We start from the raw sequence: 121,896 nt of genomic DNA on the forward strand, positions 1-121,896 counted from the left end.
TTTTGAAAATTGTTCCTCTTGGAGCTCACGTGTGCAAGCCCTTCCGTTCTGCACTACAGCTACGTTCTGACACCTTGGGTGTCTTCAGGATCACGGGGCTCCGTCGTTGCCTTCCCCACATTTGCAGGGGGACTGACCAGAGTTTTGAAGATGCAAAGAATGAAAATGGGTCTTTAAATGCACGCTAGCAAAACTATCCATCTCTTTTGCTGAATCAGGTTGTTGTTTTTGGAGTTAGGATTTAGATCTTTGGGTTTCTCTGCCTGTTTGGGGGGCAAAGGCAACCTCAGCATGTTGGGGATTAGCTGAGTTGAGGTTTTGTATTGAAGTGTCCTCTCTAGGATGGATTTCTTATTTGATCAGTCTCTCCAGATGGGTTTCAGTCCAGTATTGAGGCATTTTTTCCCCTCAGAACTGTAAGTTGTTTGATGGTTCCTAGGAGCTGCTCTTGTAAAGACTTAACCCCCTATTTGCTTGTATAAAGTAAACAGTTCAGTAATAGCTTCAGTAATTTCCAAATCCCCACTCTTTCTTAGTTTATTAAGTTAAACCAAACTGACCACTATTTTTCTGTGTCTTTCTCGTAGTGTTTAAAAAATACATTTAAGGAAGCCTTACTATATTTACAAAGAAAATCAAACCACCTGACTTGCGTTTCAGGGGCATTTGAAAGTTGCAGCGTTACTGTTGCATTCAGTTGTGATCTGAACAAATGACTTGCATTTGTCTGAGATAAATATTTTAAAAGCTCTGCAGGATGAGAGAGATTTTGCAGAAGAAATACAGCCTCACACAAATGCAGAAGACAAAAACAGCTGCATTTTTGTGTGCTTCAATCTTAGGTATGTAGGGCTGGAAATGGAGACAGCAGGTCACTTGCTTGTCACAAAAATCAAGTAATGCCTTTTGTAGTCTTCTCCATCGGTCTTCACTATTCTTTTTTTAATGTGCACGCAGCTGATTTTAGATGAGCTCCCCTTCTTTAGGGAAAGCCATAAGGTCCCCAGGTGTAGCCTTTTTCCACTTGGTACAGCCTTGGGGATGGATATAGACTCCAGAATCCACTAGCAGCCTTCCCTCATGGTGTGCAGACCATCGCTGTCTCCTGGCCTGCCCATGCGCTCCCTGCCTGGTTTTATAAAGCTTCTCAATTTACTTTATGTGAAGTTCAAGCTGATTAAAATGTCCTTCCCCTTGTATGGACAATTGGTTTTCCTAGAAGAGGATTCCCTGCTTTGAGCAGCACTCGGGCCTTGTATGACGTGAAGAGCTGGAATTGATTCCTCCGCCTTTATGGAGGGGTCCTACTTGCTCTAGTTCTTTCAGAAGTAGCCATCATCTCACCCAGCAGCCACTATCAGCAGCCAAGGACGGGTGCCACCACCCCCTGCCCTGATGACATCAAATCATGACATTCAAAGCTGCCCATTTTGGGGTCCGTTTAGATCTTTGTGGCCATTGGAGACCTCCTCCTCAAGAGCAAGCAAGACACCAACCATTTAGAGGTCTGGGATAAAATGATAAAAGTTGGCATGTCTGCTTTCATATTTCTTTGTTACAGCTGTGACGTCAGGGTGAAGTAGGTGAATGTGCAGGGTGGAGGGAAGGCTCTTTCCTGAACTTGGAGCCTGTTTGTTTTGGGACCTTGTTTTTTTCTGTAGTTTTGTGTAATTGCAGCTAGGAAGTGATTCTGAGTACGTATCTATTTTGGATTATATTCACCATAATGAATCTAGACAGACCTTTCCAGAGGCTGTTCCTAATAGCTTAGACTTGTGCTACTACCTCAAAGCTTAACACTATAAAACTGCAGAATCACAGGGCTAATACAAAAGAAGTTAAGTGCAAATTGGGTAAAATAAGAGATGATCAATGTTTGTAACCTGCCACAAACACAGCATTCAGTCACTCCTGTCACATTTTGGAAATCAGCAGTGCCGTAGTTGCCTCGACTTCATGCCCAGAGGATCCATAGGTGTGTGGAGGGAATAAAAGAATAAAGATACCTAGTTTATGTCTAGGAGATGTGGATTTTCCCTTGATGCAGCATGCACTGTAGAAAATAAATGAATAAAAGGCAGCTTGATGTTGCTTATTTTTATGCACAGCGTGTTTCGGTTTTGACTGTGTGCTACCAAAGAGGAAATAAATGTTCCTTACTTGGCTACGGCTCTCCACAGCCTCTTATCTTGCAGGCACCTTCTCTAAAGCTAATGGGACTATTTCTTGTATATAAAGTTTAACTCCACAGGAGTAAACGTGGCACAATCTGGCATTAAAATGAGATGCTTTCAGTGACAGATCAAAACACAAAATGTTTCAAGGTTTCTCTTTTGTCTCATCGTGACATGCGACCCCATAGCAGAGGCGGCCAGGAGCAAAAGGAATGAGAAACCAGAGCCCTGCAAAATATTTGCCAGGAAACCCCAAGTCCCAAGGAACGTGCCGCCCGCTGAAGGCTACGGTGAGGTTTGCAAACTTTGTGCACAAATCTAGGCTCAGTTTCCAGTAAAACCTGGCCGGATTTATAGTTTTTAATCAAAGACATGTGGAATTTCACATAGATTCCAGGTGAAATTTGGTGGGTGTCGCTCCCTGAGCTGAGGCAAGCAAAACTCTCTGTGGTACAATGCTATATTTTTTTTTCCATGGGCTCCTGCAAAGCTTGATATAAAAATCAAGGTTTTAGAGTGGCTGGAGGGCACATTTCCCTGCAGCAAGGTTGTGTCCCCTCTGTCACGAGTGAGTCAGTGTTCTCCTAAGTTGTGGGACCTCAGATCCAAAGCCTGTGTGATATCCAAGGGTGGGCTTATAGCCAAAGATGATGTCATCTGTGGAAGCGCCTTGCTTGTAATATGCCTACACTTAGGATAACACTAACTTTTTTTTTTTTTAAGCAATGCATTTGCCATTATTATAATTACCAGCATTGTTTTAATAGCACTGTTAATATGGCATTTATTTATCAAAACATGAATTTTTGAATGGATTTTTTTTTACCTTTTTTAGTGTCCTGATAGAGGAATTCAAAGTATTTTGGAAATTTCATCACATCTCACCACCTAAATAAGATATTCCTATTAAAATTAGCCCCAGTCTGTCAGCATGTGCACTAAGTTCTCAGTTTTTGGCCTGCCTGCCTTCCTGGCTAGAAGGTTTGTGTACTGGTAGCCCTGAGTACATCTTGCAGACATTTCCAAAGGTTTTATGGTGTTTTGTGACATTGGTTTCAGTGCAGAGATAACCAAGTGAGTCATATACTTTCCCTTAAATCAGTGTGCTGTATCATGCTATTTACTTTATCATCTGTGCGGAAGGGTGGAGAGGTGGAATGGTCTTGTTTTCATCTGTGCAGGGAGCAGGAGAAGGAACAGAAAGAAGGGGGTAGAAGATTCACATGAGTTGAATTTCTTAAGAAGTAAAATACTTCTCCAATCCAATAGCAACTTTTCATCTTCAGAATAGATTAATCCATAAGGGACCCAAGCCTTCATTCTGCATACAGCTCTTGCAGGTATCATTAGAGTGTGCATTCAAAGGGACAGTTAGGATATATGGGCCAGGCTGGAAAGATCTATAAGGATCATTAAAGAGTGGTGTTAAAATATTCATTTGCACATGAAGGGTGCACCAAAACATTAAGCCTTTAATATTGTTAGGCATTCAACTAGAGAAACGGGGATTAAACTAGATTTAATGAAGAAACAAATACATAATCTCAGTAATGACTTTAATGTGTTCAGACCCATCTAAGCCATTCCCCATTAGAGACCCATATTCCAAAAGATGCTGAAGTTCAAGCAGAAACCGAGTGGGTGCGAACACTTTTTCAAAGTTTAAGTTCTGTATGATAAGAAATTGAAGAAATACAGGTCAAACTAGACCTAAATTAGCAAGCCTTTAAGCCAGCACCCCTTTCCGTGAGCCACCTCGTGTGGATCTTGTCACAGTTCTGGGTTTTGCGCCCCGCTTTGTGGGGCTGCCGGTAGCAGGAGATGTTCTGAGCGCTTTGGACGATACCGTTCTGCTTTGGTACTTTTCCTCTCAGAGCAGGATTGCAAATTAACTTTAGCAAGCTCCTGCTATTTCTGATATGCTTTCTTGGAGTTCCTCGGGCATAATTCAGAGCTGGGTAATTGTTTTATGGGTTACTTAGCAAATCCAGATATATTTATTTAGCATAAATATCCCGATAAGTGAAGCACTACTGAAAAGGTACTAGCATTCTGTGCGTGGCCTTAGCTTAACGCGTTATTACATAATCTTTGCAGGCAGAGGTATAATAAGAAGGATCTTTGTGATCATACTGTTTGTTTAAACTACCATCCTATACCAGTCACTGAAATTTCTCAAAGAACTGGCTGGGGTCAGTTAAGACTTCTCATGATGGTTTTTAAAATGCCAATTAATCAGAAAGCGATAAACGATGTGATAGAAAATGCAGCTGCCTAGCGGATGTGTGCCTGCTGTTGGCACTTGCTTGGTGGGTACTGGCCTAAAATTGGACGTACCTATTCCAGACTTTGATTATTCATAAATCTGTTGAGCAAGGTAAGTTCCCTCATTAACCTTTAATCTCTTAGAAGCAAGTTGCCTGGAATCTATTTACTTTAACTAGCTTGTTCACTGATAATGCCTGATTTTTAAATTTCCTTTTGTGCATTCCTTAGCTAAAGAAAAACACAGCTGTGTGTGAGACAAATTCTATTTATTTTCTCGTCAAGAAAAGTACAAGAAGATAGTATCATTGGAAAGCTAATAATAAAGAACTACTAAAGAACGCCCTTCATCTGTTTGCTCTGCCACTTTACGGAGGCTTTCCAAACAGTCTTTTGAGATGTATTAGTAAGGAAAGATATCTTTAAAGTCAAAGGAAGACAAAGTTAATGCATTTATAGGAGTACCATTTCAGATAACATTTTACCTGAGTGTTTAGATTAGTTAAATATTAGAAAGGTAGAGATAATAGCGTTGTTTGTATTCATAAACGTGGAAAGTTGCATTTTGAGGGCACTGGAGTGGAAGGCATACCGGAGATTTATCATCCAGGAATGCATGGGCAGCTCCGAGTCCATCCTGGTGAGCGGTGTTTGCCGGAGCCCGCGGCTCGCTCAGGGAACCCGGCATAAAGCAAAGCTGGTTGTAAATCGCTCTCAGAGGACGTGGCCGATGCCAGGCACGGGCATGAGGATGGGCAGCCCTACACGTGCACACTATGAGGGATACAGCCATTAACGTTTATGGACAGTCTTTTCCATCTCATTACCACCCCTACGGTCAAACCTGCTAATAAATGTATGGAAATGTCCTGGCTAAAATATTGTGTTGTTGTGAGTGAATGTGGTTTAAGCTGCCATCTGCTGGCGTGCGGTTTCCAGGGCCAACGTTCAGAGAAGGTTGGCTCCTGCAGTAGCCCCCATTCCTGTGGAAATAAAGCGGGCTCAGCAATGCACTGCCCGCAGCAAGGGACGGCTGGAATTACCGCAGGGCAGCCCAGCGTGGGCCGAGGTAAATCCTCGCAGGCCTCGTGGGCAGGTTCCTCGGGGCGGTTTTGTTGGTTTGCGCCTCGAGGTGGGCGATCGTGGAGGGTGCGTGTGGGCGGGCGGCTCCCCGCAGAGACAAGGGCCACGCGGCCGCCTCAGAGCCACCGCCATTCGGCGCTTCCCAAGCAGGACCAGGGCGGCCTGGCCTCTCCCATTCAAAGTAACCCACAAGTAAATCCACTTCTCTCTTTTTTCCTACTTGGAGAGAGGAAACGCCAGCTACTGAGCTTGAAACTTGGCAGCTGCCTGAGGAGGAGGAGACCCATGCGTAGAGCTGTTGGAGTCGCTTTCCCATCTGTCTCCTCCTCAGGACATGGCGGCCCCTCGTCGCTCACCACAGGTGCGCTTGCCGCCTGCTGCCCCGGTTAATGTTTGACCCCGGTTCCTGCTCGCTGCCGCGGTGTCATCCCGCCCCACCTGCGGCTCCTGCCCGAGCTCCCGGGCACCTTGAAGGCAGGAAAGAAGTCCCAGAAAGGAAATTTCCACCAAGTTTCTTACAGAAAACCAAGTCCAAGCGAGGGGGAGCGGAGCGGCTGGCGCTCGCCGCAACAGCACCTGGTGATCCTCATCAGAGACAAACTCAAGCTGTCCAGGGCAGCAGCAGCCCCCATGGCTGCCCCTAGGCTCCCCACATCCCCACTCGGGTCTGCCACCACCGACTTCTGTCACTTCTCAGTTGACACAGGCTGGACAAGCAGAGGGAGGATTATAAAACACCTTTCATCTGGGCGATCTCAAAGCACTTTGCAAACATTGAGTCATTAATCCTCCGAGTGCCCCTTTGAAGTTGGCAAGTATTATTGGAGGAGCGAGGCGGAGAGGGACAGCGGCTGCGCAGCTGCTGGGGCCGAGGAATGCAGTGACGACATTGATGACATGATTAATTTATTTAGCGAACTGAATTTAGCATGGTAATGAGGATGTATTTGCCATCATCCCATCATTCATCAGATTTATGAGGCTCTCTAGGCAATGAGGACTGCTGTGACTAAGTTTAGTTTGATTTGTTCAATTAATTCCTCTTAATTCGTTTTGACTGAAAACCCCTCGTCAGATTGTTTGGCAGGTCGGAAGGACCCCCGGCATTACAAATGTGTGTGCGTGTCCATATGGGCACCCAGAGGGACCTGTGCCTCTGGGTGCCTATGCATCTGTAAAGTGCATTAAGCTTTTATTTTTTACTTCACATCAAGTTATTATATGTATCTCTTTTTATTCCATAAATATTAGCATACCTGGCTAGTGTAGATCCATTCCAAGTCAAGGGGTGGCCTTTTCCTTGCTAGAAGTGGGCACTGCCTGGAGCCTTGGGCAAGACCTATTTGAGCTTTGGACGTGGTGAACTGTGCAGGCTGCTCATCGAAGCAACGTCTGACCATCCAAGGAGCGTTCACATTCATATTATTCTCTGCTTTGAACAGCAAATGACTTTGCTGCTGCCAGGAGGAGAAGCCACATGGTAGACGTGGTAGGACAATCCCTAATGAGGCCCTGTAATGATGCTCAGGCTGTAGGGGCCTCTGGAAGTCATTTGGGCCGACCCCTGTGCAGAGCAGGGCCCACGTATGCCGGGATGCTCAGGGCCACAGCTGGGCAAGTCTCCAAGGAGAGAAACTCTCTCTCTCCTCGCGGTCCAGCATCACTTGTGTGTTAGGACGCATCCCACATCTTCCCTCTGTATCCATGTGCAGCTCCCAGCAGCCTCCTCCTTTCAGCCTCAAGTTATTTAGGTTTAACATGAAATTGGAGCAAATGGTTTTTCATTATTGTTTGGCTGTCAAAGGTTGAATTTACACCCTTAGATACTTCAGATATTTAGCCAAAAGAAGCCACTTTTCCGCTTTGGGCTTGCGGGGAGCGTGTTTTGTCTTTCTTTTTTCCCTTCCCGCCTTGTTTTTCAGTTCCTGTCTCTAAATAAAAAATCCAGTGTCCAGGAGCATCACATGAGTTTCGGGCACGCCTCAGGTGTCCTGGAATCCAGAACCAATGAGCAGAGCACGCCAGTCTGTAAATGTCGTTTAATTCCAGCTGTGACTAACACAATTCTGCTAACAGCGCGTCGGGGAGCGAGCGGGGCTGGCGCGCTCCGGAGCCGACCCGGACCGCGCGGGGCTGCACCGTGCTCGGCCGCTGCTGCTCGCGGGGTGGAATTGCCCAAGGAGCAAACCCAAAGACATCCCCGGCCTTGAGAGGCTACCGACTCGGGTGTGCTTCTTTGCAAAGTGAGTTACAAGGGTTTCTGTTCAGAATATTATGGACTTTGTCCCATGTTGAGGTGTTTGGGGCAAAGGAAATGAGGTCTTTCACTTTAGTCACTTGTGATAAGGAAGCACCACTTGATTTCGCTCTGATGCAGAATTTTGGAAAGACACAAGAGGAAAAATCTCCAGCGCAGCCCCCATTCCCTGGTGCTGTTTTAAATCAGCCGAGCACCTAGGTACCTCTTGGTTTTCTCTTCTCGCTTGCCAGCCTCCATTTGCAGTGTGAAACGTTTCACCTGCTCCAAATCATCCGGCTATGACTGGGGAAACGTGGGCCAAAGAAGCAAGCCAAGACGTGTCCGCAGCCGTGGCTCCACACAGCCCCTGCCTTTGGTCGGGGTGCGGGCCCACGGGGCTGCCTGTACAGCCGAGTGTGTTCCCGGAGCGGAGGCTGCGGGAGCCTTCCCTGCTCCAGCTCAGCGGGGAGAGCCCGAGCTCGGTCTGCAGCTCCTCAAAATGCCCAGGTTTCACCATCGCCAAGGGAGCGAGTGGAGCCTGATGAGGAAATTGGATCCAAGCTGCACAGGATGCCCTAGCGAGCCACCGGGCATGAGGAGCATAGGTAAAATCATCACAGATTTAACCAAGACCAATGACACTATTTGCAACGAGGGGGAGAGCCAAAAACGCTTTGCCAGAGTGGCCGTGTGTGCTCCCTGGTGGGTAATTGGAGCAACCTGTCAAAGATTAGCCCAATTTCTAAAGCAAGCACAAGATGGTCTGATTTTGTTTATGGAGAAGGGGCATACAATTAAAACTTTGGGTTTCAAAGTTACTTATTTAGAACTTTAAGCGTGTATGTACACATTAATTACCTGTCCAGGGTTGCAATGCACAACTAAATTCCATTAAAGGTAGGTTAACCCTGAAAGGGCCAGTCACAGGATCTCCTGAGCTCACCCCCATCCTCACTTGTTTATCAACAGCGGCTTGATGGAAAGTAGCTGCTAATGCTCATCGGCTTGAGGGCCATGGAAGGGTGGTTTTCACTGCCATGTTTAGTCTGTGAGATTCAGAGCACGTTCTGATTCAAAGACGAGAGCTAAAGACAGAGTTGCGGTGGCAGGACTTGTTTTATTGTCATTATTATAGGCACCCGTGGCAGCAAGTAATCCTGTGTCCTCGAAGGTGCTGCTGGCCTGGGAATCTCGTGCGCTCCATGTGGTGTCCTTTAATAACATCAAATTCCAGGACTGAATAGACAGAGATTCCACTTTTGCAGGACGGGGAATTCTTCACTTTTTAGGGTTGCTGTGTGATAGCAGGAAAATATGTTTTCTTCTACTGGATGTCCCGCTTCAGTTGCGGAATATGTCCGCAGTGTAGCTAGCAGTTTGTGCACAGGGTATGGACATGCAGGAGTTGCTAAGCTAGAAGTTACTGTCGATTTTCACTCAGTTTTACACATTTACTCATTTACTTGTTTGCTTTTCTTCTTTGCACTGTGATGCTGGCAGGATATGAGGCAGGGGCACAGATTGATTTCCACGTTAATTCTCTTTGGAACTGGGAATGCCCCGGCGCGCGGAGCTGAGCGTGCCCAGGAGATGCCGGGCGCTGCCGCGGCTGTTCCCGGCCTCTCCCGGGATGCCCGCAGGGCTGCGGGGGAGACCCGCTCGGCACAGCCCCTTCCCAAGGCCGTGTTCGCCTCCCGCCTCCCGGCCCGAGCTCAGGGAGCGTCTCCGCGTGCAGGAGAACTGCCCGCTCCCGGGATCCCGAGCGCTGGGAGATGCTCCTGCCCCTGTGTCCCGGGGAAACATCCCCCCCTGCCAGCGCCAGCTCTGGATCTCTGCGCTTGTCACCGGAGCCTCCGCGCACACCACCACGGCGCATTGCAACTGCGTTGTAAGGATCATAAAGAGTCTTGGCACGCAGAACATACTCAGTTCATATAAATATTTCCAAAAAATGCGGTGATTGAAGATTCAAATCATCTTGCAGTGCAGCGTTGTTTATTCCATAACATTACTTTTACTGCAGGATGACTTATGCATAACCTTGAATTTCAAGTTCAGTAGAACAGGCGAAGTATTTGTTTAGAGGGCAGGACTATTAAAACCATTTTTTTTCCCCTGTTTGAATTGGATAAAATTGTAATATATCCTTTACGTCACAGTAGCACCCTAGTGGTTATCATATTGCATTAGTTACATGGGTTTGCAGTGAACATTATACAGTATATACTACTCTCAGTAAATAGACCAGTCATGCTTATAGTTACATGGAAAACTCCAGGAAATTTGTGATGACATTCCCTGCAGGTTAGTAATTCTACCCATTATTTATATTGGTTTGATTTGAGTTTTAAAATAATCTGGTGAAACTGGATCATTCTGGAAAACCTTTATTTCATACACCTCTAGAAAAACTGCAGGCCAAATATTTGAGATTTACTGAATTCTACCATCAAGAATTTTCTTTTTATATATTAGAACAGATAAAAAACCTCTTCTTGTTACATAACTGGAGGTTGTTTTTTAAAAACATCATCATTAACAATGCATCATTAAAAATAACATGAGCTCAAAGCCAGAGCAAGAAAATCCCTTTTCAAGCAGAGCCGCCGCCGTGGTTTGAAGGAGGCTCTGCGGTTCCAGAGCGTTCCTAGCCCCGCTCCGTGTGTCCTCCTCTGCGTCGTGGCGGGAGCAAAACGTGGTGAAGGCTGTTGGCCCCTTGCGCACGCTGCATTGCCAGGATTAAATAACCACGTAACCACCTCTCCGGCGTGACCGGGGACCACCCGGCCTTTATGCAGCAGCTTCTCTGCTTCCAATTTTCTCGCCCGTGAGGCGCATGTGCTCCAAAGGGATCCACCTGCGCGGAGCCGCCGCTATCCGTGGAAGTGCGCCCGGGCCGGAGTTTGTGCAGACGATACTGGGCGCTTTCCTAATTCCTTGTATTCGCTCGAGGTTTTACATGAGGCATCAGTTAAATAACATTGCACACTTAACATATGTCCGAGCATGTCCATCTTGATTTTGCAGAGCTCTTAAGTATCTGCTTAAATTGATGCATATGCTTAAGCTTATCCCTGTAGAGTTAAGCATGAAAAGTATGTATTTAACCTTAAACATATGCTTAAATGCTTTGCTGAATGGAGACCATAAGGCCTAATCCAGTGATCATTTAAATCAATATCACATTATTTCAGTGGCTGCTGTATGTGTCCATTTATCGTATGAGTATTGTGGATAGATAATAAAAGTAGCAGGCAGCACCGTGCCGTGTTGACATGCTGTCCTTCATATATATGCTGCACTTCTGATTTCCAGGATGCTGTTAAAGTCATTTTTAAATGGACAGGCACTACGGAAATCTTTCTCTTTTTCCTCATATTAGTAATACCCTCATACCGTTTTTTCCTGCTTTTTCCATTATCGCTCACCGCGCTCAGGCTCCGCGTGCGCGGGAGCATCCCGGCTCCTACCCGGCCCTGTTTAGCCAGCAGCCCGTGTCACCACGGCACAAACCACCCGTGACCGTCACGTGGCGCCTGCTGACAACTCCTGCTGCAAGAGGCAACTTCCCACCCCAAAAACCAGCCGCCCGGCTCTCCTGTGTGCAGGGACGGAAAGGCAGCGCGAAGCCCCTCTCGGGGCAGGCCCAGCAGCCACCCGTTCCAGTATCTCCAGGTGCTACTGTCACGACTGCCGAAAAAAGCAGCTTGGGAGCCGGGCAGGGATTGAGTGACTCTTCCTTCAAGATCCTTTCTCATTTTCCCGACATCCAGGGCGTCATCTTGTGTCTTCAGACTTGGCTTCAGTCCTTGATGGACTTTGCTTCCATGAACATGTCTAATTGTGGCTCTTTGCTAATTTTTATGGAAATGAAGTGTGGTGCTGTGCTGTGCCTGCTGAGCACACATGCAGGTAGGAGGTGCTGCCCAGATCCACCCCTTCACGGAGCAGCATAGGGAGAAGTGGGGATTAGGATCCGTCCCCTTCTGGGGAGCATCTCCCTCCCTTTTCCAGAAGTTTTGCAATGAGCCCAAATTAGGGGATCCTCAGGGAACCTTGGTTTTCTTGCAAAATAAAGATATTCATTTATGCACCCCCTTCTAAAGTGCTCGGACTTACTGAGGAAAGGACCTGTACACTTATTTTAGTTTATTTATTGAACCCATCAGCTGGTACTTGGCTACCCACTGCCTTGTGATTCAAAGACTCAGCTGACATGGTAAACTATATAAAAAAAATTCTTTTGGCTATTTTCTCTCTGTAATTGTCACCCATGGCTCAGTCCCCAGCTAGTGGAGCCTGGCATCATTTCCCTGATTCCTCAAAAATAGCTGTGGGGTGGATCACATATGCATGCATACGTAATTTGAAATAAAAGGTTTAGTGGTTTATCAAAAGAAATTAGATGAAATAAAGCAGCTCAAGTGCAGGTGGAATTAGCCACATAGAGGCTGTGGGTAACTTTGCTGACCTCTCGAGTCTTTTCTTTTGAAAGAAGGTAAAGAGAGACTGAATATATTTTGTTTAGTTTGACAAAGTTCACTCCTGGACTGAGAAGCTGGATGCCAGCTTTCAGCTGAAGTGGCTTTTTGTGGCCGTATTATAAACCCTTTAAAAAGATTTGTAATGGAAATGCTGACAAATGAAACTAAAAGTGGCACTAAATGAGCAGTGCTATAGTATTCAGTAACTTTCTAGGAAGTTTATAGATAGCTGCTAGTGAATTTGGCTCACGAAAACGCTGGAAATGCTGAAGTGTCAGTTTTCATATCCCTTTGGTGCAGGGGAATAATTTTAAGCGAAGAAGTAGAAGCAGCAGCTCTGGGTCCTCCCTGCAGCGCCGACGTTGACTCCTCGGGCAGCTTTGCCCAATTCCGGCTGCTCCTTATCCAGGGTGACCCTTCAGTTGGGAGCAGCCGTGTTGAGACCCGCTACTGCTCCCTCCGCGTTGCCAGCCTATAAAACCGGGTTCATGTTTCTGCATGGATCTCACAGGGTTATTGTAAAGCTAGAGAGAGCTAAATTTTATGGAGTTTTCTGAAGGGGCCCATACAGTTCTGGCATTTAAACACTACGTATTGAAAATGTCAGCTTTCTGATTATGTTGTTCAATATATTGCTTTCTTCTGTGGGGGTTGCTTTCAAGGCAAAAAACATGTTTTCATTCTTCATTTTTTGCTAATTGAATTGTCTCTTGCATGTTGGACAAATGTTAGCGTGTGGGCTCACGTGTGGGTTATGTCGAGTATGGATTGCTGCTGAACGCAGCACTTGGGGAAACAGGCGGTGTCTCTTGGTGAGGTGTGGGACTAACGTGTGTGTGTGTAATTGCAGGCGCTGGATGTATATTTAGAGGTGCAGATACAGGTAATGCTTGCCAGGATGCCTTTGCTCCCACTAAAATCAGTTCCAAGTCTTGTGGGTTTCAGTGGGAACAGGCTTGGATTTTTAAAATGCCACATGAAGAGCCCAGTCCTGCCATCCCTGCCCACATGAGAAAGCCCATCGGTATCAGTGGGTCTATTTGCCTGATTAAGGACTAATTCTGTGAATAAGGATTTGCAGGAAATGGCCTTATCTCTTCTGCATACCACAGATCCTGGTCTCTGAAAGTGTTTGCTGTAAGCTCTTATCATTTATGTAAGTGCCCTTCAATGGACATTTATATAATGGGGTAAATATTTAAAAAGTTGTGCAGCGCTTTAGCTATGCAGCTCTAAAGGACTTTAATGTTGTTGGCTGGAGTGTCATGCCCCTTTTCCCCGTGTGTCATGAGTTATAAAAGGGAAACGGAGCCGCTGCAGCAAGGCGGGAGGAAACGCAGGGCCGGCCGAGGGGATGTGGGATTGGGAGCTTTCAGGCCGTGTTCGTTAGGGCAAAACATTTGCCTCTGCATCGCGTGCGAGCGAAAACATCTGAGAAATAATTTTAGCTGCGTAATAGGAAAAGCTTTGTCGTAACTTAGCTTTTCTAGTGCCTGTCAGGTGAAATCCGACTGTTTAAATAATCGCAATTCGAAGGGAAATGGGGAAGCTGAAATGTTCTGGGGAGTCATCGAGACCCCAGTGATGCGTCTGGCCCCAGACAGTCCCGACAGCAGCACTTAGGGGCAACGCCGGGTGGCCACGTGCGGTGGCTACGGGGCTTTTCCTTCTTTTATATTTGTTTGCATTTTGAACAAACTCTTTTGCAGCTTTTGCTAGTCGGCAGCAGAAACTACAGCCCGCAAATGACCGAAAACCGAGCGATGCCTTTGAAGAATTTTTAAATGAACCCTAACCGCCGCCTACGGCGACTTCCTCAAAGTGAAAAAAAAAAGAAAGAAAGAAAGAAAAAATTAAGGTGAACTAGCCACTGTTACTAAGAGTCAATTGACAGAGCGCACGGGTCATTAATTTTGTGTCCTTTGTTTTGTCAGTTTGTTTTCGTGGGGCCTGCGAGAGAAAGTAAAACCAGCCAAGCTGAAAATTGTCTGCGCTGGAGCCCATTTCCCCTCCCGGCGCAGGCTGGGGCCGGCGGCCCCCGGCCGCGCTCCTGTCCTCGGGGTAATCCCGGGAGGAGCGAACGCGCCGCTGCGGGGACAAACGCGGAGCTGTCCGCTCGCTGCTCCCGCGTCCTGGCTTTCCTCGCCTCCTCCTTTGGAGTCTTCCTGCCCTCACAGAGCTGCCCCGCGGGACGGACGCGGCCCTCGGCCGTGCTGGGGACAGGCCCTTGGCAATGCCCGCGGTGGGAGCAGCTCCCAGCGGTGCCTCCAGTGGCAGCGGGGTCCCAGCAGTGCCCGCGGTGCAACGCGGACCTGTGGTAGGAATGGGGCCCTCGGCCATGCCCGTGGCAGACCCACAGCCACCAGTGATGCCCAGGTAGCGATGTGGCCCGCAGCAAGGCCCTGCTGGAAACCTGGGGGTGCCGAGGAAGAGAGCTGGCCCTCAGCAGCGCTCCTTGCATGGCTACGCGCGGTTTAACCCTTCGCTCACAGCGGAGTTAATGCCACGTGAGGCCCAGGAACCCCTCCGGGGCCCGTGCGCAGAGCCCCGCACAGCAGCCGGCACCTCGTCCTCTCCAAATGCAGTAAAACTCGCAAGCAAACTGCTTTTCTTTCCGTGCTAAGCGCACGGTAGCTGACGGATGGTAACAGGAGACGCGAGGCAGATACTCCTTGTTTTACGTTTCTGCATCAAGCGCAACCGCGCGAGACCCCCCACTCCCTGCCGTGGCCGCAGAGCTCAATCAGCCTAATCTCCCCTTAAGATTTAAAAGATAAATGTGAACCCCCAAGTACATCATTATATCAAATTAACTTGTTCCTCAGTGCCTATAAGGTTTAGGCGGATGATTGAATTCCTTCTCGTTTTTGGTTTGAAACAATCTTTTTAATCATTAGGCTGCTTGCCAGCAGTGGGTGCATGTGGCCCAGGGTTATTGTTAGGGCTGAGGGCCAGTATGCTAATAAACAGAAAAGTGACATAATGTCTTTCATATAATGAGACAGATTAATGCAAAGCACCACAGGAGTGAAAGGACACACTTCAAGAATGGAAATAAAGTGTATGGAAAATGTGCCTTTAGTGCTCTGTCAATAGAGACGCTAGCAAAAACCCATTTGATTAAATACTCTTGGAATGCGATTGTGTTACAGAAATGATGACTTTAGCCCCATTATCTTACAATTCAGTGGAAATAAACTGCAATTAATAGAGTAGCCTTTAAACCAACAGTTAAAATTGATTTTGATGCCTGCCAAAAGCTCGCAGTTTTGGCATTATCTTCTCAAGGCTGGATGCGAGAGGGAATGTGCTAAAAAGTTCTTTCTTCCTGTTAAGGGATTGCAAACATTTTTATTGTCTAATTTAGTATTGATGTAGCTTAATATTTGTTTTAAAGAGACCAAAACAGTTTGCTGAATCACTTTCATGCTCCATTAAAGCAAAAGCTGCAGCTTCTGTTCTGACTGCCTAGATAACATTTTTAGATAAACACAATTTCCTGGAGTTTGTGGAGTTTTTGTTTTTTTGTTTTGCTTTTTTTCCTAGGTCAGGCTCAGAACCACTACCTTATGAAACAGATTATGCTTTCAAAATATTGTATTTTTAGTGTGTGTTGTTGCTTGTTATCTATAAATCAGATACAGAGCCTTAATGCCCAAGAATGTTCCGTTAACTCTAAAGAGAAATGTTCACTTTTATATAGGAAAAAAGTCTTGGCAGACAAGTTGGAAGTACCAGATGGAATAGGTTGTGCCACATGGATTATAAGATTTCCCCTTGCCCCCCCGCTTCTTATTGATGTCTTAAATTGAACATGTTCCATCTGTCTGCTCTCAATAATGAATAGTTACATTTTTTTATGGTAAAGGTAACAAATTCCATATAGAATAAATTAATTCAAGCATGTAATGAAACGTGCTAGCAGTGTGCGCGTGTGTGTTGGAATTATGTGTAGAAATCTAATATAGTTCATGAACTGCAGCAGGTAAGACTGGTGGCTGGACTGACAGCTGCTCGGGGAAGGGCAGATAAACAGAGCTATTAAAAAATGAACATTAGGCAAAGTTTGCAGCGAGCATCCAGGAATCTTGCAGGAGGAGGAACGCGCTCATGCCGCAAGTGTTTATTCTGTTTAATGGCCCTTGGCTGCAGGGCTGGCCCCTCCGTCCGCCCGCGTGAAGGGGCTCTAAGTGGGTATAAATGTGATTTTTGCCCGCGCCGAGGCCTCTCTACGCGGCTGGAGGAAGCAGCCCAAAATGCCCATTAGGTTCCAGTTCTCTGGGTGTCCTCTGAAGAGGATGAACATTGTGTTGTTAGCCCAAAGGTATTTTTAATTTCTCCTAATTGGAGCTCGGCCAAAGGATATAAACTTAAAGCAAATTCAAGTGCTTCATACAATGAAGCGAAAACAATGTAACCTTTTAATCCAGTGATGAGCTGTTAGTTTTTAGACACTGATATGTTTGGTTTGAGATAATTCCCTGGTTCTACTTTGTGGCGCGTTTTACTTTCTCCTCTTTGCTCTGTAGCAGCTTTAGATAAAGGCACTGTGCCTTTTTTGCACATGTTGCTATAAATAGAGAATTAAATGGAGAGCTTTAAATGCCCAAACAGACATGTTTTGCTATTAAAAGTTTATTTTATTTTCATACGAACACGCAAATATATGTATTTTTGTTCTCATGTCAATGAATTTTAAAAGGCTGGCTCTTTATACTTTGGGGGAACAGTTGGTTTTGATTTGGGATGTAATAATCTTTTCTTTCTGTGACAAGCGTTTTTATCTGGAATTGGAAATTACTCTTTCTTTACTTACAGATAATTGATGCAGACCGAACTTGTTAAAGTCAAAACAAACAACTCGGCTCTTTATTACATGCTTATGTGCTTAGTCACAGACTTTATATTAGATTCTGCAAATGGTAGAATTTATGCAGTGACATGTCGGAGACTTAATGTTGTAATTTTCCTGTTCCTAATGGAGAATTAAGAAGCTGGAGAACCTCGGAGGTTCACATGCACAGGATCCCTACTGCTCGGGTGCAGAGGTCTCGCAAAAATTTAGTAAGTGAGAAGGAGAACAAAGATTCTTAGTTGGGAAAAAAATTGGATAGCCTGTGGCTGAGACGCTGATTGGGACAGGTAGGCACAGTGGGGCGCAGGATAATGAGGCACATGGCAAATGTGATGCACAGATGTTTAGCCAACTGTAGCTTTGGTTCCAGGAGCTGCGCATGCCACAGCGCCGTGCCCCCCGGCTATGTCTGCACCAGAACATTTGGAGCAGTAAACGACGGCAACATTAGGTTCAAATTAATCTATTACTCCAGAGCTGTGAAATGTTGGTTGCTTGTTTCGGAATTACATTGCCTCTGGGTGAAATGTTTTAGGTGGGTTTTAATGCATGCTCATGGCTCGCAGAGCAGATTAAGAGGAGAAAGGGAAATTAGAACAGTTAGGAGAGCTGTTGAGGTGCACATTTCTGGTTAAAGTATATGAAAAAAGTATTACATATTTCACAAACAGGCCTGGTCTCCTGTTGGCCACCTGCTGTGACCGAAATATCCTACACCCTAATGAATGCAGGTTTGCAGAAGCCTCGTAAACAGTTTGGAGAGCCACAATCGAGGCAAGCAGATAAGGGCGACTGCCCCTCGCGCAGTTTGGATTCGGGAACTTCAGCTCCGTCCCCATGCCGGCTCCTCCGGACCCAAGAGGGAGCCTTCTGCTCTCGGCCATTTACCCTTGCAATTTGGGCCGCGCTGCTAAATGACAGGTAGTCTCCTAAAGTTTCACAACACGTTATTAGGATTAAGTAATCAGATCCGAGCTGTTTTCCCCTGGTACTTAAGTGGTCCTGGCAGGCCCATTTAGGCAGCTCCATGGTCCAAACGGGCCTATCTTCCAAACTGCAGCATAAGATATTCTAAATCCTCAACAATTAAATAAACTTTATTCAAGCAGCACAAACTGTTTGGAACTATCTATAAAGAATATATTTCTTTTACTATATTGTTGCTTTTCTTATAAAAACACTTAATTGAAATGCCTAAGAGCTGCCCAGCACAAAAGTCAATAAAAACCCTAGAATAGAGTTTATAGGGGTTGTCTATGTACATAATTAAATCCTTCAGGCACTTTAAAACTCTGCAAAATAAATGGTTATGCAAGAATGGCCTGCTGAGAGAAGAAATGCTTGTATCAGCTTTAAGCAGCTGCTCTCCGCTCGGTGTTTCGGGGCTGGAATGAGAAAGCTATTAGAAGCGCGGGCGACGGCGAGCCACATACAAATCATCTTTGTTACTGACACTTCAGGGAGTGCTTTATGGTGGCTGTCAAGGCCAATACAGGGCTCGGTCTGTGCCTGCAGAAGTCAACTGCCATTATTTAAAAAGGAGATGTTAGCGACAAAAGCAGCAGCGGGGCCCGGCGGCGCGCGGGGTCCCGCGTGGGCAGCGCCGCGGCGGGAGCCCTCGCGCGCCGGGGCCGGCGCGAGCGCGCCCGAGAGCCGGGGCCGACGGGATAACAGAGGTTAATTGCTTGCAATGGTCGAGTGCTGTAATCGGAGTAAAAGGGGAGGCCTGTGCTTAGATTTGGTTTCACCGTTCTTCGGGGAATACGGACCGAGGGGGTGGGATTGTTATTAGGGGCAGAGGAAGCAGCGCTAAAAAAAGAAGAGCTTAATGAATGCGGCCAATAGAGAAATTGTAGGCTGGCTTCTCCCTCCGGCCCTCAAAGTTATGATAAATGATAGCACAAGGAAAAGATAACCTACCATGAGAGTAGGATCACCGAGGGCAAATACTAAAACTCCCAGCTGACTGCCCCATACACTGCAGCCTCTGTTCGTGTTTATTTTTTCTGCTCACTCTTGGTTTCGTCAATCAGTATGATAGACGATAACTCCTGACTGGAGCAGCCTGTGTCCCGCTCTCTCACGGTGGGTAGCATGTTGTGGTTGGCGCCGCGCAGTCGGAGGATCACCCGCATCAGAAGCATCGGGGGATGAGGTACGGAGCGCTCCTCCAGCAGCCAGCTCCGCGGAGAATAGCCGGCCGCGGCGTTATCAGCGCCGCGCGCCGCTGCCAAGAAAATGACCACACATTAGTAGCTTTGTTTGGGTAGAGTCTAGCGGGGGAGGCCGCTCGTGAGGCTGAGGCGCTCTCGCTCTGTGAGACCGTCCCGCCCGCGGGCGGTCAAAGGTGGTTTGTTGGGAAAGGCTCCGCGCGACGCTCGGGGCTGTGAGGAAGCGGCCTCGCGGCCCGGCTGCACCATGGGGCCGAGCGGCCTCGCGCGCCCAAGGCCCGGCCCGGCCTCGCCAGGGCACATGGGGAGACACAGGAAAGTGGCGCCGGCGGCCATGTGACACGTGCGAGGCCGCTCGTGAGGCCACCAGCTCACCAGAGAGCTGCCGTTTAGCCCTTCGCACCGGTGCTCGGTGCCCAAAGGGGTTTCCTTTGACTGCACCAGCCTGGGGAAAGGGGAAGATGTTTGCGACTGTTGGAATTGGGGGTGTTTTAAAATTCTTTTGTGGGTTTTGTGTGTGTGTGTGTGTGTTTCTGGGAGCCCCCCGGGGCCATTTGGCCCTCAGCGGAGGAAGTCGCCAGTGTGGCATTCTTCTGATATCTCGCGATGCAACAGTGGTCAAACATTTCCTGCGCCGCATTTTTTCCAGTGTATCCGTGGTTCTTTTCCCAGGCACGAGCACCCCGGGCTTTCGGCGTGCGGCCCTTTCCCCCCAGCACCGATAATCGCCTCCACCTAGAAGCCCCTTTCGCCGCGGCCGGGCGCGCCGGCCGCCCTCGCCACGAGCATCCCAGCGTGCTGGGAGGAAGCGGCCCGGCGTGCGCTCGCCCGCGCCGTGTAAATGCCCCAAATGAAACACATCTTTCCTCATTCGCACCAGGCTCGCCCTAATAACCGCCGCTCTGTGTTGAGGTGAAATTTAACCCGGGAATATTAGTTTTATCCCAGCTAATTATGTTAGTGCTCATGAACCCTGGGATTTCGGCGTGGTCTGTTTCTAGTTATGCTGCCAAGGGTTCGCCTTGACGGAGGGGGTCTGGTGCAGCCTACTTGGCCTCCCAACCCCGCTAACCCCTGGTTTCCTCTCTCTCCCGAGTCGCGAGTTTATGTTCTCCCCCTCTGCGAAAAGATTGAAAGCTTCATCGAGGACAAACTGACCCAAAAAAGCAGTAGTCATTTTTAGCAGATCTTTCCTTATCAAAATATTTCTGCCGAAAAAATAAGGTAAACGCGGCTGGGGCTGTTGATCGCAAGGAATCTGGCTATTAATAGAAAGCAGACAAGGATTTGGGAACAGGGCTTCCACTGTTGCCGGTTAGACACTTTCTATGGCTTTATTTAGTGCAACACCTGTGGCTGCTCAGAGCGCTCGTGGCTGAAATAGTCCAGGTCCGCGCAGAGCAGAACGCTGCGGTTTCAATGGGCTGTTGGTGCTTCCCGGCGGCGGGCACAGCTCCCGGGAGCCGGCCGTGCTCCCGAGGGGCCCGGGGCAGGCGGATCCAACCCTTGTGGCCTTGCTCTTGTGCAGGGAGCTCTCGGTGTTCCCAAAGAACCACATATTCCTGTTTGAATAATTGAGGAAAGGCTATCGCGTCTGATTTTGGGGGTGGTGGTTGCATCCCCCAAACCCTGTGTTCTTGCCTCAGAAAGGCGTTTGCTTTTGTCTGCTGGTAGCCGCCTCCTCGGATGCTCCCACGGGGTGTCAGCACATCCGTGGATTTGCTGAATCTCATGCTCCTTTCCTGCTAGCTAACATTGTCCTCAGGTCTGAGTCACCCCGTGTTCATCCAGACTGTGGGCCTCGATATTGTACATCTAAGATTTTTGACTGTCCTACTGCATAGAATCAAAATGCAGCGGTGACCGCCTGGCTGCAAGAGGTGCATTTGTGCACTCAGGTGACCACAGCTCTTTCCTTCTTTTACATATTAGGAGAAACAGAAATACAAATGTGCATCGCAGCCTTTAGAATCTAATTGTTCTGGGCCCAGAAGGTCTGGGAAATGGTACTTTACTTACTTGGGGATCAAAGATTTTCAGGAGTTTTAGGGCGTTTTCAAAAGACAAGGAGATCAGAGGTGCTTCCAAGCTCTAATGGGTTTCCATGGGCTCTTCCTCTTGGTTTCCCTAAATGTGTCCTCTCGAGATTTATCTTGGAAATAAAATGATGTGTCTAACAAGATAATTTACCTTCTGCTTGATAAATCTATAGAGAGTAAAACACGGGTAAGCTAGTCACTTAAATTAGAGGCAGGAAATGGAATTCCAGGGTTTTGACACTGCAGTGAAAGAACCTTCTGAACTAAAGCGTGGGAAAAAGTTGCTCAGACTCTTTACGGCTCCACTTCTGCAGGCGAGGTGCTTTTTACAAACATATTTAATCACAAGGAAAAACATAAGCATGCTAACAGTGAATTAAAGAATGCTTTATATATATATATGTATATATGCAGCACTTAAACTCGATTAATTGCCTTGACTGGCCTAATTCAGTGATACACGCTTCTTTTAGCTCATATTTCAATATGAATTTTATTGGACTTTTATAGCACTGCTCAATTCAAACCAGAAAGTGCCGGGGCTTTCCCAGCCCTGGCTCCTCTGGGTCCAATTCTATTTTTCAAGATCTGATCCTGCTCCCATTGTATTCGAGGACAAAACCTTCAGTAACGTCAGGAAATCGTCAGCCGTTATTCCCACCGAGGCCGGTGGGAAGCCGACCTGGATAAGAATTGCCAGGTTCTTCTGTGCTCCTATCTAAGCGGTCCAGACTCCTGGTCTGTCCAAGTGACCCCGTTGTGAACGTGTGCCCGGCCCGTGTGACTCGGTGCGGGTGACCGCATCGTGCCTGACGTCCCCGAGCGCTCAGCGACACGTTGTGTGCCGGAGTGAACGATCTCCTTGCTTAATTCACCCTCGATAAACCTTTGCCCTGCTCCAGGTTTGTCTCACTGACACCACATAGTCATCCATAATAACCAGTACCTGAGTCTTGCCCAATTCTAAAGGATGACGGCTGGGTCTTGAGCTTATAACAGATCACTTGCTGTTTGTACTGTTGAATACCATCCCTGCCTGAGCTGTGAAGGGCATCCAGATCTTCTTACAAAATATCTGAATTCTCACCTAGCCACGGTGTATCCCAAATCTGTGATAAAAACATTTTGTTTACACCCTCCTACTTTTTGTGCTAACATCACTAATGAAATACTAAATAAGTGCATTTGCAAAAATGCACTGTATAAGAGTACTCTTTCTCCAATCCATATCACTTGTCCTTTCCTTTCAATAGCTCATTCTTGACATTTCCAGACAAAATGGAAGCTATCTGAAAATGCTGCGAGAAGAAAAAAACTAGAATAAATGCAAGTGCTGTGCAGTCTTCAGCACAGGTTTGCAGAGCCAAACGTGCAAGTGTGCCTGACTAAGCACCTGGTCGCAGGGCAAAGCAGCAGCCACGTTACCTGAAGCAAGCGCTGATTTTGGGAGCTGCTTCTGTTGCATGTGGGTCGCATTCCTGCTCTGATTTACCACTACCATTCCTTAGCTTTCAGTGATCTCCAGCTCGCTGTGGACTCGGACACTGACACTTCTGCAGGGCTTGGTGTACAGTCAGCTTTGTATGAGGGAAAAAAAGCCCCAGCAGATCAGATTCGCTTGCTGCACTAGTGAGAGCTAATGAGGACAAGACCACATTGTGGGAGATGTACTTTATTACTTTGCAAAATTATTTTATGTTAGAAAATCACACAACGGACCATCTCTAAGTGAGGAACACTTCTTTTTTCGTGCAGTGAGACCTGTGATTCACGTGATATGCAAAGTTTCATCTCAATCTTTGAAATCTTTTGCTACACCTGGAGGAATACAAAGATTTGATCATCCTCTCTATTCAGTTGCTTTCTCTGCATAGTCTTTCTTTCCACGGATTTCAAATAGTTTACTTCCAAAATGTAAAATCACACTGAATTCAGGTGGCAGCATGCACTGGTTCATTACACTGCGTGTCACAATAAATCAGCGGTCCCGCTGCTGCTTTTTGTTGGAGATGCCCTCTGCAGTGGATTGGCAGCTTGGCACTGCTGCTGTCTGTCCCCACGTCACCTTGCGTCCTGCTCATGTACAATTACACTCTACATACGAGCTGCTTTCCCACAGAGACACTGAGGTGTCCCCGTTTCTCTTCTCCAGCTTCCTTCCCACCTCTAGCCTTTCCTCTAGCAAGAGGAGGAGGAAAGAACAGGCAGTTTGAGCTTAGCTTTGGCGTGGAAATGGTGTTATGAGTTGTTCATATAGTGCTTGCATTTCTCATCTGGAGACTGCAGAAAAGAATGAGCGTGAGAGACAGAACAAATGCCCGGGCTGTTGGTACAGCTGCGGGCTTTTAGGTCACTCGTGTGTAAAGATCTATGTGCTTTAAGTGTTTCTGAAGACCTTATGCTTAATTAAAATCACCATACTTATTTGACCATGAGATTTCATCTTTGCCATGGCTTCTTTCATGAAATTCGTTTATTTTGCAAAGTTGTTGAATTCATTTGGTTGTTTTCTTGTCACTGTATGGATGTCCTGCCATAGGGTTGGTAAAGGCAGAGTTGTTCATGGCTGAGAGCAGAACCTCTCGTGCGGCTGCGGTGCTGTGAGCTTCCTTATCATCCACTGTCCTGTGGCACTGAGGACTGGATGTGGCTTTGTGTTTGGAGCCTTTGGGACTAGAATTGACCAGGATGGGGAAAAGGCTCCGGGGAGGCTTGTTTGGTTCCTCCCCTAATGAGGATCCAGAGCCTACAGCAAAGGCTCCTATTGCTTGACTTGACTTGGCAGGAGCCTTGCAGGGTTTCCAAGGTCAGGATTTGCCCACGTAGGTGGACGGCGATCTCTGGAGTAGCATTTTTTATGCATAGCAAAGAGCATGGTCGGAGTGGAGGCCGACACTGGTGATGTGTCCTCACCAGGCCGAGGGAGGTGTCCCCAGGGCCGCGTCCGTCTGCGGGGCCGGGCTCCTCCACGCCGGTCCCTCGGGCTCCGCGCGGGCCCCGCTCCTCACGGCCGCGTGTTTATTTGTGCCGTGATTACGTCTAGGAGCTTCCAGAATTTATGAGAGCAAGGGGCGAGTGAAAGGTCGCGGGTCACAGGTCAAGTGAGAAGCTAAAATTTGTGAGCGCAAGGAAATGACAGGACAGTGCCAAGTGAAAGGGCAAAAGCCAAGTGAAAGGTCCAGCGTGGATGAAAGCGAGCGGCCTGCGCCCACGCGGACCACACACCAGAGCGGGCCCGTGCCCAAAGGCCCTCGAGTTCCCTCCGCTGGCATCGCAGCCCGGCACAGGAGCTGGAGCTGGACCTGGTTCGGAGCAGCTTCCACCGCGCCGGGTTAACGGAGGTTGGGCCCGTCCTGGCCTCGGGTAGGTGTTGACTGGGATGGACTTGGAGCTTTCCCCTCAAAACTTCTGCCAGGCTGGGACGAGTCAGAGCCTGATCCTCTCCTCTTGCTACCACAAATGGTTGTGGTTTTGTTCCTTTTCATGAATTAGTGTCAGTTTGTCCTTCCCGTCTCTTCCACTTCTGCTGCTGTATTTACATGCAAAATCACTCTTCATACATGTAAACCAGCTCATCCAGATTAACTGTTCCGTATTTGAACACTCTTACACCAGACTACGATTAATTTCCAGCTGATTCTCATTTCAGCTTGCTTTGCTCACGGTGGCCTGGGTCAGCAAGGCACATGCTAACCTCACGCTGCTGCTTTTGCCGATCCGTAGGGATCTGCAATCGCATGTGCACAGCTTTCCTGAGTGTTCTTTCAAAATGCAAGCCAGAGAAAATTCAATGCTGGTCAAGACCAAGTTCATCTAAACTATCTGTTTTGAGACCTACCACTGTTTTAAGGTGGCTTCTGTGATTCAGCTCAAAGTGTGGAGCAATTTGTAGTAGCTGCATGAGTCACCACATCGGAGCCCAGAGAAAGCCCGGGGAAAATGAAGTCATCCTCACCCCCCTCCAGCAATTCCGTGCATCAGAGAGACTCCTACTGAAATAGTGATGTCTAATTTTTAGTGCAGTACATAAAGCGATGGGCGGAACAAAGTTAGCATTGATACACCTATCTGCACAGCGAAGGACGTGACAAGAATTAGGCTCCTTATAAAAAGATGAGAGGCCCTCTGTCCCTTCCGAAAGAGCTTCCTAAAAGAGCTTCCTTGTTCTCCCGATAAGCCCCGGTCCCCGACGGCACAACTCCTGCAAGCTGTCTTCCAATAAAACAATCTTGACACTAGTTGATATGCTGCAGCTCCCATGCGAGAGGAAATCCTGCTGAAGGGTTGAAGCCTGTGTCTGTCCTTGCAAACAGCGAGGCCGATAGCAGGGGGCCATCCTCACTGCGTCCCCGTGCCCCGTGGAGCCGGGGACACAGGCCAGCCCTGCTGCAAAGTGTGAGCCATGGAGTGAAGCTGTGTGCTGGGGGGAGAGGTCGAGGTCTGCATGCCATCCGTGGCCAGCCACAGCCTTCTTATAAGCTCAACCTTTATGCTGAGGAAGAACAAGGGGTTAAAAACAAGAGAGCTCACAAGTTGTTCCTGGATGTGAGCTCGGATTCACACAAGGATTTAGGTGCTGCGACACTGAGGTTTTCAGTGTCTGATCATTAAGGCCCTGGCTCCAGCAGCAACTTTCCTGTAGCAAAATCGACAGCTTGAGTGAGGTGCCCAGCTCCTCCTAGGGTGCGTGGGGCCGGCTGGGTGCCCCAGGACGGGGTGTGCAAAGCCACCCTGTTACAGGCATCTCAGTAACCCAGCAGGAACCACTGTGACACGTATGACATCTTAAACCCCCCTCTCCTGCCTCCCCGAACAGAGTCATAGGGTAAAATTGGTTTAAGCCACTTAGATTATATTAATTTCATGTTGGTTCCACAGGGAACATAATCATCTGCTAGCTGGTATTCTCTTGCTTCAAATTACACAGAGTGCTATTTATTCTTAAGACTAGTTTTCTTGTTAGGAATTACAGAGAATCGCATCGCTGGGTCATTTGCTGCACATTTGTCATCGGCCTCGCAGGGCTCCTCGCGCCGTGGGGACGGCTCGCGAGCAGCGTGCTGCTGCTTTGCTTAGACTGACTGCGGATATCAAATTCCTAAGCAAAATCCCATCACATTCTCTAAATACTAGTAAATGAGTATCTACTTACAACTGTTTTTCTTTGGAACGGTGAAGTGTAACCTCTTGTAGCAGTACTCCCTGTTCGCTGGGAAACTGGAGTGACAAAGAAACCTCTGAAGTCATCTGAGGCCAAATTCTTTCCACAGAAATCTGTATGTTTGGGACCTGCTGAACTTGCATACGTACAGCTGAGGGCAGATTTTGACCCTAGGTAAGCAAACAGCTAAGACGAAAGACTTGTTTACTTTTCCTAAGTTTTGCCTTTCCTAGATATTAATATTACTCTCATAAATTTTGTTGATCTGCTTCTTTCAAAAGTTAAGACTCCAGGTCCCAGAGGATGAAATACAGCAATCTAATTGCAAACAAGCAGAGCCAGGCTCCAAGAGACAGGAGTTTTTGAGAGACATGAACAATGTTTAGAGAGCTGGTTAATATTGATTCCTTTGGGAACTGTAAGTCTGGCCATTAATAGGCTTAGAGTGATAAAAACAGCAATATGGTGTGCACGTAGCCACGATATTGTCGAAGAGAAGCAATTAGTAGCAGAGAAAGCATGAGCATATGCACATATGGTGAGCAGGTTGAAATGAGAAGTGCTGCCAGCAACACGATAAAAGAGTTAATGGCAAAAGAAGAATGGAACAGTAGCACGATCTGTTACTCACCTAAACAGAGTCCAGAATTTGTCACCCAAACAGCTTTAGCTGCTGAACTGAAAGGAGAGAGGGGCGAGGAGCGGCGCATGATGAATTTTATCAACCTTCCTACAGTAACCAGGTTCAGCGAGATATTTTCTTTCTCATTCTCACCCTGCCTATCGCTAAGGTCCTAATTCAAGACACCAGACAAATGCGTGTTGTCTGCCTCCCCGCACACATTTGTCTGGGACTGAGAATGTGATTATTTGCCAGAGAAACTCTCAGAAATTGGGGTGGAAAGCCATGATCTGAGGCTCCAGGGTCAGTAGAAACGCTAGCAGCTTCATCCCAGTATGAAGTGCCCCGCTCCTTCTCCAGCCTAACTCATCAAGTGTTTCGCATTGGCCAAATATTCTGTTTCCTACAAACTCTTCTAATCTTGACCTGGATTATTGGAGTCCTCGCTGGCAGGCTCGTGGACCAGGATGACGATTCCAGCGCGGTCCAAGCAGCCAAGGAAGGAAGGAGGGCAGCTTGGCGGCCCTGCGAGCCGGGTCTGACGTTACCGGCTTATCTCCAGAGTGTGTTCAGAGCCTCTGATACTTTCATGGTTATCTCATTATGCTCTTCCAGTGTTAAAAACCAGGAGTTTGCAGCTAAAATACTCGCCATATCCTTGAAAAGAAAAAAAAAATGTTATTGTAAACATAGCCCTACCAGCCTTTGACCTGAACGAGAGCTTTTGCGTTTTGGCTGTGGAAAGGTATACACCTGTCACTCTAAAACAGAGCAGATGGGACATAATCTTATCTGCTAACCTGAGATTTGTTGTCTGAAGGAAGTGAGCTAAGGGCAAGTGGTAGAAGTGATACATTTATTCTGTGGCCTTTTGCTCAATACGTTGGCTAAAGAAATAGGTGAATGGGAACATTCTGACTTCCCACCAAACAACCATGTTTCCCGTTCTTATCTTCAAATTATCAAACAAATAATAGGTATTATAGGAACAAAAGACCCTGAAAACAAACTGGCCTCTCTTATGGTTTCTGGTAAGTGGAAAGGGTATTTTGGTTACTTTTCTCATTGGCCTCTTCACTACACAGATGGCCCCTGAAAAATGTTAGCATTTGTCGAGCGTTTTGCCAAGACTGGTACCAAAGATAGTCCCATTCTCCTCTTTTGCACATACTTCCTAAGACAAATCTGTGCAACCTGTGGCAGTGCTGGAAAAAAAAAGAAGGCTTTTTATTAAAATTGACTGCTACGCCTTCCTCTTTGAGCTGACATCCTATTACTCTTTTTCTCCTGATAATTACTTAGGTGGTGTTGCACAAATAGTAGTAATTGAATAATATATGTGTAGTATAAAGAAGACTAGGTAGCAGGAGTGTAGCTTGCTGCTTTTGGAATTGGCTGATTGTGCTTTCCCTAACATTTTGCCCTCTAAAAAACACACATAACTTCAGAGCTCCAGGTCTGATTCTGCGGTCAGCAAAGAAGAGAGTGATCCCTGAAGCTGCAGTGAGCCCGATCGCTCCCCACGGAGCGGTGATTATTGCCCTTCCCCGCGCTCCAGACACAAGCAGTGTCTGCTCTGTCGCACCGCTCGACTTGCTTCCTGCCCTGCGTTATGCTGTGAAACCCTCCAACCGTTTGGGCTCTCTAGAATAAAAGAAAGTCAGAGAAAGATTCTGCCTGCTGGAGCAGCATGCTGAAATATTCACAGGATAAAACACAGCACCTTCTAGATCATTCACTGGGAGGAAAAAAAAAAAAAAGGCATCAGGAAAGTTTCCAAAATGAAAACTACTTAAAGTTATGTCAAATATGGGCATTTATCATTTGTATTTAGAAAACAGGAAATGATTTGGCACCTCTCATCCTGAAAGGAATGTGGAAGATGAATCTGTGACCGCGGAGCGTAATTATTTACAACTCGAGTATGAAGCCCTGCAAACCCTGCTGAGGGCAGGCAGCAAACTGCGAGGCTACCCACATGGTCTGGAAAGGAGCAGAAGGTGCCAAAAGGCTGAGCGCTTCTTAAAAACTGATCTGTGCTTAAGGGCTTTGTAGATAACATAGGAAGAATTGGGATAAGGTGGGGAGTTGGGGGAGATGGAGGAAAGTACAAAGACTGGAACAAGCCAGAATTTGTGTTTTTGTACCTAGTGGAAGTATGAGGTATGACACTGGCTTGTTTGGTTTCTGTTTGCAATAATGTAATAATAGCAGCAGTATCCCATCAGCTCGGCCTGCCTGCACACTGAAGATGATGCCATTCCTATCCCAAAAGCTTTCCAGCCCTTACTTTGTAGGGAAAGTCTGAGGCCCGCTGAGCTCAACAGGAATCTTTCACTGGGATTTGGATCAAACTCCTTAGTTCTCTCTATATATCTTAAGAACTTGTATTCCAGGAGCAGTTCAATAACGAGGGAGGATGAGCCAAGGTTCTCCTAGATTCCTTCTTCTGTCTGGTTACGTAAAATATTTCTCCTTCCAGTCCTAGCTTCCCAAGTGACGTTTTCTGCCGTTTGCAGCGCTTCGATTGCGGGATGCCTTCCACTTCTGCAGAACCCGCCTCTCTGCCCATGCGAGTGCTCCCAAGAGCATGTAGGTTGTGGTTAGCTCGCTGTGGGCTTTGGAAAGAGAGCAAATAGTCCACTTTGGGACAGAAGCTGGCGTGTTATACAAATACCAATTATGTTTTCCAATAAATCGCGCTGTGAGGCGATCTCGACACGGCACCGTCAGAGGTGCCGCACCTGGGTGCGCTGAAGAGATGGTTGCCCACAGGAGCAAATGCTGCAGTAATCCTGGGGACTTGAGGCAGGGACTGAAAAACCTGTGAAATGATTTTCCAGGTAGGATTCACCTTTGGGAAGAAGGCAAAGCCAGCTGCTAGGAAAAGCAGCAAAAAAATTAGATATGGATGTATCCAGTTAGGCTCCTACCTCAACTTGTATTTAGGCTTCTACATAAATTTGGCCAAGCCTCCAAAACCCTGGCACTGGGGATGAACATGTCCAGTTAACAGCCCTTCCCAGGGCACTTTAATGATGAAGCAAAACTGAGAAGCTCGATGGCATCTTTGACAACGACGCACCCGTGAGAGGAAGATTTAACACAGCAGTGCAACTGCTATGGTTGCAAAAGGAGCTTAGGAATTCACATATCCCAAGTAAATATTTATTGTCATTAAATGGCTGGCCCCAAAAGCAAGCATTCATATTCTGGCTAACCATGTGGAAACTGAGTTCATGCACATGTTGCGGGCCCTGGGCCCCGTCCCACATCATTAATCTGCGATAAGCAGAGCGGGAGGAAGCGGCGGGCGCGCGGGGCGGCGCTGCGGGCGCCCGGCTTATGTAAGAGCAGCAAAGAAGAGCAGCAAAGCCGAGCGGCTGCTGCTAGGACAGGCTCACCCCGGCCGCAGGGAAGGCTGTAGTGGCCCTTCTCCTTTCCATCCCAAAGGAATGCTGCAATGAAGATAAGTTTTATGCTTTTGCAAATGCCTGTTTTTGACAGCATCCACCATAGCGCTTGAGTAAGTGCAACACCCTCCTCCAAAGGGCTATAACGACCTGTGCTAGAACTTCACTTAATTCCTGACACTTTTTCCTGCGTTATTCATGTGTTTAAGGGGTTGTTTTAGCTCTGCCACTAGCTGAGGTGATTCCCATATTGCAACCTCTTTAAAATCGTGTTTGGCCCTTGAGGTTCGTGTGATGGTGGCTGCGTTGGTCAGTGCCTTCTTGTGCCCGCTGGAAGACGGGATGCGCGCTGGAAAACCCCCGAGTGCAGGGAAAACATCGAAAGGCAGAAGAGAGAACTGTATTAAAAGAAACGTGAAGTTTTGGAATTTCTGTGTAATTTCTAAGAATTTGACTCAAAGCTGATTAAAAGCAGTAGGCTGGACTTTGCAGAGGGGAAACTGTTTCTTAGAAGCGTTAGATTATCTTTGTCCTGAATTTAAGCAATTCGTTACATCATCCAGGAAAAAGAAAATTCTATTTCGATAGAAACTATGTAGAAATTGCATTTATTATTAAAAAAGTTTTAAAGTGTGATGTGTATGGACTGGAGTCTGAGGCAAATCGAGGCGGATGGTTTTGCATTTCACCCTGTATAAACAGTAATGCATGTGGGGGTGGCAGCGTACATTTCAGGGGACGATTAGGGCTGAAGCCGAGTGTGGCAGTTCCGTAGGAATCAGGAGCCGTGCGCGAGCAGCGCCCTGTGCACGCTGCCCCGGCCCTGCCGTGTTTATGGTTGGCTCAAGTGGGAGGATGAAGGATACAATATTTAATCTAACTGCGAGTTTTTCCTGCTGATTTCTTTTCCTTTTCTTTTCTGGTTGGTACTGTGACCATGTGCTAATTTCTGTGGGTATCTGTGCTCTATCATTAGCACGTCTTTTTGGTGTTTTAAAATCCATTTCCCATGAATTCCTCGTCATAATGAATATTTTAAAACCTGAATTTTTTTTGACCAAAGTCGTTACTGTTGCTCATACAAAACCTATTAAAGATCCCTTACATGACAGACCGCTGGTATGAGACCAAGCCTTTTCCTGAGGTCCCTCAGTACAAGTATTTGCATGATTGCTCATGATCTATCCGTGCTACTCGCAGCTCTCTGCTGTTTGCAGTGACTCTTGCATTCCTCAGCCTAAAGTGTTAACACTTTGTATTGGCAAAAACCCCGCTCCTCCAAACAGCTCCTGAGGCCCAATTCACCCTTTTCCAACCTCTCCATTTTGGAGCGGAGATTCCTAAATGGTTTCATCCAGCACCGAATAAAACCCGTGAACGACCCTCCACCCATTCCGGTGGGAGCCCAGGGTGGCCCCGACCCCATACAATCATTATTTCCTAGTTTCTCCTAATTAGGGAGTTGCAGATTGCCCCCCATGATCAATACTTATATGAGGCATGAGCTCAGGCATGGAAAGTTGCAACCTAAGAGGATTTATTCTTTGCCATTGTGATTGGTTAGGGATAAAAGCCGGTGGAATACAAAACCCTTCGGAGGCTTAACTACAGCGTTGAACACTATAATTATTTAAAAAGTACATATCCTGACTCTGCTTAGAAGCCCGTTTGCTATAATTCAGCCCTGTGTTAATAGCCTCCTAACATATATGAATGTATGCTAAAATGGGGTTTAAACGACTAGATTTATGGCTTGACAGACTGGTAAATGCACAATTATAGTGCATAATAGGTAGGTATCTGCTGTCCATTGATTTTGCTCTTGTCCTGTTTCCTTCCCGAGTGATGTCATTAGTCGCTGCGCGGATGACTCATAGTCCTAAGGAACGGCATTCCCGAGCCAGCCCGGCCCAGGGTGCCATTCCCGCCCGGCACGCGGAGCTGCAGCGCGGGGGAAGGAAAGAAAGGACAAAGCCACAAAAGCTGCCTCGGAGCTCTGGCTATCGTTGTGATCAGATCGCTGCGAGTGGATTTGGACGGGTATCTACTCATTCTGTGGTAACGGAAGTAGAGTAACTATCCAGCGAGCTATCCAGCTTTCCCAGAATTGTTTGTACCGCTGACCTTTATATCTACTCATTTATCCTAATTGTTTTTAGCTGTTTGAGGAAGAATCTCCGATGAGAAAAGCAACTCAATATGTATCAGAGATCCTATCTGGTAGAACTTTTGTTTTAATTTAAAGCAGACCGGCATGATTCTATGTGCTGGTTGCATAGTACCAAAGGCAGCAGTTTTGTTGTGGGATTTTTTAATAAAATTGTAGGCCCAGCACAGAGGTCCCTGGACATGGGGAGTGTGATCTGGGGGTGGGGCTGTTTGTCCGTGTCTTGCCCGAATGGATTTCTTGATGTTTTCCGGCTGGAGCCGCGTTTTGATGTGGTGCTCGCGCTGGACAGTGGGGAGCACCGTTGCAGGGAGGTGGCCAAACTGGCTCAGACAGCTTTGCCTGCATCCAAGAGAGGAGAAATCCATTCCCAGGGTGTTACAGCGGGAAGTATGGCTCTCGACATCCATAAAACTCCCTCTCCAAGTGAAATTTCCCAGATTAAATAAGAATATCAAGTTTGCTCAGCGTGCCCTGTTTGCAATAGAAGCTGTGTGTGCTTTGCTTCTTCCAGGGGATCTATTAAATCTTACAGGATGCTACAGTGGTCATGGTTTTTTTTTTCATTCTTCCATCAAATTCCAGTCTCTTGGAAGGAGCCGAGGGCTTGTGACATATACAAAGTGTTTGCTGACGGTTAATAGAAAAGAATCCGCGTTATCCAATAAACATGCCCCAAACTTCCAACTCGGACGGAGCTCGGATGCAAACAGTAGCTCCAGCCACTGCGGAGCGAAATAGCAAAGCGATAGGCAAAAGCTCACACTAAGGATATCTCCTTCCTTTTGGATTCCTGCATTTACCACTAATGCAGGCAGCAGCCTTTGAACTCTAATCTGGTGTCTCCAGAGTGGCTCATAACCAAAGGCACATCTTTCATCAGAGCAGGGTGACAGTGATCCAGTCGTGTAGAGCATTTGGTACAGGCCCAAAGCAAGATAATAAACAAGATAGTCGCGTCGGCGTTGCATTTCTGGGCATACCAGCCTTATAGAAAGGCATTCAGGATCCTCCTTCGCGACTTCCTCATGACATAAAGGAGTATTAATATCCCTCTTTTGCATACAAGGAAAAGAAAATGCAGCATTTCTGTGCGCTTCCCTCTATTTGTGCATTGAGTCACTGGCAAAATATTCCTTCAGCTTTTATGCGACCATTACTCAAATGATCACTCACAATCTGATGAGGAAAGTACACCGGGAAGGTTATCCCGACATTGCCTGTTTGGGAAGACAAAGTGGAAGAGCAACAACTTCGTTCCGCAGTTCAGGTGGGCGATGGAGGGGACCTTCCTGCTGGAGCTGGAGGCCAGGGAGCCACCGCTGGATGGACGGATGGAGCTGAAGAGGGAGCGACACCCAAGGACACGTCCAGCTCTGCCCCGCAGCCAAGCGGGCACCTGCAGGGAGTAGTTACTGCTCGGAATATCCTCCGAGCCAGTCGGAATCGTCACCGAGCAGCGTCATGAAATACAATACTGGTCTTAACCACCTAGGGTTTGGGACAGCTAGATATTTCTCATACTCAGTTGAATTCACCTTGAAGGATCATAAAATATTATGATACAAGCCAGCTTTTCCTTCCATAATAAATACGTCTCCATCCTCACTTCAGACTCCTGCTCGGATGAGCGACTCGTTTGACGTCTCATTTTGCTCTTGGCGGAGGTTGGGGTGTTGCAGAGCCGTGTCCTGGCTCCGCTGCCGCTCGGCCCAGCGGGATTCGGGAGCGGGGCAGCCCCGGCCCCCAGCGCCGCCTCCGCTCCTGGGAAACGAACGGAGACCCGAACGGATTCCTGGGGACAACCCCAGCATTGCACTGCATTTGCCATCTCCTCTGATTAGTTCACTAAATTCTAGGCTTTAATTTTATGCAACACCGTTAATAAATATACATATATATATATATTTCTGGGGATTTAAAAGGGATGCATCCTTTCTGCTTTTATTAAGAAGATGTTGTATTCTTACTGTTTTGGCAAGCAAGGCTCAGTTCCTCTGGAACAGCATTGATTTTTTATTCACTTCTTATGTGTCCTCAATGTGATTATGAAAACAATAATTGAATTTGAAAAAAGTGTCTTTTTTTTTCAGCTTTGGCAGCGCTACTACATATAAGTGTAGATAAATGACCAGAGAAAATTTCACAAAATTAGTGTTTACACGTAATCTGGCAATGAGCTATAATTTGATTGGTAAAAAAATCATTTGGTGTACCTCTGCCCCTATTCTGCCGGATAATGAAAATTTATATGTAGGTTCCAGACATCTGGGGAGGATGTGACAGCTTTGGGGCTGAATGAAAGATTATGCCACAGTGACCCCTGTCAGCATTTCCTCGCGGCCTGGTTACCCGAAACCCAGTGGCAGTTACACTTCTGCCTTTTCCCTTTTTCTCATTCTTTTTCCTTTCTCTTTTTTCTCTTTTTCCCCTTTTCTTCTTCCTTATTCTTTTTCTTTTCCCTTTTTTCTGTTTCTTCTTCTGCTTTCTTTCTCCTTCTCTTTTATTCCTTTTCCCCCCTTTTTTCCTTTTTTTCTTTTTCTCCCTCCTTTCCAGAGCAGACTCTCATTTTATTTTGGAAGGTTAATGACACTGTAAATCTAATAGGCCATTTTAGTGCCATCGTGTGGGTATTAAAGGCCACGTGACGGGTCCGGCTCCCATCTGGGGCGCTTGGCGGGGTCTCGCGGAGCCATGGCCGGCTCTTGTAAGGCCGCAGGAGCCGGGTGTGTTTCCAATTACTTTCCAAGACAGAGCTGCTTTTAAATTAATTTTAAATCTTTGCCTCTGCTTGTGCTTGCCACCTCTCTCAGGTTTTCCCCAGCAAACTCCTGTGTATCGAATTCACCTTGGGTTCTCCCCGGAGATAACCCGGGCTGTTTAACCCCCTTCTGCATCGGCCTGGCGGGAACAGGCGCGACTTTGTGTGAGGAAACGAGCTGAGGAGGAGGGTTTTCCCCGAGCCCGCGTGTTCCTGCGTGGGTCCCGACGTTCCCTGCGGTGCTGCGGCTCCGTGTGGAGCTCCCGATGGATGTGCATCCCTCTGCTATGCCGGTCACAGCGCCCAGGGCTCGGCGGCTCCGCCGTGACGTGCGAGACAGGGAGGTTAAGGCCATGGGGCTGAGGAAGCTTCGTGGAGGCAGCGGGAGCAGGAAGGACTCGGAGGGGAGGGAAGGGGCTGGGGGAGCCAACGAGGACGCGGAGGGTCCGGGCGCCGCGACGGCCACGGCTGCTCCCGTGTGCCTGGGTCTGCTGCCTAAAACACATCCAGATGTCCCGGGAACGGGAGGGTTTTAACGGATGAGCCGAGTGCCAGGGCTCACCTTCATAAATCCCGCTCGCCTCCTGCCAGGGACAAGATATTGAGACCGCAGAGGTTTGGAGCGGAGCGCGTTCAGCGAGATAGACCGGGGCCTCTCCCAGAGAGGAGGTTTCTCTTCCCAAAAGTGCTGTTTTTTTCATCACTATGTCTGCCACAAAAGATTTCCACTGCGTCCCACCAGAATGTGTTTACTTTGGGAGGAGGATCTCCTCAGTTGTGAGGATGAGGTAGCGTCCAAAAATGTGGGTGATGTCGCAGCGCGGAGAACTCCCTCCTGCGCCGCGGCCGGGCGCGCGGGAGAGCCGGGAGCGCGTCGCTTCCCACAGATACTGCCCCGGGAAAGGGCCACGCGCGGGGACGGAGACGGGCCTGCCGGCCGCCGCTCTGCTCCTCTCCCTCCTTGGCTTCCGCGCCTCCTCCTCCATTTCGCATTCTTTTAAAAACCTAAATATATACCTATAGCTTTTTAATGGGAACATCTGGGAACTGGAGGTTGGGCAGTAATGTGGTTTCTGAGGCCTTTGGAGCATCCCCACTCTTACTTTGCTCTCTGTTGCTGCTCATTTACTTGGTTTTGTCCCCTCTTGTCCGTCGCCCCTTTGCACGTTGCCTCCGCTTTGTGGCTCAGGATCCTTCTCGTTCCCATGTCCGAAGGGCAAGTCCCCTTTAGGCGTGACAGACACTTAAATGTCAATGTATAAGGTCACGGCCTCCTGGAAGTCGATCAGGATTTCAATAATATTCATATTAGAAATCCTTGGTACATTCCTTATATCCAGTACTTGCTGTCCGTACTTCTCTGGCAGTGCCAGGAGTGCTGCCCTCTTCTCCTTGGCATCCTGAAATCCTTATAGTGCCCAGATGTTTTCAAAAACCATACGAGGCTGCAGCCACAGTATCGCTGCCTTCCCACAGATCACGTCTGTGACTTGAAAGTTAGCATTATGTGTCAAAGCCAGACATATCTGGCTGTTTTCCTTTTAAACTTTCATTTCTGCAACCTCTTTCAGGCTCAATATCCTTCACTTTCATATTCACAGCCTCTGGTACCAAATTTCATCTTAGCAGGACTTAAAATATTCACACTATCAGGTGCCTTGACTCCACAGCCACAATTTTGGGGGAAGAAAATATCCGAGTTATAAACTATAGAAAAATAGGGTTCGTAATGAAAAGGCTGACAGCCCTTTAACTATCACTGGACACTGCTATAAAGCAGCGTTATGTTTCTGTGCACGAGAGCAGATCTGTGCAGCAGGGGGGTTTCCAGCGATAGCAAGCAACGGAGCACTCCTACCACACTTTTATTTATTGAACTATTTATTGAACTTTCATAAAAAGCTGCCAGATGACACCGTGTCACTAATATATTGCTAATTACCTAGTACTCAGCTACTGTGTTATCTGGCACACGGCTTCCCGAGTAGATGAGTTAAATCTGTAGAGCTGTGGCTGCAATTCACTCGTTCTCCCAAACCGTGCAATGGGCAGCGGTTTCGTTAGCAGTGCCCTGGTCCTCCTTTTGGTTTCTACAGCAGCTCAGGAGATGAATTTTGCACTGAGTCTCTGCTGTGTTAGGCAGTACTTAATGGTTTTAACAATAACTGTAAAATTAAATCGGCCTTTTTAAACTGCTCCCACTGCTAATTTTATGGTTGGGAAGGGACTCTGCTCCTTTGCTGAGTGCTTGAGCTTAAGAAATAGCAGCGTGCGCTGAAGTTGCCTGAGATCAGCCGCTGCCAAGGTCAGGTCCACGAGCAGCATCAATATTGTTTAGCTCTTAAGGAAATCAGCGGGTTCAGGAAGAGCTTCCCTTCGAGTGAGCCGACAACGGGACATTCCCCGGATCCCGCGGCTCTTTCCACAGCTGGGAAGCGCTGCCTCGCCGGCCGGTGCTGCTCCCGCAGCCCGTTCCTCACCGCGGATTTGGGGAGACGCATCGGGAGCAGGCTGGGCCCGAGCTCTCTGTTTTTTGTTTTAGCTCTTTAGGTTTTCTGTTATGAGAAAGTATGAAGCATAAATCACATCGAGCTGCTTCTGGCCTTAAGCCTTCAGGATGCATTTGTTTGAAATCAAGAGCCAAATTCCCTGGATCAGAGCAAACGGTTAGGTGCCAACTGGGGCGAGATGCCAGCCTTTGAACTAATACACATTATGTCTGATGTGATCCATATGCGAGACCGGCGTATTTCTCCAAAGTGGTTTCTTTTAATTGATTTAGCAAATTAACAATATTAGGCCTTCTGTAGGATAGAAAGTACATTACTCATGGTGCCCTTATGTTACCCTGAAAGGAAATCTATTGTTCTTTTGTAATGAAATGGTATCACAAGGCAAAAAAAAAAAGGTAGCAGCAGCAGGTAAAAGGCATCACATTCAGCTGTCAAGCATGTTTAATGAGGAATTTTAATTATGAGGCTGGAAATCAATGAGCATAACTTTAGCAATGAAGTCTTAAAGGGAAACTAAATTGCTTTCTATCTTACAAAGTTTACTGAAGCAGTTTGAGTGGCTGCCAACCATCATTGTTCTGAGAAAAGGAACTTGAGGAAATTGCAAGTCACACTGTAGCATTTATTGTAGGAATATTTAACAACAAAAAAGGAGGATTTCCCTGGATTCATGTTTAATGGGTTCTTCCTAACTGATTCATCTCTGACTTAGGATTTGCAGCCGCCTTTGGTTTCACGCGCCGTATGAAATCTGCTCTTAGGACAGGACGGATGGAAGGCAGTTGGTTTCGCTGTGAATAGGTAGTTCATGATTCATCGGTGATAAACACTGGTGTGTTTGCTCTTTATTCTTTGGAAACGTGTGCTGTGAACAGCTGGAGCATTAGGAGCGCTGGAAGCGTGAACCCCTGCATGCGAAGAACCCATCGTCAGGGCTCTGCGCCGCGGCCTGCTCCGGATGCTGCTGGAACGGCTGGTGTTGCCGGGGAAATTCCACCTCCTCCAGGCCCGTGGCTTCGCCGCAAGGTTCAGTTCAAGCTGCAGGGCACCACATCACATCCCGCGGCTACCGAGACGCCCCGCTCGCCGCCGGCCTTTGCATCACGCCAGCTCTGCCCCCGGGCGCCCCGTGCTTGGAGCCGGCGCGGGATGAACGCCCGGAATCACCGCTTGGATGCTGCGGCAAAGGGTGTCCTGCAAACCCCGAACGCAGGCAGGAGCAGTTTTGCAACCAACCTGGTTGCCATTCCTTAGGAAATCCAAGCCGTAGATCACAGGTATTGGTGTTTTCCAAGCGGCCGTGCCCGTGCAGGGCTGGCTGTTCCCCGGAATGCAGAGGGACACAGGGCTCCCGCTCCCCTGGCAGTGCTCTGCCTCGCTTAACGCGCTCAGCCCCTCGCCTTCGCAAGCCGCAAATTCATGCGGCCCCCAAAGAAAGATAAATAAGAACAAGCCAGTTTTCACCCTCCAGACACAGACTGAGGAAATTATTTCAAATAAAATATATCATCTCAAGCAGGGGCAGATGAAATAGTTTTCTACTGAAGTTGTTCTCCCAGTTGACAGAACAAATTACTGAATTTTCTCCACTGGATGTATTAAGTATCTCTGCTAAAACCATAATTACGTTCAACTCTCCAGCAAAGAGATCTAATTCCGTGTCTGTGATAAGGTGGTTAGTGATGCCTGAAAATCTTTAAGGTGAACGAAAAAGGAGGCTTGTGATCCTGGTGCTATTAAATACTACGAATCCGATCTTCACCTGATCCCTCATTGATTTAGCAATGACCCTCCTGGTCTCAGTGGGGCTGTGGTTGCTCGTACGAGATGAGGTTTCATCTCTGTAGCAGAACTGCCCTCAGTGGGAGCTGGGCCTGGGCCCCCATTTGCTCTTCACTGAAACCTCATCCAGCTTTATTAAAAAGAAAAATGTAATTTAAGAAAGCCCTGGATGGATTCTACTCCAGGGTCATTCCAACGCGTTTTAAATGATTTCATGGAAAAAAATCCTCTATCTGTCTTCCATCAGCTCTACAGGAAGCATCAGAGCTTTAATTAAATAATAATAGAGACCTATATAAAAGAGCATAAAAAATTAAAACATTGCTGCAAAAATTAAAGAGGTTCCCTAAATGCAAATATATTTAATAGAAACTATTAGCAAGCCAGCACTAAAACGATGAGCATTTGCATGGGGGCTCACAGCTGAGATGCTTTATCCCTTCCACCTGGGAGCAGCCAGGGCTTTCCCAGGCAGTGAGTACAGGTGGGTTTGCAGTGCTGCATCCCGTGATGTGCAGCATCTCCAGGGCCTCTCCATCGTCCTCGGTGAGTGTTGGTACCTTGTGCGCCTTCGACTGCTGCCCCTTCCTCTTGTGCTGCTCCAAGAGGCCGCGGGAGATGAGTGGGGATTGCAGGGCATGGAATATTAGTTGAAATGTGTTTTAAGAATATATCTGATTGCTGAAAGACTCTTCTTGGCTAAGCGCTAAACGTTCTAACGTGCTAAACGTTCAAAGCTCCTTTCGATGCCCGCCCTGAGCTCTGCCCTGCCGTGGAGGGTGGAATTCTGCCCCGTGCTCCAGGGAGCCGGCTCTGCCCACTGCGTGTCCACAGCAGGACGCTACCGGCTCGTTAGTCCAAGGCCTGATTATTCCGATGATTTGGTAATTTTGCTACCTTTTCTCAGCCTTTCTGAGTCTTCCTGTTGCTTGTCCTCCCACACAAGGGCGCGTTTTATATGCATAGGCCTTTATTTTCCATATTCATGTGCCAACTGTTCTTCCATATCTCTTCGGCTGTTCTTGATAATTTTGCTGAAATCTATAAAATTCATTTCGGCCCATTTCATGGACCAAAATCCTCATAAATTTTTCAGAGAATTTCTAATGCTATTGGAGCACTAATATATGAGATGATCCCAGTGTTGTGTCAGAGCAAAACCTTTTGAACACGGGATGGATGTACAGTACAGCATGGCTAATAAATCATTTTCAAATTAGTATTCTGTACATCTGGAGAAGAGTACATTTGTGTGCCTGCATAAATTGCCTGTGAACACATTTCAAAACCCTACGCTTAATCTTAGCAATGAACATTTCAAAAAGTAAATTAATATCTTGAAGGAGAAGAAATACAGTATATTAAGCAGAAGCCTCCTGGAAACCATGTAGTTAAGGATCTGGCAGCATTTCCATTATGAGCCCAGTTTTTTTGAGGGGTTTATAACTCAGTTGTAAAATTTCACATTAGGTTAAAGGTTGGCATGTATCGTCTCCATTTGGCAGGGTGACATTTTATTAGCTCTGAAGGAAATTTGGATCCCGTGGCAGCAAGATAGTCCTTCAAACCAAGGCAATGAAGGTGAAATAACTTAGGATAGGTCTTAACTTCAAGATGTGACTTAGCTTGGGAAAGGGGAGAAGCACCTAAGGGAAGGCAAGGGATGTTTTGGCCGCCCTTTGGGGTGCCCATGGGCCACCCCATTGCGGTGAGGGGGGATTACATGGGAGCCCTCGTGCCCGGTTGCCTTTGCCTGGCACTTCTCCTTAACGTGCCTTTAATTGGCATCGTTCTGGTTACATGTGCGTTATACGGAGCTTGCAGGTCTAGCTGGGGTTATAAATTAGGCCAATTAACATTACAAAAGCGCTCTGTGAGCGCGCGCGTACGTGTGTGTGTAGAAGAGAGTCCTCCTTGGAAGCAGAAATGGGATTAAAGTGTCTGCGGGAATAGTAAATTTATTGTGTAAATAGCTTTATGATATGTTGCGTGTTTGGATTAATGCAATCTATATCCATTTTAAACATTGATCTTTTAGCAAGTAACATAATAAATCTGAATATTCTTTCAAAAGCTGTTTACACTGGGTGTAGTATAGATTAAAGGAGACAGTTGCCTTTATAGATTTACTTGTGGAGTGTGTGGGCACATATAAATACTTCTGCTTCCAGTTATACCCAGCACTGATGATACACCCTAGTGAGCTGCCTGGGCAGGGATGCTCCGGGGCAGGGATGCTCCGGAGCAGGGACGCTCCGGGACAGGGACGCTCCGGGACAGGGATGCTCCGGGGCAGGGATGCTCCGGGACAGGGATGCTCCGGGGCAGGGATGCCTGCAGGATGCTCCGAGCTCTTTGGCTTCTCTGCTCGCACCACGTTGGCCACGCAGGGACCTGGCCTGGTTCCTCTCCCTTGCTGCCACCCTAAATAAGTCACGTCCTGCCAGGTAAAAACTCCTGGAGGAGGGAGCACGGTTGGGCCTTCTCGCTTCTCTTTCCTCTTTGTTGTCCTTCCCATTTCACACGTGTTTCTATAAGTGAGGGAAAACAGTGATTATAGTAAATTATAGGAGGCTGGCGGTAGCAGTAATTAACAGGTAATTATCAATAAACAATTTAACCACAATTTAACCTTGCATTCCCACCTACCACTTACCAACAATAAAATGCTGGGGACTCCCCGGGCCCTCGGTCGAGCGGCCTGAGGTGGGGCACGGCCGGCGCCGTTGTGCAAATAAACAGCAAAAGCCCCGGTGACCGCGGCAGAGAGGGAAGGAAAGCTCCCGGGGCGGGAAAAATAACACAGAACGCGCAGATTATTGCGGCCCCAAGGAAGGACCGCGAAAACCCCGCGAAAACTTCCATAAAAATACGACCTCGCCGTGCGGGTGAGCCCGGGCAGCGTCACTGCATCCCCAGCGCTGCCTCCCCCTACAAGTTGGGTACAGTTCTGTCGTTTGTTTTATTTTAGTATTATATATTTTTAATATCACCGTGATGATCTTAGGGGGGTGACACCCCTCGTAGCGCTGCTGCGCTCCCGGTGGTTTCCTCTCACCTGCCCCTGCTGTGACCGAGGCCGTTTGGCTTTCGAAGGGCTTTGGGTAAGGACAGCAGAATTAAATGGATAAAGAATAAGCTGGATGCAGAGCATTCTTTTTTGTTTTTCTTTCTTTTTTTTTTGTAAGTTAATATAATATTGTAAGTGAGTATAATCAAATAAAAGAATTTGGACTTGTTTTTATAGAGTAATATCAAAATATTTTGTAAAAAATGGAAGAGTGGATCTCTCCATTGCCTGATTATTATTATTTACATGGCAACTGCTGCAGAAAAAACTCGACATGGTTCAATGTTTAGATTTTCACTTAATAAGCCATATGCTGCTGAGCTGCTGGAACACATTTATTTTAAACTGTAGAGAAATTATGGTTTAATGTGATGCTTTTTTGTTGTTGTGCGAAGGGAGGTCCCAGCAGGTCCGTGCTGAGCCGCGCGTCTCGTCTGCCTCCTTCCTGCCCCAAAGACCTGCTCCCCGGGCAGGAGACACCGCGTTGGGTTTGCCTCATTTTCCATTTGCTTGGCACAGCCTGCTGTTTCCTGAGGTTTTTCAGTCACCGCTGCGTTTTCTTAGATTTTCTTAATTCTTTTTTTTTTTCTTTTTCGAGAATCCTAGATCTTCTAACAAACCCTCATGCTGTGTCTCCCAGTAACTTAAAAGTAATTAAGCAACAAGTAAAGATTTTAGACATCTATCACTTAATTTGAAATTACATATGGATTTAATGGAGGGGGAGGAAATGGTGCTTTGAGAGATTAGTTCTTAAATTTTGATTTAAGAACTGAGTTATTAGCTGAAATAATATGAAGTGGGGCTGCTTTCTTGACCTTTCTAAAGCCTAGCCTAGTCAATTATTACAGCGGAGCAGGGAACCAGAGAACAGCTTTGAATCAGTCAGACCCAAACTGATTTAAGTTTGCATGGGGTCGAATAAGACATTAGTTAAAAATAACTAATGTATTCTTTGACCTCCATAATGAGAAAGGACATTTACAGGTTTTTCACTATACATCTGATCCTGCTTATTCCATTGCATGGTTTAACGATGGACGGGACATTCCCATTGAGGTTGAGATAACGGAAAAGAATTTTAAGTCTCCAGCATCTGAGTATTCTTTCAGTGGTGCATTTTGTCCATCACTTTATCACTTTTTTATTTAATATTTTGATGCGAGATCAAACAGGAAAGGGAAGGCAGGGTCTGGTTGGTAGCGAGCCGCAGCGGTGGGGCTCCTGCCTCCGCGGGCCTTGTTTTAAGAGCAGGAGCCAGCTTGCTCCTGATAAACCCCCTTTATCGGTGTTTTCGAGGCAGGATCGGGATGGTGGGAACGCTCCTTCCCCCGGGGATGTTAATTATGGTGCCCTGCGAGCGGGTCCGGGCTGCACCGGGGCAGAGCCCGGCCCAGGGCCCGCGCGAGGGCACCCGGGACCGCACGAGCTCTCCAATGAGCCGAAGGCCAAGGAGAGGGCGAGCAGGATTCCTCCTGGGACACGCGGCCACCGCCGGAGCTTTCCGGTCCCACCTTTGGCTATTTCTCGTGTTTCCTAGCCCTGCCGAGGTCCATAGGCGGGTGACCAGGCCCTGGGGTGCCCGTTTTGCCCACAGAGATGCTCCCTGTGCCAGGGCCTTGGGGACCGCTGCCCGCAGGCTCAGCCCTGCACTCCACATCGGTTTTCTCCGGGTGCTTTGGCTCCTCTGGATGTTAAAGACACCGGAGATCAGAAAGCAGTAAGTTATTTCAACTTTTTCTGCAGAAGTGCCCGATTCATGGTCACCGTGGGGCCAGCCACTACTGTTTGCTTTGCCAAGGCTCCATGCTTTCCGTACCCACCTCCTCCTGCGGGGTACCCGGAGAGGGTGCCCAAGCTAGTGCATCCTGTGCTGCGTGAAGCCAACAGCAGTGTGCCGAGTCTCCAGAGCCCTTAGGAGAGGGCAGCTGGCTTTCCAAAGCGCACAGCTTGACACGGCAGCCTCCATTTTTGCCAGCCGGGTGAGAAGAGCCGTGATTAAATTGAGCGGTGTCCAAGGCTGGTGGAGAAGTTAACCCAAAGCGACGTCGCGCCGGAGCCAGCGAAGATCGCTGCCATCCGCCTGGTCCGTGCTCCTCTCCCCTGTGCTCCAGCGTTTACCTCGAAATACTGCGTTTCCTTCATATGATCTCCAGAAAGAGGCATTAGCTTTCGGCATTAAATTTGCTCAACAATTTAAGTTGCATTTCACTGCCCGTACCTGGCCGCGCGTCTAAATGACAGCCCCTATTCTCCAAAGCGTTCGCGTGCTTTGAATAATGCAGTTTTCAGGAATAAAGGCTGCTCCTATGAGTAAGACTTTGAGATTAAGCACAAATATAAGGCTTTATTTCACTGAAGAAGTGGTTGTCGTGCTTGGCTCTATTTAATCAAGCAATTTCTGTGATATTTTCTTTCCTTGTCTTTAGTGAATCCTCTCGGAAGGATGTATCCAGGTTGATGGGAGTGAAGGAGTAAGGAACTTATTTGCATCACTTTTTCCTCATGTTGACTTGTGCGTGGCACGTAGGACAGCTAAGCCCCAGTCCTGTAAGGCACCAAAGCCCTGCTGTGCCAATTAAAATACATGGGAATAGAGGATTTTCACCATGTTAAAAGATAAGATTGATGGGTGTCAATCAGAAATATTTCCAGTATAGCAATACACCAGGATGGAGCCGGCTGCATGGGGCAGGTGGATCCTGCATGACGAGAGCATCCCCCCGACCCTCTGAGTTCAGCAGAGCTCAGCTCCACCGAGGGCAGGACTCGGCCGGCAGCCCTGGCTTTGGGCACAGCGTTAACGTGGTGCTCCCCGGAGCTTCCTCCAGCTCCTCAGCAGAACCAAACCGCCGAGAAAGGATCGGGTGTCTCCTGAGCGTGTCCATGTGCCGGGTGAGCCCTTCTCCACCCACGTCCTGTTCTGTGCAACGCCCTGGATGGCGGCGGGGTCGAGGTGGAGGAACGGCTGAGGATCAAACACCACTGTTTTGTACCCGAAACAGCTGTGAGTGCCAACTGTCCCCAAACCTAACGAATCCAATGTTTCCTCCCATTCTTTTTTACAGTGTTGTTTTTTTTTCTAGTTAGTTTTTAAAGCCTTCCAGCATGCTGAAAACAACTGATTGTTTGGAAGCAAGACAGTGCAGATGTGGTGATTTATAATTGGAAATATGTAGAATTGCCTGTCTTTGGAAAAGGAGCTCAGCTGTCAAAGGATTAAGCCTCATCCTGATCAATGGAAGTGATTCCCTAAAAAACAGGCAGGAAAAGATTTCCTGTAGTTAACAGCAATAAGGGAGAGGAACTTTAGAGCAACTCTCTATTTGATAACTATAGAAATCTAGCTAAGTCTTAGGGATTTAGCCAGAGAACATATTGGTTCCAGCAGACTATGGTAAAGTTAATTAAGGATGATTAATGGAGCATTTTCCTTCCAATGATATCTGTGACAGAACAAAGCTGTCTGAGGCTTGTCAAGCAGAATTTGAGTTGAATGAGTATTTATGTGATCAAATCTGAAGGGCTGCCTCTTGACAGAGCAAGGATTCATCAATCAATTGCGCTGGGCTTGCAGTGGTGGGAAATTGGTCTATCAGCATAGCTCTGCTCCCAGCCCCCCGGTTTCCATTCAATCATCCCCGAGGCTACAATGCATCTTTAGCTTTTACCTCTGACCACCTTAAGGGCTATCAGGGAAAAGTAAAAGCAAGAGCTAAAACATCTATTATAGTGGTTATTTCTCAGCTGTACTCATACGATTGATTTCTTTTAAGCAGCGGCCCAGGCACTGTAAAGTGATACAAACCCGTTCAATGAATTAATTGGCTTTAATAAAAGTTTAGCTTTGAGCCTGGAGAATAGAGTGCTCCTCTACCAGAACGTCTCCCATTAGGGAAACTGTGCGCGCAGAAGGCAACCGTTGCCTCTCGATCCTTCTGTCCCATCATAATCACTTTGTTTAAATGGGCAGGATCTTTAATTCGGAAGAGAAGGGGCACCGTCTCCGTGCTGCCGATTCTGCTCTTTAACGGTGCCCCGGTGCCTGGCAGGGGGTGCTGGCTGTGTCTGTGTCCCCTGGGATGAAGCCGTGCCAGGAATCGGGCAGAGAACCGGGGCATGGCTGTAGTACACAGATACCCGTCGTGTTTCATGAATACCTCATTTGCTTTTGCTGCTGTAGAGATTTAATGGAATTAACCAAGAATTATGCGAATTGATGAGTATCTCACGTGCTTTTGCAACCGTCTCCTCAGCATGACCCCTTCCCTGCAAAACTCTCTCCAAAGCAAAGTCTCAGTCCTGCTCTGAGTCGAGAGAGGGGCAAGAATCATCTGTATTTCAAAGGACGCAGGTTTAGCTATAGTTTCTAACCCACCATCCAAATAATTTTTGCTTTAAATGCCAAGTACTTGAGCTCTGTTCTTTTGTGCCCTCACCTAGCAAAGGACACAAATGGCCAATACAGGTTAAACATTAGGAAGAATTTCTACATGGAAAGAGTATTCAAGCATTGGAACAGGCTGCCCAGGGAAGTGGTGCAGTCACTGTCCCTGGCAGTGCTCGAGAGACGTGTAGATGAGGCACTTAGGGACGTGGTTTAGCAGCCATGGCTGCGATAGGTTTACGGTTGGACTCAATGACCTTGAAGGTCTCTTCCAACCATAATGATTCTATGATTCTAATACCAAGAGAGGCATTAAACACCTCTTTATAGCCATGTGAAATGTCATTTTTAGCCATATGGTGTACACTAGATATCTACTGTTATCAGTATAAATTGATCATCAGTTTTGAAAGATAGACAACCCTTGAGGAGAGTTTCCTTTAAAGACCCACATTAGGGAGCTGAGAGTGGCATTCAAGAAGGGCTAATGACTCCTCATTGGTTGCAAAGGAAGCTTAGATGTCTACGTTGGCCTACACACCTCCCTTTGAATGTGCAAAGCTAACAGTTGAAATAAAACTTGGGAGATGCAGTTTGCTTGCTTTGGTGCAGTCATAAGCTCAACAGTTTGCCATCCTCCTCTGCATATGTATTGCGTCCTCCACACACGAATGTTCCTTCTTAAACTGCTGGTTGAAATCAGATTTCCAGGACTTCTGTGAACTGGAAAATAGAAACTCTGTCTGGAGTTACTTTAAAGGCTTAGTACCTGCTCATGCCATCTCAGCTGGACCAGCCCTAAGTTAGGCAGAATAAAATCAAGACCTAAACCTGCCTATTTGTGCACTTTGCACAACAGAGAGGAAAGGAAGAAACTGCAGCAGTCCAGGGTGCCTTGATCTAAGGACACACAGCTCCTTCCTGGGCTTCCTGGACTCGTTTCTTTGCAGGTTCCCAACCACAACCTATCCCTGAAAGGAAAGATCTTCCTTCTGTATGCAAATCTCACATGATTCAATTAAAAGAGCAAATTTAAAAATAAATGCAAATAAGTTCTCCAAACTTTATTAGATGGCCCAATATGATTATTGCTGAGAGCATTTCTTTCCATCACTAGAGAATACTATTTTGTATGCACAAGCAAGCTTAGAAACCAAATGTCTAAATATTTAACCAATGTTATTTCAAAGAATTTCGTTATTTATCTTCTTTATGATTTATATTATCACATTCCCTGTCTGTAGTTGTGGTTTATCATAAGCAACCCATCTGCTGTAACAGCCAAATTGGAACATTCATATAAGATGCGTTCCGATATCATAAACATGACAAAAGATAGATTACATTTAGTCTTTCTCCGTGTTTAACCAGTTTAATTTGTTTCCTATGCAGAAGAGGCTCTAAATTTACTTAATATATGTTAGCACTTAGGAACATGGTTAGGAACATGACTAGGGTCTTAACCTATTCGTAAATAAATGGGAAGCTTCCTGTCTGAGTAAAAGAAAGAGAGAGAATTTATGTCAAACAATCAGGAATTTAATACATAGTGCTCTATTAGGATGTCCAGTTTGTGTACATACTCTTAAGGCATGATTACGAATAACTTCACTTCTTATAAACAATGTGACTGAAGAAATTACTCACAGATACAACAAAAAGGGAAAGAAAGGTAGGAAGTTTTAGCTGCAGCCCATAAAGGAATTACTTTCCCTGAAAAGGTTAAAAACTCGCGCATTTATTTTTGTTGCCATAATATTTGTCTTTGCAGGTTTAGCTTTCTTAAGAATCCCAAAGAAGATGCTGCGCTGGGAAAGATTTTAGTGACCTGGGTTCAAAGTCATATCATAGATCCAACATGTTCTCCGACAGCTTTGGTTTTAAAGTAACCCTAATGCCGGACTAAATCTGTGAAGTGACTGTCCATATTTATATCACTCTAGAGAGAGCTTTTAGTGATTACAGGGCTGATCCTGCAAACCGTTAAATGCATTCAACTTCTCTAGACTTCAGTGGGAGCCAAGGGTCCTCAGCGCATGGCCAGGAATGCTCAGCACCCTCAGGACCTGCCCCTATGGCTTTTTTTTGCATGGAAAGGTCAAGTAGAGGGCTTTTCATTTCAAGCTAAAGAGTCATTCATTTTTCTCTCTTAAGGTAAAAGTCACATGATTAGAGAGCGTGTGATTAACTGTTGAGGAAACAATGTCCATAATGATATATAAAGGTGTTCCTTTCAAAAGGTACAGTTGGATTTTTTTTCAGAGGTGTTAAATATATGGTGGTCCAATACCATGCAATTCATGAATACTAAAAATAAATATATGCTTATTTCTGTGATGGTGATTTACTACTAAGCAATTTTGAGCAAATATATTCACATTATGGGATATGAATACAAATCAAACATAACTGAGCTGGCCTTTATGAGAATGAAGTGTCAGAGCATTTGAAAATATGTGTAACGCCAAACTTTAATCTTTTTACCAGCACATTAATATTGCAGTTGATTGCTCCATGTTCCTGAAGGCTTAAGGTTTTGATATGGGTCTGTCCAGTGCAAGGACTGCAACCTTTGAGCAGTATCCAGCATTCACCCCCTTGTTTGGGATGCTATTGGTCTGCTTGGGTTGATAGAAGTGCTTTTCTATAGCAAAGTTCTTGCCTCGAAAAGGCGTTAATGCAATCAACGTAAAGAGAAGTGGGAAAAGGAACGGTGGAACTAATGAGTTGCATATGTGCCGTCGTGGGCTTTTGTGCGCCTCTTCTCTAGTCCTGTCATTTTCCTGGAATGCCGTTCCTGAGTTGAGTCTCCATCCTCGTTTCCGTATGTGAATTATTTCGTGCCCTGTTGGCACCGGGAAAGGTAATGGATACAAGCCTGGCGTTCCTGCAGCAGAACTGAACTTGCTCTGGTCGGAACGTGCCACCAGACCCACTAATATTAGCTGAGCTCACCACCCTCCCATGTGAGCAAGTGGATAATTCAATATGTTTTCTTCAATCTTTACTCAGACTGATTTGGAGATCTGACCACTAGGACAGCAAAGGCCGGGGCCTGTGTGCTAGGTGCTGAATGAGAGGAGGACACAGAGATGGTCCTGGCTTTAGGACCTTGCAGTAACAGATGTCATTACTAGATATATATATAAGAGGAGAGAAGAGGAAGCTGAGGCTTACTCTCTTGACAGGAGCTTTAGCATATCATGAGGCTAATCCTCGCGAAGGGTTCTGGTGGGGTGAATTCAAAGTCAGGTTTGAAGACGAGTTTGATGGGTTGCAATGAGGGAGCTTTGGGCTGCTGGAGGACCCTTGCCGGTTGGAGGGAAAGGCTAGAGAAACCCCGGTGTTTCCAGAGGTGACACAGTTAGATGGGGGAACCGACAGTGTATTTTTAAATGGTGACGGCCCATAGCAAGGGGATGGAACACAAAGTGCCCTGAAAGTGAAGACGACGTTATTGTTTGGTTGGTTGGTTTTGAGATGATATGCAGGAGAGAGAGGCAATGGACGGCTTCAGAGAGAAGGTGTCACAAAATAAAGTGATGCAATAAGGAAATAACGTTAGCAGCAAGAAAAGCTCAGATAATTTTAGCCTGGATAATAAATGCCTCTGGGATCTTCTGTAATCCTGGACAGTTCTCACATATTTGTGATCATGTAACTACTTAGCCTTTTTTGTTGTTATATTTTGATGACAGTGATAATCTCATATAGAATATGTTAAAAACCGGACAAACTGAAATGAAGCAAAAAGAAAGGAGAAAGAGTCTGGAGAGATAGGAATAAATTACACCACAGAAAAGTAGCTATCTCGTTAGGTTAAGCCCAGCCTTGCTCTGCTTACCTGGCTGATAGCACAGTCTAACACTCATCCTTGCACTCTTCTGATGCTGAAAGATCTTACCTTCGGTAAGGTCTACCCCTTGGGGACGCTTTCCATTGCAATGCTCATTGGCGCTTTCTGTTTCCTTGTTCCCATTTTTCTTTCTTTACAGCTAGTGTGTTTATTGGGACCGGTGCAATGGAAATTCCACTTTCTGTTTATATCTGAGATTTCTCTTCCCCTCCTGTACTTCCCGGAGAATCGGAGCAGTGCGGATTCTTGCTCCACACCCATGGCTTCGTCTCTCTCCTTTTCTGAATTATTTTCCCTGACTGCATTTCCACGGAGCAGCTGTTTGTATTTAAAAACCACCTGCACGAGTAGTTCTGTTTTCAGTGGAGGAAAATGTCACTTGTAAAAGGAAAAAGCCCTAAGGTGTTGGAGTTCTCTCAGAGTTTTAATTTGAGGCGTATTTTTTCCTACTGATTGATGAACAGTCAAAGTGTAACTTTACCCTTGTTAACTAATGAAAATGGGTGGTTAACTAATGAAATGGATCCCCATCATCATCGAGGATGGTGACGAGTAGACTTAAGCTCAGCCCTGTGAAAAAGGAGATTGGATTTTCCCTGTCGACAGGAAAATCGTGTGTCCGGTGATTTCAGCAAAGGATGGGTCCTGTGGAGGCAGAGGAACAGAGGCAGCGTGTCCAGCCACTGGGCTCTTGCTTCTCTTCAGAAGTGGCAGTGGCTTCTCCTGAACATGAGCCCTGGAACAAGCCCCTCTCCAGAAGCAGCTTCCTTGCCCAAGCTATTGCTCTAGCCAGCTCAGCAGAGATGCGCTGGTAACTGCATAGATATGTGGGTGGCTGATGTCTGGGTTTCTGCAATATGCCTGTCTTGACCCACCGTTGTAGAAAAACAGAGGAAATTTATATGTAGCACGTCTTAATTTGCCCCAGTGTTAAGGAGAGTCCTCGTTTATCTTTGTTTTGGCCTAACTTACTGGTCCAAAGCTTATCTGCCTGCTCTGAACTAGTCCTCTGTTCTCCCAAATGGTGGGAGCTGCTCATCGATGTGTGCATTAGCTCGCCTACATGGGGATGGGATGAGGTACCTATGGACTGACCAAAAAGGGGGCCCAGGTGACTTTTTCATCACTGAAGTCAGTGAGGTGAGCTGTGGACATTTGTTGGGCCTTTGGTGGCCTGGCTGTGGAGGAGAAAGGACATCAGAGATAAAAATCTTGCACTCAAGTAAAGCCCGTGGGAATTTTGGGGACTTTTTTTGCCAAGGACTCCTGAAGTTTACTGGGAAGTGATAACATTATTTCACAATTAGTGCTAATCTTGAGGTATCGAGTTTTATAGTACACTTGTGTTTGTGAAGGAGTCGAGAGTGGCGTGGAGTGGTCCCCTAAGGACTTCTAGGCTTGGAGGAAAGCCCCGTTTGCTTTGCCCAAGTACCCTCCTTCAGCCTTTCTCTTGCTGCTTTCTAATCCAGTCCCACCTCCTATGCCATGGCCTTTCCCAGCGTCTCTCTTTTTCTTTTCTTCTGTTTTTGTGCATTCTGGCCTGTGAAACACCCCTACCCTCCTTCCCTGCTACCTGCAGCAGCTGGGCAAGACAGAAGTGAGCGATGCCCATGGCTCAGGTGGTGCTGGGCATCCCTGTCCTTCAGCAGAGGATCTGTGCAGTAGCCCTGCAGGGTTGGCCCTGAAAGCCTTCCCGTGGCCTCCTCCCTCAGCTGCACTTACGCACCCTCATTACGGTGTCCGCTCTACTCAAACAGGTTGACATCAAGGGACGAGAGGGGTATGAGGAGCCCCTAAAGGTTTTGTGTAAATAGACACTCCCCAGGACATGTGCAGAGCAAGCCCTTGACGTGTGAATGGGAGCATGTGCTTGCTTCTCTCCCTTTCCAAGCCTTGACTCCCGTGATTAAAAAGGGCAGGAATGTTTGGCATTATTTTAGTTCAGCTTCATTCTTTCTGCGTGTTAGTCCTACTTTCAAAGAAGCAGTCGGAATGAGTCCATGAATTCCCACAACTCTTCTGCCAAGCAGCAAAGTGGCTATTGCTGTCTCCGCTTCACAGCATGGAATGCTCACATGACAACGGGCCACATGAGACCAACAGCAGAACACCAAAAATACTGGCTTTGAACCTCCCTTGGGGCCATTGGACACCCATTTCTTGCTGCATACCTGGCACTGTATCTCCCCAAACCACAGATGCGGTAGAAGGTTATTTAGGTATCAGATTATGGAAACAGTAGCACTGAGAGAGGTAGCAAAAAGGGAAATAAGCTGTACCAATGCTTGAAAAGATTCCCATCACTGTTCATAGAGATGCATCTCTTCAGAGGGATGCAGGACTTAATGATCAGTCGCGTTCATGATGAGCATCGGAAAATCTGCATGGTTTGAAGAAACTCTCACTCGCTTAAAACCTGCATCAGCCCAAGGCAGGCTCTCTGCATGCCCTAACAAGAAGACTTTTGAAGAGGCAAAAAACTTCTTGGATTTTGGTCCTTTTGCAAATTGACTGGCTGGCTCCCTTGCCCCCCTGGACATTCACCTCTCTATCAGCAGCTTCTCTGTTTCCATACACAGCATGGCCATGCAGTGCCCTGGCACTGTGACAGATGAGCTCTCTCATTCTCGATGCCAGTTAGACTCCATGGCCATAAACTGGAAATCTGAGAGGCCGTGGCATAAAATGGCTTATAAAGGTCTTGTAAATGGCTTGTGCAAAGAAAGTTTCCAAATGGAAACAGCACTGAACCTTAACTTTAAAGGAGCTTAGATAGGAAAGAGAGGTACACATATGCCTTTCTACCTCTGCGGGCATATTGTAAATGCCAGACAATGGAAAACTAGTTAAAAAGGGGGGAAAAAACGTGTCTGAAAGCAAAGAAAATCTTTGGGAAGTGAGAGTCACCCAGCAGGCTACTCATACTCAAGTGGTTTTAACATAAAGCCACTACTAGGTAGTGCTTGGGAAACTACTTGATGTTCTTTCTGTGTCAGTTGGTGTTGATCTCATTGTGTAAATCACTGTAATTGCTAGGAACTGGCAGATACTGTTGGCATTTTGCAAGCAAACATTATTCAGAACAATCTTTTCTCACTTTGAGGGGATCTTTTCATGCTTTAGGAAGCGTGGAGGAGTTTGGGAAGCAGATGCTGCCGTCATGCCCGTCGTAATAGCTGGACACCTTCCGAAGCTGCTCAGGCAGGAATCTTGTGTGCACATCTGGGACCCAGCAGCATGGCAGAAGATGAGCTAGTGTCAGGATCACGTAGGTTAGAGATCTTGCCTCCTCCTAATCTACAAAGATAATTTGTAGGACTGAAAACACGAGGCCATAATTAACCTTCATAATAAAATAAAATAAAAAAGGCCAATGGTTTCCTGCCGGGTTACCTTCCTGCCCCGGCTGCCCGTACGCGCGGCGGCGCCGGCGCGATGGCCGGGCAGGAGCGGCAGGGTCGGGCTGCGGGCACCGGCCCTGCGCGTTGGCGGCCTCTCGCCGGGTTCCTGCTCTCCAGAGGGTTTCTGCCCTTCCCCTCGCGGCAGCAGCGCTCCCAGCCCCTCCGAGCAAGGCTCTGCAAACGGGCCGGCGTCCTCGCACTCGAGAGGACGAGTGCTCTGGGTAGGAGCCTCGAGAAGAATAAAACAGCCCCGCGGAGGAGCTCCCGAGGCCTGGAGCAGAGCACGAGGGAGACCCCGAGGAGACGCGCGGGCCGGGCCGCCCCGAGCGCTGGCAGCTTCCTCGGGTAGGTGGCATCAGTCTGTAGCACTGACAACGGCACTGGTTTCGTATTTATACTTAAATTACGTTTATATTTATATATAAACACACAGATGCAAAGCCAGAGTTAAATATTTGCAGGCTCAAGAAGTGATTTCACTGTTAAGGTTCCCTTAACAAATAGCATAACTGCTTTCAATTCCTCTGTCTTTCTCAGCCTTCACATTTGTTATCTTTTTAGATCCATCTACTGCTAATCTCTGACTATAGAAGCTGCTTTATTTGTGTAGCTGCTGCTTAAAGAGGTCCGAATATGATTTCAAATGTAGTTGTTTCTTAATGTCATAGTTTGCAATCGCATAGCAAAGAAGCAGTTCAGTTAAACCCATGCAACTAAAAGCTAAACAAATTGCAAGTTCTCCCAGCAATGTGAGCTCCTTTGATAAAATGTATTTATTGAAGAAATTGCCGTATAATTTCTACTAACAACTGGCAGTCTGGCTGCATACATTTAATGAAAGGAGAGGAGAAAATGCTGCAGACAAGCTTCTTTTTGCCCCTTTGGAGCATAAATTAACTTTGTGACTGCTTGCGAGATTTCTGTTGTCATCTGTTCAGGCCGAACTTCTCTGTAACACCTCAACAGGCAGGTGCTCCGAGTGTATATAGAAATTCATCTTCGTAGTGGCCACTTGTGCCACAACAAAAGTCATTCTAAACAAACTTGCTGCTACAGGCTGTGTTGGAAATCATCATTTAACACATCATTTAGAGTACATCACCCTGAATCTTGGGCAACCCGACTATAAGAATTCCCTACTGATATTACCTCTATTTTTAGCACTTAGAGATGAAGAATAGAATGTAATTCCTCTGAATGTTGGGGTAATAAGTTCTGGTGCTCAGCACTGGAAAACAAAAACTTACAGTGCAAAACCTGATTATTATTTTTCATGTGAATTTCCTAAAGTAAATAATGGTGCATAGGTTGCTACTGCTATTTCTGTGTATGAACAGTGTTATCACATGTACCGCGTGTTCGTCTGTTAGTTAAACATCCATTCAGCTTGCAGGGCTCAAGAGAACCTCTCTCTTCTCCCCTAACCTCTGCACAGTAAATACAGGAGATAGGATCTCTAACCCTTCACTGAGCTCTCCATACGATCAGGGCAGATACAGAACTTCCCTTTTATGAAGACAGCTGAATTTGGCGGGTCAGGCAGGTTCTCTCCTGCATCACCCGGCGCTCCAAGGTGCAAAACGACGAAGCCGTAACGCTCTGCCACATGCTCTTTCCCTTTTGACCTAAATTTTCCCCGTTGCTTTGGAATCCGTGCCACTTTAGATATAAATCAGTGCTTTTGGGTTCAGGGTGTTCCTGTTCCAGTGCTTCTGGAAGGGTGTGAACAGTCACGTTTATTTAGACTTGTGCCTTATAAAGTACCTGGCTGCGGTGACAAGCTCTTTGGAGCTGTTTGTTTTACAGTGTTATTAAATAGGCCGACACCGGCTAACGCCAGCCGATGAGCTCGACTATGAAATTACAATAGCACGAGGGAAAAGAGAAGGCGGAGGAAAAATCCGAGTTCGTGGTGCCGGGAGAGGAAGGCGAACGGTGACGGTGCAGGAGCCTCTGCCAAGGGCCGCGGGGCCCCTCGGAGCACCGCGAGCGCGGTGCGGATTCCCGCTTTATGCCGTGTCCATCACCCAGCAGCGTGGGCTGGACACCGGGCAATGTTCCCTCGCTGCCTGCTGAGCAAACACTCGAACTGCTCCCCTTCTCTCTACAGGCAATCAGGGTTTTACTGCTGGAGCTCTCGCTGTGCAGGTATTTGAAGTCACTGCTCTGCCGTAGAGCACTTGTTTGTGGGGACCTGTCTGTCCTTCTGGGGCTCTGTCTGTGTGGACAAGCCGGTGGCTTTGGCCAAACGCCACAGTGTCTCCTTGTATGTGCTCCCTTATGTCCAAGGGCTCCCAGACATAGCCACAGTGGTTCGCTCCTATCACTGCTGGCTGCTTTGAAATTTTAGGTGCAGGCATCTCACAGTGAAAACTTTGCAGACTTTAGAAACTCAGATTTTATATTACAGATCTCTGAAATGCCCCTAGTGTCTTATCCCTCAAGTGTCATATTCCACCCATCAAATCTCTACTTCCCCTTGGGAATTTACCATTAAAATACTGCCTTTGCTTTTGCACTTTTTGCCTTGTCCCTCTGTCCCACAAACCCTCCTCCAGGCGTTGCAATTTCACATCTAATCATGGGCTTGTCCCTGTGACACAAGCCTTATGCAAAACACATATATGTAGCAAAATTCGTTTTCCTGAAATGAAGGAAGTCCCAAATCTGGCCTTGTGCCTTAGTGTCGCACTCTTCCAACTACACAGCAAAAAAACCCACCTCACTTTATAATTAACTGGCTGATTTTCTCTTGAGTGCTACTTTAAAAAGATGTATCAACAACACGAATCTTTCCAGGAAAATTGGAATCATGGCATTTTAAAATGTTATTTGTAAGGCTCAGCTCCTAAAGAATTGGATGTGGAATGGGGGAGTCCATGGCCCACGTTCTCCTTGGGTTCGCATCAGCCTCGTGCCACCAGCTCCAGCGAAACAGCGTCTGTTAACCTCACGGGAAAGTCCATTCCCACATCTGCATCTTGTAGGCTACAAAGAAGCAGACAGCAGATTACTTCTTTTTAGGAATTTCATTGTAAATGAGAAGCTGAGGAAAGCAAACTGTTCCAGGACATGGCTGTGTTTAACTATATATATATATATATAAAAATACATTAAAAAATCCTTATAAAACAGTGGAGATTCCTTCAAGGCAGAAAAAGCAAAGTAACAATCAGCTGGCATGGGCCACATCTGGTGTAATGTGGAGGGAGCCCTGGAGAGGTCCTGACTGTAGCACTTGTGTCCATCGAGTCCGACCCGTTGGTCCATAGCAGTGCGGTCTGGGGGGCTGCCCCTCCGCTGGGCACAGCCCTCCTTGGCTGCTCTCTGCTTGTGTGTCCCCGCTCTGGGGACACCTGCCAAGACTCGGGGGTGCAGGGATAACTGCTAAGCTCTGGGGGATCGTGAGGAGCTCCGTGGAGATCACCAAGAGCGAGATGTGGCTCCGGGCGCCGCGTCCTGGCTGCCCGCTGCCGCGCTCGGAGCGCTCAGTAGCTAAATATACCTTTCCCGGTAGATGACTTCACGGAGCCAGCAGCAAGATAGCATCTTGTCCTTTGTGTTGGGCCTGGGTGACATTTTCTCCGTTCTCATGCAGCAGGCAGCGCTGCCCCGGTACAGGATGGCAGGGAACGGCGCGTTCGCTCGCTCTGTCCGCTGCTGCCCCTCGCTGTTTACCGAGATAAACTCCGATAAGCTGCCGAGCAGGAAGCCGGAGCCGAGGGGTTTTGTTTCGGGGCGCGCTGGTTTGGAATACGGCTCGAAAGGGATTATTTTGGAGCACTGCATGTGCTCTTTATGGAAGGGCACTGAGCTCTACTGGGTTTCACGGCCAGTGCTGGAGGAGCTGGGGGGGGAAATACCTCAGTAGCCTTTTTTGCTTTTTTTTAATCCATTTTATTTTTTGAGCAAACACTTGTTTTTACGGATCTGTGCAGATAGATGGATGTTGTGCTTATATCTATGCACATACACATACCTTTTTAAATACATATGTATCTCAATATAGAGATATATCAGTATAGACTCCTGATATATTTAGTTAGCTACTTGGTAGTTTGGACCGATGGTAAAAAAGGAACAGTAGGAAAGAGTGCAATTACTTACTAACGTGATCTCAAGCCCAGAGTATGGAACGTGTCTGGGAAGGTCATGGACGTGGCTTCAGCTGCGTCTTGTATCACAAGGTGGTTCCCAAAGAGGCTGATTTTCAACAAATATCACTCTTGGGATTTGCAAGTTCTTCCTCTTCATAGTCTTGAGGGAGCCCGTGAGGATCTGAATCCAGCGCTGAAGCCACTGAGGTCTCCAGCACAGGTTCAACCAATGGGTTTTTGCTGGGAAAGGCTGGGTCTTTCTGCTTGGAGTTATGGATCCTATGCTCAACCTCACACTCCTACATTTTTCAGGGTCTAATACCCACTGATTTTAACTCCAGGCTCTCAAAGAGATGGCATAGCTTGGCACAGTAATTTTATAGGTAATGATAATGTTAAATTATTCAAATTAAACAAACAAGTTTATATCTGAAGCACAGATTTACCCCAGAGAAGAAGGGCTGGTGGTTCCACAAAATGCCACCGAGCCTTAATTATTATTGAATATATGTGCAAGGTTTGTGGGTGTCGTTCGGATGGAGTCACCACACAAACTTAAAGGCAGCATTTAGGAATGGAGCACGTTGCTTGTTTAGGGGAAAGTCTGAAGCAGAAACCAGCCATTTGTGAGGTTTCAAGAGTTTGATTCACTTATTTATTTTGGATTTTTGTGTTCACTTTCATCCCCTTTTGTACTTCCTTGGCCAAAATCCAAACAGTCAGGGGAACTACAGAAAAGCTGTTCTCACCACAGGGAAATAATGTATTATGCTAATTCCAATTAAAGGAAATTTCTTAAACTGCAAATATAGCCTTCAAGAGAGAAATGAAAAGTGTGGAAATTAACATTCTTGCCAGATTTCCAGCTCAATTCTGCATACTCAGGGGGTTTGGGTCAGGCTCAGATAAGCATCCAAAATTTTGGGATGTTTATCCAAACCTTATTTCTGAACCTTCTGAGTTCACTCCTGACTAATCATAATGGAGTTAGCGGTAGCAGGATATGAATGTACAACATTTAGCTTAGAAATTGGCAGCCCCTCATCATTTCACAGCTAGAAGCCTTTGACCAAATATCAACTCTGCTAACCAAAACAAAATAAAATAATGCCTTAACTTGGTCTCCAGCCATACCACCTTGTGCTGCAGCCCTGGAAGATCTTCCAAACAGGCCTGGGCCAAGAGAGACTTTGGCTCAGGGACCTCCTGGGAAAATATTGATGTTCCAGGATGTTCCTCTTCTGTGATTCAGTAGGTGACATTTTCCCCAAGTCGATATTGAACAGCGTGACGGTTCCGTGTGTGGAGCAGATCTGCTGCATTAGAGTCAATTTTGGAGGACTGGCGGGCCATTAAAGGTCTTTTCTGGAAGATTCTGATGTTAACTCCATGTCCCCCAGAAACGGTCACATAATAACCAGCTGTTTTACCTGCTTTTCCACCTACCTCAATTTCCCAGCTGGAAATGGTCTTCCTCTCTTCCTGCCCTGCTCCCTGCTTCAGCTCAGCACTGTTTCAGGGGTGAAGGATGGGAGCTCCATGTCGAGTTTAAATCTATAGAATACTTGGAGTTTTTTCCCAATGAATGGGTAGAAGATTCCTGATGTTCATAAATCAGCTTATGGAGAGGCATTTTTTTCTCTTTATCTTGCATCTTCCTCCTGAATTCAGCAGAAACAGTTGTTTACTTTCCACCAGACCCTTTACATGACAGCAACATAGGTGTACGGTAGGTGAAGCAGTTTTACGGTAGCAATGTGACAGACTAAACTGAGCACATCTTCACCCAAAGCAGAAATCTAGATGTTGGCATGAATGTAGCTTACGTCCCACTGACTCTTCTGGTTGTCCTCTCCTTCCGAAGGGTGAGGAGCAGCTCTCCATACGCTGCTGTTCTGGCTGCTGCCTGTGGAGCCCGCGTAAAGAACCAACTCGCTGTCCTGCAGGGTGGTATCCCCGTGTAGCTGCCTTCTGATTTGGAAGTGCATATGCAGGTTAGAAAGTGGATTGTGTGTCTCTGAGCTGTAAAATCAGCTTTAATGCCCCAGGAAGAGAATTCCAGAAACCCACAACAGCGGCCTGCCGTAGCGGTTGCCTCGCTGGCGTTTTGGTGTTCCATGGCCTGGAACCAAATGGACCCAAATGCTTGGTCGTTATTGCTGTAAATGTCATCGCCAGGTCCACAAGAGTGAGGCCGAGGATATTGAGCAGGAACCAAGAGAAAATATGAATTGCCTGATGCTTATAGAAATAGTTCTTGGGGGTTTTAGTTGTAGCTGGTTTTGGTTTCAGAAAAAGCAGAAACAGCAGAAAAACTGTTGCCAAAGAGTTGGGAATGTGATGGGCTTCTGTATGGTCAGGCAGAAAAATCTGAAAATCGTATACCAAATGGCTGTTGATAACTGCAAGAAGAACAAATGCTTTCCATCCCCGAGCACTTTGCAAGCATTGCTGTTTCCAAAGCTCCTATCTAGACATTAAAAAAAAAAAAAAAAAAAGATTTTTTTTTATTATGATTTCTGCCTTGGGCTCTGATCAGCAATGTTGTAATATAGAAAAAAGCAAGCAGAAGCGTATGGTTACTTATCCTTCCTTCTTGTTTCCTTTTACTCTAAGTTCTTGAAAGGTCATAAAACAGAGAAATAAAAAAGTCACTGATGTGTAGTTTTGTTAACTTTATCTTCTGAACATTAAACATTGTTTCAAATTTCTTACGGTACATAAAATGTTTTGCCTTGCTGTATCATGTATACGCAACTTCAAAAAGTAAATGACAGAGCTCAGTAAATGTAATGGATGTGTAATAACAGCTCTTTAGATCTCTTGTTTTTAGCATAGCATCTTTTTGTTCCTAAAGGTGCTTTTAACATGATATCTGCGGCTATTTATGAAGTCATTTATTTTTGCATGGCAATAGGCTTCACTTTGTAATTAGCACATGCTTTCTATCTCGCTAGAGCATGCGACCCCCCAAAAATGTTCTTTAGATTTCATTGGCTCTCTTAATTTTCCTTCCCCAGTGTATTAACCCTCATAGGTGCCACTGCAGAGCACGGGCGCTACAGCTCCCTCAGCATCTCCTGCAGAGCTGCTTCGGGCAGCCAAGAGCTCAGCACGTTTGGAGCATCAAGACGCTCCCCTGTTTGCATGGTGTCCACTCAGCACAAGAATTTCAGCTCAAGTTTTTAACCGCTTTTGCTCCCCATCCTTGCTTTCCACTCGGAAAAAGTTGCAGTGAGAGGGCAGGATCAGGTGCTTGGTGGCCACTAACCATCTCCCAACCACTCTCACTGGCACAAGCACAAGCTGTGGGGCTTGGTGCCCATCGAGCTGCGTGCACGAGGGCTCACGCCGGTCCCGGGCACGTGCCCGGTGACACAGGGTGCCTTGGACCAAGGCCCTGGTGGCCGTCGGAGCCTGCGTGGATGCGGGAGGCCCGGGAGGAGAGGAGCAGAGAGGGGCTTGATAAATACGGCGATGGGAAGCGGAAGCACTGCATAGATATGAATCAAAATTATCCAATCAATAGGTATTGATCCATATATATCATATAAATAACTGTGCCCAGATTTAACGTGCTGATTATAGAGCAGTCAGTGGAAATAACGTGGGACCAGAGCAGCCTCTACATTAGAGCCGTTCAGTGCCGCTGCTGAGGCTGATAATATCTTAGTCAAATCTCTCTCAGATTTTTCCTGCTTAATGTTCTCGGTAACAAGTATATTTAATCAACAAGCGAAAACCCAAGAACAGATTTCTGGCTTCGAGAGTGCTCTCGAGCCATCCTACGCTGCAGTCCCAATGCTGCGAATTCACCCGAGAACACACGCTCACCTTTCCTTTTAGCCGGAATTTGTTTCTACTCCCACCCGAATCCCTCAAGTCGAGGTGTGGAGGGGCCGCCGGGCCCAGGGGCTGTTTGCAAGCCCAGGCAGCAGAGCCTCCCTTCCACCCCACTTGCATCTTGTGTCTTCTCTTTATTTTATTCCGGTCTTTTCTTTTCCGTGGCACGGCAGGACTGCATCACAGGGGGATCTCACTGCAGTTTGGAGGTTCCTGCTCTGTCCTTGCCCCTGTTGCTGATTTTCTCCCCTCTTTTCTGTTCATGGATAAAGAGGAAGGATGCTCCAACTGCCAAGGCGCCAATAGCCGACACTGTTACCACTTCCTTCAAGGACGGAGATTATCGCGGTGCTCTTTGTCCTGTCTCTGTCCTCCTTTTTTAACCTGCAAAATCGAGGGTAAACAGACCAAATAGGTGTATACATCAAACAGAAGTATAGTGCATATAGGGCTTCCAAACAGCTGCTTGTCAAATGCAGGCAAATGTAAACTTAAGGTGCTGCAGAATTACCCCCCAGCTTTATCATGTTCATATAATGTGGTTCATAATGTTCATTTATGATACCTGAACACATTTCTGGATGTATAAAAGAAATATTTTGGATTTAGAAAACTCACGTGTCATAAATTATCCCAGGCAATTCAGTTGCTTCTTTCCGTAGAAGTATTTCCCAGCAGATCTAAAGCTACTGTTCTTTGTTTGCGACATAATTCCCGAATTAATTTGGAGGGTTAAACAAGAGTTAATCAGTTCTGAAGTGCTAATGAGCATTCGCAGCTTCCATTTTCGATAGCAGTGCTAGATATAGCAGAGGCACACGGAGGTTCACGTGTGTTGTATCACCCGGAGGATCTTTCCCAATTCCTGCCCGTGTCAGTCGGAACCCTGGCAGGGCAGAGGCTCCTGGTTATTTATTTTATCCCCACACAGGATCCCAGTTTCAGCTGGGGCCTCTAGGTGCTGCTGTGATACTAATAATGCCAATACTTGTAATTCTGCTGGGGGCAAATTTAGCCCAACACCTTAAGCTTTAATAAGTTTTATAGAAAAGTGGGTATAAAAGAGTCTCCATCCTCATTTAAATTCTGCAGGTCATTTTGCGTCTGCGAAACTCGGTTTATGGATTGATATGCATCTTATAGCTTGGGAATGTTTTCCCTCTGAATCTTGCACAAAATCTGCAGCATGACTTGTGTATAAAAAAAAATAGAAAGAAAGCCACAGGAAAAGAATGCCTGAAGCGGTACCGCTTACTGCCCTCCTTTGCATGCACACATGCCTAAATTCTCTTTTTTTTTTTCTTTGTTTTATCAGTAGGGTACTAAATTACCAAGTTTGAAATTTCTTCAGCAAATAAGGGATGCATGCCAGAGCACAAGGGCCCTGAGGGATCTACGTCTGAGCAGGAAAAAGCCCTTAATTTCCAAGTTTATGGGTAGGTAGGAGCGTTTTCTCCAACTTGGATAACATTCAAGTCATTTATGGAAAAAAATCTGCCACAAAGATATGGCGATGCTCAGGGCCGTTTTTATTAATAACCTCCTGTGATCAGCACACGTGTTTCTGTTAGCAGAGGAGGCTCCTCTCGACTCCCATGTCCGATGTGTTCTGCTGGAGGTTTTGCAGGTAAGCACGACGCTAGGGCGTTCAGAAGCAGGAGGCAGGCAGAGTTTACAGCAGCGTTGCTAGAGATTAAGTGAAATATGGAATTTTCGCTCCCCCCGTGACAGGGGAGAAGTTAAAATTCCCATGTTCTGCACTTGGCACGGAGCGATCCCGGGGTCCGGTAGGCGCCGTGTGTTTCTAGTGCTCCCCGTGCGCCCAGCGAAGCTGTTCGGGGCAAATCAGGTAGCTCCCAGAGGAGGGTTTTTCGGGATGGATCACGCGCCGTTACCGGTGTGTGACTAATGTATGTGCAGAAGCATCGCAAACGCGCCCGGATCGGGCGAGCCGAGCACGGAGCGGTCACGCGTCGGCTCCGAGCGCCCCGGGGATGAGGGTCGACCTCGCGAGCGCCGGGAGGGAGCGTCCCCGAGTGCCAGTCCGCGGCCTCGTCCACCAAACCGTTGGCAGGAGTTTCACCTATGAGTCGTTTCGGAGCAGGAAGGCGCCAGCTTGGGCTTAGGCAGCGCTGCTGGGTCCTTGCGCTGGGATTAACGCGAAGCCTCCGTGGGAGGAAGGCGTCCCGGCCGCGCCGCCGGAGCACCGTGCCGGATGCGCATCCCGCCGCGGCGCCGGGGCCGGCCGTGCCCGCGCTCCCGCGTCGGCAGGTGCCCACCTGAAAACCTTCAAATGCGCTTTTTATTGAGTGATAAATGGCCTTGCACTCTTATAAAGCCCACAGGTGTTTATGTCCACTCCGGTACACCTAGTTAAATTAAAGCTCTGGCTACAGTAGGAAGGCTTTGAATGTCACTGTTCATTCCTAAAATCGATGATTAAAATAGCACATCCTGTTGCGCATCACAGGAATTGGCGGGGCGTACGGGCTGTTTCATGGCTCTTCCTTTTCAGCCTGACATTCTCACTTGTTGATGGTTTTCCTTCCCGGTTTCCACCGTTTAGTTTTACAGATCCTGTTGCCAGGCCTTGGCGAGACCCAGGCTCCGTGGCATCACCGGGGCTTGCGCTGAGCTCCTAGGGATGCTGCTTCGGAGCCTGGAAAAGGGCTTTCGGAGATGGCCACAAAGCTGTTTGGCAAATGAAAACACATGAAAATTAAGAAAAAAAAAAAAAAAAAGAATTGTAAAGAGTTAATGGATCCCCATTGCATCCTCATGCACACGCCTCCCAAGGAGGTTGGCAAAGTCCCTTCACCCGCTCTCCACCTCCCGGGTACGGTGCCCTCGTGCTGGGGCTCCCGGGACAGTGTTAGGGCCGTGAGAGCATTTTTTAGTCTGTTTTTAGAGCAGCTCCTGCCAAAAGTCCCGTTTGAGCCGGAGGAGGAGCGACCAGGCGAGGTGGGAGCCTCATGTCCCTTGTGCAAGGTCTGGCCTCCGCTCGCAGGGTCTCACCGCCCAACCTAGGGGGGAAATCGTGGCAACCAAAAGTGGGCACAAACTTGGAATAGGGTGTACAGTTGTATTCCAGCAAGTATGAATGAGAGAGTGCAAAAACAGACATGTGAAACACCTTTTCCTGGTACTGTCGGAAGATTTGGGAGGGCTGTGCTCTGCTTGGGGAGCAGCCTAAGCTCTCCCACCGTTAGGGGTTAAGGGGAAAAGGCCCTTCCCGGGCGTAGACGTAGGACAAGGGCATCGAGGAGGGAGTTTCCCAGGTTCTTCAGAGTTTTGCCTTTCTTTCACAATATGAGAAAGGTAAAAGTGCAGGAAAATACGCACAGCTTTGGGGCGGGCAGGAGGGCAGCGCTGGACTGCCCTGCACATGGCAAGTGCTGAAAGGAGCCGGCCGGGGTGGCTTCCTAAGCAACGTGTTACCTCTTCATGCCCGGCTCCAGACTCTGCGTGTGCAGCAAGGGCGAGCGCGGGAAGGGCCCGGTGGGATTTGGAGCCTTCCAGGCTCTTCTTAACGGAAGCGATGGACAGAACGAACAGAAAGGTGGCATCTAGAGCCCGCTTGTCCCACCTTTTCTCCCCAAGGCAAGAGCAAATCCACGTGCTGCTGCACGCAGGCAAGCGATAGTCTCTCTTTATGCCTCCCTTATGGATGGAAAGGAAAAACCACCGTGAGGCTCCCCCGTCAGCGCCTGTGCTCAGTGCGCGGGAAGGGCTCCGTTTGCCCCGAGATCCCGAGGGATTTGGGATGAAGCGTCAAGCCCCCAGGCCCCCTCTCCTCCGCCAGCCCGCAGGCCTGACCCAGGAGCGCTGCTCCGGGCGGGAAGGACGCCGGCACAGCGCGGGTTTGGGAGCAGGGAACGGCATCGCCGCGCCGGGGGCTGCCCTGCCGCCGGGTCGAGCCCCGCGGCGCCTCCCCGAGCGCAGCTATCCAGCCGCCTACACACGCTCCACTCCATTTTTCTCCCCTTTTCCCCTTCTTTTGCAGCCCTGTCTATGCATTTTTGCTGCTGTTTCCTTTCAGCTCTTCCTTTGCTCTGCACGCCTCCCAAGGCAGGCGCTATTCCCGGGGTAGGGATTTTTCCACCTCCTCCTCGCAGAGCGCGAATCCCCGGCCGCCGTGCGGGGTGCCCGGCCTGGCATCCGGCCCCCCAAAGGGGGGACCGGTCCCCACGGCGGCCGCGCGAGCGCTAATCCCCCGCCGGGCCGCCCCGGGGGGAGGAAATCCCCCCTCCGGCAGCGCCGGCAGAGCCAGACTGACCCTGGCAAATGAAAATAATCAGAAGTAATTAGAAGCGTGCTGGCCTGCTCCTCGGAGATCTGCGCGAGAGAATAAACATGCCGGAGCCCCGCGAGCCACTGCGAAGGCCCATGTCTGAGCTGTTAGGTGCCCTGACCTTGTCCACATAAAGACGTGATTTATGAAGTGCAGGGCACAGCAGCAGGGCTTCTGTCTTCTCCAGAAGAACCAAATTACTGAGGTGGAGATTAACATGCCTTCAGTTGGGCCCATTTCCAGACCAAGGGAAATTTTTTATTTACATTTTTTTTTTTTTTACCTTTAATTTCCTCCTCCTCTGCCTCGCTCGGAGGCTGCCGGCGAAAGGCCCGGGGCCGCCGCCGGCCCTGCCGCGCCACGGGCGAGCGGCAGCGCTCCTAGTTCTGCTGCGTTTCACTCTGTTTCTTCAAAAAGGCCGCGATGTGCAGCAGCGCGCGGGCAGGGATGGGACTCGCCGCCGTCGGGGGCTGCGCGCGCGTCCGTCCCGCTGTTTGTTTGCTCCGCTCCGCTCTGCTTTTCCCTTTTCCCCTGCCCCAGCGCTTGATGTACTCAGCCAGTATTTCAAGCGCTCACCACAGTGTTAGTCAGGATGCTCAATGTTGTGTTTAGTCACCTTGAGAAATATAACATTAAACCCCACTTAGAAATGCGGTTACGAAGTGGCTCAGTCTATAAACGTGGAGGATAATATTAAGCTTAATGTGAGCATTTACAGCATTTAAAAAGAAGGGGAAAAAGGAAAGAAAATTGCCAGCTTGTGCAGCACTGTCCTGTGCAGCAGCGTCCTCGGAAGCCCGTTGGAAGTGGACAGTGCAGCTATTCCACGTGGCGCGCGCCGCGTCGCGCTGCTTTAATGACGTGCTGGAACGCGCGGCGCCCATAGGGTCTCCATTACGAGCACTTCTGCTTCGGGGACGACCGTGAAGTTAGAGGCTCAAGAAGCGGCGTCGTCTTTCAGCCCGGCGGGAATCGCCGCGGGCCGAGCGCGAGCTCCCGCCGCCTCCGCTCGCGTTCAGTAAACAGGCGCCGGCGGGACGGAGCGCCCGTGGGCTCGGGCTGCGCTCGGAGGAGAAGAGTGCCCGGAGAGTATATATAGTATATGTATATTTTATTTATATATATATATATATATATATATATATAGGTGCCCAGCGCGTCCCGTAACGGTGCCCCAGCGCCCAGCGCCACCTGGCGGGCGCGGGCGGCGTCGCCCCGGAGCCGGTACCGGCCGGACCCGCTGCCGGTACCGGGACCCCCTATATATAAGTATATATATAATATTTGTTGTTTGTCCCCCGGCGTTTCCCCGTTTTGTGGCGGAGCTCGGGGGGTTGCTGGAGGGAAAGGGGGGAGGCCCGGCTCCCTATCGGAGCCTCCGATCAGGCCTATGGGCTCGAGCAATCAGTTTCCCAGATTACTTGTATTTAATACACAATGCATCATAAAACAAATCCCTCATCCTGACAGGAAGAAAATAGAACAGCTCATAGCTCGAGCCGCTCCAATTTATGGCTAAATTAAAAAAAAAAAAAAAAAAGAGAGAGAAAGGGAAAAAAAAATAAAGCGCCGGCAGCAGCGGGCAGGGCTCCCACAATGGGCAGCGGGGAGGGCAGGAAACCCGGGCCCGGCCCCGCGCGACGTTCTCAGGCCCGGGCTCCCTGGGAATCTCCCACCAGGTTTTTTGAGGTTATTGACAAAAAGAGTTTCTTTTCCCCCTTTTTTTTTTCTCTCTCTGTCCTACCTACCACAACTCTGCGCGGGGTGGTGTGGGGCTTTTTTTATTATTATTATTATTTTCCCCTTTTTCCCCCCTCCCTCCTCTCTCTCCCCTCCCCGCCTCGAACAATAGCCATTATCTGAAATAACAGTTCAATGTCACAGATAACAGGCCGCTGAGACGAATTAATCATCATCTCTTGTCACTCCGCTCCTCGCCCTCCCCCTGCCCTCCTTCCCCCTTCCCCCGCAAAGAGAAATCGACTTTTAGGCTGAGAAATATATTTGCACTTACAGGAAAAAAAAAAAAAAAAAAAAAAAAGTGGCACTTCAGGAACGTGCAGCAAGAGGGGAAATTTCAGCCCTCTTTTTTTTCTTTTGTTTTTTCTCCTTTTTGTTTTCCACTTCCCCCCTCCCCAATATACATTTCTCTCTCCGCAGCTTCTCCGCGCCCACCGCCTCCATCCATGCGATTCGTTACCGAATAAATAAGCGGGGGGAGAGGAGGGGAGGAATCGCTTAGGAAGCGGCTGCGAACGGGACGGTTGTTCCGCTGGAGGAAAAACAAACAAATAAATAAAAATAACGGGGGTCTCGGGAAAAACCGCTGCTAAGGCCATGGCGGGGGGGGGGGAAAGGTGCATTTTATTAAAGATATTAGTCGGGGGCTGCGCGGTCGCCGTGGGGGGGGGGAGGTCGGCGGGGTCCCGCCGGGGGTGGCGCGGGGCGACCCCGCCGTGACCCGCGCGGCCGCTGCCGCTTTAAGCGGCCGCCGCGGGCACCGGCCCCGGCCCCGGCGCGGGGGGAGGCGGCGGGAGGCGGCGGGGGCCGCCCCGCTTTAAAGAGACCCTGCCCCGAGCCCGGGGGGGGCAGCGCCGCGGGCGGCCCCGCCGAGGGGCTGCGGGAGCGGGGGGAGCCGCCCCCGCCCGGCCCGCCCCGCTCGCGCCCGCCCCCCGCCCGCCCGCGCACTCGGTGCCGACCCCGGCGCCAAGTGGGAGAAGTTTGTTTGGTTGCGCGGGGAGGGCGCGCGCGCCCCCGCCACTATTTTTCCCCCCCCCCTCTTTTCCCATTTTTTCCCCCTTTTCTTCCTTAAAGAGGGATTTCTTAATTTTTTTTTTTTTACTTCCCCCCGCCGCCTTCCCCGGCTCTCTCCCGGATAACTTTCTTCGCCCGCTCGCCCCGATCGGAGCAGCGGGGGCCGCAGGGGAAGGTGATGGCGAGCGGCGAGGGAGCCGCCGAGCGCGGCCGCCGCTGAGCGCCCCCCCGGCCCGGCCCGGCCCGGCCCGGCCCGGCGCGGCCCGGCCCCCCTGCCGATGCGGCGGCGCCCCGCGCAGCGCCCGCGCAGCCCCGCGCACCCGCGGCCTCCGCCCGCACAAATGTTGCTCGTCGCCGCCTGAAGGATATTTGGTTTTTTTTTTTTTTACATTTTATTTTTTTCCCTCCCCACCCCCCGCACCCTTCCACCCCCACCCCCGCCTCGTCCGTCCGTGTCCCGCAGGCTCCCGGCGACACAAGGTAAGAGCACGAGCCCCCCCCCCCCCTCCTCGCCCCCAGGGGACCCCACGGGACGGGGCGGGAGTTCGGACCCTGCCGGGACCCCCGGACCGGGCCGGGCCGGGAGGGACACGAGCCCCCCCACCGCGAGTGGGCTGTGGGCAGAGGGAAGACGCAGCCCCCGCAGAGGAGAGGAGAGGAGGGGGCGTCGCGGCGCCTCGCGCTGTCCCGGGCCGCCCGTCGGGCCGTTTCGGGGCTTTTCGGACATTTTTTTTTTTTTTTTTGCCTTATTTTCTCCCCTCCGCCCCGGCAGGGAGCGAGGCCGCGGGGGCCCGATCCGGCCCCGCGTTACCTGCGCGCCCCCCACCCGCGGGTCGCGCTGAAGCCGCCCCGGGCGCACGGGCGTTTTCCGCCCGTTTGGTGCGTTTTCTTTTATTTTCTTTTAAATAAGACGGGGGCCCGTTCGCTGCGGGAGCAGGATGCGCCCGGCGCGGCGCAAACGCGTCGTCCCGCGGGCGCTGCGCGGGGCCGGCGGCGCGCCCCGCCGCAAGTCGCGATAGTCGGCGGCGTGTCGCGATCGGCGGTTTGTCACAGCGCGGAGCCCCGCGAGCGAGCGCCTCGTCTGTGTTTGTTGTGCGCCTAATTGGAGCCCTTTATTGGTACGTGTTGCGCGCTGCCACGTTTTGCGCGAGTGTTTACGCGCTTTCGCGTTTCTTTTCCCCACTTCGGCGTGGGGAGTGTGTGTTATTCGCCGCAATTAAGTGGAGTGATTTAGGGGTGGCACGGAAGGGCTTGGAGGCGGAATGGCCAAGCGGGAGGAATAACTCGGGGCCAAACTTTGGAGTTTGGGAGGCTGCGGAGCGAGTGGGGGAAGGCGGAGGGGGAGCCGCACGCAGCGTCGATTCGGGAACAAAACAGCAGCCCCAAACCACGACAACGCCACCTATTTTAATAATTTCTGCTATGCACCCTGACAGAATCGCCTCTAATTAAAAAACCATAATTTTAAGTGCAAATGGTCACCAATGACTGCCAAGAAAATCAGGTTGTTATTAATTTAACGCAGTGTTTCATAGCAGTAAATAGACAACATCTTGCTTGTGTGTAAACATTGTTTAAAACCTTTTTCTGCGTACTTATTTTCCTTTTATTGATATGTATTTAATTCTGTATATAATTCTAAAAAAAACCTCTCTAGAGAAGCATATTTGTGAGTAAACATGCATATATTGTTTACCTGAAAACCTGTGATTTATCATGTAATTAGAATGCCCGGACAGGAGTGGAAAGACTCACGCTTTCATATTCTTCTTTTTAGATCTTGGATGAGTTTTGCAATGTGAAGTTCTGCATAGATGCCAGTCAACCAGATGTAGGAAACTGGCTCAAATATATCAAGTTTGCTGGATGCTACAATCAGCACAACCTTGTTGCATGTCAGATAAGCGATCAGGTATGTGGCATTCACTTTCTGGACTTACTTTTTAAGGAACTCTAAGGTGTCACTGGAGGGAAGAAAAAAAAAAAAGAACAAAACAGCAATTCACAACAGATTTTGGCATGTTTGCTGTTATGGCAAGAGATAAGGCACAGATGTGAAATGCAGAGTAGAATAATTTTGACTGTGGGTGCAGATTATACGAATTTTCCATTTTTTTTCCCACACTGTTGTCTGATTCCCCCACTCTTTTTTTTTTTTTTTAATCTTATTCCAGATGAAAACTGGGATGACTTTCTCAGATATGCAGTACTTTCTGATTTTGAGTTAGTGACATTTTTGGGGTGCCTGTTCTGATGCCATTGCCTTGCTAAATTAAAACCTTGAGTTTTAATCAAGAACTGTATTGTGAAATCAATGGAAAGAATGAGGGCGAAGATACAAAATGGACAGTGCTACAAGTGGAGCTCTTCATTCGAGCAGGGCTCTGCATTTGAACGTGCACATGCATGAACTGTGTTATGGTTATGCTCTTCCTGAGAACTCGTAATGCTTCTGCACTGAAGTGCCCTGTTTCGTGGGTTTCTTTTCCTTTTCTTTTAGCGTACTTTAAAAATCCACTCGTTGTTGGGCTCGAACATTATTTATCCTTGTGTGTTGTTTAAGGAAAAAAAAGGCAGGCGTAGGCAGAGGAACAACGCAGTAAAGCATCGTGCTTTCAGTTATACTGATGAGTTATTAGGTGCTGCTTAAATCAAGGTTTGCTTGAGTTTGCAAATAGTGCATGCCGTTATGAGATATTTTAACGAGTGAGGTTAGGTTGGTGAAGCTATAGTTCTTGAAAGTAAAAATGTCTAAAATAGCAAAGGAACAACTGGCTGTGAGCTCTTGTTTCAAATTTCGACTTTGATACCAGCAACATAACATTTGGTTCTTCTAATCACTGTGCTTCGTTTTCACCACTTAATTAACTGCATCAGGTGAATGTTAAAGATTATCTTTAGCTGATTTAATTGCCTTGACAGTATTGAAGGAAGAATCACAAGCAGACACAAAGCCTCAATTAGAAATCATTCTTTCCAATCAAATTCCTTACATGTAGGAAATGAATGTGGGGCAGGCTGCTGTTTCCAGCAATGTTACAGTATTAGGTGTTTAGCTCATATGAAATGCTTGGTTAAAATGTCTTTAGATAGGCTTTTTTTTTTTTTTTTCAGAAACTATGATAGAGGATCCCTTTAATTTTCAACTTTTAAAATTCAGCCCTGAGCACATGTAATACTGAATGAAGCAGCCGACTGAGATGTAATTTATTTTTTATATAGCAGCTGGTTTAACTAAAGAAACCATAAAGATTATTAGTAAATGAAAAATACATTCTCCAAGCCGAAATATGTTTTATACTGAAAAACAATAAATTCTCTCAGTGCAGAGCATTTATATACCTGGGATACAAAAAGGAAGCTATATAGTTTAATTGAAATAGCAAATTCAAATATTTTATGTTCAACAAGAGCTGGCATAAATAGGTAAGACCGTAAAAGGAATCACGTGAATTGGTAAAAACAGCTTACTGTGTTCACTCTGATATTGCTGAGCTGTGGCTCAGAATAGATGCTAGCCCAAAATACCAGCATCTCTCCTCTGACACACTAATGTGCAGCCGTGTTTTGACGTTTTTGGAATGAAAGTTATGGCGCTTGTAAGGCTTCTCTTTCTTAGTGTTTACATTTCTGAGATTTGGTAATGGTGGCTGTACTGCTGCCAGTAATTTCCTTCATTCACTGGAGACTTGTTTTTCATTTTGCGCGGTATCACGCTGTTCGTAGTGCCGTATTTTTCGGGCTTATTGTTGCTGAGATTTGAAAATTAAAAATCGCTCGTCTTGCAAGTAGCCTGTTGCGAACGGTGCGCTGTCAGCAAGAGCTTGTTGTTCCTGTGGCCCTCTGGAAACACTGAAAACCTACCCACAAAATTGTACACATACTCCAGTGTTTTATGACCGTAGCCTAAAAAGTTAATGCTTAAAATGTGCTCTTGAATCTTAAACCCCCAAAGCCTTTCTAACAGCTCCTCCTCCTGCTTTATTCTGGCACGGGCTCTGCAGAGGTAACATAAAATTGCGTGGATGCCGAGCAGGGGAAGGGACGTCGCGTGGCCAAGCGCGCCCGGGCGCAGGGAGCGACACACGCGAGGGTGCCCGTGCGGCGGCCCTTCTCTGCTTGACCCGGCCAGAATAATAATAATAATAATGACAATAATAATAATAATGACAATAATGAAGCGGTTCCATCCTGCGGTGCTCCCGCAGCAGCCCCGTCCGCGCAGGGCCCGTCCCCGCCGCGCGCGGCGCTGCTGGCCGCGGGGCAGCGCCGGGGACACCGCGTCCGCGGCAATTGTTCGCCCCTAATTGCTTCAACTCATCTGTAAAATTCCCAAGCAAACACGGCCCGGGAAGGTGGCGGGTGCTGCCAGCGCCCCGAGCCCTGCGCGGGCTGCACAGCAGCGCGGGGACGGCCGGGTCAGAGGCAGCATGAGGTGACCCTCAGACCTGCAGCCATTGAGCCAAAAAAAGGGGAGAAAAGCCAATCTGGGGAGTTATTTTCTCTATTAGTTTTTTTTTTCCAGAGAGGCAGCACCCCGATTCATGCCTGAGGTTGGGTTTCATTGCTTAGGATCAGCTTTGCAAAGGGCCTGGGCTCTTTCTTGCAACTTTATAAATGAGCTTTGCCGAGATGAACGGCTCGGTAATGGTGGGATGCAGTCAAAACATGTATGCTGCGTGCAACTCGTATTTCATGTGACTGCGAGCGGAGTAGGGTTTAAAAGCTGCGTATTTTTTTCCTCGTTTTTTATTTCAAATGAAGGCGATCTAGGATTTCTCTTTGCTGTCTTCCTATTATCTCCTGTCATACCTAATCTGACCTGAAAGTATGTAACTCAAGATGTATATGAATAATAAAATTCCACAAATAGTACAGTCTCATTTTTTCCTTTTCCCCAAAGAGACTGCAGTATGTGCAGAGCTGCAAACAGTCTTGTCACTATTATTGCCCTGGAATGTGTTTTTTCAGCTCGGAGTCAGCTACGATTCGATACAAGTTTTTTTGCTAACTTGGGTGACTCTATTATTGTTAAACACCTTTTAGCTGAACTTTTTAATGGCTTCGGACTGATTAGCGCTGTTAGGCTGTCTGGCTGCTGACTCAGGAAAAGCATTATTTAAAAATTTTAAAATACGTTTGGTAGTGAAAATGCATTTGAAAATACAGCCCAACGGCAGCAATGTCTTGCAAGGGAGCTGTCATGCAATCAGTGCATTTTCAAACTGGGACTGCAGTCATCTTAAAGTTATAAAAATGCATGTTTTTTTTTTTCTTTAAAGAAATGTAGTTGTTAATAGTTTCAGTTAAAACTCCTGATTTTTTTTTCTTTCTTTTGACTTGCTTATTGCTTGCAGACCTCAGACAGTGTTAGAACCATCTAATCGGCAAAGCTGCTCTTAGCTTCCAGGTTTTGCCCTTAGCAAAGCAGCCCCTGAAGATCCTCTCTGCCTTATCGGTTGAAACGTCCACGTGGTTTGGGGTCAGTCCGCTGAGGTTTGGATTTGCTATGTGACCTGAAATATTTTTATTATTATTATTATTTTTTAAATTTGCTGCTCAAGTACAAGCTGCTGGAATGGGGGAAAACCAGTAGTATCGCTGTTCCCGGTGCCGGGATGCAGCCCTGGCCAGCGACCCCGCGGCTGCAGGTGTGACCAGAGCTCGTCGCGTCTCGCAGGTTTTATGAACTTTCCGGGCCCGCGGCGCCGCGTTGCAGCCGCTCGTGGCAGTGTCCCCGGCCCTGCGCGCGGCCGGTGTCTCCAGCAGCGCCGAGCTCGGAGTCCCCCGCGCGGGCGCTGGGTTTTGGGGGTAGTTTTGTGGCTTTGCTGTCGCCAGGGGCTGCTCTGGGCCGTGGAGCAGAGGGACACGTGCGCGCTCGGCTCGGGGGCACCTTGTGCTGCCGTTCCCCTTCCTAGGGGTTCTCTGGAGCAAACAAAGCCTGATCCAGCTGCCCATGCCCGGCGGCATCGGAGCGGGGCTGCCGGAATGGGGAGCCGGGCCGCCGTGGTCCCCTTGGCCGCCCACGGAGGCGATGCCGGGTGGGATGTGCAGTGGAGCCTCCCGCCCAGCGTCACCCTGTCCTGACGTGACCCGGCCCCGCAGCGGCTTCTCGCAGAGCTGCAAGTGGCAACTAGTTGCCGTCGTTCTCATAGTCCTAGGCTTGCTATGGACCATTAATGCGGAGTAAAAGCAGCCAGGTGCCGTCTGCAAGGCGAGTTATCTCTCCGAGAGCAGGACTGGTGGCGCGGTGGCCCCAGCAGGACCGCAGGGGTTGCAGATGTCAGCGGTGATGGGACAGGCCGCAACGCGCCGAGCTGCTGCCGCGTTTTGTGGAGGGGGTTCACGTTGCCCCACGTCACAGCTGACTCCTCACCGCGGTCCCATCCACGGGAAGAGCGAGACGGCCGTGATCCATGTGGGATCGCTCCTGCTCCGGCTGCCCACGAGCACCCGCTGCAGTGGCCTAAAATGCACCAGGATAAAGACACGATCAAGAAGACACGAGTCTCGTCGGGTGACCGCAGCTGGGGGGTCAACCCGGCGCTTTCAAGACACAGGACAGGACACAGCCTGGGACAGCAACAGGGATGTTTTCCTCAGCAAACGCGGATGGCCGGGACCCTCTTGCTCCAGCGCCCTCTCCCCAGGCTGCTTCCTCTGTCCCCGTTTTGGGGCACTTTTGGCCTCCTAGGGACATCAGAAGGGAAGGACTTTGCCCTGGGCAGGGGGAGGGCACACGGCCGCCTGCCCAGCAGGGATTCACGAAGCTTTCCCTGGAAAGCTGCCTCTGGGTCACCCTTGGAAAAAAACTTCCAGTTTACTTCAGTTTATGGCCTGATCTCAGTTCAGGCCTGAGCATGGCGAGAAGGACCTGCCTTGGACTGCATAATACGGTGCCGCAGCCCCGGGAAGTATTCAGCCAAGGAGCGAAAACTGAGTCCTGGTTGTCCAGACACCTTTTATATTTATTTTTTTCTTTCTCAAATACTTAATTACATCCTGTTACATGCTTATTTATTCATTTGTCCTTCTCACCTCCAGGAGGTGGGGCAGTAATCCTCCCATTGCCCTTGTCCCTTTAGTGCGGAGCTCCTCGTTAGCTTGGGCACTACCACTGCATTCGGCACGTCTTTTATACCCCTTCCTTTTCTCCATCTTTTCCTAGCTGGTGTCTGCCCCCGCTGCAGTCAGTCCAATCCTTTCCCTTGCCAGCCTGTTGTGGGACCCAAATTAGTTATGTGGTGCCTCCCCACCACACTTGAAGCCGGTTCGATGCATTCAGGAGGTAACTTCAGCAGGAAGAGGAGCAGCTACCTGCGCCCGCGTCTGACTCGCGTCTCTCACAATCTGGATTTCCTGGGTAGCTCGGGACACAGGCAGTGTTTTCCACGTTCTTATGCACCCAAGGACGAGTGTTAGCAGGATGCAGGAGAAGGAAACGTCTCCCCAGGCCGAGGACTGCAGACGGGCTGCTCTCGGCCGCTGACTTTGTCCACCCGTGTAGACCCAAGCGTCGCTTTTGTGCCCCGAGAACCGGCGCTGTCTCCCTGGGTCCCCGCGCGGGCGCCTTCAAAGCAAGCGGCGGCAGCGGCGCGCGGGGCCCGCAGCGAGCGCCTCTCCCCTATTATTGCAATTATTACAACTTCCTGCCTAGGTTGAAGGTCGTTCGTAATTCACGCTTCTGTCATCTTTACACATGCCAAACGCAGTCTATTAAGCATAAATAAAATTTCAAGTGCCTGACCAGGAAAAGTAAACTGGGATTCATAACAATGAGGCCTTATTCGTCCCTTTAAAAGTCAGTGGCGCGTTCCTTTATTTTTTATGCCTGGTTGTGGCTCTGCAGCATGGGACGGGGACGTGTCCTCCTCGCCCGCGTGCGGCTCGTCGGGGAGCAGGCGTGAGGGCTGCCGGGTTGGGGCATGGAACCAGGTCAGGTAACGACGCGGGCTTGGCGGGCTGCGGAGGTGAAGTTGTGCTCCAGCTGAAGTCAAAAAATTAAAATCCTTAATTATAGTATAGGCAGGAGCGTAGCCAAGGAGCCTCTAGGCTTTAGAATGCAAAAGTCTGTGTGTTCCACATGGCCCTTTCCTAAAACAAAATGAGAATGTCTGAAGTACAGCTCAGTGTTGGTTGCAAAGCCATGGGAGGCAGACGTGGCTTGGGAGTCATTCCTGAGCTCTCCCACCCGGGACGTGCTGCATCCTGGCACCTCTGCGCAGGCTTCTGCTGCTTGACACCTCCTCGAGCTTGGGCCTTTTCACCAAACGCGCTTGAACGTAGCCCGTGTTCCCAGGCAGGACGATTCCGGTGGATTCCAGGAAGTAACAGGGACGTCCATTCAAATCAGATCAGATTGTTTTGAAGTGCAGTGTGGCTGATTTTAGATCCTTGCTGGAACGCAGTGTGCTCTGTGACCGATTAGTGTGGTCACTTTCTTGTTGAATGTACAGCAATGATTTTTTAATACTTTTTTATTAATAGTTAAAATAATCATTTTAATAGTAATGCCAAAATGCCAGTAGTTCGGATCTGTCGCTTGGACCTGGTTTTGGAGCAGCTTTAGTTCTGTGATGCAAAATTTAAAAAAGAGCATTTTACTTAAACTGCACCATTTTGCTGGCTCTTCCCTTACCTACAGACAGCAGCAGGGGCAGGTAGGCGGTCGCTGCAGCCTTTGCTGTGGAGCGTCCAGATTTTTTTCACTTTTTGTGTTTTACATCACCATTTTCACTGCTGCCAGCTGTTGTGGGCACCCCATCTTCTTGCTCCTCTCACTGTGACTGGAGAAGAGGAGTACGATGACGGTGCTGTCATTTTTCCTTCGGAGCTGCTGGAGTTAGTGCAGGGCCTCGAACGCGCTGCTTGGGTTATGGGACTTGTGTAAATTGGCGAAAAGTCACATTAAGGGGAAAGTGCCCCAGAGCGGGTGACCTGCCCTGTGCCAGGCCTGTTCGATGCTGACGCGTTTCCAAAGGGAACGGGAGTTGCAGAGACTTGTCTGAAGGGCAAGGAGAGAATGAGCGGCCCCGGAACAGGCACGGGAGGGAGCAGAGCCACGAGCCCGGCACAAGCTCCCGTCATCCGCGGGGCAGCATCCGCGCGCGTCCCTGCTCGCAGGCCGGCTCGCTCGACGCCGGCTCTGGAGCGCACGGGACGAGGAGGAGAAAAGAAAACAGCCGGGAGGAAGTGTGTCTCGCGGAGTTATTTTTGGACGTTTCGCACGCGCCCGTGGGCCGCGCGCGGCTCGGAAGCGTTAGGCTCTACGGCCACCTCCTGGAGGACGGCGGTATGTGCGGGGCGCCCTCGGGGACCGTCCCCGCGCGGGAACCGCCGCCTGGCGCCGGGTGTCCCCGCTGCCCGCAGACCTCTCCAACCTGCCTCTTGCAGGGTGTGAAAGCGGGTGCAGGGCCTGCGAGCTCGCCCGTGTGCGGGGGAAGACGCGAGGGCGCCGCTCGGCGCGGGGAGCAGAGCTGTCGTGTACCCGGCTTAGCAGGGCCCAAGGAGGCGGCCAATGTTTGTCCGAGCTGCTCCGAGGCGCTTCCCAGCGCCCCTCACATTCCCTGCCAGGACACAGCGTGGCCACAGAGGTTTGGGGTGGCTCACGTTGCCGTTGGGAGATGCTGCCTCTGCCTCTTCTCCTGACGCTGCCTCTGCCTCTTCTCCCGTCGCACCCGGTACCACCGGGTGGGATGAACCTCTCTTGGCCTTCATGTCTTCCATGCTGAAGAACATGAGGGAGGTTCCGTGCCACTGCTTTATCAGCATCATCTTCTCGGGTCCGTTTTTAGGTGGCACCTATAGCTTTCCCACAGCAGTCGAGAGGAGAAATGGGGGTTATCTCCTTTTAGCGAGTCATTCGAGGTTACACTTTACGGATAACTCGTAGGTTGTTTTTATCTAAGCATGCGGATTGTTGGTGATATTTGCAGTTTTCATCACGTAGCTCGTTGTGCAGCCAAGGCTGTTGAAAACAATCTCCGCTTTGCCCAAACCCGCAGCACAAAAGCTTGGGGGCTGGAAGGAGCGGGTTGGCCATAGTCTAAGTTGGCACCTCTCCATGGCCCTGCTGGCAGCCCGCACCCAAACCAGGGCAGGACCCGCCACGGGGTAAATGCAGTGGTATTTCCTAGCCAGGCTTGATGCCTCGTGGCCTTCCATGCTGCTCACTTTGCGTTCTCTTTTTCAGATATTCTACAGAGTTGTAGCAGATATTGAACCTGGAGAGGAGCTGTTACTGTTCATGAAGAGTGAAGATTATTCACATGAAGCGATGGCTCCAGACATTCACGGTCAGCTGCTTTTTACTGTTTCATCTAATCTACTCTAACACTGAGATTAAGTGAAAATTTAGGAAGATTTCTCTTCTTTTGGAATCCCCTTGAGATCCACAATAGCTTTGCTATATCTGAGAGAACTGAACTGTGCTGATTATATACCTATAATCCTGCCCTTCTGTTTTTTAAAAGCTGGTCAGTGAATAAATACATTTAATATTAGCATAATTGATATATTTTTATTTATCGATGTTTTGCCACTGGCTGTGACCAAGATTGCTATTGCTGGTGTCCCTTAATTTAGGTTTTCTGAGTAAACTTTTTTTCAGTGTTAGCAATGAAGAATCCAGATAGGGAGGTCATAGGTTGCCTGGGAATAAACTGAAATTCTCAATCACTGAGGGATTTACACCACTAATGACCTAAATATGAGCCTGTGATTCCCTTTAGTTGAACTACAGCCAGGAGGTCATGCCAGGGCCTTTCTCCTCCTGTCCCTCTGGAGGATTGCTGTTCTGAAAAGTGATGTCAAAGCTGGCTTTGGGGCTGTCTGTTTTGTTCATCACTTGTAGTTGAACTGTTTTCCCTAAAAATTGCCTGTAACTTCCATTCTGTTCCTGTCAAACTGGTGAGCTCTGGTTTGCACGGTCCATTTTTCTCTGCATCTTTGCAGCTCTTGATGTCTTTCAGTGTTTCCCTTACTTATTTCAACCTCCCTGGTAGAAGCAGATGTCCAGAGAGGTAAATGAGGGCAGCAGTAGGGCTTGAAACTGAACTGTAATCATTTCATGGATGTTGCAAAAGGAGGAAGAGAGTGCAGTTTTATTGGTCCTGCCAGGCTAAGGTGTGTGAACTCTGATTCTAGGTTATTTTTTATCACTTAGTTTAACAACAATCATTCTATTCTCTTGAAAAGAGAAGATCTCAGGATGTTAATGTTGCTGTCGCTTTTGAGAACATAGTCGTTCTTCCTTCCCTGGCTCATTCATTATTTATCCTCTACAGAGATTCTCTGCCTACAACTCGTAAACTGTTGGCTCATTCCTTGCAGATTAGGTTGCATCAGACTTGCCCCCACTTCCAGAAGCGACTTGGGCTCTGCTGTCTGCAGTGCAGAGGGCTATAAAGGCACAGCTGGGGCTAGCTGTAGGATATTTCCTTGATACACATTAGGTTACAGTTTATGCCCGTCTTGTAAATTCTTAAGGATTCAGGGACTGTGCACAGGGGCTTTCCCAGGGCAGGAGAGGTGGCACTTAGGGCTGTGGTTTCTTGCAACTTGGAGCAGTGACTTACAGTCTCTTAAAAACAAAAGTGCACAGTTATTAATTCATTTGTTGAGCTTTTTTCCCTCCTCTTTAGTGGTAATTTTATTGTTAAAAATGTAACCCTTTTTAAAGCATAGTATTTTCTGTGCCTATTCCACCGGGTATTTTATAAATGACACCAGAAAAATGCTCTGCAGTTACATACAAGTAATGTCCCTTGGGGCTCATTTAGACCCAAACTGCAGCAAGTTTTCACTTGGCCTAAGCTATTCCTGGAGGACAGTGAAGAGCAGAGCAATGTTCTCGTCGTGGTGGTTTCTCAGGATCAACTTGGCCCTCAGGTAGTGATCACCAGTTGTGCTGCACACGTGGGAGGTCAGGCAGGCTCCTCAGGTTGCCACGTACCCTACGGACCCAGAGCCCGTGGGCGTTTATGTCTGCAGGGCTGATGACACTGAAACCACACTAGGATGTATGGGTAGCACACGAACCATTAATAGAGAATCCAACAGAAAAAATATCCTGGCATGTCTTTCCAAGGTTACTTTGGGGCTTTACCTCAGCTCATCTATTATTTTACAGTAATTATTATCCATGGAATGAAATGTTCACTCCAAAGTGGTCGTACTGTTGATCTTCTCTGGTCACTTCTAGTAAGAAACACACAGAGACCAATTTTATTCCTACTGAATTTAAAGCAAGGTCCCTTCTCTTCTTTATCTTTCACCTTGGCTTACAGTGAACAGGCTTTAGGTGCTGAAGAGAACCATAATGGAAATTAAAAGGTTTTAAAATCTCCATTAACACCCCCTTGGGTATTTTAAATGCTGACATTTGTGTCTAAGTCACTCTACTTCATCCTGAAAGGTAGATACTGACAGCTTCCCACTGGATATCCATCTTAGGCCCTATACATCTCACACAGTGTTAGGGTTCCCTATTGGATGTGACCCAGGTGGTTAATAAATAGTATTGCACTGTTGTATGTTGCAGAATTAAAGCATCATTTATCTGTGTTTTGCAGAGGAGCGGCAGTATCGCTGCGAGGACTGCGACCAGCTCTTCGAGTCCAAGGCGGAGCTCGTAGACCACCAGAAGTTCCCCTGCAGCACACCTCACTCTGCCTTCTCCATGGTGGAGGAGGACTTCCAGAAAAAGCTCGACACCGAGAGCGACCTTCGGGATGTGCATGAAATCCAGGAATGTAAAGAGTGCGATCAAGTCTTCCCAGACTTACAAAGGTAGGAGCAGATGCTTAAAACCTGGTGGAATGAGGCAAATTCTGACACCTTCAGTCTGGTGATACAGGGCATCAGCGAGGGCAGAATCTGCTGCCTTCATCTGATATGCAAAATAAATATGAAATTTACTGGCACTCCTGTGCTGTTTGGTGTTATAGAACGTGGAAATCAATAGAGTTTCAGTAATTCAGAGATTCAGTCCTTGACCTGAAGTCCTTGAGAATTGGTCCTTGACCTGAAGACTGTAAAGAACTGGTCCTCTGATAGTCGTTTCTTTAGCTGTCATAAGTTGGTCTAGTTTCAGTGAAATCAGAGAAATGATTACAGTTCAAATGAGCTATGGTCTGGACTTAGTGTTTGTAGGCAGAAGTAACCCAGAATGTCTCTGAGTCTTTTGCAAACAAGCCATGCCTGGAAGAGTTAAGTTACAATGTAACTAGATGTTAATATTTGATATATAGCCTCTCATTCTTGAAACAGCGCAGTCCTTCAGGTCATCACATTCAACATAAGTTTTTTGAGAAGTAAATTGTATGGAACTATCCCACTTCAGCTGAAAACAGCAATGATACAAATGTCTTCAGCTGCTGTGAGAAGAGGATCAGGCCCACACTATCCAGCCATGACTTATTTTCATTAATCAATCTTATTTTAGAAGTAATGGAATGCAAAGACAGTGCAAAACATTTGACTATTTTAGTGATGGTCCCTTAGGGTCAATGGCAAGCAGGATTTATAAGCAGTTCTGCAGAAAAATGATTTTAATTTCTTTGGAAATCATGGGTTCAAAGGGCACTTGGCTTCACCTTTTTCTTGTTATATCTATCTGTTTAAATAGGTAGACATGCATGCATGTATACCTGAAATATGCATTCAGGAATGTAATGGGAAGTACATCTTTTATATAGTGATCATTTATATATGTCCTGTCACTGTAGCTTTGGTGGCTACCTGAAATAATGTGTTACACTGCAGATTACAGCAGATTTGGCAAATTACTGATAGATGTTTAGAGTGTGTATTCTGCAGTGCTTTGATCATGAATTTACATCTTAATGCTTTCATTTTGAGAGAAAAGGTGGCCTAAGCCAAGATTTCATAACAGTGTTGAGGTATTTCAATAACAAAACTCTGGGCCAGACTCTCAGCTCTACTAAGGCAGTGCATTTCTTACCCGTCGTGTGGGTACAACCTGAGTCACAGCATTAACTGCCCTTTTAGAGACAACAGGATATTGCATTGCCTAATCATCAGCTGCCCCTTAAATAATGACTTGGCAATCAGTAGTTTGTTACTTTGGGCAGCTGATACTGAGTATTTCAGGTGCTGTTTCTGCAAGATGTGGCATCCTTTCCCAAAATGAGGACTCTCTTAGGTCCTGTTAACTGAGCAGAGGTTGTTCAGCGTCACGCAGGAGGTCTCCGAGCAGCGTATCCTGTGACCCGCTTCCTTCACAAAATCAGTGACACTACCACAAAAATCAAAACACGGTGTGCCAGAAACTGCTGTCCATCTGTTTGGTGAACCCCACTGAGTGTGGACTTGTGTAGACACAGTGCCTTGTTCGTTGGGTGATATTGAGCAAGATTTGGCTCCACGTATCTAATTTTCAGTTGATTTGAAAGGGTTGATGTTGGTAGATCAAGTCCGAAGGGCTGCAGTAATGTAAGTGAGGGAGAGGCCTGGACAGCAGCATTTTTTTGCACACTGTGAGTTATTCCATATTAAAGTTCTTTCCTGCCAACGAACTAGAGGACAATATCTAACATATGAGAATCATAGAACAAATGTAAATTTAGCTTAAAGTATTAAAAATTGAAGAGAAAGGGCAGAAAACAAAGAACGAGTCATCATAAATAGATGGGCAGCACAGTGAGAAAGAGTGAAAAATGAGAGTGAAGGCAGTCATTCTCCGAACTCTTGAATTATTGAAAGGCTAATACATGGCAAAGACAGTTCGCATCAAAAAAAGTCCAGAAGTGTGCTACATCCAGGTTATATAAAACAAAAGGCTGGAGTGACCTGGGCTTGAGGGGGTGTGGAATTAAGCTGAGAAATAGCGGAGCAGGAAGATGGGATGTGGGTCTGTGGTGGAGGCGGATACAGCCCTGTGTTGGTGGGAGGTTGTGGAGCCACGTCCTGGGAGCTGGCACCGGTACCAGGGACAGGAACCTCCTTAGATCTTTGGGAAGGTTGTTTCCGAGTGCGTGAGGGAGGTTCACTTGTCACAGAGGAATGGGAGGAAAAGCCAGATTTTTTCTTTTCCCTCCAGAAGGAAAGAAGATCCTGAGAGGGGTAGATGTAAGCAACATCCTCAGGGTGAAAGCACTGACATGAATAAAAGTTGCTAATCAGACTTTAAGAGCCAGGGCAGGCTGTAAATCCAGGCACTTCTCTCCGCTGGTGTTGGCAGGCTGATGCTGAAAATCCCAGCTCCCGACAGCTTCTTTGTGACCCTGCTTCTACACTACGTAGTGATCGTTTCTCTTCTGCTCAAGGGAGAGTGTGAGCCACAGCTTTATACGTGACCAAGCTGTGCAGGTGTTAAGAAATGGACTTGCTCTCCACGAGCACTAAAATAGCAATTGAAGGAATTCAGAATTGAATTTGGAATTAATTCAGGGATACGCAACAAAAAATACACTTGATTGAATACACTACCAATAGACTAAATAAATGACTAAGAAATGAATGCATTAACAGCTAGCTAATTGAATGTAGTTATTAATAATCAAACTGTAACTTTTGTCTTTGTGTATGGTACTCAGAGACTTGATTCTGATCACTTACACTAGACCTGAAATAGGGCTGCCATCAAGAGTGGAATTATATAACCCAGTAGGATCAAAGGTGTATTTTGACTGAAATTAATAAGGGAGAAATAATTCAGACTGCAGGAAAGAATTACTGCAGTGGAATATTGAGGTGTGTGTGAAGTAATCTCCTTAGGGAGGGATGGATGCATCATCTCCCGGAGCCCTTGCAAGTGACCTGCAGAACGTTGCGGTGCAGAGGGGCATCTCGCGTGGAAGCGGGGCCAGGCCGTGTGCTCGGAGCTGCTGTCCCAACTCAGCGGCCTTGGGTCTGTCAGGATGGGGCCTCTGGGTTTTCTTTGCACTAGTTGCTGTAATTACGTGCTCTGCTTGGTCTCCTCTTCCTGGCACTTCTCCCCTATTGCTAGGCTGATCTGCAAATCGCTGATAAACCCACGTTTCTGTGTAGGTGCTGCCAGGAGCTCACTAAGCCTCTCTCTGTTTCCGCAGCCTGGAGAAGCACATGCTGTCACACAGCGAGGAGAGGGAGTACAAGTGCGACCAGTGCCCCAAAGCCTTTAACTGGAAGTCCAACTTGATACGTCACCAGATGTCGCATGACAGCGGGAAGCACTACGAGTGTGAAAACTGTGCCAAGGTACAGTGAATTTGTAGGCCGTCTGGCCTTGCTTCATTGCTGAATGTGCAAGGGTAGGAGAGCAGGGCTGCGCCGAGTCGGGACTCAGGAGCTCATATTGGGAGCTCTGTGCTGGTGCAGGCTGTTTTTCTAGGATTTACAAGGATCTGTGGACAGAATTTGTGGGGTTTAGAGGAGGACTTCGCTCCTTGCGAGTGGGGTCTGGAGCTCAGGAGAGCAGCTGAGCAGTTAAGGTTGTGAACTGCCTGACCTGAAAGCCCTGAGCTCTCCTCTGAAAGGGGAGTAGGGACCTGCTTTCCTCAATTTGGTTGCAATCACAGAACACTACAGATATGTTTTGAATTGCCTCGGTGCATCTTATCAACATAACTGGTACCTACTACAAATATTGTGGCTCTGAGGGACACAAATCCCTGCTGGAAATGCAGAGTGGATGGATGCACCTCCCATTCCCTGGGACTTCTGAATGCAGGGGTTTTTACATCTGGCGTACTGGTGACAGAAGGGTTATCAGAACCACCAAGTATTTGGCTAAACCTGGGAAACTGAGGTCCGTCTTTTTGGGCAAAGCTTCCAGTGACTTCCGTTAAGCAAGACTGAGATACAACGAGCAGCCAAAGACAGAGTTTTTAGATCTTAATAAAAACCTCCCCATAACCTTGAGGTTTGAATTTTGACAGATGCTTGTAATAACTGGCTTCTTTTGCAGTCAAGTTTCTTGGTTAATGAGTACTCATTTCCTAGCAGGTTTTCACGGACCCCAGCAACCTTCAGAGGCATATTCGTTCCCAGCATGTTGGGGCTCGTGCTCACGCTTGTCCAGAGTGTGGCAAAACCTTTGCCACTTCTTCGGGCCTCAAACAGCATAAACACATCCACAGCAGTGTCAAACCTTTTATATGTAAGTCTTCAACTAAACATCTTCAGTTAAGTGTATTTCTCTTGTCAAAAAAAACAGCATGACGTGGAAGCAGAAGGTTGCATGGTGCTTTTGATGAATTTCTCATTGGTTTTGTGGGGGCTGGCTTGCACCTTGGTTTATTAAATGAGTTTGCGTAATTCACAAGGCTTTTTTTTAATATAATTTTCATTTTCAGGCAGCCACTGCATAAATGGACCTGTTGTCCCCGCAACATATTTCCATGCACAGATGGCAAAGAGCAAGCTGGGAGTAAGATTTAGCTAAGAGCCAGCGATACCCGGCTTGGAGGTTGCAGTCTTGGGTTGTTTTAAAGCAACCTCAGCTGGTTGCTGGATCGCATCCTGCCAAGCCCACATGGCAACGGTGCTGGCCTAGGGCAGGAGATGGGAATGCTGGATTGCAGTCTGCAGTGGTTGGGAATTGGTAGAACCAGCAAATGCAGGTGAAAGTCTGCAATGCTTTAGAAATTAATCTTGGGCCACAAGTCTATAGCATCTATAGCAGATTAGATGCCATGGTATTCATTGGAATTGGAAAAACAAGCCTCACAGCCAGTGCATTTCAATTGGAGGAGACTGACTCACTCCTTGAGGTTTCTTTGCATGTCCTAAAGTTAAGTGCTGAGTTTAACTGTTAGATTTTTACAAACAATTGCTCCAGCAATAAAAATTGCCTCATATCTGAGCCTGGCTCAGTAGTGAAATATAAGACAGATCCTCAAAGTCCCCAGGATTGCATGTGCCACCTAGCCAGACCCTTCTATGAGATGGGGAAGCCTTGACATACGATAACCTTACTAGCTATTTTCCTTTCAACAGAGAACCAGAGGCAGGAAATATTTAAGAATATGGTTCTTGTTGCCGTTAAGCTCCAGCAGCCTTTTCAAGCACTTGTTGTGGCTTGAAAAACACCTGCTTTGACCACCTCCCCTACTTGTTTTTCTGATTTTTTCATCTTCTGCAGTTCTCAACACTAATTTACCAAAATATTCTCATGCTTCCCCCTCCTCCCCCAGCGGACCATATATTCTGTACTGATAGTTTATACTAGGTTTGGTGGATAGCACTGCATCCAGATAAGGAGGCTAAGGCTGAGCAGGTTACTCCCATAGCAGAGCACAGGAAAGCTGCACTTCCCCTATGCTATATGGTCCTGTTCTCTAGGGGTGTGAATCCCACAGCTGCAGTATTAAACTTTGCAGTGTATCAGGACACCCAGCTTAGTCTCCTAGGGAGCAGTAAAACCCTTCTTTGACATGTGTTTTGGGTCTGGATAATACATTAAGGGAAGCTCTAATACCATAAAAGACTTATTCATGTGAAGACTGCATATCTGCCGTTAGATTAGATAATACTTGTACATGGCTGTATGAGGAAATTATAACTAAATCCAGTTATAGCTACAGCGAATAAACCTGGGATTACCAGATACATTTAAAACATATAATTACTAGAAAACCATAACTTCTGGCCAGGTTGGGAATTTTCAGGTAATAGAGTTGTGGTCAATACTATATACAGGAGTGACACCTCTCTTAAATTAAATCATATCTGAAATGCTCTTCGTTGGTGCGTATTCTATTAAATCAACACAGCCATTGATATTCTTGAAATTTACAGTATGAGAGATGAAAAACCATTGAACAGACTATGAGTAATAGCCGTGTAATTATAGAAGAAAAGAATTTGGAGACCACATGTTCAGTAGGCTTTTCTGAGCGATGCGGGGAGCTGGACGAAGACGGGGGTGGGAGGTAGGGTCACCTAAAGTAGATATCTGTTTTCCACCAAGAGGCCACACACCGTGATTTACTCTACCAGTCTGTTTATGGCAACTGTCTCTTATTACAGTATACCGCCCAAGCTTGAGTGAAAACTCACCAACACTAAGGTAATTACTCACTGCCTTCATGAAATCTCCAGCTTCTCCAAATAGAAACCACATGCCATAATAGACTGAACATATTCGAGATAGTACTTACAGTAATTTTTTTAATAAGCAGAAAATTTGCAAACTTAACTGCGAGTTATTTTGGGGGTTCTGAGACAACCATGACACAGAATGTACTTAAACATGAGATGAATTTTTGCAGCTTGGGAGACAGAGCGGGAGTTGTATAAAACCTGGGGTCTCTACAGCAATAAAAACTGCAAGGAGAGAAGCTTCCCTTACAAGTTAGCTGCTTGAAAGTATGGCACTATAATTTAAAGGATGTCATAAGGTGTAACAGGAGAAATCAAACCCAGCTTCTGTTGCTTTGATACGTGGAAGCGATTAAAGTTGATAACCATACCCCCCATCTACTAAATTCTAGGCAAAGCAGCAGTGAAAAAGAGGTAGATTTTATAATAAAAACTTACTAGACTATCCTCCCTCCTGGGAATATTCACAGTGGCCCAGGTAAATGATTTATATACAGCATTCCCCCCCAAATCAGTGGGGCATTTGGTGTAAACCTCAATGTTACACTGAGGTTCAGTTCGACATTGCTCATCAGTAAGTCTGTTCTGGTGATGAGGAGCTTCAGACCTGGGCCTGAAATTTCTTTTCAGCCTTGGAAGCTACACTCGTGCAAGCTGTGCCTTTACTGACAGTTTAGTTTTGGTTTATGTGGTCAAGGTGATGGGAGCTTTATGTGCAGGACCTCAGCAATGAGGATAAGGGGTGCTCAGACTTGGAGCTTGGATTTGTATTGTTAAACACAGCCGTGAGGTTATTTTGTGGGAGCAAGGCCTTTTTGCCTACGATTAGGATAAAAATAGCAGAAAGGTAGCAGAAAAGATTGGCGCTTGTTACTGCAGCAATAAACAACCAATAGTTCTGTGATAAATAGGTGGATAAAATCTTCCCAAAAGGTAAACAAAAGCACTTAGGAAAAGAAGAAGCAAACATTACAGGAGGCAACTAGGAAAAACACATCTCCTCTTTTCTCCTTTTTCTTTTCTCTTTCTTTTTTCTTTTTATTTTTCTTATTTTTCTTTTTTTCTTTTTCCTTTTTCTTTTTCTTTCTTTTTTCTTTTTTCTTCATTCTCTTTTCCCTCTTTTTTTCTTTTTCTTCTTTCTTTTCTCTTTTTTCTTTTTTTTCTATTCTTCGTTCTTTCCTTTTTTGTTGTTGTTTCTTTTTTCTCTTTCTCCAGTTTCTCTTCTCTTCTTCTCCTCACTTTTCTGTCCTTTCCCTATTTCTTCCCTCTCCTTCCTTGTGAATGAAGGTTTCCAACAGGAACAATAACTGATACCCAACAACAAGAGTTCTTCCTGGATTAGTGCCTTGCACCTTTCCGGCGCGCGAGCCCGACTCCGCGCTCCTCACCCCCGGAGCGGTGCCGGCGGGGCAGGATCAGGCCCGCAGACAATGGCACATTGTCACCGAGCCCGCTGGAGAGGTAAACAGCTCCGACATGACAACAAGCAGCCGAGTTTCTCAAGGGCAGAGATTCAGAGGAGCAGGAAGGTTAGCGCGGCCCCGACGCGAGTGGAAGCGAGAGGACGTGATTACGGTTCATGGGAACCAACGGTGCAGGATGGGATACATTCAATTCAGTTTCCTTTGCAGGCTTAAAATAGAGCCATTGTAAATTATGTCAGACTGTCTCAAATCTTGAAAATGATTGTTAAAAAGGCCCCCGAATACACAATGCGCATTGTTGTGTGGCTTTGATGTGTGAAAGATGAGAGCTTATGATATAACGCAAATTAAATAAAAATAAAGCGGCCACATGCTTTTTCCTGACTGGAAAAAAAAGAGAGGATTTATTACAGAGAGATAACACCACTTGCTGCTGATGTTATTTTGTTTTTAAACAAAGCTAGAGCCTGTACCACCAGAAACAAGGTAGGCCAGAGGTCCTGGCGTATTTCAGAATAAGAAAGAGCACAACCTTGAGCTTGTCTGCTGTTTCCTGCTAGCCCAAAGGATATAGAATTCCCCGAAAGGTAACCTAAGGTGGATGGGAAGCTGCAGCGTTTGGTGGGGCTGTGCCAAAGCACAGTCGGACGAGGAGACCTCTAGTCTGGGTGCTCCCCAATAACTTGCTCACTAAGGTGTGTACCCCATGGACAGGGCTCCATGCTTCACCGTGCAGCAAAGGCAAGGCAGGAAATAAAATGTGGGGAGTAGCGACTCTAGCTACGGATGGGGTATTTCAGGAATGGGCAAAAATTCATTTCACACAGTTCATCGTCACAGTGGGGTGTCCCGCTCTGTCCCGATTACAGGACAATTTTCAGCTTCCTGCTAATGAATGTTTTTTTGTAGGAATCCTGCTAAATGCTTCAGTCTAAATCAGGCCCATCAGGTTGAGGTAGATCTGCCCTCTGTGGCTTCAAGCTTTCTCCAGCTGCTGCTTTTGTGACACTGAAGTTATTGGAAAGGAAATCCACTAAGATGTGCTGAGCATCAGGCATGCAAATAAATAGCACTGCATTTTTCAAGGAAATTGCTGTTGAAATATAGTATATTTTTCACTATATACATAAATATACATTTCACATGCAAGAGAGAAATAAGCAATATTAAGACTAATAATGTTATTAAGATGAGGAATTTAGAGCCATGGCTTCCAAGGCACCTGTTGCTATATCACAGTGACCATATGCATTACACTAACAAATACTTGGGACAGGTGAGAGTATTTGACTGAGGTTATTTTAGAAACATAGCTTAGACTTCCATGAGATTAATTTCTTAATTGTAAATGGAAAAAAAATGTTGTTTGTTAATAATAGCATGTGCTTGTAAATATCCAGTTGCTTCCTCCCTCACCTCTTCTCTATCCTTGGCATCTTCTAGTCTGAAGGCTCTGAGGCAGCTGCTCTGTCTGTGTCTGCAAATATTAATTGTCCTGAATAACTTCACACATGTGAATAGTGGTATAAATGAACGTCTCCAGCGAGAGAGCCCTTGGAAGGCAGAGATGCTTCACACGGTGTTGCAGCGCTGGGGCCACGCGTCCTCCCTGGGCTCTGGGTGCTGATGCAATACGAAATAACATTTCCAAGGGGGAAAGCCTGTGCGATAAAAAGAGGAAGCAAGGAAACAAACTTTACATTATAGCAATTTCAGACCTTATCTGTTTTGTTGGAGATGTGTTTGTTTTGTTTTGCTTTGCGTTTTGGTCTGCATTTTTTTGTGTGTGTGCTGTCTTTAGACATTTGTCTGCTTGGATGCCTTGCTTTGGAATAGTACTGTAGCTTTCATACATTTGTGCAACCAGACTTCTCCTTATGACTTCCGAATTGACATTTGGAGGGTAAAAAAAATTGTTTTATTTGCAAATTTTTGAGGGTGGGGGAAATTACCACAAAGCCTGAGATTTGTTGTTGTTGTTGTTTACATACAGGTGAGGTCTGCCATAAATCCTATACTCAGTTTTCAAACCTTTGTCGTCATAAGCGCATGCATGCTGATTGCAGAACCCAAATCAAGTGCAAAGACTGTGGACAAATGTTCAGCACTACGTCTTCCTTAAATAAACACAGGAGATTTTGTGAGGGCAAGAACCATTTTGCAGCAGGAGGATTTTTTGGCCAAGGCATTTCACTTCCTGGAACCCCAGCTATGGATAAAACGTCCATGGTTAATATGAATCATGCAAATCCGGGCCTTGCTGACTATTTTGGAGCCAATAGGCATCCTGCTGGTCTTACCTTTCCAACAGCTCCTGGATTTTCTTTTAGCTTCCCTGGTCTGTTTCCTTCAGGCTTGTACCACAGGCCACCTTTGATACCTGCTAGTTCTCCTGTTAAAGGACTACCAAGCGCAGATCAGACAAACAAAAGTCAAAGTCCCCTCATGACCAATCCTCAGATACTGCCAGCTACACAGGATATTTTGAAGGCACTAAATAAGCAACCATCTGTAGGTGAAAATAAGCCAGTGGAGCTTCAACCAGAGAGGTCCTCTGAAGAGAGGCCGCATGAAAAACTCAGTGACCAGTCAGAGAGTAGTGACCTTGACGATGTCAGTACCCCCAGTGGCAGTGACCTGGAAACCACCTCTGGCTCTGATCTGGAAAGTGACATTGAAAGTGAGAAAGAGAAATTTAAAGAAAATGGTAAAATGTTCAAAGACAAAGTAAGCTCTCTGCAGAATTTGGCTTCAATAAATAATAAGAAAGAACACAGCAATCATTCCATTTTCTCACCATCTTTAGAGGAGCAGACTGCGGTGTCAGGAGCTGTGAATGATTCTATAAAGGCTATTGCTTCTATTGCTGAAAAATACTTTGGTTCAACAGGACTTGTGGGGCTGCAAGACAAAAAAGTCGGAGCCTTACCTTACCCTTCCATGTTTCCCCTCCCATTTTTTCCAGCATTCTCTCAATCAATGTATCCATTTCCTGATAGAGACTTGAGACCGTTACCCTTGAAAATGGAGCCCCAATCACCCAGTGAAATTAAGAAGATCCCAAAGGGAAGCTCTGAGTCTCCCTTTGACCTCACCACTAAGCGTAAGGAGGAGAAGCCAGTTACTCCTATACCCTCAAAGCCATCAGCTCCATCTGTGACAAGCCAGGACCAGCCTCTAGATCTCAGCATGGGCAGTCGAAGTCGAGCCAGTGGCACAAAACTCACCGAGCCTCGGAAAAACCACGTCTTTGGTGACAAGAAAGGAGACCCCGAACAAAGGAAAGCTTCCGAGTCTTCTTTGCAGCATGCCAGACCAACCCCGTTCTTTATGGATCCCATTTACAGGTAAAACGTTATGCTGGGTCTCAGCATCCTTTAGTATCTCTAGTTAGACCTGTCCAAGCTGCCTGCACACAGATGCAGGACAACCCTGTCCCCCTGTAGGCATCAGTGCAGGGAGACTTGGCCACCTGGGCATGTGATGATGCAGGCCCCGTGTTAACCTGGGCCTCCCACCTCAAATCTCTACTGTTCAGCTCAAACCCCAGGGTTTCCATTTCTGTAGTTAGCAAGTGTTTGCTACTGCCTTGTTTGAAGAGAGTCATTAGTTCAACGTGCACAGCTTATTGTTCAGAAGTCAAATATGTTCTCTTACCATAAATGAATTGGCGTCAGTGTTGTATCTTTATGTATTTTGTATATTGTATCTCTGAAAGCACTGGTTTGCCACAAATTGCTTTTCTTCCATAATGTTTCACTGGCTTTACCTGCCCTTTCCCCTTCCCTTCCCTGAAAATCAGGTTCGAAAGGTTTTCTGGGCCAGTTGTGCACCACCTTTCTGTTTTCTCCTGTGTTGAAAGGGAGTATATAATAGATAAGGCAAAGAGGCAGATTGATCCTAAGGTTGGTAAGGAGTATGGGAGTTCAGAGTAAATTCTGCCTTTTTTTGCACTGATTTGAGCAACGTGTTGATTTTTTTAGACATTTCATTAATTCAAGTAAGGGCACAATGTCCTTGGGTGTGCAAAAACGAACCAAGGCGTTAGTTAATCTGAGCAATCTTATTAAATAAGTGGGAGCTTTGGTTTTGACTTTGATGGACACACAAGTAGGCCCTGTCAGTGAGCTGGACTTTTAGAAACCGGCTGCAAAAACCTGCTCTGTGGGTGCCTTGCAGCAGGGCTGACATTGGTTTCAGTGGGATTTCACCTATGTCCTGTGTACGTCAGCCACTGTTTGCCCTTTGCCATTCTGCTGCATATCTGTAATCAGCAGTAGCCCTGCATCTAAATTAGTTCTCAGGAACAGAGAAGTAGAGAAATACTCCCCATAAAATGCTTGTCCGTAATCTAAATGACCCATTTTACAGACTACTGTTTGAAAAAAACAAAAGTTACTGACACGTAAATGTTCTTAACTTCTTACTCTATCTAAAAAAGAAGCGCTCTTGGCAAAACTTTTGCAGAATGTTCTCTTACCTAAGACAAGAGATACTGCAAAGAAACAGGGTATGAGGTGCAAAGAAACAGGGTATGAGGCTGCTTATTGCAATGATTTTATTCATACCAGATTGGTATCCGTATTAGACCATAGGATTTCTTTGCATCATATTTATTTTAAGTGACTGAAACAGTGGAAACAACTCCTGTTTTATGCTCATGCCTTAATGAAATCGGTGCAAATTCTGCCAGTTTAGTACGAGGCCAGTTGTTGCTGAGCCCTTCTTTGTGAGGAGTTGCATATATAAGGACAGGATCTGTCCCTTGAACTGTGTATAAGTAGTAGAGAAACCAAAAAGACTTCAAATTTCCTTATTGCTTCTGGACACCAGCACTGTGTTTCACTACCTAAATGCACACGTTGGGTGATTGCAGTCTTCACTGCGGATGGAGCATTCCTTGGCTGCATTCCTTCGAGCCCGTGTTTCTCCTGCTGCTCTGTGCCACACAGGCTTTGGGTGCACAAGGAACAGGGTCCAGGATCGGGGCTCCAATGTCTCCCCGGGCCAGTCAGAAGAGACCTATTGCTCAGAGCTCCTCAGGCCTTGAATTCCACTCCTGTGAGTGGCAAATGCACTCAGGCCAGATTTCTTCATATAAGTGCTTGGTGGTTAGTCACTGTTTTCTAATGTCATTTTTACTGGTTTTCTGAAATTGAATAATTTCCTATGTAAATGGTAAAATCTCCCTTTCACAACACCCGCTAGTAGTAGTGAGTTGTACGGGAGTATCGAGAGTTGACTGTACTTCCTTAACCGTTGCCATTATCTCTGAAAAACAAATTGCTTGATGTGTAATTGACTATTTTAAACATGAATAGCTGTATAATTATTAATATCTGAGACTGATTCATCACAAGCAAATCTAATTTTAACATTTACAGAGTAGAGAAAAGAAAGTTAACTGACCCGCTCGAAGCTTTAAAAGAAAAATACTTGAGACCTTCCCCAGGATTCTTGTTTCATCCACAAGTAAGTATTTTGGGCATTTTGATGTTGTAAACAAGCCTATTGATGCTTCAAAGCAGGTGCAGAGAAATGAATGCAGTCTTAGTCATTTTTGGATTTCCTAAGACACACAATTTTGACTTCATCATTGTAGTGGAAAAACATCAGCATTGTTCTGAGCTTCTTGATGTTTTGCAGATGAAACAACATGTTTTGATTACAGAGGAAGCCAGGTTCAAGCTACATGCATGTTTTAGAGCCATATTCCTACAAAACTATCATAACTACCAACTTTGGGAGCTGCCCAGTTGTTCGGCAGGCTCCCAGCCCATGGGCAGTTGCAGTGGAGTCAATGCTAATTAAAAGAGAGTGATGTAGATCCTGCAAAACTGAGCATCCCTGTCATCTGTTTGCCTGCTTTATATGATCAGTCCCTTTCATCGGCATTTAGGAACTCCAGAAAAGTAGGAAAACCCTCTACATAGGTGAGCTTCTCAGCTCATGTAACACCCTCTGCCTCCTTAGGTAAGGGTCATGGGGCTAGAGTGTGTCCAAGGGCTTTGTAGAATCCCTTCTACATGCCTAAAAAGCATCAGTTTTTGCTATAGAAGAGGGCTACTGTCCAGTGTATAGGCCTAGCGCTTGCTGTCCTGCCTCTTGCTTGCTATATAACAGCAATTTCAGAGGTGTCCTTGAAGGATCAGTCGCAGAAACAGTATGGGCAGGAAGATTCCACATTGCTCTTCTTGGGCAGCACCCTACCCAAGGGGTACGCCTTTTGTCCTCCTTGTCCTTGCTCAAGGAGTCTTTATGTTAGTATCTGTGTGGATTAAATCTTGTGCTTAATCTAAAATCCTCTGTGGTGCTGACTGTGGTTTCGTCCTGATAGAAATACCCCGTATGGGTCCTGTGTTTTAAGTGCAGAAACAGCCTCTGGTTCAGCTTCCTCTGAATTTGTGGGCCCACGCTGCCATGGGGTGCTCTTTGTCAGTGCAGGGATCCACGGCTATTCCCTGCCTTGCATGGACTATACTCTGAAATACGGCGGAGGGCAGGTTTGGGAGAAGAGCCGGGAAGGACCGGTACCGGCCCACGCAGTTGCAGACTCAGCTGCGATGTCCTCACATGGGTGGAGAACGCAGAGAGAAACATCCCTTTCCAGGTCCGATGCCTGTAGGAAGTGAAGAGTGAACGAAACATGGAAATCACCTTGAATTACTAGAGTGCGTCTCAGCAGGCCGCTTACAAAGTCCCGTGTCATGGAGGATAGGTAGCAAGTCCGTAACGCGGAGCCAGCGGAGCCAAGGCCTCGCAGCTCACCGGGACGGGCCGCCCGTGCCACGCTGCCATGTGAACCGGCCTCCCCTAACGCACCGGCCTCGCGGGGCCTGGTTGTGCGGGACGGCCTCGCGGCAGTTCCCTGTCATGCCCAGGGAGCGAGCGTGCGCGTTATGCCCGTTTATTCACGTTTTTCATTGCACAATAGACAAAAAAAAAGCCCCGTGGTCAGGACTGGCTTTCATTTTACCCCCGGTCACGCTGCTAGGGCCCATGGATTTAACTTGCACTGGGATGGGCTGGTAGGAAAGTGGCGAGTGCAGCACACGCTCTTAACACGTCGTAAAAGGAAACTAAACCACGATCACACATCCTGCAAAAAAGTCCATGTCCAAGTGGGCCTGCTCGCTTGCCGGCTTTCCTAGGAAGGGCTCTGCTGTTTGCAGGGCCGGGTCTGGCTCCGTGTTTATGGAGGAATGGGGAACGGCTTGCAGGGAAGCTGCTTTTGGTTTACAGCGCTGTTCGCCCCTGTAAAAGCGCAGGTGTGGATTACACCATAAGTTTCCATTTTCTACTGGCAGGATTTATCTATGTAAAACATTAAATATTTCTCATGTTTGTCTCCTAGAAATTTATACTTCTATAGGTGCGTTTGTTTGTGAAACTTATAATTTGATTAAGCAGGAATTTAACTGAAAAAAATTAACTGAATGATAGGATTGTTAACAGATCTTTAAAATAGCTTTTTGGACTAGCTATTAAAGACATAAAGCCTGTGGTCCTTACTCCATGCCTGCTTGGGCAAAAGTCCTTTCAGTGCCTGTAGCCCAGCAGCTGTGAAAGATTAAGGCAGCTAGCTAGCTATATTTTGCAATAATTTACCAGTACAAGGACTTAATTCTTAAGGAGGGAATGCCCCAGCACAGCAAAGTATTCAGAATAAAACCTTGAATTATTAAAAAAAAAAAAAAAGTATTTAGTAGATTGATTGCAATAAGGGTTCCAATGCGGGAATAATGTGTTGTTTTTGTTTCAATTTTGCTCCCAGTTCCAATTGCCTGATCAAAGAATTTGGGTAAGTTCATTGCTTATATTTTTGATTTGATCATTGTGAAATAAATTGCATAAGGAAAATATGAAATGAAAGGTAACTCCCCACGCAGTTAGGGAGCATGCCACACTTTCCTACAGAATGTTGCAGCTGTAGTGGATAATATTCTGTTATGTCCAATTGGCTTCAGTTTTACCTACCTAACCCTGCAGGTTTTAATTGTTGAAGGCAATGGGAGCTTTACCTCAGTAAGGGTTTTAAAAATACAATTTTTGTTTATGTTTAACTGAAACTGTTCCAAGCTGTTTGCTTCAGAGGTTGGAGAGAAAATTTTCAGACTGAAATCCTATTAGATTGAAATAGTTATAAATATTTAATCTGCATTGTAGACATTAAAATACAGAGACTCAGTGGACTTCATGTTTCTATCTCATATTGACTTCAGTGGGAGTTGCTCACTTTAATAGCTTTGAAGTTTTGAGCTTAATTGCTCGCTGCTGTACTTAAAGCACAAATAAAACATCCATTTATTTGCAGTGTTTGGGTCAAATTTGTCCTGTGTGTATACTTACATAGCCTCTCCTCCTGTGAACAGAAATTGTGCTTTTAGCATCCATGGGATAAATTTGAGCCTACTCTTCTATTTTTATAAAACGTTATTTTTAATATGCCTAAATTGTTCATAAAAACATGAGCCTCAGCAACTGCTTTTGCAGATGCAACTCAAGTAACACTGTGTTTTGCTCGTACTCTCCTGGCTCTTCAGCTGCTGTGCTGAGCCCATAAATACTTGTCCCAGATTTTTCCCGACTCTCACAGCTTCGGGGAGAAGCTGGAGCCAGGCTGCTGCCGCCCGAGTCCTGACTCACGCTTGCTCCGTCACTCGCAGCGAGACACGGACAGATTTCACAACGCGAGGGCAGAATTTCTGAACGGGAGATGATCTGAGGTCTGAGGGCATCCTTGCACTGGGGAGAACGTCTGGCTCTATAGGGCTGGGGTTTGCCACGTGCAGAATCCATTCCCGGGATGCAGGTCAGGCACCCAGCAGCATGAGTGGGGACCCTGTCCCCTCTCATGGGGCAAATGGCACCAAGAAACCAAAAAACAAAGGAAAAGCTGGCAGCTCTCCATCCCCCTTCAGTCTGAGCAAGCCTCCTTGGGCAATAAACAGAGAGGAACTAGGAGCAAATGTCCAACTTGGAGAGCTCATGAGTGGTTCCCGAGCATTTTCTTTGCAATATAGTGTGTTCAACACAGCACTATCCAGGAGCCGTGGAAGGCTTTGGGATTTGGCCTGCATGCCCTGGATCCACTCCCCTTTCAGAAAAGCGGCTCTGTTTGGGGATGATTGGGAAGTTGCAAAACGCAGGGCAGCCTGTTTCTTCTGTGTGCTTGCAATGATATTGGCTTGGTCCTCAAGTTTCCATCTTCCTGCCCTTTTTTTTTTTTTTTTTTTTGCTCTTGTCTGTGTATACATCTCCTGGCCATGCTAGTGCTTGAGCAGCTATAAGTAAAAATAAGTGTTTAAAGCATAAATGGTCTAGAGGAAGAGGCTGCTTCCTGGATGAATCTTCATCTTGAAAGATTTGAATATGTCACACGAGCCTTTCCATCTCAATTCACAGTTAAGTGTGCCATCGATTTCAAGATTATTTCAGATTGTTTTTCATTCTTTGGCAGCAACTGCATAGCTCAGATCAATGAGAACCACCCTCTCTTGAATGGATCGCGATTTATTTAGTCTGCCCACTCTATCATCCCCTTCTGGTGCCATCAAAAGAAAGCTACTGTAAAGAGGTTCTGGAATTAGATGCAGACTTCTTTTGCAACAACTTTATGAAGACTCATTATAAATAATTAAAATAATTTTAGAAATGAATGAAAACAAATTTAGTGAGTGTGTTAACAAAGCAAACATTAGCGAAATATTTATTTTACTTATTTTAAGGCACGATTCCCACCATTCCTCTGTCAGATCAGCTTAAATCCCCACCATTAATTAAGCTACCATTTAATAGGAACAGAGTTGTTCTGGATCTACACGAGAGGTCAGCTTGAGTTTCTCACTACTGTTTCATAAAGCTCAGCCCCATGTGGCAGGTCCTTCAGGCAGGAGTAAAGCTCAGCCAAGTTCCATGGTTAGATGTTCAGATGCACAGAGTTAAAACATGACAAATTCGCAAGTCGTAATTTTTAGAGGAAGCATTTTAACTTGAATTGGGGAGGAAGAAATCCTGAACTTTAGTAGTTGGGTTTTTGAGACTCCTCTAAATAACACTAGTAAAAATAGAAAACAAACATACGAACAGTTTTTTCCCATGAGTTATAGCCATAAAGTCAGTTGTTTTTACGATAATAGCATTGAAGGAGTCCAGTTTGTAAAACATTAGGTCATATAATTCATGACATTGTCTGCTAGATTATTTCATATCATCAGGTTATTCTTAAAAAACAGCAACAACAAACCTTGCTTTATTTATGTCACTTTTTCTTGGGTTGGTTAATAAATTTTAAGACAAATATCCAAGGCCCCTGCTGATGATATCTTGCCTGTTGAAATGTTTATAAATACTTGTTTTAGCCGATTATGGTAATGTCTGCGTTTCTGAGCCCGAGCTGGGGAATTGTGACTACACATGAGTTTGCGTCAGTCGAAGGTTAATGGCCTCCGAGGGAGCAGGAGGAGGTGGGGGTAAAGCTGCTTCCTTTTCCAGACATCTGGATGTAGATAGAATCAACAACGCTTATATATGTAAATCAAAAGTTACTGTTCTATATAAAATGCTGTCGTTCACTGATCTCAGATTAGGAGCAGATATTACTTGTCCACAAGGCAATAACTTTATGTGAAATGCACAGCGCAGTCTCCTCGCTCTCCTACCTCCCTGGCGACCTTTCTCCGTGGACGTAGCAGCTCTGCTCATGCCATCCTCTGGGTCAGACTGCTTCCCCCGTCCCCTCTGGGGAACACCTTGGCCTCGGCTGGGGTTTAGCCCCTCCTGAAAGCTGTGGACGGGGCCGGATTTTCAGGCTGTTAACCTGGCTCCAGGCCTCCGCTTCAGCTCCTGGAAGAAGTCTTTGGTAGAAGTCTTTGGAGGCCTTGCATGCAGAGCCCAAGACAAGATGCTTTTGATGCGTGACTGTTGATACTTGAAGGCATGGTTTGCCTTGGTGGTGTGCACCTAGCACATCTCAGAGAAGAAACACCAGGCTGAAACAAGGTAACCAGGTCAGGGCTGCCAAAACTCATTTCCCGTATGATAACGCATGGCCAAAGGGAGCCAGGTGAAGGCAATGTTACTAGTCTCGTTTTTGGCAGTGGAGGACTTCAGCATGGAAAGAGATTTTGGATTGCAGGCTGGAAGAAGCAATTCATTCCTATGAACACCCACTTTACTTCCCAGTAGAAATGCTACGTGGGACACCATGACCCAGTTCAGAGGTAGCATCTCCACAGCAGCATCTCCACAGTTAAGGCCAACCTCTCCTATGGAGGCAAAGAGGTCAGCAGGGCTCTGTGGAGGCAAAGGGGACAGCACAGCAGAGCTCAGAAGCTCCTGATTCTTTACAAGTCAGTGGTAAGAGTGTTTGGAAGGAGTAAGCATGACTTTGGTTGTGTGCTTCAACTGAAGTGGGGCTTCTTACCAAGAACTCCGAAGGGAACCGTGTTTTCGTTGTGTAAGAGGGAAAGTCACATCTCAGGCTATAAATCAGCTAAAAAAAAAGAAAAAAAATAGGAAAAAAGAACAAATTAGCAATTTTTGCTATCATTAAAGATTATCACCAGGTTTACATAGTGTTCTCACAGGAATATGAGCTGCTAAATATATTTGTAAACACTATGGGAAGCAGAGTGAGCAAGGAAACAACAGAATTTTAGGTGTTTATTTAGAGTAGTCCAATCTGACCATGAAGATGAAAATCACAGAAAGCTGAGTCACTGGGGATTAAAATAGCAATAAAATTCAGTGTCAGTAAGTACCAAGTCATACAGAGGGGAAAGTGTATCTCTTAACTCGTATCATTCAGGAAAGAGATCCCAAAGTCGATAGTTCTATGAAAATGTCATCTTAGCAGCAAGGCGTTGAAAGCATCATTATGTTACATTGCTTTCAGGTCATGAATACAGCTGAAGTCCCTCTCTAAGAGGATAGAGCAGAATCAGAAAAGACACAGAAAAGTGCAACAATGATGATCAGAGGTATGGAATAGCTTCCATACAAAACGAGCCTAAGTAGATTTTGCTTTTTCAGCTCGGGAAAGAAATGCCCGGGGGAGCTGTGGCAGGCACGCTGCTCTGAAGCCATGAATAGTGTGCAGAACCTGCATGAGAAACGGGCATTCATTAGTTTTTACAATGCAGAAAAATGAGGGGCACCCAGCTGAATTATGAGGCAAAAGGGTTGAAAGGAAGGGAAGCCAGTATCTTTTCACATGCACCTAATTAAAGCAGTGAACTTCTTGACAAAAATGTAAATGGACTCAAACAGGGTTTAGCCAAATGAATGGGAGCAGCAGCTCCGTTATAGCTATTAACCACAGTGAGCAAGACACAGCCCCCAATTAAAGACCTCACACTTCCCATTTCTGGCATGTGTCCGAATATTCTGGGGGAAAGATCTGCTACTTGCAGCTTTTTTGGTTCCTGGGGGTTCCCTCGTCAAGGCTTTGCCGTCCGTCGCTCACCCGAGTTTCCCGAATCTGCGACTAGGCAACTCGCAGGCTTCTGCTGCTTTAACCCTTCAGCACCTTTATTGTCCTCAATATTAAGAAAGTGTCCTGATTTTAATTTTTCTTGGGCAAAGTCTAGCTGCTCTGGTTATACAGCCAACAGTGGAGTAGCACTGTTTCTTCCCCGTAAAGACTTGGGTCCAAACACTTCCCTTTCTTGCTGTTTCATTTCTTGAAAATTAGAATTCATACCAGGTAATTAAATGGTCAGTCCTAGAAAAACAGACAATAGGAACTTCTGTGGTGAGAAATGTATTTTTGGAAAGCTAGTAATACTTTAAAACAATTGGAAGTGCCTGCACTTCCTCTGAATGGGGGATTTAAGAGGAGATCCTGATATCATCCCTATTTTGGGACGGATATAATCCTGCAGGAATTATTGGAGTTGCTGCTGACCTACATCTGTGTGCATGGGAAAAGAATCAGTCTCAATTTCTCCTCTGCAAAATGCTGCAAATAATAATAATAAAAAAATAAGCATGACTAAGCCATTTTAAATGTAAAGGGGAAAATAGTTTCTTTAATATATTACTGTAGGGAGACAGGTACATGAGAAATGGTGATCCAAAAATGATTTAAAACCACTAGATAATGAAACTGACTTGAATATTAAATATACATAAATAAAACATTTATTACACTTCTCGATGCCCTTATTCTTCTTCCCCATAAATATGTGCTATCATAACCCATGCACTGTCTTGTCACTGCTAATCAGCCTGAAGGCCAGGGGTCATTTTTCATCCAAACCATTTGTTTTTCCACAACTGCAGAGTAGAAGGAGAATTTCTTGAAGGGAACAATTAGAAGGAATTAAAGGCAGCGGAAAGCTTAGCCTAAAAGCTTTAAGGAGCAATTCCAGCTAAAGACAGATATGACGCCGTATAAAAATAAATAGGAGGTAATGCTGAGTTGTGCAGCTTGATAATGACATCTCTCAGCTGGGATAGAATTACCTGCTATCCCAGCAGCATCATCATTACATAGCTCACGCCTGTGATCAGTACGTGTCAAAATCCTTCATATTGACAAATGTGCTGTCTGCTTGCATCTGTGGAGAATGTTTTAGCAGCTGAGTGATTATGAATCAAAGCCCAGAGCTTACAGCCCCTACTGCCTTGCAATGCTTTCCCATTTGTCGCCTGACAAGTGAATGTATCTTGACTTCCCTCTGAGATTTTTTTTTTGCCTTCGCACGGTGTTTGATGAAAGACATTTGGCAAATTGGCAGTGGTGCCCTGTACATTGCAATTTGTAGCCAGCATTAAGAGTCTGAGCATGAAACGAGAGGGCAGGCTGCAGGCAAGAGGGGGAAAAATCCAAGCCCAGAGCTAAGCAGCACGTGAATAGTCATTTCAGGAGACAAACACGCAATTCTTTGCATTAAAAGCAAAAAAAAAAAAAAAAAAAGGTTTCTGATGGATTTTAAAGGATAGGCCATAAACATGTTCTCAGCGCACTTGGTTAACACTGTGGGTTATTACAAAGCAACCTCGTGGCTCTTGGGGTAGTTTGGGTTGTCCTCTTTTCCATGCCTATGCTGGCATGCTGCTGCCTTTGCCTTGGAAAGTCGCTCTTAGTGCCAGGGCGTGAGTTGCCATCAGAAGAAATAGCAAATTCGGATCCAGCATTGGCATCATCGAGGGGCATGGGTTGTCTGGTAGTTAATGTAACAACTTCCCCCTTCACCACAAACCTTGTCCGCAGGGTGTTTCAGAGGACGTGCATGGTGGTATCTGTATCTTCAGGTACAGCTCTTGGGTTTCTTTTCTTTTTTTTGGTGATATAAATAGGCAAATGGTTAGTCTTGCTTGTCAGTAGGTACAGCGGCAATCTTGAACTCTCCAACTAATTCTTTATGGTTAGTTCTGGACAACCCAGAGGAAACTAGTCTTCAGAAATTGTTTAATGCCCCCTCCATGAAAAGCAAAGTTCTTGGAGAGCTTATGGTGAAGAATCAGAAATGGAGACATCCCAAAACATCTTTAATAGTTTGGGGTGGCTCATTGCTGTATTGAATCATGGGACTTGGGGTGAGGAAGGCCTTTTACCACCACCCCTATGTGAGGGAGTCAGAACAGCAAGGTGAAAAAAACTCAAAAATAAGGAAAACTGAACCACAGAAAGACAGTTTGACACATCGCAGTTCTTTCTGTCACTAATTAATTCTAACATTCTTGTATTTCAAACAAGGGTAAGAACCAAGTAGGCAGAAGCCAAATGACTTTTAAGTAACCCTTTTTTTCCCCCAAATGCAGTTTAGAAGAGTATTTATTTTGTTACCATTAGCAACACAAGGTGTACACTGAGAATTCATTTTGGTGGTGCTGCATTTTTGTAATGTGTCATGCTGCTGCTGCTATTCCTTGTGTCAGTAAGACAATCTTCTTTCAAATTTGCATGTTTAGACTTTTTTCTTTAATGCGCATATGAAAATTGAATTTTCTTCCCATTGACACTTACGACAAAGTTAGTTGATTTGGGTGGGAAGAGCATTTGACTTCACTGCAACTCCTATTTCATTTACTTGGATCATTTTTGGCTATGGGGGTTTCCTTATCTGCGGTCTTGTAGGGAAACAGGATGTAGCTGGTAATGCAAACAAAGAGCATCAAAAACACAGAAACTTCATTTTTTATGTGTTCATCTCATAGTGTTTGTCTTTGATGTGCAAGAAGACTTGGTCGAATAGCTGCATGTAGCTGGGACATTGTCAGAGCCTCTCTGGACCTGCCTTGTTGCAGCCTTTGGTTCAGCTGCAGTTTTTATAAAATCTTTGTCCCTGCAATTTTTTATTTTTTTAACCACACGGTTTGGTTGTTGTGCCCACGTACGCACATGATTTTTTGAACAGCACCTCTCCCTTTGCCTTCTTGCTGTCTCCAAACCAGGCGGCGTTTGCTCTTAGGGCTCTCCTGGAGGGAAGAACCCCAGAGCCGCCTCCGCCGTGACGGCCTCCGTGTTGTTTTGTGTTGCAGATGTCGGCGATCGAGAACATGGCCGAGAAGCTGGAGAGCTTCAGCGCCCTGAAGCCAGAGGCCAGCGAGCTGATCCAGTCGGTGCCGTCGATGTTCAACTTCCGAGCGCCTCCGAGCGCCCTGCCGGAAAACCTGCTGCGCAAGGGCAAGGAGCGCTACACCTGCAGGTGAGGGCCTTGCTGTGGGCAAGGGCTTTGCCCTGGATCATCCCCCACTTGTAAGTGAGGCTGGAGCTATTCTATGAATAACTCCTCCCAAATTTGCTCATCGCCTTCATACTAATGGGTGTTCTCTCACTGTTAATTTTCGGATCGTGCGCTGCAGAAATGTTTTCCTCTGGCTTCTGTCTTGAATGTGCAAAGAGATCAACAATCACATGACGGAGCTATTAGGACATATATGTGCAGACTTGAAAGGCAGTGAAGGTTGTAAATCTTCATTGTAAATGCGACTACAATGAATTGCAGCTTTGTCAGCAAGAGCAGAATTAGCTGTGTGGTTATTTTGAGGGCTTATATATCATGGCGACAAAAAGTAGATAGGATGTTAAAAATAAAAGGTTGCACTTGAAAATCTCCATGTGGAGCAACCACTATCCCTGTTCACTTGAGAGCAAGTTGTGCATGCTCTGTCCCTATGCAAAATGGGCTGGATGTGATTAATAGAACTGGGCCAATTATAAACTAATTTATAATGTTTTACTTAAAGGGTAGGTGTAGAGCTCAAAACGTTTTTTCTTTTCTTTTTTGCTATTATTGTTCCCGTGACATATTATCGAGTTTGGAGAATGAGTTTTAAATTGCATTATTTAGGTCTCTCTATCATCTCCAGCATGCACAGGCATTTGACACTGGCGTATCAGTTTATCTGCTCTTTCTAGAAACATGTCACCTTCTTTCAAGACATGTTGTTATAGAAACATACCTTGATGGATTAGGTCTTTGAATCTTGTCTGGTCTGATCCTATTCAATGCGCAGAATGATGTCACGTTAGCTGACACGGAGAATGAGCTGAAAGATTTGAAATCTGCTCACCTCGAGCCAGAAATCCAAGGCTTTAGTAATGGGTTTTCATGATTCCAAATCTGAGCATGACAGAAAAGCTCTTAGCGAGCTTCAGAATTTGGGGTGAGCTTTCTTTAAAACTAGTTTGTGTTTCATATATCGCTTGCTTATGTGCAAGAAAAGCCAGTCAGGGCGAGCAATTCGGATTCCATGTGTATGGTGCCCTGTGTGTGTTTGCATCCACCACTTTTGATTTGCTGCATTATTTGCTGAGTGCGTTTACGGCAGTGTTAGATACCAAAGCAAAGCTGGCAGGACCAGATGTCACTCACTTCATTTGGGCTGTGCCTCCAGTGCAGCCTGAACCCAGCAGGAGCTGGCAGAGGTTGCTTTATCTTACCACCCATTCTCTCTTTGCAGATACTGTGGCAAGATCTTCCCGAGATCTGCAAACCTAACCCGTCACCTAAGGACGCACACTGGAGAGCAGCCCTATAGGTACAACCCGCTCCGGATAGCGGTTATGGGGATAAAGCAGCACCCAGCTGATTTACTGTTACTGATTTAGTAACAGCCCATTGAAGCTGGGGATGGCTTTGCCACTGGTTCCAGTGAATTTGGGGGTGGAAGGCCAGTGCCATCGGGAAAGGCACATTCCCACGGCCAGGAAGCCTGTGCTTGAGCTCCCTGGTGTGTGTCTAGGTGTGTGCACATGTTGCCATAGCCCCAGTGTGACTCACTGGTATTCATTTAGCTATTTATTCACAGCGGGTTTGCGAATGCGAGCCTCGCAAGATTGATTTTTGAAGTTACCAAGATAAATCCCAGGGAGGCAAGCGGACGCATTACGTTGAAGGAGATTTGGAAATCTCCTCTCTCCCCAGCATTGTGTTTGGGTTTCCTACAGAAACTGGGCGCAGCCTGCTGAGCTTTAATACATGTCCATGGAGCTCTTTGCTCGCTCGAGGGAATTACTCACTGTTTATTACCTGCTTTTTCTTTTGTTTACATAAGCTTTTGTCAGTAGAGGTCCATGGCTTTTTGTCTCGACCAAGAAATGCTCCTTACTGACCGAGCTGTTTTCGCAGTTAAACACGCCGTAAAAATTGTATTCCTTGCAAGAAAGTAAAACTGTCGGAGAATCCCTCTGCAGGGACATTGGCAAACGTGCCAATTTCCCTCTGTTTTGGGCAGACCTTTCTGTGCTTGTCTAAAAAAGGGTAGCTACATTCCGAGCTGTTCCTTGGTGTTGGAGCTGCAAGAAGGGAGAAGATTTTGCTTGTGGCTCGTAAAATTTGGATGGCTTAAAAGTGCTCTAGCAATACCTAGCATTCACTACCCTGCCACTCCAGGCCTTCCCAGCAGCTGTCCTTGCCTCAGGGGGTAGCTGGCACCTTTCAGCCATCACGATTGAAGAGATTTTCAGCAGAGCTCATGATCACCCTCCCCTTCCAGAAGTCTTTTCATAAGAGCCCAGTGGTAGTTGCAGTCTCAAGTTGGGTGTTTCGTGGATCATCTAGTTTCTGAAAAATTCCCCTTGCTGTTGTTAATTTGTTTCCTGCCCAATATGGATGCTGTCTGAGCTCTGCCTGATTAACCAAGACCTACCTTGATATGCAAGTGGCATCAGTGTCCAGGACAGCTATGTACAGGCAGAAATGAGTGTAGAAGCTTTATACCTCATTGAAAAAGAAAGATGAACTTGAATCAACTGGAAAGAAGCCAGTTTGTGTTCCAGGAAAACAAATACACAAATTTATACATTTTATGACCTGTAAAGAGCAGAGTAAGCTCCTTGTTTGTGAGGAAACAATATGTTTTTTGGGGGGCAGGGAGGAGTCTCTTAGGAAAATAGGATTCACATCTAATTTTGTTCAAGAGAGGTCCTGATCCATGTTGTACTTGTCCACTGCATAAAAGCCAGGAACAATTAGTAGCAGAATGGATGATTTCAGCACTAAAAAACAGTGTGAGAGACATGTTTTGAAGTATGGGGAAAGTAAAAGATTGAAAAACTAGAGCGATGAAGACTGTTGGCTAGTGGCCAACAAGAGAATTTGGAATAGTTATGGTACGACTTAGTAATGGCTTAAAGAGCAATACAGTAAAGGCTTTAGGGACTCCAAATCACTGCAGAGTATGAAAATTGATGCCTCTGGTACCAGAGTGATAGACTAAACTACTCACATTGGCACAGTATTAAAGGTTGGGATTGTTTATTGCTGGTTTTTGCAAGATAACCAAATTTCCTCTGGGATTAGCAATCGAGCAAGCTAATTCCTCAAAAAAAGATTTAATCACACAGTATAATTTAGAATAGGAAAAGAAATAGCCCTTTTTACCTTATTTGAGCATTAGAAAGGATCTGTTTCATGTGTTTTCCAGAAGTGTTTAATTGTATTGTATTGGCAGCACATGAAACAATAGAGTTATTGCTCTACTGTTTTCAAACTTTCCAACTTTGCATGCAACAGTTTCAAAAACACAGGAATCAATTACCCTAGGTAATTTGATGCAATTAAATTCTGAAATATTATGCTTCTTCCTAGATGAATATTTTTAAAAATAAAGACGAGTATAAATTAAAGCTAAAAAAGCCAGTTGTAGAAATGGCATCTCCATCCCAAGAAGAGAGCTCTTCAGCTCCTTGGGCAGGATATCTCTCCATTTCAGGGAGGTTTTGCCTGCATAGCCACCAAGAGGCTGCATCTTAGCACTGCCTGGGACTGGGCGGTGTGTCTCTTATGACAAATCTTGTGTGTCCAGCTACTAACAACCCCCTTTCTCCTACCTTTTTTTCGTTGTTTTAGATGCAAGTACTGTGACAGGTCCTTTAGCATATCTTCTAACCTGCAGAGACATGTCCGCAACATCCACAATAAAGAGAAGCCCTTCAAATGTCACTTGTGTGACAGGTGTTTTGGTCAGCAAACAAATCTGGACAGACATCTAAAAAAGCACGAGAACGGCAACATGTCTGGTAGGTTTCCCTTCTGCCTTTCCCTGCCCGCCGCGTGCAGCCAGTGCTCACACACATGGGCTTCCTCTTCACTCCCAACACTGCCTTTGAACACCAAGGGTGCATAGGCACAAGTCATTCTGCGTTGTCTGCTCCAGTGAGTGGATTTTTGGAAAAATATAAGTGCATAAGCTCTGTCGACGATTAAAGACCTTTGAAAATCCCTACATAAACTCTGCCCTTGTATAACAATTGCAACTGGACGATCTCTTTTCTTTTGGTTTTAATTAAGCCAAGCATAACATTTTGAGAGCAGCCTGGCAAAATAGGTTGCACCCCATCTCCCCAGTCACTTGGCTCTCAATAGGAGTCCTGGCTTCAGAGTTTTATGGACTAACTCTACAAGATTTTTTGTCACTCTCTGAAGTACCCCAACTGTCAAGAGATGAAAAGAACTGGTTGTTTTGGAAGGAAGCGTTGGTGTCTCCATAGCCCCCAAGATGTCTGTCATTGCTGTCTCCAAGTGTTAAACGAATATAGACTTTGGCGATTATGTCAATGACTGCTCCATGCTTTAAGTAAAGCTACATAATCAGTAGCTAAAATTAATTTCCATTTACTTAGTTTAGCCATTGCACTAACTCAGTTGTTGACTGACATTATTGAAATTGCGAGGTAACAGGAAGGAGATCTTGAAACATGTATTTGGCAAAAGCAGTTATAAACAATAGCAATAGCACCCAGCATATAAGCAGTAGTTTTGGCTGGACACCAACCTTAGCCCATGGAGTAATAATAGTTCCCTTCTAATTACAAATTTTACAGCCAAAAGACCACAGACCATTATGGACGGCTCTCGGGCCCTCATCCATTTTAACCATTGTTTCATTTTCAGTCTCCTTTAAATGGTTAAATATGTAAAACATAAATGAACAGCAACAAACCTGCTGCATTTTATCCTGTTAAGGTACTGCAACATCTTCACCTCACTCAGAACTTGAAAGCACAGGGGCAATCCTAGATGACAAGGAAGATTCCTACTTCACAGAAATTAGGAATTTCATTGGGAACAGCAACCACAACAATCAATCCCCTAGAAGCTCAGAGGAGAGGTAAGTTGGACTGGTTGTCCTTTGCAAGGCGACACTCTTCCTTCTCCAGTTTGGTTTGATATTAAGCTTGTTTTTTGCAACAATACTGCTATGTTGGATCAGAATAATTTCAGCAGTCTGGTCATTTCAGTTTTCACATCAGTATCTTCTGAAAAGGCGTCTGCTGATTCCTTCCCAATCATTCAAGAGCATGTTACTGGAGGCAGAGCCTGGACTGCAGGATGCAGCTATGAACAACTTTCTGTTAGCATCAGAAGCTCTAGGTTTCACAATGCTGTTTGTTTACCAGTTTCAATCTGTTAGAAAATTCCTTAGATTTGTATCCACTGCAGTAGAGCTGAATTCTATGTCTAATGGATAAATGCAAAGGGATTAGAAAGCCTTACAATTTAAATGTAAGTTAAATTCTTAAGAATAAATGAAAGATCATAAATGAAAATCCTTTCTAGCAGCCGCTTGACACCAAGAAAAATACTTACTAGGAAAAAGTCAGTGAGGCTCTTGGTAGCTCATAGCACTCTTAACTTTTGAGAGAGTTCTTTTAATTAAGAAGTACATGTGGGTTTCAGTTCTTCAAAAGTAACAGAAGGGAGACCATTCATTAATATTTTCAGCTAATAAGAATATAGCCAAGCAAAAAAAGACTGCTACGTAGGCGTGCACATTGACTATATGTATTTCTTTGGGACTGGGCATGGGGCTTGCTGATTTTTCAACCAATTTGCATTGCATTATCAACATCAAAAAATTTTTACCATTAGCGAGAAACTTCGCTGTCTTCTCAATTTCCAGATGTCTTTGTGAGGAAATAAAAATGGTGGACATAACACAATTTCCATGAAAGAATTGGATTAAGTGATTACATGCATATTCAAATTTCATTCCAGCTTGATTGGAAATGAGGGCTCAGGATTTTTTTCTTTGCACATCTGGTCTCAACATGTCTTCCAACAGGAAGTCAGCAAAGTGAAAAGGTTGCTGGGTTATACAGTGTTTCCTTTCTAAATTTGGCACTTCAAACTACTTTTGATGGATATTTTATCCCTGGCAAATTACTGCATTTGAAAGCATAATTAGAGAATCTGTTTTCTTAATCACATGGCTTTTGTTACTTTGGTTTTAGTCCATCTCCCTTTCCTTTCTAGCAGTCTCGATCAAACATAACAAGCAAGTTGGCAGCCCGAACTGCTCCACAATTTCTTATATGTGCCTATTTAGGTAAAGGATGATAAAGAGATACTGCTCTGATGATCTTGGAGGGAGGTGGTTGCCTCAGTTTTCCAGCATTGCTCCAGCCTCAAATTTTTTGAAACTGTAGTATGAACAGCTCATTCCCTGCCCTTTCTTAAGTACCGGACTTGTGATAATCATCTGGAATTTGCTCAGAAGATAGATGTAAGCTTATTGTATTTAGATAAATGATGCTATCATCTTAGAAGAAACTGACTTTCACTTACACACTCTGTGTAAGAAAGTCTATTTGTTAAAATGGCGAGTCAAGTGTTCAACATCTAATATGTTTCTAACGTGGGTCATCCTTATCTTGGGAAAGCTCTTGCTCTGGTCCATATTGTCCTGCACGGTTTGAAGCGTATAGAGTCTAAAGCTAACCATGGGCAGACAATACAGTTTCCATTTTTGTAACTGTATTCCTGGAAGAGTAAGGACCTTTTGCACGATTAGAACAATAGATGAATCAAGGCCTCTCGATTACGTAAAGCGGCGCAGCCGCTACCCCGTTGCCATACGTTTGTACGGCACCGCTGCATTCAGCCCTCTGATGCCACCAGTTCCTCCCACTGTAGATTTATCAATGCATTGGCAGTGCCCAATAGCTCTTGGTCAATGCCACATACACTGTGCAGGTACTGTGGATCAGACAAGGACAAGGACTTTGTCAAATGGAATATAAGCCTCTAGTTCAGCATGGACAATATGTGTCCATAAATGTCTTGTGGCAAGTGGGTAAGTCAGTGTTTGAAAGCAAAAGACAATGTAATAATAGTATATAGACCAAGAGGTTTTTCCACATACTTTTTGCTTTAATTACTCATTTAATAAGAGGATTTTCCTACTCAAAATACTGTCTGAGGCTGGTGACCTTTCTTTTAGTTACTCTAGTCCTTCAGATAAGTCAATAATGTGGCAATAAGTCAATAATTGTTGAGGCAATGTTGAAGGCCTTCAGTAGAACCCATTCGGGTCCTCATGTATGTAATCCAAAAGTTCAGTTAAGTAGTGTGGCTTCCAAACAGATGGTATTTTGAGCAAAATGAATTATGCATATGAACTTGGCTCAAAAACTCTGAACACAGTATTGGATATCGTTTTTGAAAATGTCAGATCTTCAAAGTTTTTCTGCTCCTACATCTTCTGTTAAAATTTATTGACTTATTTTGCCTAGACTTTTGCCAGTCATTTATCTGTGTGACTGGAAACATGAGATGAAATGGTGCATGAGAAAATGTAGAATGGCTAGCTGAACACAACTCCAAAGATCACTCTTGAGCGTTGAAAATCACCTTTTTAGGCCCTTAGGAGATTAGGAAAATCATATGCTACTTGCACTGCAACATCCCACTGATTTGGAGGTGGAATTTCCTACGATGCTGCCTAAACATCTGAAGCTAAGCAAGATACAAAATAAAAGACTTCTCTGGAAATCTTGTTATTCTATTGGGAGATCTTTCTTTTTTTTCTTATCTCTCTCATGAGTGCTGAGCTTTAGTATCTAATCTTTGATTATTGCATGTTTATTTTGATGCTTTCAGAATGAACGGCAGCCACTTTAAGGATGAGAAAGCCATGGTCGCCAGCCAGAACTCAGATTTGTTGGATGACGAGGAGGCAGAAGATGAAGTAATGATGGACGAAGAAGATGAAGAAACTGAAATTGCCGGGAAAGCAGTGAAAGAACCTGTTACAAGTGACATACACGAGGGGACTCCAGAGGAAGACTACGAGGAAACGAGTACTTTGGACATGAACTGCAAGGCTTCCCCTGGCAGGTTGGTTCCTTCCTAGTATTGGTGCAGTCAATATGCGAAGCCCAAACAATAACCCATACAAGGGTGCCAACGCCAAAATCTGTTGTCCTGTGGGAAATGGCCCTAAGTAGCAAACTTCCCAGTAACAATAGCAACGTGCATCTGTGTTGTGGTCAATACTGGCCCTATTTTCAGTCTCTTCGTGCGATCTGTAGCTGTTAAGAGGAAAAATAACTTTGCTTATGGAGCTCGGGTTCAGAGCGAGGCAGGAAGTGTTTGTGTGAGATGTGTTACCTCTTCCTTAAGTCTACCTGAATCTCACAACAGTCTCGTGAAAGGCTGCACTGAGAGCAGAAGAGAGACAGTTTAGAGCAGGTTCAAATGTCTGAGAGCGGCCGGGGAGCTCTTGGTCACCCAGGAGCCTGAATTGACATGAAAACTCCCTGTAACCTCCGTGGTTTTTTTGTAGGTATAAGGAGGAGGAGTACAATAAGACTGGACTTTCAGCTTTGGACCACATAAGGCACTTCACAGATAGCCTCAAGATGAGGAAAATGGAAGAAAATCAATACAACGAAGCTGAACTGGCAGCTTTCAATAATTCCCAGCTGCCGGAGGACTTGAAACAACCGTTGTACAGGAAATCCAAATCCCAGGTAAACGCTTAACTCCATGGAAATTTTGGTGTCAGACAGATACGCAGATGATTAAATTACTGATGTGTGGCAGGCAAGGTCATTTCATCTTGCCCAGCTGGGCTGATCTCCATATCTCTAAAGCTCCCTGGATGTGCCCTGGCCTCCCCTTGCTTCTCCCCAAACACCTGGAATACCAAAGCCCCACCACACACGTCACTAGATGATCTGCTCCCAGGTCTTGCAGTATTTTCTTGTTTTTTTTTTTTTTTTTTTTGCTATCTGTGTTCCTTTTTCCCCTTTGCAGAGATGCAGATAGGCATGTTCTGCTTTCGGGCAGACACTATGGTCAGACTGAAACTGTTTGCAAGGGTGCAAGCAAGTCTAGCAAGTTTTTGGGTGTTCTATTTATTTTAATAGGTAAATTTGTGGGATTCTACTACCTGCACGTCCTCAACACGTTTTTAAAATAGTGTTACTTGGAATGACATCTTAGTGGCATTTATTCAATATTATTAGAACAAATTAAAGTGTTTTTTTCCTAGTCTTTAAAAAGTGTCCTGTTCTAAAAATTACAGAATGTGCCCATAGTGACAAAACAAAGCAGAACGTGATATTTTTTGTCATATAGTATCAGCCAAAAGCTGATATGTTTCTTTGGGAACACAGTGCTTGAGAAGAACGTGAAGGCAGACGCACGACTCAGCTTGCTTAATGCTGTGTGCTTCCCAGAGCTTTGTGAGTGCAGATGGAAGCAAAAATAATGACTGCTATCAGCAATGGGAGGGTTGATAGTGGTTCTACCTGCTGCCTTTTGGTGTTGTCCTTACGCCGGTGGGTCTCTACGTGTCGTGCTCTGCTGCAGAGCTGAGCAGGGCGCCGCGGGCTGACGTCTCCCTGTGCTTCCCCACGCAGGCCTACGCCATGATGCTGTCTCTCTCCGACAAGGACTCCCTGCATTCCGCAGCCCACAGTTCTCCCAACATGTGGCACAGTATGGCGAGAGCTGCCGCCGAATCCAGCGCCATCCAGTCCATCAGTCACGTATGACGGTGCGAAGGCTGACCAAGAATGGGACCAAGTCCAAACCAGTAGCATGGCTCTTTCGTATATGACTATTTAAAAGACTGCTGAGCAGAATGCCTTATAAATCTGCAGGGTCACTCATTTAAAGTCTGGTGACCTTAAACTGAATAATTTTAAAAAGAAAGAAACTATTTATTCTCAATATTTTGTTTTGCACAGCAAAGGCAGCTGCTGACTTCTCGAGGATCAATGCGACTTAAAAAATAAAAAGTTTCGGTGGATTATGTAAACCGGGGCCGGGAAAAAGTGTCTTCCAGTTCACCCGGCTTTGAGGAGCAGGGGCAAAAGGGTTAAGACTGCATTGACACACACATGGGCACTCCTTTAAAGTAGTAACTGAATTGATTTTCTTTTTGTATAATATAGTTTGACACAGGATTGGGAACAGTTGCTTTTATGTACAAATCTCTTCATTAAGGCTTTATGCATTTTAGCCCTTCAAAGAAAGAAAATAGTTCTGTGAAATGCACACTCTCCATCCTAAACGTAGAAGCGAGTAACCGGGAATGTTTTGTTCTCTCCATAATTCTTTTGCCTTCTCCACTGCATTGTTAAAAAAAAGGAAAAACAAGAAAAAAAAAAAAAACTGTGAGAAACAATTCATAAGAGGCTTGTGTATATTGTAAACTATGAATGTTCACTACTCCAAGAAGCTAAATCATCCAGCTAATTCCGTGAAAGCACCATGTTCATCGTCAGTACCACTAGTTCCAATCGTTGTAAGGAGATTTTAATTTTAGACAATCATGTCGCTATTTTGTTGTATCGTTTCCTTCCCCCTCCCCTCTAATTTCTTCTTTGTGTTGTGTGTACCATGTATTTATTTGTTGGCAAACAATTGTTTGTTGATTAAAATAGCACTGTTCCGATAACAAACAGCACTGCTCCAGTCCCCCACTGCTTCATGATGCAGGCACCCATGTACTTCAAAATAAGTGAGGTGAACTGATCTGTGTATATGGGAGTGCAAAACAGTGTTTGAAATTTTCTTACATTCCTCTTTTATTTTATTTTTTTTCCTTTTAATGAACTAAATAACTAATAGATGCGACTTAGTTTTTTTTGTAATACAGTAAATTGATTCAATTGTATAAACAGTTATAATTTCTTCATGAAAGCATGATTCTTCTGATTAAAAACTGTACCCAATATTTTATGCTGGTTGTCTGCGAGCTTGTGTGATGTTATGTTCATGTTAATCCTATTTGTAAGATGAAGTGTTCCAAATTTATGTTTAAAAAAAAATAAATAAATAACGGAAGGTATTCAGTTATTTTTTCGGGGTTCTTTTTTTTTTTTTTTTTGGCCTTTAGTGAGGGACCAGATTTATTTTTTCCTTTTGTTTATAATCTCATTTTGGAATAATCGGCAAGTTGAGGTACTTTCTTTAAATGCTTTGTACAATGTAACTGTTACGCATTTCAGTACATTACTATGGGAGGATCGAGTTAAAAAAAAAAGAAAAAAAAGAAAATAAAGGACTACAAAACTGAAGGGAGCTTTTTCTTTCTTGTCTGGTTCTTGTGGAGCTCTGGCCGCGGGTGGTCACGGCGAGGCTGGTGGTGGCACGTGGAAGTCTCTCGTGCTGGTGATTTAGGGCCTGAGCCAATGTCACAGCAGAAGGCTTTAGATCACACCTTGAAGCTTCAAAACGCTCCCATGGAAAAGAGAAATATTTCACTTATTTGTACAGAGGGGACAAGCACAAGGTCACATTTTGAGCTCTGTTGCAGAGCCTCAGGCCTGGGGTGCTCTGCTGCCAGCCCTGGGAGTGCTGGTGGGGCAACCTCATGGCTTAGAGCTTCGGACTAAGCGTGGAAACGTCCTCCAAAGCCAAGGCTGAAGCGGAGCACCACAAACCAGCGTCCAGAGACTGCGGCAGCACTAAGGGAGCATTTGGGCTCTAAAAGCAAAAAGAGGTGTTCCCGTTGGCGCGCTCCCTCCGAGGGCAGGGTCAGAGCCCTGCGTCCTGTGGCCGGGCAGACCGGTGGGAGGTGGGATGGCCAGAAAAGCCCATTTCATCCTGCACGTCCCGGTCTCCTCCTACACTCCACAACCAGAGAGGGACCGAGACCCGGCAGATCCAGCCAGGTGCCTCCACGAGCGGCTCTTGGTGCCTCAGCCTCAAGCACAGGTTGGTGCCAAGCGGTGACCTGTGGGCCTGCAAATTTCCATATGTGAGGCCTGAACGCATAGCTGGGGGAACAGCAAAACAAGGCTCGCGTGCCGGCTTTGCTGCCGGGCATAGGCAGGTAACTGCACAATCTGCCACTATTTTTCACGCAGTTAAAGCCGCTTTGGAACATGACTTTAGGTCGTTGCCAAATAAAGGGAACAAATACATTAATCAAGTCCAGTTTTATCTGCAAACGGCTTTCCAGATCTTTTTCCCCTTTAGAGTGATGGAATGACAGTTCTTATCAGTGCTCCTCTCACCTGCCCTAGGTGAAAGGAGATTTTGGAGGTGGAGAAAGGGTGGGACAGTTTCTGCAGGGATTAATGTGCTCAATTAAAGTACTGCACTCCCATCAAACAGCCAGCAGCGAAAGTGCTCTTTGAGAGGACCTGTAGGGCCATTTTAACCTCTGCCAAAGAGGTTTTATTGACCGTTGGGGAGGGGTTCCCCCGAGCTGACACCTACTTGCTGGCTCCAGACGCTGGTGAAGAACCACAGCTCACGGGACCTCCTGGAGAGCCCCAGTCCCACAGCCACCTTCCCAGTGTAGCATGAGGAGCAGAAGGCCAACGGCCTTCCAGTCAAAACCTGGGGACATCAAGGGACAGAAGGAAAAGCAGCTGGAGCATCTTTTATATACGGGCATTACTCATACAGATCCTCTCATAAAGGATTTTTTTAAAAAAAACTTTATTATTATTATTACTACTGTTCAGCTGTAAAAGTTACTTTGTAATGTACCAAGAGGCTAGTTAGCGCACAGCATGGAAAACAGCAGGTCTCAGCACTGGTGAGATTCCTTGGCATAAAAACATGGAGTTTGTGACCTTGTAGGACTACCTTATCTGTCAGACTCCTTCAACTTCATTTTTACAGTTTAACACGATGCTGATTTTCCTTGTGTTTCCTCAATGGCAGCAATAGTCCATAGGAGAGCAGCCAAAAAACAAATCGAAATTGCATTCTTTCATTTGAGTACAAAGCAGAAAACAAAAGAACCCCAACTAAACCCACAAGACCGAGCAATTTTTGTGTTTGTGTCATAAATTCCTTAGAGGACCACACAGACAGGAGCAAATGTACTTGCCCAGATGTGAAGAGCCTGCAAAGTCAGGCCCGTGATTTCTGGCTATGGTGATTATTCTTTTTTTCCGAGAAAAATAATAAGTACTTAAAAAAAAAATCCTTCAAATTCTTTCAGTATCATCCTACTGTTCATCCTACTGGGGTAGTTTTCCCTAAGTCAACAAACCATTCCCACGTGATGCAGAGCGTTTATGACAGGAAGGCTCTGCATATTACGGTCTCAATTTCTATCTGCTGAACATAACAAACAACCAGAGTGACGAGATGATTAATCAATATTCCACTTTGGCCCAGCTCAGCCTGGCTGAGCCCCTGCTCCCTTTTGTGGCATGGCCACATTTGCCGAGTGATGGAAGGGGAAGTTATTAGAGAGACGCTGCTTTTGCGCCGAGGGGCTCAGTCTGGCCGGTTGCTACATGTATGTCTTGAACTTTAAAACTCTCTGTCAGTTCCTTCTCTTTATACATTGAATTCTGGAACGTTTCAGCGGCCTCTGCTGCCTTCCAAACGTATTAAGTCTCATTTGTGGCTTCACTGGTCAGTCAAATAGTGGCACAGAAAAGCGAGCTCATTTTAAAGATGCTTCCAGTAATGATTTAAACAAAATAAGACCATCCAGGAGCAAACAGAAGAGCCTTTCTCCGTGTCCAGGCCCGCATACCTTGCCAAGGCTCCAGTTATAAGTAAAATGTATTCTGACTGCTGGCCAAAACTGTCTTTTTTCCCATCCCATTGAAAGTCTCTGTACGTTTTTGCATATACCTTGTATGTGGAGTCCAATAGCCCTATTAATTCACCCTTTGTTTCAGTATAGAAAATGGTGCCAACTTTATTAAATGCTCAGCTTTGCAATTCAGATTCCCTTAATGAAAACCTGGGGAGGAGGCATTAAATAAAAAAAACTAAAAACACGGTATTCTGGTTTTGTTCCGTTTTCTTTCCTTCCACCTTCCTGAAAACTGTTTTCTTCTAGTAACAAATGAATCCGAGTTTGCCATTTTCCCAGGATTGAGATTTTAATCGGAATAGCATTCAAATAATCCCTCACCAGAGGCCCTGCCGTTATTCACAGCCCCAAGGTGTTTCTTACAAGGCTGGAGCTCTTTTCACCCAGTTACTGGCTGAATTTGGGGGGGAACAGTCACATCCTGAACACAACCATCAATCCGACTGAACACAAACCCCTTGCCCTGCCCCGCAAGGGCTTCCTTTTCCTTGATCCAGAAGCGCCTGTAGTTTAGTGGCAGTGCAAGCTATTTGCATCTATAATTTATAAATGCACTCAGGAAAGTTTGGGGAACCTTTTGTTATGGAAGGTGCTATGGAAATACAAAAGTGCTTTCATATAATTTGTTGTGTGCGACCTTCACCTGCATCTACTCTGTCAAACTGACTGGAGGGTCTGCAAGATGCTACCTTCTGAGTGGAGCCTCCTCTTCCCTGCTGTATTTTAATACTAATTAACTCCAGAAAGGCCGGAGAAACATAATGAAATGGCTCACTTGAAGCAAAAGTTTTTCCTGCAAGTCTTCGAAGAGGCCTCCCACCTTGGGAGGGTCTAGTGGGAGAAAAGGGTTGGTGGTCATTTTGATGCTAAATTATCAGTAATTAAGAAGTTCATTTTGTGGGATTGAAGAAAATTTTTAACAGCTGCTTCTTTAAGGCCTTTGTTCCGCATTTTCATTAGCATGTGCTAAGGCAATCTGGAAAATATATTTACATCTATATTATGCTATGTCAAGACCCCAGTGTCTGTACCTGGGGGCAGATCCATATGAGATAGCTGAGGCTGGATTTGCCAGCTCGCACATGTGGAAATGTTCAATTTGCAATATGATTAGAGCCCTCACAACAAAGCCCGCTTGATACCTGTGGCATATTTGTTTCATGGTAAGTGCAGAAACTTCTCCAGACCGGGTCGTGTTTCGCGCTAGCAGCCAACTCAAACTGCAGAGGTAGCGCTCGAATTCCCGGGGAATCTCCTTAAACCGGCGCACGTCAGGCCCAATTAGCGTCCCGGCCGCCCCGTGCTAATTGGCCTGGGGCACCCAGCGGGGACGCTGGGCAGCCCTCCCCTGCACCCAGGCTCCTGAGGGCCCTGGCATTGCAGCAGGGATGTCCTTCCCCGACCACATCTTTGTCCGTCTGTCCTGGACAAAGATGCAGCAGCATCAGTGGGATCTGTGATGGCATCGCATGGCTTCCTAGTGAAAATGATCTTTAGAAAAGCCTATGTGCACAGCAATATTTTAAAATTGTTAATCTGGATGTTAAATCTGGAGGAAACACTCCACCGTAACTCCCTCCTTTTCATTAAAAGGGGAAAACTTTGGGGAATATTAAATATTCATAATATTAAGACATATTGAAAAGAAGGCACAGGAGATGTTCTCACAGCTCAAAGCCTCCTGTTTTAGTGATGGATAATCTCAGCAAGCAGGGGAGCAGCACGAAACCCCAGCCCGCTGCAGCTGCAGCAGCCCTGGCGCGCGTTGGGCTGCTCTTTCTCTTTCCCTAGGAGGGGACGAGCCGAGATACGCAGCCCAGTCTGCTGCAATCACATCCATGCAATAAAACGGAGTTCACAAGGATCCCCAGAACCTCTGCGCTGTGTAACCACAAGCCACAAAGCGCTTCGCTTTGCACTGTAACAAAGTAGAGACCTTTATTGCATTTAGACTTGATTCCCTGGTACTCCTTTTGGAAGCCATTATGCTGTTTTTATTACTTAGGAGCTATTAAAACCTTAACCACTGCATGGAGCGCCTCGCTCCAGCTTTACACTCATCCATAAAATCTCTGAGTGGAAGCTCAGGAGCTTGTTCCTGGCCCCGACGTGCTGTCAAGGGAGCAGTGCCAGCCGCACGTCCCGGGATGTCCCTGCTGGGGACGAGCACGAGCACATGGAGGAAGCACAACTTGCAACTGGAGTTTCACCATCCTTCACTTCCCGCTTGTAAAGACCCACGGAAAGGCATGGATTTGGCATGGAGCTGGGCAGGAGCAGCACTCAAGGGTGACCAGGGTAGCTCTGGAACTGCCACCATGACCCATCCCGACGGAGCATCCATGCAAACCAGCCCGGCCCCAGGGCTCCAACAGATGTGGCAGGGTGTGCACGGAGGGCTCTCGGGACCCCCGTGTTGCTCTTCCCCCTCCTTGGATGCTGGTGGCGGGTGTAAGACAGGAGCTAGCTCAAAGCCCTTCATTATTTTTTCTTTCTTTCTTTCTTTATTTTTTTTATTATAGAGCCCAAAAATCCAGCTTTCTCAGCTCACCGCTAGTTTCCAAATCATAACTTCCTCCTCCTCCACTCTGCCACTGAATTTTTAATATTTCCTCTTTGGAAAATGTTAGGAGTCTCGGCAGGGTGTTGGTTTCTGCTGCAACGCTGCTCCGCCGGGGGCCTGCGCTGCCTTGGGGCAGCTCTGAGCCACCAAGAGAGTCACCCTACCTGCCCTCCCC

The 121,896-nt window shown here is 46.5% G+C and overlaps 1 protein-coding gene across 4 annotated transcripts; it reads left to right on the plus strand.

Moving 5' to 3' along the window:
• The first annotated feature begins 69,864 nt into the window (after positions 1-69,864).
• On the plus strand, positions 69,865-116,667 carry MECOM (MDS1 and EVI1 complex locus). 4 transcript variants are annotated; one of them, XM_088523929.1, is made up of 15 exons: positions 69,865-69,908; positions 71,206-71,340; positions 79,621-79,723; positions 82,001-82,217; positions 85,481-85,628; positions 86,373-86,529; positions 91,890-93,243; positions 95,281-95,368; positions 105,386-105,552; positions 106,811-106,888; positions 109,201-109,370; positions 110,317-110,461; positions 113,233-113,469; positions 113,918-114,104; positions 114,999-116,667. In XM_088523929.1, the coding sequence occupies exons 3-15, from the start codon at positions 79,675-79,677 to the stop codon at positions 115,131-115,133; spliced, it is 3,132 nt and encodes a 1,043-aa protein (XP_088380055.1). In that variant the 5' UTR covers positions 69,865-69,908; positions 71,206-71,340; positions 79,621-79,674; the 3' UTR covers positions 115,134-116,667. The 4 variants fall into 4 exon arrangements, with proteins under 4 accessions (XP_088380055.1, XP_088380056.1, XP_010216929.2 ...); XM_088523930.1 differs by lacking the exon at positions 69,865-69,908 and having other exon boundaries at positions 92,862-93,243; XM_010218627.2 differs by lacking the exon at positions 69,865-69,908 and having other exon boundaries at positions 86,376-86,529.
• The last annotated feature ends 5,229 nt before the right edge of the window (positions 116,668-121,896 follow it).

Source organism: Tinamus guttatus, unplaced genomic scaffold (assembly GCF_059628265.1).
Source record: "Tinamus guttatus ecotype Peru unplaced genomic scaffold, ASM5962826v1 Tinamus_guttatus_pri_ptg000198l, whole genome shotgun sequence".
Taxonomy (NCBI): Eukaryota; Metazoa; Chordata; class Aves; order Tinamiformes; family Tinamidae; genus Tinamus; species Tinamus guttatus.

Excerpts from the sequence above, each read along its gene's own strand:
- MECOM (XM_088523929.1), top strand. The coding sequence starts at position 79,675 with ATGAAGAGTGAAGATTATTCACATGAAGCGATGGCTCCAGACATTCAC. Across the intron at positions 95,369-105,385 it reads GATTCTTGTTTCATCCACAA|ATGTCGGCGATCGAGAACAT; the intron begins GTAAGTATTTTG and ends TTTGTGTTGCAG. Across the intron at positions 113,470-113,917 it reads TGCAAGGCTTCCCCTGGCAG|GTATAAGGAGGAGGAGTACA; the intron begins GTTGGTTCCTTC and ends GTTTTTTTGTAG.